Source organism: Syzygium oleosum, unplaced genomic scaffold, assembly GCF_021117445.2.
Source record: "Syzygium oleosum isolate NSW1041296 unplaced genomic scaffold, Sole_v2.1 Sole_v2.19, whole genome shotgun sequence".
NCBI classification, from domain to species: Eukaryota; Viridiplantae; Streptophyta; class Magnoliopsida; order Myrtales; family Myrtaceae; genus Syzygium; species Syzygium oleosum.
The window spans coordinates 5,004,619-5,133,899 of NW_026607503.1; the positions used below are offsets into that span (position 1 = coordinate 5,004,619).

General features: G+C 40.5%; 7 protein-coding genes and 3 long non-coding RNA genes across 12 annotated transcripts; 6 read left to right on the forward strand and 4 right to left on the reverse strand.

The window, feature by feature from the left end:
- The first annotated feature begins 6,258 nt into the window (after positions 1-6,258).
- On the forward strand, positions 6,259-7,333 carry LOC130140504 (uncharacterized). The gene is made up of 2 exons (XR_008818490.1): positions 6,259-6,604; positions 6,985-7,333. It is a non-coding gene; the product is annotated as an uncharacterized LOC130140504 (long non-coding RNA).
- Positions 7,334-18,031: 10,698 nt separating this feature from the next.
- LOC130140522 (uncharacterized) lies at positions 18,032-20,519 on the forward strand. 2 transcript variants are annotated; one of them, XR_008818508.1, is made up of 3 exons: positions 18,032-18,219; positions 18,455-18,686; positions 20,484-20,519. It is a non-coding gene; the product is annotated as an uncharacterized LOC130140522 (long non-coding RNA). The 2 variants fall into 2 exon arrangements; XR_008818507.1 differs by lacking the exon at positions 20,484-20,519 and having other exon boundaries at positions 18,455-19,061.
- A 28,966-nt stretch (positions 20,520-49,485) lies between these two features.
- On the reverse strand, positions 49,486-50,722 carry LOC115674105 (probable carboxylesterase 17). Its single transcript, XM_030596437.2, has one exon. It carries the CDS (start codon positions 50,696-50,698, stop codon positions 49,673-49,675), a length of 1,026 nt encoding a protein of 341 aa, XP_030452297.1. The 5' UTR covers positions 50,699-50,722; the 3' UTR covers positions 49,486-49,672.
- Positions 50,723-57,467: 6,745 nt separating this feature from the next.
- On the reverse strand, positions 57,468-59,517 carry LOC115673955 (protein PLANT CADMIUM RESISTANCE 6-like). Its single transcript, XM_030596218.2, has 4 exons — positions 58,638-59,517; positions 58,474-58,545; positions 58,064-58,276; positions 57,468-57,870 (listed from the first exon to the last, which is right to left on the reverse strand). The coding sequence occupies exons 1-4, from the start codon at positions 59,173-59,175 to the stop codon at positions 57,782-57,784; spliced, it is 912 nt and encodes a 303-aa protein (XP_030452078.2). The 5' UTR covers positions 59,176-59,517; the 3' UTR covers positions 57,468-57,781.
- Positions 59,518-60,956: 1,439 nt separating this feature from the next.
- LOC115674107 (uncharacterized) lies at positions 60,957-63,311 on the reverse strand. The gene is made up of 3 exons (XM_030596438.2): positions 63,146-63,311; positions 62,545-62,692; positions 60,957-61,470 (listed from the first exon to the last, which is right to left on the reverse strand). Exons 1-3 carry the CDS (start codon positions 63,198-63,200, stop codon positions 61,392-61,394), a joined length of 282 nt encoding a protein of 93 aa, XP_030452298.1. The 5' UTR covers positions 63,201-63,311; the 3' UTR covers positions 60,957-61,391.
- Positions 63,312-66,101: 2,790 nt separating this feature from the next.
- Positions 66,102-68,979, forward strand: LOC115674030 (14-3-3-like protein A). Its single transcript, XM_056320100.1, has 5 exons — positions 66,102-66,235; positions 67,261-67,774; positions 67,899-68,021; positions 68,267-68,383; positions 68,721-68,979. The coding sequence occupies exons 2-5, from the start codon at positions 67,289-67,291 to the stop codon at positions 68,787-68,789; spliced, it is 795 nt and encodes a 264-aa protein (XP_056176075.1). The 5' UTR covers positions 66,102-66,235; positions 67,261-67,288; the 3' UTR covers positions 68,790-68,979.
- LOC130140517 (uncharacterized) lies at positions 68,739-69,177 on the reverse strand. The gene is made up of 2 exons (XR_008818505.1): positions 69,051-69,177; positions 68,739-69,019 (listed from the first exon to the last, which is right to left on the reverse strand). It is a non-coding gene; the product is annotated as an uncharacterized LOC130140517 (long non-coding RNA).
- Positions 69,178-72,642: 3,465 nt separating this feature from the next.
- On the forward strand, positions 72,643-77,405 carry LOC115674089 (ultraviolet-B receptor UVR8-like). 2 transcript variants are annotated; one of them, XM_030596420.2, is made up of 11 exons: positions 72,644-72,812; positions 72,947-73,091; positions 73,430-73,540; positions 73,639-73,699; positions 73,846-73,964; positions 74,561-74,646; positions 74,758-74,959; positions 75,399-75,452; positions 75,854-75,967; positions 76,684-76,740; positions 76,921-77,405. In XM_030596420.2, exons 1-11 carry the CDS (start codon positions 72,784-72,786, stop codon positions 77,125-77,127), a joined length of 1,185 nt encoding a protein of 394 aa, XP_030452280.1. In that variant the 5' UTR covers positions 72,644-72,783; the 3' UTR covers positions 77,128-77,405. The 2 variants fall into 2 exon arrangements, with proteins under 2 accessions (XP_056176094.1, XP_030452280.1); XM_056320119.1 differs by lacking the exon at positions 76,684-76,740 and having other exon boundaries at positions 72,643-72,812.
- A 7,966-nt stretch (positions 77,406-85,371) lies between these two features.
- On the forward strand, positions 85,372-88,744 carry LOC130134465 (GDT1-like protein 5). Its single transcript, XM_056320034.1, has 12 exons — positions 85,372-86,018; positions 86,130-86,198; positions 86,731-86,790; positions 86,903-86,950; positions 87,036-87,127; positions 87,277-87,313; positions 87,411-87,458; positions 87,624-87,692; positions 87,839-87,883; positions 88,031-88,092; positions 88,334-88,406; positions 88,505-88,744. The coding sequence occupies exons 1-12, from the start codon at positions 86,001-86,003 to the stop codon at positions 88,568-88,570; spliced, it is 687 nt and encodes a 228-aa protein (XP_056176009.1). The 5' UTR covers positions 85,372-86,000; the 3' UTR covers positions 88,571-88,744.
- A 20,584-nt stretch (positions 88,745-109,328) lies between these two features.
- Positions 109,329-112,890, forward strand: LOC115673902 (GDT1-like protein 5). The gene is made up of 11 exons (XM_030596165.2): positions 109,329-109,446; positions 109,554-109,622; positions 110,138-110,197; positions 110,309-110,356; positions 110,442-110,533; positions 110,685-110,720; positions 110,846-110,908; positions 111,041-111,101; positions 111,271-111,332; positions 111,573-111,645; positions 111,744-112,890. Exons 1-11 carry the CDS (start codon positions 109,426-109,428, stop codon positions 111,798-111,800), a joined length of 642 nt encoding a protein of 213 aa, XP_030452025.1. The 5' UTR covers positions 109,329-109,425; the 3' UTR covers positions 111,801-112,890.
- Positions 112,891-129,281: the final 16,391 nt, after the last annotated feature.

Sequence of the window (129,281 nt, forward strand, 5' to 3'; positions counted from 1 at the left end):
CGTCTCCCCCTGCCCACGTCCCCTCAGCTCACCCACTCCCACCTGCTCTCTCTCTCTCTCTCTTCGTTTCTTTTCCTTCTTTCTTTTTCTTTTCTTCTTTCTTTCTCTTCTTCTTCTTCCTTCTTCCTTCCCCGAACTACTTTGGTTACGCTTCGTTCTGCTTTCTGCTCATAGGGCTTTGCTTCGACTCGCCCATCCGGCTCCGCTTCGACGCCACCCCTACCGGCCGCCGCGCCGCCCGTCCTCCTCGCCTGGCGTCGCGCCGCCGCGCCGCCCACAGCGGCTCCGCTCGGCGACAGCTGCTTCCTCCCCTCCCGAGCGCACGAGCTCGGCTCAATCGCCGCCCGCTCCACCGGTCGCCGCCGCCGGCAAGCTCGGCCGCCGTCGCGCCCTCCGCTTGGCCGCCGCCCCGGCCCGTCGCCTTCTCCTCCCTCGCGCGCAGCAGCTGGCAGAGCCTCGTCGCTAGCTGCCTTTCGCGCCCAGGCCGCCCATGCTGTTCGCCGGCTCGCCGCCGGCCCGCGTCGCCGTCGCCGCCTCCCGGTCTTTGCTGTCGCCGCCGTGTTCCACCACAAACAACCGGCAAGCCCCCTTCCCTCCCCTTTCTCTCTCTCTCTCTCTCTCGGTTTGGCCGTGAGAGGCCTTGAGCCGGAGGAGCTCCGCCGCCGCCGTCACTGTTCCGGCGCGGATCCGTCGCCTCGCCCGGCCGTCCAGCCGTTCCATTTCCCTCTCTATCTCTGACCGTGCCCCTCTCTCTCCCTCTCTAGGCTGTGGATTAGCTTAGACCGTCGCCGTCGCTCGCGCCGTTCGCCGGAGCCGCCGCCGCCGTTACTGTTCCGGCGAGGGACCGCCGCTGTCCAGCCGCCATTACCACGTGTTCAGCTCGGTTTGAAGCTTAGGACATCCGGTGAGTTTGACCCTAAGCCCTAATTAGGACAATTTGCATTTCTAGACGGGTTTTAGGGGTTAATTAGGTTAATTTAGGGGTTAAACGGTGGAGGCTGTTAGGGGCTGGTTTTGTGGCGCATTTGGTGACCTAGACTGATAATTTGACTGAGGTTTGGCGGTCCATAACGTGTTGCGGGTGGCTGATCATGAGAGTTGTGATTTGGACAAAAATTGTGATTTTGGCGAGTGAAATTTGCGAGCTAAATGGTGGCTGTTTTCGTACTGATCTTGTGGCTATTTTACGGGCTTAGTGCGATGATTTAGTTGAGGTTTAATGACCCGTATAGTGCTGTGAAGTGGCTGTGCATAGGTGCCTCAAATTGGGCGAAATTGTGAATTTGGCGGGTGTAAATTGAAGACCGAATAGCGGCTGTTTTCATGGCGGTTTTGGTGGTCTAACGGGATCATTTTAATGAGGTGTAATGACTTGGAATGTGCTGCATGAAGGCTGAAAGTATTGGAATGATTCGGCCCGAGTTTGGGGTTGATTTCGGGTTCAAATGTGGATTATAGTGCGCGCCTCATTTGGTCCTCATGGTGGCTGATTTGGGTGATATTTTGGGGAGTCAAATGGAGTGTTTTGAAGACATTTGTTGGCCTAGGACGATCTGTTTGGTGGCTGTCCATACCGGGTTTGAATTGGTCTATGAGCGATCAATTTGGAGGTTAATTGTGTGATTACCGGGAATGATCGCATTGATCAATTGACTAGCTAAATGAGTCTTGTTGTGATTGATTTTAGGATGCCATGTTGCTTGTTTAGCGGGACTAAGAATGGAATAGCTTGGCGGGCCTCGAATGCGAGGGTTCTTGTTATCCCGGTTGTGTGGATTGTGCATGGATTGTGTGTCAAGTTGATGCCATGGCTGATTTGAATTGATTGTCTGATTGGGCATGTTGATTTATGAAATTGAATATGCGTGGTGCAAATGCGCATGATTGCATCGTGATTTGAGTAAGTGGTGCGGTGCAAGTGAATGCCCATATGTGAACGTTATAGCCATGAGTTTGCATCACGAGCATTGGCACGGCATGTGCATTTACAAGTGTGCTCGAGTGACATGTGCATTGTGATCACCTAAAATGCCCTGATGCGTTTAACGCGGGGTTCAGATGAAAATTGGTGCTTGTGAATGTGTGATCACAATAAACCCTGATGCGTTTTACGCGGGGTAGTGAACCCGTCCTGAGGCGTTTAACGCGGGACGATGCCCGGATTGCCGGAAGACGGCCAACCTGATGCGTTTACGCGGGTTCGGTCCGTATATGGAGATCGGTGTTGCGCCTGATGCGTTTACGCGGGCTAGAGACACTGGGCCTGATGCGTTTACGCGGGCCAGGAAGTGTTGGATAGTGATGGACCTGATGCGTTTTATGCGGGTCGGACCTGATGCGTTTAACGCGGGTCGGAGGAGAAATTGATAAATGGCAAGTATGCTAGAGTGCAAGCGTGCGAAAATGCATTGATGAGGCGTGAGCACGCGTATGACCACGAGCATAAGCATGACATGCGTTGTGACCAAATGATGTGTACATGTGCTGCGACTGGGTCCTATGTTTTATGCTTGAATTGTAAGTGCCTAACCTGCAGGGCAAGGTGAGTGTTGGATTTGGGCCCGAGGGCCTAAGTCAATTATGATTTGCTTGGGGTGTTGATTTAGTACTCGTCAGGAGGTGCACTTTAGCCTAATTTAGGTTTAGGGAATTACTCGCTGAGATTATTCTCACTGTTGTTGAAACCTAATTTTTCAGACCCCCGGCCTTGAGGATGGCAGGCGTATTGAAACGTTTTGGGAGGAGCCCCGGCTAGATATAGTGTTTGATCGCCGAGCCACGTACCCGCTTTTGATTTTTGAGTGTGGGCTGTATATGAATATTGTATATGTTTTCCAATGTCAAAACAAGTGTATATTTATCCGTGCTGGTTGTTGTATGGCTATCCTTGGTCAGGTGTATTTTAATGTACGGGTGGTTTTAATTACTTCCGCATGTGCTTTAAATCTCTGTGTTGGGTGTTGGGTCGGCGACGCGTCCTGGGACGTCGCACACGAATCGACCTTTGCGAGGGATGTGGCGCGCCGAGGAGTGCGGGGCGTGACATACTACCCCGTGATGGTTGCCTTAGTCGCTTGATACCATTTTGTGTGTGCGCGCACGAGAGAGACTCAAGCCATCACCACATTGGTGGTTGCTTGGAAGGCGATGCAACAACCACCTTGCAATGGTGGTCAGTCACGCCACAGTGGCATCTGTACTTCTTTCTTTCAACAAGAAGGAACTCTGTTTATTATTTCCCTTTCTAGAGTTTGTATTCTCTCTCTTAGCAAAGCTTCATAATTTTATCCTAACGTACATCTCAATTAACTTTTTCGGGATCTGAACTTTGTTTGGCTCGAAGCACGCCACGATACGCCGGATGCCACCATTATTAATCTTATCCGATCTCTAATCCGAACAGCCAAAGTAACTCAAACGCAACCGCAAAGCCCTACATGGGAAAACAAAACAAGCCAACCCGTCGCTACCACGAGGGTTTCCACTCCCACCTAAAACCATACAAAAAAATCAATCCCCAAATCAGGTTGCCGACAAAAAAAGGTTGGATCGGGTCACAAATCACATCGGTATGAAAATCCAAGTCACAATCGAGACACGACTCGGTAATTCAGCTTCGAATCGAAATGGAGAACAACGATTGATGTGGACGAATTGGAGGCCAGGCCACGTGAACTGCGCTGCGTGCCACCTGCGTCCCGTGTATCACGTTCCGGAGAGTCGCGAAGGCTGCACGATGAGTTGTTTCTCAAGGATTTGAAATTGACACGTACAACTCATGATGGACAAGTCTACACGATTTTGTCAAAGCATCGTCCCGTGGGAGATGGGCATCCAATGCTCATAGGGTCTCTTGTCATTCGAGCTGTTATCTGTCTCTTTCGTTGATAATGTTCCTGAGAACCGAAGTTGCTGATGTAAAAAAAAGTATTTCGTGTAAGGTTTTTTCGGATCCTCACCGTTCTAAAAGATCAGGCTGATAAATGAAGCGTGGTTTGATACTAAAGCGTGGAAACAATATCTTATGACCAGTTAATTGTGTTGCACGCCAAGTCCATCTTATGTTGAAGAAACAAGGCGCCACACGGACGGGTATTCATCTGATGCATTCTTGAGAAATGGATCTCGATGTTTCGATGACTGTCCGCTGAACAAAAGGAGCAAAACCTCGCTTATCAATCATAAAATCTTCGTATTTTCGCGTGTTATCATATTTTGCGTAAGGGTCGCGATTAATTATAAAAGGGTTACAATTCATCATGATTCCTCATCCGCCATATTTAGAAAGGACAGCTGGGATTTTGAAGGGATAATTTTTTTTTATATTTTTTTATCTATCATATCTCTAGCTTTTCTCTTTTTCTTACCTTTTGGTCTGCCTCTTGCAGAGCGCGGGAGTCGAATTCTGTACCTATGATACTAGCGTCCTCACCCCTTAGACTTTCACATGTACGCTTAACGTATGATATCACATGTATGACTACACTGTACCAAACTAAACCTAAACATGTGGTGTTGTCGGCATCTTTCACCGACAGACCCTTTACCCCCAAAGCTGTTATAGTCATTCTTGATCGGACCATACAGGATGATTATAATAATTTGTGATTCTTGAGGGAGTATCTCCTTCAAAAATCTCCTTCAAAAAAGAGTTACCAACGTAACAAATCGAACTTCAGACTCTCCCAATTTCATGGTGTAGAAAGTCCAAATGATTTATCCAAGCATCGTCACGAGAGATGGCATCCAATGCTCATGGGGGTGTTCCATGAAGCACGGACACTCTCCTGAAGTCATTGTGTTAGTGTCGGATATGTGTCAGACACCAATGTTCGTCCAACACTCTTTTTTTTTTATTATTTATTTATTTATAAATTTGAATCATATTAATATGATTGAAATAATCATAAAAATGGTAATTTATCATGTGTATATGAAAATATACATTTAATATGCAATGTGTCCCAATATGTCGGAATTCTCTATTTTTTGAGAAATGACGTGTCGGTCTGTCATATCGTCTCGCATGTCAGTGTCGGAGCTACTTAAAGGGTGTTTGATTGAAGCCGTTATTTTTATTGGTGTGCCCATGAATATATGCATGCGGTTCACCCTAGAGAAAAGTCTCTTCATTTAGAACCTAAGTTGCTAATACAAGAGAGTATTTCGTGAAAAGTTATTTCATCATGTAAAATTTTGTGGGACCATACCAACTTTATTTAAAGTTTAGGGTCAATTTGCTCAAAGGAAAACTGTTTCCGGGAAATTATTATTCGACTTTCCGGTGTTTGGATGACAAAAAAATTATTCGATGTACGAATAACGTTTTCTATTGACGAGAGCTTAGGTTGGAGGAAAGCATGGTCACCTTCTAGCAAGGGGGAAATCACTTTCCTTAAACCACCAATCAAATGAAAATTAACCATTTTCCTTAAAAATGATTTCCATGGAAACAATATTTTCCTTTATCATGAAGTTTTCAGTGAATCAAATGCGCCCTTAAGTTGATAAATAAAAAGGCGTAACTTAATATTGTAACATTCTAACATTTTTCTTCACGTGTAATTTGGACTTTGCCCAAAGACTTTGGTGTGGAAATATATTTGGGGAGCCATATTTGAGACCTAAAATATCTGAACCCTGGATATTCTACTCTAATAGTTTCTGACATTTCGTTGGACCTCTACAAACTATTCTAAAAATTAAACTATTAGATGAAGTAATGATTTAGTATGTAAATAATTTAATACATCATACTTGTAATATCTTGGCTTTTGATATCTCAAACCAATCATGTATTGACATTCATCGTAGTTTTTGAGCATGTAATCATAAATGATAATGCATGTGATAACACCGTAAATGAAGAGACATTTTTCTAGAAAAGATTTAATTATTGGCAAATATAATTATGAAGATTTGGATCCTTCACCACCCGCCTGGGTGGCGCTGCTGGAAAGGGCACTCTTCCTCTCGCAAAAAAGTTGAGTGTTCGAATCCCGGGCGCCGCAGGGTGACTTAACCGGTGCACGTGTGTGGTGGCTAGCACATGTCGCCCCCAAGGTTTACCTCCCGGCTGTCGGCTGTGCGGGGGTTCCCTGGGTTACCAAAAAAAAAAAAAAGATTTGGATCCTTCGAAATTAAGTAATTGTGTTGGTCTGGTGGACCTACCTCCTCACTTAGCCCCTACCAATTCTCACATGAATTGCTGAAAGGTCCAGTACATCCAATGCACTTCGAACTGTTAATCCTCCGGGGTCCAAAGAAGTCAATTTCTGCCCACGATCTAAACCTCTATAGATATCTAATAGAGGGGTAGACTTTTCGTCTCTATTTAAAGATGTGTTGAGAACCGCTATTCTCCGTCCACAGCAGCAATAAATTTGAAGCCTTAGGACACCCCACTGGTCTGTGAACAAGGAGCCTCTTGAATTGCTCAGATGATGGGCAGTTTTATCAGCTCCACTGATTCGGCCAAACCTTTCTTAGGCGAGAGATCAAGAAATGGCGAGAACGATCGTAATGGTGGTGACACCAGGACTCTCTTCTCAGCTGACGATTCTTCAGGTAACCCCTTGTTCTCGAATTTGAGTTTCGGACCACCGTAAGCAGAAACCGAAATTTTCATATAGCATTTGCCTACTCAAGACCGAGATGTTTTGTGCACTGAGCCTTGTAACAATCCATTTGTAGATCGCATCTGTCTCCTTTATCTTAGGTACTTGCTGTGTCCATGGGAAGCTAGAAAGTTTAGCTCCAACAGTTTCATTTCCTAATTCTCCTTCAATGAAAAACCTACTATGCATATACAAATAAGCATGTGAATCCTCCCTCTCTCAAGAAAAACTGTAACATCTAACCAGATATTTTGATCTTCTTGAGAACCTTTTGAGTCAAGTAGCAATTGTGTGTCGTGCGGGCGCGCGTGTGTTTGAGAGTGTAATTTCATGATTTTCATCTGATTTTGGCCATCATTTTTTGCAGAAAGAGGATATTTGGATGTGCAAGTAGAATGCTTCTTGGAATACTCATTTGAGCAAGGTTACAAGATCTACTTATGTTCCTAAAGGACTCTATAAGTGGATAGCTACTGAGCCTCGACCTTAGACCTTCATGGTCGCGAGATTGTCAGTAGCTCGATTACTAGTACGGTCTTATGAAATTGTCTTACACATAAATGAGGACTTTACTTGTTTGATGGTAAACTCCCGAGATGTACTCTTGGATGAAAGCATATGAGAGTAGATTAGAACGCAAAGTCTTTATTTCGAATTTTTGTTAATGAGTAATTTAGATCACATTATTGAAATTCAAGAGGAGTTAATCTTGTCTCCTTTGGTTCGGTGTACAGCAAAACGGATAAAATTTCTCTCCTCAATGATGGCTAAATGTCCACGAATAACGCGGGTTACAAACTCCGAAGTATCAAGCTCAGATTAGGTAGCATTTTTAAAAGAAGATGTCAATTGTTTGATGAGAAATACAAAAGAATATGAAATTTCGAGAGACTGCAAGTTGAGACAGCTAGCTATTTGTTCACAGCGATTAGTTTCAAAAGCTTGGCTGTCCAGAACTCATTTGTTGTGGCCGTGCGTCTTTTTAGAAGCAATAATTTGGTGTTATGTTTTGTATATCTATCGTTATACAGTGCCATTAGCATCAATTGACATGGAAATATGTGCATACCTTATTCTTCCACCTGAGTGTAACTACGATTCTGACCAGCACAAAAGTTATAAAATGTCTTTTGCAGACTTACCTAAAAGTATGATATTTAACCAAGCAATTCAATCATTGGGTTTGCCCCTATAGCCACCCTTTCTACTTGGGAAAGTGGAGGTGGGAAGTTCGATTTCCCACCTTCTTAGAGGGTTAGGGGTGGAGACGTGTAGTTTCAAATGTGGATTTCGACTCCCATGTTCTGTAAGAGATAAGGCAAAAATCTGAGAGTAAGTTGAGAGTTAGAATATGATAGATAAAAAAAAAAATCAACCAGTTCAATAGTTTTGCCCGATTGAACAATTATGCTATACTACGCTTAAAAACTTGACACCCACAATTCTAAATAGTTAGAAATGTCTTCTCTTCAATGCAAGAAAATCGTTCTTATTACATTCTCCACAAAGTGTGCTGTCACCTAAACAACTTACAACTAATTGAAGAAATTTGACATTATTTTCTATCAACGACAAATCAAATATGTAACTCCTACCCCCTCTAATTGATTTATCTGCTTCCTGTGCCACATTTATCAAAAACTATTTTCGTGTCATAAATAATCTCAAACCGGTATATCCGTGCACATTACCCCTAACAAATTTTGGTGTAAGAAAAATTTTAGACGGTTACACTCGTGCAACATTTACTCCAATTAATTTTGGTGTCACAAATAATCCAACACCGGCATAATCTTGACAAATCTACCATAATCTTAGGGCAAAATTGGGGCAATATTAGGTATTTTAGCAAATTTTCTAAACGTGAGGGAGCTCTAGGGGCAAAATTAATAGATATTAGATGATTTCCCAATCTCAATTCATTTCTTCATATCGTGCTTCTCAAAAACGATATCGTTTATATTATCCATTGATGTTGAATTTCCACGTTAGATCCACGTCATATGTCGATCATTCAAGTGGTTTGTCACGTGTGTTTCCCCGCTAGTAGTTTAACAGGGATATTGGACGGAAGTTAATAGATGGTAGATTTGTCACGTATGTACTAGTCTTGGATATTTTATGACATGAAAATTAGTTTAAGATGAAAGTGGCATGGATAGACTAACTTTGGATTTTTGTGACATGAAAATTAGTTTGAGATAAATGTAGCATGGGTGTACTAGTTTGGGATTTTTTATAGTATTAATCATAACATTTAGGGACTTTCTAAATGCTATTGAGTGTATGGTTTAGTAAGTAAATATAGTCAATGTGCTATGCTATTGAGCGTGATTTGTTTTTCACTTTGTTTTACGTTTTGTTTTGATTTAATATAAAATCGTAACTCATTTTCTACGGTCTCATTTATTAGACACTATGCATTAAAAATCTAGACCACCTTTGTTCCAAGTATTCAATAAGTACATCTAAAACATCGGCCCTTGATTGATAAATTTATGTTAGGGAAAATTTTATATGCCCTCATTTTCTTAAATAAAGACATGAAGTTGACCTTGTTTCAAATAAGAGTCCGAAATAGCCAAATCATCCCAAGTAAGGACTTTTGGCCGGTTGACCAATATGTGACTATTCCGACCGTCGGAAAAGGGGTATTCAAGTAAAAAAAAATTTAAGTATAAATTTTTAAATTTTTTTTATTTTTTTACTTGCCTTCTCTTTTTCTTTTCTTTTTTTCTTTTTTCCTCCTTGACCATCGCCGCGCTTCGTCGATGGCCGGCAGAGGTCGTCGACCTCGGGCGAGGGTCGCCCTCGCCTAGATGGGCAAGCGCTGCCCTCGCTGGGGCTGACGAGGATTAGGCGAGAGTCACCCTCGCTCACCTAGGCGAGCGCGGCTCTTGCCTGCACAGTCGAGGGCGTTCCTCATGCAATCATCTACAATTTTTGGTTTGAAAATCTAATAGACATTATCCACGCATGAGGAACCACATCAATAACAAGTGTTACAACATGAAATCATTGGTTATCATTCAAATTCATGGCTGTGATATGCGTGAGAATTGTTAACAAAGTCATAAACATATTGCATTTTTGTTAATTCAGTCTTAAACCTTTCAATTTTGCCAATTGAGTCTTAAACCTTTTTCAAGTTTTGCCAATTGAGTCCATCCGGCAAATTTTGACCAAAATTACTGACGTGGACGCCGACCGTCTTATGTGACACGACCGGCGTTGACGTGGACTATGTTTAATAAATATTTTAATATTTTTTTGATAGATTGATTGATTGATTTTGTTAACTCTAGCTAGCAAGGGATGTCGCCCAACCCTCACCAACTCTAGGCAAGGGAGTCACAACCCTCGCCAGCCACTAGGCAAGGGCCGCCAAGCCCTCACATCGCCCAGATTGACGCCCTTGCTAGATCTGGGTGAGGGCTCGAGTGCCCTTGCTTTGACCGGCAAGGATAGTGCGGCCCTTGCCGGCCAGAGTTAACAAAAAAAAACAAAGAAAAGAAAAAGAGGAAAACAAATAAAATTCGAAAAAAATATTAAAATAATATTTAAAATAGTCTGCGTCAGTGCTGGTCGTGCCATAAAGGATGACCGGCATTCACGTCAATGGTTTTCGGCCAAAATTGTTCGGATGTATTCGATTGGCAAAATATGAAAATATTTAAGATTAAATTGATAAAATTGAAATGTTTAGGATTAAATTGATATAAGTGTAATAAATTTAAAAATTTTGGGATAATTTTTCGGATAGTAAGCTGTGATCAGTGGGACGGGCACAGAACTGCATCAATCAGAACTATTATTGCTGCTGCAACTCGACCACTTACATTTGGGTACACAGTCTACATAGCTTTCGAATGTCAATGATGCGTGTCCCACATAGTACAACGACAATGACAATTGACGAATGAGAGAGGTCATGGCACGGTGGGAAGGTAGTAAGGGCTTGGGCAAAATTGAATGAGACATTGAATTTTCAAGCCGTTGTGTCCTTCTTTTTAGCAATTCGTGAACAATACAAGTGAACAATTTTATGAAATCTTTTTTTAAATTGTTCATTTTCGATGAAACAAATGTACGATATTTATATTGATGGCAGATTCAGTTAGCAAATAAAAAATATTCATGTGAACCTGTTTTACAAGTTTTGAAACATTTTTTTTCTAAAAATCAGGAGATTAGTTGCAAACCCATTGCACAAGTATTTTATTAGTATATCAAAGGGTTAACACCATGAAAAATTATAAACTAGTACGCATGTGATAAATTTACCAAAAATTAATTTTTTTACCACAAAAAAATCCCAAATTGGTACATCTGTGACTAATTTATCCCAAAATAATTTTTTGATAACCAAAAACTCCAAACCGGTACATTTGTGATTAGTAAGTTATTTAGGAAATATTTTCACTGGTTCGAGTGGCCTTAAAAGTCATTTTTAGATGTTTAAAAGAATATGCTTTTCAATTTTTAAAAAAATTTCCATTCTCAGCCGTTTGATTTTGCTGTACCGCGCAACAAATTCAACAAGAGAACATTATGTCAACAGAAAGTTGACAGATATTCTTTTGACCAACGGGGAGCAATGGACCGCCGTGCAATTTTGCATGCTATCTTCTTCTTTATAATCCCTTATTCCTCTGCTTTAGTCTAGTGGGTCTTTTCTTTCCCCCTTTAATTTCTTTCTCTTTTTCTTCTCTCTTTTTTCCTTTGAAGAGTCTCTTCTTTATTTGAGTTTATATTCGGAAACGTGCTTCACATGGGTCGGTCTGGTCATCAGAAAAAAGAAAAAAAAAACACAGTGATGCTCTGGTGAAAAAGCATGGCCGACTCCTGGTCCATTCATTCACGTTCTTGTGGAGATCCTATCGGATTTGACGGTTTAGATTCAGTTTATTATATGTACTAAGTAAATAGAACACTTGCTCTGTCGTTGAAAGAATATTTATCCAAATCCAACGACGAATTCCATGGACTGGCGACTTGGTATTGTATAATCTATTGATCTGCGTGGGCCTGTCTTGGGGGCTCCATTAAGTTTCATGAGTTGGTATTGCATAATCTATTGACCATGCGGATTAAAGTTATTCGGGTCATTGATAATGTGGGTTCTATTTACACTTACTGATCAATAATATAGATGAGCTCAGTCCACATACTTTAATAGCCACACAAATTTTTTTTAATTTGTCCTCATTATATAATTTAGGGAATATACCAATTACCAATTTCCCCTTCGACTCCATGCCACTTTGCATCTTATATTTTTCAAAAATACATCTTTGCATACTCATTTTTACATTTGGTCACTAGATTCCATCTCACACCAATACTTTCTTTACCCAACCGCCCATCTTATTCCAAAGTTGCCCCTACCTCTTCTTTAATGTCCCCATCACTTAGGGTGCATTTGGTTCCGCTTTTTCAATGGACTTTGAGCCTCCCAAGGTCCTCATGCTAAAATTGAGGTGTTTGGTAATACAATCCCACTTTGGGTGCATTTGATTCATCTTTTTCAATAAACTTTGGGCCTCTCAAGGTCCTCGTGCCAAAATTAAGGTGTTTGGTAACACACCCCAAAAGGCATTTAAGCCAAAGTTAGCATTTCCAAAATCTCTCAGCTCAATGCAACTTCCACTTAGCATTTGCATTTCAACATTTTCGGAATGCTATTAAGGGTTTAATCACTTTATTTTCTTCTAATCTTGTTCTCGCTAATATTTTCATACTCCATTTACACCCTTGCTGATAACAGATTGTGGATGGTCATAGAGGAGCTGGAGGGACGCCAGCATGGGGTCGCCTAGGGTTGGCGCTCGACGTTGCCTTGATTAGGTTTGCACGACTGTGGCCGCTCTCGCCTAGGGTTGCACCAACTGTCGAAGACCAGATTTAGGTTACCTAAGGTCATGCGACCTCGGCGGCACTTGCCTAAGGTTGCCCGACACTTGAAGCACCATATTTAGGTTGTGCAACCTTGGCGACACTCCCTTAATTTCATGCCAAAGCTCGAAGGGCCAGATTTGGGTTGCATGACCAAGGCATTGTCTCACTTAGGATTGCATGACCTCGGTGGCCCGTCAACTGGGGTTGCCAGACTTTGGTGTTGCCTGGCCTGGGTCTTGCGACCTCGCGACCCTCGTCCGGGCTCACACGACCTTGACAACAAGCCGTTGGCTGAGCTTTCAGCCTTTCCATGAGCTGCTAAGGGTCGCCAACGCTCATCTTTGGACAAAAAAACTAATATCCTTTACAAGTGATATGCAAATAGTGTTGAGGACACAACTTGTTGAGGTCAGTGAAGTCTGTTGTGACTAGTGATATAACACAAAGGGGAAGTGAATAGGTTATTTAATAAACTTGACATTTTTTCGCAAAAATAAGTAGAAGCAAGTTTGTATGTGCGGAAACAGACTGGAAACAAGCATAAACTGCATAAACTACATGCACGTTACTTCTCTCAAATAAATAAAATAGCAAGTAGAATGAGATAGAAATAGATGTTTGCAGGTTTATAGTGGTTCGGCTTGGGATAAGCCTACATCCACTCTTCCAGATTAACAGCCACTAATAAGACTAGAATTCACTAATGGCTATTGAGATGTTACAAATGTAGCTTGCACTGCTTCTACTCAAAGCTATTTCTACCTAAAGCTTGGTAGATCACACTACTAGGAATACACATACTACTACGGTACTTGTACACTTCTCAAAAGATTAATAATCACCGTATAACTCTTAGTAAGCCAAATCAATCGATCGCAAAGTGTATAAAATATTCTTGTAATTTTCATAGTTCGTCTCTATCTGTCTTGTTTTTCACATTGGCCTGCATTGGTCCTTTTTATGGACAACGATCCTCAAGTTGACCGTTTGACTGATCAATGTAGCCATTGTATTCCAATAAAATTATCAGAGATTTGATTGCCCATACGATTAGATCTTCCAGCAATCTTGCCATTTCTATTAATATAAACTCTGAGTTAGAAAATAATCATTGTCCAACGGTATAATGAACAATAGATTTGATTCTCTTTAGAGCAAATAAATCCGTAATTCCAGATTTGTGATTGGCTACCAAAATCCTTTGAATGCGTAATAACGATCAACGAATGTCCAGGTCTTCTTTATGTCAATTGTTCAGTAGCGATCTTCTAAGTTTGATCTAGCCAGTAGCTTCTACCAACTTTTCTTGGTTCTTCCCAGTAATCTAGTTAACAATTCTTGTGTTTATCAAACTCCATCGATTTTTCCCTAGCACGTATGTGAATTAAACTTCTACATATCCATTCACCTATTGATTTTTCAAGTCCTCACAAACTTCTCGTTCTCTTTGACTTGTTCACCCTGAAGGTCCTCCTAGTCTTTCAAGTTCTTTCACATAGCATCAAGGATAGATTCAATGGTGTTGAATCATCGATAGACATTTGGACAGAAACAACACTCGCATCTATCAAATAATGAATCGCACAAAATAGATTTGTCGTTATTAAAATCCTCATGGGTTTTCTCAACAAAGTCCACACACATACGCCATTTACCGTTGGACTTCTTAACCAGCACCAGATAAGTTGATCATCCAGGATACATGATGTCTCACACAAATCTTGCTTCAACCATTTGCTCGTTTCCTCCTTAATAGCCTAGTGATGTTGTAGCTCGAATGACCGGCTTTTCCATCTCACTGGCTTGTACTCTGGTGAGATGCTCAATCAATGATTCATGATCGATGGGTTAATTCCAGGCATATTCGATGGCTCCTAGGCTAACACATCCCTATTATTTTGGAACCAATCAGTAATATGTGCGGCCAAGGTCGAAGACAAGTTCATCCCAATTTGTGTTGTCTTCTCAGTATTGGAGTCCTTAAAGCACATTTGTACTGCTTTTCTTCAGGGTTGGGGCGATTGTAGATAAACGGACATCTAGCATCCATTTCTACCGTCATTGCATGATTTGGAGCTTTGCCCCTAGTTGCGACCATATGACACTAACGGGCCACGGACTGATCACCACAAACCGCTCCCATGCCATTGTCCGTTTCAAACTTCATTAGAAGGTGCTAGGTTGAGATGAGGCACAAATAGTGTTAAGCAACGATCACCCGATGATGCCCTTGCATGCCGATGGGACATAGCGTTCAGAAAACCTCCTATATATTTTGAAGTTGACATAACTATCAATAGTTTATATTGATCTTAATTAATAAATGCAAGAAGTGTTTATATTTTAGGCAATATTCATGTTGAAATAATTTTCTTATGAACGAAAGATCTTCCGAACAAGTCTTGAACGGATTTTTTATTGACTTGAAAGCATCAAGATCTTATGTCTACAGAATCTACGTCATTATCGGTGTAAAAGTATCTTGGAAAGAATAGTTGATAATGTCCAAGAATCCAGAAGCAACATATTATGTAAAAATCAGCAAGGCAACTGGATGAATATTAGCATGGCTACTAAGTGGATATTAGTAGACAATGCTAGAGCAAACGCTTGATATCATTAGAACAAGCTGAATATTAGCAGAACATCTATTCTACTTGCAACGAGATTCTTATCACGAACTTCAAGATTATCATTTTGAGTTAGTTAATCTCGTTCTTTATAGCTAGTGATATGATATGGATTCCCACTTTATAAGATCTTGATTGATTATCAATTTTAAAGATTATCTTCGCAGAATAATCAATCATGCAAGATATCTTGGTTGATTGACAATCATCCGGAAAGCAAGATTACGACCATAGATGAAGACCTCCACTTTTGGAAACAAAGATTTGGTTGTTTAGGTAGCTAAAATGGCGGGATCTCTGATTGTTCAACATTAACGGCTACCTAATCTTCTCAACTATTGTCCAACGGGTAAATTGGAAATTGATCCTCGAAGATAGTCCAATGGAAGTTCGGATATTTAAGAGTTTAAAAGAAGACCAAGGCATCGAAGAGCAGGATAGATCAAGAGTCTATAGATCACGTACTTTAAATTGTCTTTTGAGAGTATATTATTGTAATCTCTTCAGATGTGTGAACAGTGTTACTAATGTGTATTTAGGTGTAAGACAGTGAGACCTATCAGCTTGAATATTAGTAGTACCTACTTTGTGAAGAAGTGCTTGAATATTAGCAGGCACATAAAACTGTAATTTCTCATTGACTATAGTGGAATCCAGCCACTAGGCTATTATCTCTCAACTCGTACTAAATTATTGCTTTATAGAAACATTGCACTCGATAATCTGAATATTACTAGGATTTGATCATATTAATAGTTTGCTTTATTTGTACTTGGTTATATTCACCTTGAATTCTTTCAATTCCGCAATATTTGTTAAGATCCCATGAAATCACTTATTCACCCCCATTTAGGTGATATTGTTAGCCTACTTCACATAGTCACTAAAAAGTCAGTCCATCGGCAAATTTGCCTTGGGGTTGACCCAATAGCAACACGAAGTCAAACTAGGCCTTCTGTCTTGTTGAGGCGTGGTTTATACTCCTCATCGATAGGAAAACATAGGGACACCACCCCCGCGACATCAGAGGGCTTTTATAGTTTAGGCTCGTATGTTATTGGTAATTTAGGCTTTGGCCTATGAATAGCTACTGAGTATATATAATTTATTTCTCTTGTAATTGAGAGTTACAATAGAGAGGTGGGAGGTGCTAATTATAATCATTTGCTAGATGTAACCCTAGTTTAAAGGTGAATCGGGATAAAACCTTATGTCTCGACTTCTTTTCCTCGTCTTTACTCCCCATTTCGTTGTGTCTGTGTGACTAATCCTAACAGACTTTTGACTGCCTCACTAGAGAATCTACACAATGGGCTTTCGTTCAGTCTTAGTTGTTCCTAATGTCCGCTTGTCTTCTTGAAAGCGTCTAAATATAAGACACGTGTTGAGCTACCATTTTCTGCTAAAAGGCCTCTAACTACATACTCAGCTATCAAAGCGCAGATGACAAGAGCGTCATCATCGGGAATTTGCATACCTTTCAAATCATCATCAGCAAAGGTGATTTCGAATGTGGAACGAAGTCTTTTGCCTTACCACCCACCAGCAATTGAATGACCTCCTCTACCCGACGGGACAGTGCCACTAAGATTCACCATCGGCCCTTCGCTCATGGCTCTATTCCGCATGAAGGTAGGGTGTTACGGCTAGTGCTATCACCTAAAGGGGGGTGAATAGGTGATTTTACAAAAATTGTATGATTTAAACGTGCGGAATGAATATAGTCTAGGTCAACAACTCATATGATCAATATCAAATGAATTCGTATAACAAACTTGTATATAAATTGTTGTCAGATGATTGCGTCTGATGATTAAGACGATATTCTGATGAACTTATTTGACAGATATGTATACAGTATAATGTCAGCAATAATAAATAAAAGTTTAGGGATAGAGAATACTGCACACAGATCTTTATAGTGGTTCGGCTTTATTGAGCCTACGTCCACTCTCCACACTGGCAGCCCGTTGGCTGTATTTCACTATTGAATCACAGGAAGATTACAAGAGCTATGCTTCTCAGATGATAGATAACACTATCACATACACTCTTCACTCAAGTAATTTTTTTTCAAAAAAAAAAAAACACAACGTGACAAACAGTATCACAAGTGTGTAAGATCGAAGCTCTATTCAAACTTTAGAATTCTTGATTCTGGTTCATATTTCTTGTACGACGTTTGCACTCCTTTTATACTCCTCTACTTCCAATCTATCCGTTGGACAGTCTTCAAAGGATTGATCTCCAAATCTACCCGTTGGAGATTCTTCCCAAAATAGGATGCATAGCCGTTGGAAGAAGAACCATTATCTCCGAGTGATTTGATCGCCCATACAATCAAATCAAGGTTTCCATAAGTGTAGTTCTTTGTATTTGAGGAACGATCTTGTGATTACCAATTTGGATATCTTAAAGTATCAATTTGATTATTCTGCATAAACATGCCAAAAATAATATTAATTGAATCTGACGAGTAATTTGAGTCTAACGATAAAGTCCTTTCATCGACTAAGTCTCATGACTGCATTCACCTGCATCAAATAACTTAAGTGTAATTCTGATCAGTAATAGATTGTTTTGTCATTCCTCAAAACTCATTAGGGATTTTGCTCAACAATCTCCCTCTTTTTTATGATGACAAAACTATCTATATGTGATGTAAACAATTAGAATATAGTCTATTCAGATGATATAACTTTCGAAGCATATTAAACATTGTTAAGCTTTGAAATATGACAGTGTATAGCAGTTCATATTCTGCCACTCCCATACTTCATATTACTTGCATTCACATCCATTCTTTATAATACTTCTCCCCCTTTTTGACATCAGCAGAAAGGATAAACATCATAATTAATATAATAAGAGAGCAGTATTCAAAGTTCACATAATAACCAAAAGTCAAACAACCATTGCAAAAGTCTCATAAAGTCAAACACATAAGTAAGATCAACAAAGAGTTTAGAAATGGTAATTTCGAAATGAATGAGATCAATTTTGCTGATTTTCTGGAGGAGCTGAGGGTCTGGCAGGTTCAGATGATGAAGTTCCAAATGGTGCAGAAAGGAAAGGTACTTGGACAAGATGGAAACTAGAGATTTGATTTAATCGTTGCTCAATGTGTGAGGAGAGCTGATGAATCTGGCCTGCAGTGTTAATACCTGCAATTTGTATATCAGTTCTAACTTGAGCCTTTAAATTGTTGAATCTGGCTGCCATCAAGTCCTTGATTTCCTGAATTCCCTCTTTGAGTTCATTGCGAAGTTCCCGAACTTCATTCTGAACTGTGGCTTGTCTCCATCTTAGATCAGTAATGGCTGCATGGTCTGACATGGAAGAGGAGATGTTGTATCCAGAAGAAGTATGAGTGGTCTGAACATGAATAAAAGCTGCTTCCTTCCCTTTGCCTCTTGATGGAGCTTCAGATGGACTGTTTTCACAGTTAGTGCCTTCAAGAGGAAAGTCTACAGAAGTTGCTACTGAAGGAGCTGCGTCTTTTGCATTCTAATCATGGTCATTGTTCTTAACATCTGGAGCAGTGTCTTCTTCAAACTCCTCCTGCATGTTATCATATTGAGCATCTTCTTCTTCAAACTCTTCCTGCATGTTATCATCTTCAGCATTTGCTTGTTGAAACTCCTCATGCATTTCTGCTTCATGTTCAAACTCCCCCTGTCTTCTAGAGGTTTCTTTCTCAACACCTTTCTCAGCAGTGGCCATTTTCTCTTGCTGATTTTCCATGACTACTTTGTTGATGATGTCACTAAGTGAATTCATCAAATGGTCCTCCTCTTCTTGCAGTCTCTGAATTTCAAGCTGAGTGGCAGCATGTCTGTCTGCACGAGCTTTGTACTTGGCATCTTGAATAATTAGCCATTGCATAAACCTTGACTCCTCAAGGCTTCTTTCATCAGCTTGAGACCGTTCAGCAGATTGGTCATCAGAAATCTGCATTTCATTAGAATCACTGGCATGGCTTGAGTTCTTTTGGCTGGTCTGTCAGTTCTGGAGACTGTCGGCTGCACTTTCCTTTTTCTTACTAAGGGTTCAATTGATTCCTCCTCATCAGAATCATGAAAAATATTGACAGAGCCCTTGTGTTGTGCACTCATCAATTCTGCAGGAATAACCTTACCCCTCTTATCCTTCCAATTTTCACCATCAAATTTGTATCCCATTTTTGTCATCATAAGTTCTCCAACGGTCATAGTTTGAAGAGGTTTACCTTTGAGTTTTGTTGGAATGGAAATTTTCAAATACTCAAAGATAGCGGTGATCAAAGCTCCATAAGGGAGTTGACATTTACTCTTCTTAACTGTTCTATACATTTGAAGGAGAATCATATGTGATAGAGAAATAGTAAAGGAAATTTGAATTGCCTAAATCAACTTGGCCTCATAGCGAGAGACATCAGTTTTGGAAGACCCTTTGGGTCTGAGATAATTGATTATGATTTTGTGTAGGACAATTGAATTTAGAGGAAAAATAGAGTGAGATATATGAGATGTGGAGCCTCTGATGAAAGAAGAGTCACCAGACAGAGATTGATATGCCAAATCTGAAGTAATAGGAATAAGAGAGAATTCTGTATGTTTTACTCCTAGAATAGCATCGAGATCAAAGGCTGATAACTTGTAATCTTGTTGAAAGACAGAGAACTCAATTTCAGAAGAAGAAATGAATGACAGATTTGAATAAAAGTAAGCCGTAAGTTTTGGGTAGACTTTGTGAGGGAGAGAGCACATTCTTTGAAAATCAAGATGTTCAATCAGACGCTGAATTTTGATATTGAAATTTTCAAAGAAGCTGAAGTCTACAACTCTGTTATTCATTATTCCTCTTGTTAGGAGAGAGTTGTAAGCAACTTGATGAGTTTTGTTTCTAAACAAGTTATCACTTTTCTTATCATTAGCATGAATTCCAGAAATAGGCAAAAACTCAGCAAATAGTTTTTCATCATTATTCTCCTTCCTACTATCAATGTTTCTACTTTTCTTCAAAGTCTGCCGTTCCTCTTCACCAACGAATTCTTCTCTTTCGACATTCGAAAGTTCTCCGACTTTCTCTTTTCCTTTTCGAGAAACTCCTTTCTTGACAGTCACAGGGGTTTCCTGTACATTAGAGGATTCTTTAAGAACTATCCCTTTCTCAGCAACAGGCGTTCTTCCAAGCCTTATACCCTTCTCATATTCCTCCATAACTTCATGCTCAGACAGAAAACCTAAGGTTTTACATACGGCATTTACCGTACTCTGGTCACTCCGATTTTCTCGAAGAAGTCTAAGGGTTTTTACCAGTTGTCTTGCCATAACAAAACGATCACGTTCTTGAATAGGTATACGTGGAGATTTGTTACCTGCAAAAGACTCTTGCTCTAAGCCCGAGTCAGATATATCGATTTTCTCTGCTTCTCCACCTTTGTCTGCTCTGGTAAACATTCTCGCGATTCTATCCGATCGTCTGGAACCTTTGACTCCTTTCTTTGATTTGGTGGTCGATTTCGGTGCCATTGAGGATATTTTTGAGTTTCCGAAATGAAAGATAAGATCTTGTAGGGTAAATCGTGGTTTTGGAGATCGTTAGGGTTTCAGAGAATGGAATAAGTGTTCGGAGAAAGAGTGTGAGAGTGCGAGAGAAGATAAAAAGGTTTTAAACCGAGTAGTACTATATATCGGTTTTTATAAAACCTTTTTTGGAAACTATCAATTGACAATTATGGAAATTTCGGAAATTATATTCCGAAAATTTTGGAATTATAATCCTCAAACGATATCAATCAAGACAACTAATATATGAGATATTCAAACAATTACGATATTTAAAATATATGAGATATAGATACCTTTTATAAGATGAGTTGCGCGCCAAAATCAAACACTTCAAATATATGTTTGAACAAATAGTCATCAGATGCAATAAGAGTTTGTTCTGTATATCTCAATAAAGTGGGTTAATGATATTTAATTTATCTCTAATAAGCTCAAAACTTTTCTTCTCTAAAGGTTTTGTAAAGATATCAACTAATTGCTGTTTAGTGTCTATAAATTGAACAATTATATCTCCTTTTAAAACATGATTACGGATAAAATGGTGCTTAATATCAATATGCTTAGCTTTGAAATGCAGAATAGGATTCTTGGTTAGATTGATGGCACTGGTATTGTCATACTTGATCTCCACAGTTGAGTCTTTGACATTGAAGTATTTCAATTGTTGTTTCATCCAAAGAATTTGGGCACAGCAACTACCAAGTGAGACATATTCTGCTTTTGCTGTTGAAAGAGCTACAGTTTGTTGCTTCTTTGAATACCATGAAACAAGCATGCGTCCTAATAATTGACACATTCCTGAGGTGCTTTTCCTGTCTAATTTGCATCCAGCATAGTCAGCATTGGAATATCCAATAAGACTAAAGTTTGATCCTTTAGGATACCACAACCCAAGTGTAAGATTGGTGCTAACATATTTGATAATTCTTTTAACTGTAGTAAGATGAGATTCTTTTGGTTCTGATTGAAATCTTGCACACAAACAAACACTGAACAGAATATCTGGTCATGAGGCAGTTAAATATAAGAGAGAACCAATCATGCTTCTATATAATTTTTTATCTACTGGTTTTCTTTTTTCATCCTTGTCTAATTTAATGGAATACGACATTGGAGTATCAATCTTTTTGCAATTTAATAAACCAAACTTTTTCATAATTTCTCTGGCATACTTTTCTTGACAAAGAAAGGTGCCATTTTTGGTTTGCTTAATCTGTAATCCAAGGAAGAAAGTTAATTCTCCCATCATACTCATTTCAAATTCACTTTGCATCATTTTAGAGAAATTTTTACATAATTTTTCATCTGTAGAACCAAAAATGATATCATCTACATAGATTTGAACAATTAAAATATCTTTACCTTTTCTTTTGATGAATAGGGTAGTGTCTACATTACCTTTTGTGAAACCATTTTGTTCCAGAAAGCTGCTTAGTCTTTCGTACCAAGCACGTGGTGCTTGTTTGAGACCATATAATGCTTTCTTGAGAGTATATACCTGATCAGACTTTTGAGGATCTTCAAAACCAGGAGGTTGTTCTACATATACCTCCTTTTTGATGTAGCCATTTAAGAATGCGCTTTTTACGTTCATCTGAAATAATTTAAAATCACAGAAACAAGCATAAGCCAATAATATTCTTATTGCTTCTAACCTGGCCACGGGAGCATAGATTTATCGTAATCAATTCATTCGTCTTGTGAATATCCTTTGGCCACAAGTCTTGCTTTGTTTCTGACGACTTTTCCTTGATCATCCAGTTTATTTCGAAATACCCATTTTGTTCCGATAACTGAATGATTTTTGGGTTTAGGAACAAGTTCCCATACTTGATTGATCTGGAATTGTAAAAGTTCCTCTTGCATAGCTTCAATCAAGCTTTCATCTTTCAATACATTTTCAACATTCTTTGGTTCAACTTCAGAGATGAGAGCCATTGTATTTATGACTTCTTTTGCTTTTGCTCTTGTTTTGATTCCATCATCCAAATTTCCAATGATAAGATCCTTGGGATGGCTGGATTTTTGTTTCCAGTTTCTGTTGAATCTTTCCTTGTTTTCATCATGGAGATTTGATGATTCTTCATTGTCTTGTTGGTTTGATGATTTCTGAACTTCATCAGATCTTTGATTCTGATGATTTTCACTTGGCGTTAATTCATCAGATGCTATGTCCTGTTCTTCAGATTCACTATCAGAATTATCTTGTTGAGTTTGAATTGAGTCTTCAAACTTGACATTTAGTGATTCTTTCACTGTTTGAGTATTTTTATTATATACTTTGTAGGCCTTGCTTGTTGTTGAGTATCCAAGAAATATTCCTTCATCTGACTTTTCATCAAACTTACCAACACGATCATTAGGATTTTTAAGAATAAAACATTTACATCCAAAAATTCGAAAATATGATACATTGGGAATTTTACCTTTAAACAATTCATAAGGAGTCTTTTCAAGAATTTGTCTTGGAAAAATTCTATTTGAAATATAACAAGCTGTTGAAACAGTTTCAGCCCAAAAATATGCTGGAGTTTTGTTTTCAAATAGAAGAGTTCTAGCCATTTTTTGTAAAGTTCTATTCTTTCTTTCAACTACTCCATTTTGTTCAGGAGTATAAGGTGAGGAAAAAATATGTTGAATACCATTTTCATCACAGAAGTAAGTAAAATTTTGATTTTCAAATTCTCTTTCATGATCTGATTTAATGCTCGAAATAGTATAACCCTTTTCATTCTGTACTTTTTGGCAAACTTTGAGAAAAATTCAAATGTTTCACTTTTATGAGCCAAAAAGAATACCCAAGTATATCTTGAATAATCGTCTACAATAACTAAACAGTATTTCTTACCTCCAAGACTTAGAGTTTGAGTAGGTCCGAAAATGTCCATACGAAGCAACTGCAAGGCTCGGTTAGTGCTTACATAATTTATAGATTTGAATGAACTTCTTACCTGCTTACATTTGGAGCAAGCTGAACATAATTTTGTGCTTTTAAAATTTCGTTCTGACAATCCTTTGACAAGTTTCTTGGAAGCTATTTTGGAAATTAATTTGACACTTACGTGTCTGAGCTTCCTGTGCCACTGATCAGATTCATCTTTTATGAAAACGAGACATTGCAAGTCATCAGATTTTGTGTCTAGTAGGTAGATGTTTCCATGTCTTCGACCCGTAAATGCTTGCTTGTTGTCCTTACTTATCCCAGAGCATTTGTTTTCTTGGAAAGTAATTCTGTAACCAATATCACATAATTGACTAATGCTAATTAAATTAAAATTCAAACCTTTAACAAGTGAGACTTCATTGATGATGAGATTGTCAATTCTGACTGTTCCTTTGCTAATTATTTTTCCTTTGTTGTTGTCTCCAAAGGATACACTTCCTCCTTTAATTCTTTCTAACTTAATGAATTTTAGAGGATCTCCGGTCATGTGTCTTGAACAACCACTGTCAAGGTACCACTTGTTCTTTCTTTTCTTTGCTACCTGCGAAAGATAAGTAACTCACTTTTTCGTTGGTACCCATATTTTCTTGGGTCCATTTTGGTTAGGATCAGTCATTCTCAGAATTTCTCTCTTAATAGGTCTCCAAACCTTTGGACAGTCACTCTTAAAGTGATTTGAATCACCGCAATTTATACATTTTTGTGAAGTTTGACCATTGAATTTTACAAACTGTTTTTGAAAATGATTTATGTAATCAAGTTTAGAGGGTCTTTTCTTTAGTCTTTCTTTGACATTCGAAAAAGTATTTTTTAATTCAGTATTTTTATCAAAACCCAGACCTGATTTATTATAATAAGGAATTTGAATTGACAAAATATGATCAAGATTTTTAGAACCCATTGAGAATTTCTTAGTTATATTAGAAATGTCATTTTTCAAAAGTTCTTTTTCATTTGAGATGCGATCAAAACTTTCCTTAGAAATATTTTTTAGATCAGAAATTTCCTTTTTCAGTGAATCATTTTCCTTTTCAAGAAAATCTTTATTTTTCTTGATAAGATTAAATTCTTTTTGCAAGAAATCATTCTTATCATTTTGCGAAATATCTTGCTGTTTTAAAAGATTGTTTTCCTTTTTTAAACATTCGATTGATTCATCAATTTCATTGTTTTGAGTCGTACTTTTTAAAGATAAAATTTCTTTCTTCAATATAGAAATCTTTTTGAAAGCAATGTTGTTAACAGAGACTAATTCATCAATATAATTTGCAACTGCTTCAGGAATATTTGAATTACTTACCTCATTTTCTTCATCAGAACTTGATTCTGAGTCTGATTTTGCCATCAGATAAATATTGGCAAACTCTTGTTCGCTTTCTTCATCCTCAGAATCACTCCATGTTTTAGCTTTGAAAGCCTTCTTATATCTTTCATATTTTCCTTTGTTCTTCTTGAGAAGGGGACATTTGGGCTTTATGTGTCCGTTCTTTTTACAGTGGAAACATATCACATCTTTGTTTTCTTCATTTTTGGCACTGGATCTCTTCTGAAAATTTAGCTTCTTGGCTTTTGATGGCTCAGAATTCTTGAATTGCTTTGATTTATTCAACTTCACTTTCTTTGCCATCTTTCTCAGTTTTTTGACCATTAAAGCCAACTCTTCATCTTCATCTTCATCCGAATCTATATCTGTGTCATCAGAATCAATGTTAGTTTTTAAAGTAATGAACTTTTTACCTTTGGATTCTTCAATTTCTAAGAACTTTTCAGTTTTATAGGATTAAAGAGTTCCGATAAGTTCGTCCACCGTGAGTGATCTGATCCCCTGAGTTTCTCGAATAGAGATTTTAATGCTGTTCCATTCTTTTGAAAGAGCTCTCAGCAGCTTGTTCCTGGGATGGGATTGTTTTGGAATTCAAGCCCATTTACTATCTCAGTGAATCTACTCTGCATCTCAGAGATTGTTTCATTTGATTTCTGAGTGAAAGACTCGTACTGCTCAAAGAGAATATTGAGATTTGTCTCCTTGACTCTTTCTGTTCCTTCATGGACAAGCTTGAGACGATCCCAAATTTCTTTGGCAGTTTTGAGATTTGCAATTCATTTGTATTCAACACTTGCTAGACCATTGTATATGGCCGTTATGATCTTTGCATCCAGGTGGATTCTTCTGGATATTTCTTTGGCCGAGAGAGGTAAAGCTTGAGGTCTAATTTGCTCTCTAACTCCTTCAGAAGAAGATGTCTCATTTTGCCCTTTTGAAGTTTCTGGGGATTTTGTTTCGTTTGGAATGATTTCATGTTCAACGTATCCCATATGTCTTGGTCTATTCCTAAGATGAATGTCTTCATCTTGTTTTCCCAGACACTGTATTCAGTTCCATTGAAATAAGGCGGTCTATTGTTGTGACCTGGCTTAGCATTACTAGCCATCAAGAATCGTTAGCTCAGAAGTAAAATAACACTCCAAAGAAAAATGAGCACTAGGCTCTGATACCAATTGTTATGACTAGTGCTATCACCTAGAGGGGGTGAATAGGTGATTTTACCAAAATTGTATGATTTAAACGTGCGGAATGAATATAGTCTAGGTCAACAACTTATATGATCAATATCAGATGGATTCGTATAACAAACTTGTATATAAATTGTTGTCAGATGATTGCGTCTGATGATTAAGACGATGTTCTGATGAACTTGTTTGACAGATATGTATACAGTATAATGTCAGCAATAATAAATAAAAGTTTAGGGATAGAGAATACTGCACACAGATCTTTATAGTGGTTCGGCTTTATTGAGCCTACGTTCACTCTCCACGCTGGCAGCCCGTTGGCTGTATTTCACTATTGAATCACAGGAAGATTACAAAAGCTGTGCTTCTCAGATGATAGATAACACTATCACATATACTGTTCACTCAAGTAATTTTCTTTCAAAAAAAAAACACAACGTGGAAAACAGTAATCACAAGTGTGTAAGATCGAAGCTCTATTCAAACTTTGGAATTCTCGATTCTGGTTCATGTTTCTTGTACGACGTTTGCACTCCTTTTATACTCCTCTACTTTCAATCTATCCGTTGGACAGTCTTCAGAGGATTGATCTCCAAATCAACCCGTTGGAGATTCTTCCCAAAATAGGATGCATAGCCGTTAGAAGAAGAACTGTTATTTCCGAGTGATTTGATCGCCCATACAATCAAATCAAGGTTTCCATAAGTGTAGTTTTTCGTATTTGAGGAACGATCTTGTGATTACCAATTTGGATATCTTAAAGTATCAATTTGATTATTTTGCATAAACATGCCAAAAATAATATTCATTGAATCTGACGAGTAATTTGAGTCTGATGACAAAGTCCTTTCATCGATTAAGTCTCATGACTCAGCATTCACCTTCATCAAATAACTTAAGTGTAATTCTGGTCAGTAATAGATTGTTTTGTCATTCCTCAAAACTCATTAGGGATTTTGCTCAACATAGGGTAGCTACTTGCATTGTGTTAGGATTGTGAGGCTTGCTATCTAGACCGCTCCTAGGTGCGTTTGTTTGATTGTTTACCTGACAATATGACATTCATTCACTCCTGCTATTAGTACGGATCCTTCTCCATAGATGGTTAGACTAGACTTTTTTTCTCCTTTAGACCATACTTCTCATATGACCCTCTCGATTAAGCTACTCAATTTGATCACGTAGGTTGTGGCACTCCTTGGTTTTGTGGCCATGATCTCAGTGGAAAAAAATATCATTATTAGTCTCGATGGCCCAGAGGAGCTTTAAGTCGATTAACCAAAAACGATTCCATGATCTTTGATTTCCATCAAGATTGTGTCACTCCCCCATTCCTTCGTATTACACCCAAATGCAGACAACATGGCTTTGGTCGACATTAGCAATATATTTAACTCGTATAGACCACCAGCAGATCCTAACATCTCTTTAGCATTGTTATACTTGGCCACTCAAGTAGAAAACTCATCAAGAATTGCCAGGCACTTCTTCCTGACATAGGGCACAAAGTGCACCGATTGGAATCTCGCAATGGTTACAAGAAGAGCGGCTCTAGGGGGAAGATGGAATACTTCAATGGCAACCTAATTGAACTTGCACAAGTTTTCTTTGAGGGCTTCTTCGGGCTTTTTGCTTTACAACCAACAAAGACTTTTAATATTTTGAAGCGGGCGGCTGTTGAAAAAGTGAGCCAAGAATAGATCGACTATTTGGCAAAACAAGCTGACAGAGCGTAGATGAAGGTTATTGTACCATATTCTTGCCGCCTTGGTCAAAGTGGCTGGGAAGGCATAGGACATACTGGTGTTGGGGGCGGCATGAAGCATCATCATGGCCTGAGTTGAGATTTGTGTGATTTATGGTAAAAGAGATAAGTGTTGTAACGTCCTGAATTCGACCCACTTCCGGGATTAATAAAATAGATGATTATTTCTCATTTCGTTTTAGTGAGTCTCGCCCGGAACTGATTATTCTCGGGATACTGACCGTTAGGGAATGGCTAACTAGGAAAACGGTGCGTGGACCCAAGAACTCGACCGTGAATCGAGTCCGATTCCGAGAAGCGACGAGGGAATATTTTGTGCCGACAAGGGCCAGTCCAAGGGGAGTGACGGATTTGGTTTGACCGACGGCGTATGATCGGATAGCGGGTGATTCCGCGCAATCGAGAGTACGCACGGCGAACGATCCCGAACTTACCCCGGACGACCGCGACCCTTGGGACTAGTGATAAAACCTCGTGTTCTCTGGGAAATTGGGACCGTCATGACTCGAGTAACCCTAGGTCAATACGCGTAACCCCTAAACAGCCGCCCGTTAGTGAGAGACGTTAAAACTGCAAATTGAGTTAAATCGATCATGGAATTTAGTCCGGACTTCGGTGTCGATTTTCGTGGGCGTACGCGACTATTTTGTAAGGACGACGTCATTTTTATGTGGCCACGCATATTTGGGATCGATAGAGTCAAAAATTGGAAATTTGACCCGGACCGGAAAATTACCGTTTTGCCCCTAGGCCTAAATATAGTGTTCCGAATTTTGGGATTATTTGGGGATTATTTTAGGGTTTTATATTGGTGTATTTCAGCCCAATAATGCTGAAAATATTGGTCCCTTATGCCCTTGGATATTTTGTCAAGTTTAAACCCCAACCCTTGGATTAGGGGCAAAATTGGCATTTTTGAATGTTTGGTCAACCACCCCACTATCTCACTCTCTCTATACACTCCCCTTTGACTCTCTCTCTTCCCATTTCCCCCCAAGTCAGCCGGCCATCCCCTCCTTCCACGCCAACTCCTCTCTTCATTTTTTTCCTTCTTGTTTGGCCGTGGAAGGCCAAGCTCGCCGGACCGCCGCCGGTGCCGCCGCCGTGAGCCGCCGTTTCCCTCGCCTCGCCACCACCATCCAGCCGTCCCACTCTCTTCTCCCTCTCCCGTCCGCCGTGACCAGAAACCCCCCTCCCCTTCGCCGCTTTGGATCGCCGTCCGTCGGGGAGCCGCGCACCGCCGCCGTTAGCGTCGCCGGAAACCGCCGCTCGCCGCCACTGTCCAGCCGCTCTCGCCCCGTGTCCAGCTGTGTTTAAAGCTTAGGAATCCAAGTGAGTACAACCCTAAACCCTAATTAGGCTAATGTGTGTTTCTAGATGGGTTTTAGGGGTTAAATTGTGGAGGTTGTTAGGGGCTGATATGGTGGCTGATTTCGTGGCTTAGGGTGATAATTTAATCGAGGTTTAGCGGCTTGGAATGTGCTGTGTGATGGCTGGAAATATTGGATTGAATCGGCCCGAGTTCAGGTTAAATTCGGGTTCAATTGTGAATTATAGAGCGCGCCTAGTTTGGTCCTCATGGTGGCTGATTTGGATGATATTTTGGGGAGTCAAATGGAGCATTTTGAGGATATTTAGTGGCCTAGAGTGACCTGTTTGGTGGCTGTCCATATAGGGGTTTAATTGGACAAGGCGCGATCGATTTGGGGTTTAATGGAGTAATTACCGGAAATGTTGGATTAACTGAATTCGTGGCTAAATTGTCCTTGATTGTGATTGATTTTGTGATGCCATGTTATATGCCTAGTGTGACTTAGGTTGGAGTAGCTTGGCGAGCTTCGAGTGCGCAAATTCATATTGATCCAACTGTGTGATTTATATGCGTAAATTATGTGCCGAGTTTGTGCCATAGCTGGACTAGATGATTTGATTAATTGGGCTTGTGATTAATTGAATTGAGCATGTTGTGTTGTGAATCGAATATGAGGTGTTATGCAATTGAATGCTCGCTGTGAAATTCGTGAGTGCCCAAGTGTGAACTTTATGGCCATGGGTGTACATCTCGAGCATTGGCATGGCATGTGCATATACGAGTGTACACGAATGACACGCGTGTGTGATCACCTAAAATGCCCTGATGCGTTTTACGTGGGGTTCAGATAACAATTGGTGTTTGTGAATGAGTAATCACATAAAGCCCTGATGCATTTTACGCAGGGTAGTGAACCTGTCCTGAGGCGTGTTACACGGGATGATGCCCGGATTATCGGAAGATGACCAACCTGATGCGTTTTACACGGGTTATGTGTCATGAGCCTGATGCGTTTTACGCATGCCGGAGATCGATCTCGAAGTGATGGACCTGATGCGTTTCACGCGGGTCGGAGGAGAATTGATAATTGCAAGTGTGCAAGAGTGCCAGCGTGCGAAAATGCATTGATGAGGCGTGAGCACGCGTATGAGCACGAGCATAAGCATGACATGCGTTGTGACCAAGTGATGTGTGCATGTGCTGCGATTGGGTCCTATGTTTTATTCTTGAATTGTAAATGCCTAACTTGCAGGGCAAGGTGAGTACTGGATTTGGGCCCGAGGGCCTAAGTCAATTATGGTTTGGTTGGTGCGTTGATTAGTGCTCATTAGGAGGTGCATGTTAGCCTAGCTTAGGTTTAGGGAACCTACTCGCTAAGATTTATTCTCACTGTTGTTGAAAACCAATTTTTCAGACCCCCGGCCTTGAGATGTCGAACGTACCGGTTCGTTTTGGGATTCCTTACCGGATAGACCGGGAGGAGTCGGTGTACCCTGCTGGGAACGGGGATTTTTGGGTTAGATACCTTTCCACAATTCAGGTCGACGCGGGTGAGGAGGTTGACCGGGTCCATAAGTATATAGTGTGGTGTATCAGGGATCATGAGGGGACCTACGGGCCTTTCCGGACGTTTGAGGTTCCGCTTACCGATGCCGGGGATATTGACCCTCAGTGTCCCGATGGGGAATTGACGAGCCCTGATCGTGCGCCGGAGGATGGGGTTTCAGACCCGGAGCTGATGGATTCGGAGGACGAGGAGCCCGAGCCCATGGAGCAGGATATGGAGCCGGAGGATGAGGCCGAGCTGATGGATTCCGAGGAAGAGTCAGCTGGGGCCAAGTCCGAGCAAGATTCCCTGGACTCGGAGGTTGAGATGTCTGATAGCTCTTCCGAGTCATCGGGATCCGACTCGGACTGGGTTCCGTAGGTTTAGCCCTTAGTCCTAGGTAGAGTGGGCCAGTACCTTTTTGACCGGAGCCCCTCTAGTTTTAGTAACCTTGACCACCCGAGCCACTTACCCCTTTTTGATAGTAGTGGCCATTGACCCGCTTTTGATTATTGAGGTTCATGCTGTATATGAATATTGTAAAGGTTCTCCCTGGCAATGCAAGTGTGTATTTGTTTATATTGATGGTTGTGCGGCTATCCTTGGTTATGTGAATTATTGTTCGGGTGTTTGCTATTTCCGCTGTGCTTTGTTCTCTGTCATTTGGGTGTTGGGTCGGCGACGCGTCCTGGGACGTCGCACTCGAATCGACCTTTGCGAGGGATGTGGCGCGCCGTAGGGTGCGGGGCGTGACAAGTGTGATATATTCACATTGCCAAAATGAAGAGTACAAGCCCGCCCTTATATATAGGATGAGAGGCAATTAAGTTTAATTACAATTAATGTAAACTATAATTAACCTAATCTATATATATATATATATATATATATATATATATCTAACATACCCCTTCAAACTCAAGGTGATTGGAAAGAAGTCAATTGGAGTTTGGAGAAAGATCCAGAAAGCAGCCAGGTAGATGTGTCTTAGTGAACATATCGGCAGTATAGTCGGCTGATGAAGTGGAAGAAACAAGTCTAATAGTACCATGAAGTGTGATGTTGGATGAAATGACAGTCTACATCAATGTGTTTTGTGTTAATGGAAAACATCATTATGTGCAATTCGAATAGCACTGCTATTATCGCAATGAAGAACTATCCCACTATGAAGACGCCCTCCCATATCTTCCGGTAGCCATCGAAACCATAATAACTCCGATGCCATATCAACAAGAGCTCGATATTCAGCTTTTGTACTAGAGCGAGCAACAATATTGTTTCTTGCTACGCCATGAGATATAGGAGGTGCCCAAAAAGAAATAGTAGCCCGTAGTGGAGCGACGATCTTAAGGGTCATCGGCCTAGTCAACATCCGAATAGGTTGTCACTTCCAATGTAGAATGAGTAGATTAGTGAAGCACATGAATAACATACCCTTGACATAGCAAAGAATATGAAGAACTGCGACAAAGCAAGTTGTACAAGGCGTTGTCATGTACTGACTAACAATATGAACAGCATAAACAATGTCACGGTGAGTAATAGTGAGATAGATGAGACCGTTGACTAGCTGTCGACAGAGGGTAGGATTTGAAAGAGGGGTCCCATCACCGGCATCAAATTTGGCATTGGTCTCAAGAGTTGACCTTGGTGCAGTAAGTCCAGCTAGAGAATGAGATCAATGACATACTTGGCTTGAGAAAGATAATAACCAAATGAGGTAACCTCCAAACCTGAAAAATAACCGAGTTGTTCTAGATCTTTCATCTCAAACTGTTGACTAAGATATTATTAAAGATTTGACATTCCGGTACGATCATCTCAAGTAATAACCATATCGTCCACATATAAGAGCATGAGATTGGACCCATGAGAAGTATGTCAAACAAAAAGAGCATGATTGTAGGGACTAGATGTAAGTCTAGGGATCCCATTGTGAAGCTAAACTTGGAATACCATGCATGAGGAGACTATTTCGATCCATATAATGTGTGACGTAATCAACACAATTGGTTAGAAGGATGAGGGTAGCTAGTAGGAGGTACCATATAAACTTTCTCGTTGAAATTGCCATTTAAGAATGCATTTTTAACATCCATTTGAAATAAAGACCAATGCTTAATAGCGGCAACAGCAAGAAGACTGTGAATAGAAGTAAGATGCGCTATGGTGCAAAAGTCTCTTCATAGTCAATGCCATACTCCCAAGTAAATCCTTTCACAACGAGGCGAGCTTTATAGCGGTCCACAGTTCCATCTGCGTTTCCCTTAATCTTGTACACCCATTTACAATCGAAAGTGGACTTACTAAGAGGAAAATCAAATAAATCCCAAGTATGAGATTTGTCTAAAGCTGTTACTCACCTTCTATTTCTTGTTGCAAAAAAAAAACAAAAGGATTGATACTAGCTTCTTTGTATGTGTGAGGTTCATAAAGGGAAGTTATAGTAGAATAATAACGGTAATCCTGAAGTCGAACAGAAGGTGACTTACTCTGGTGGATCGACGATTAGAGGAGGAAGGAATGACCGACGGTAGAGAATCCACGGATGGGGTAGACACGTCAAAAGTGGCCAAAGTGGCATCGCCAGAAGACCCTACATCAAAATGAAAAGAAGATAAATCTGGCAGAGAAGAGTCAGATGTGGATGGAAGTGTGGTATTATCTGAAAATAAGTCCACAGAAGGATTTATAAATAAAAAAAAAAAAAAGGAACGTGAGCATAGGATTTGAAGGGATGAACATAAGAAAACATCTTGTGCTCCCAAAAGGTAACATGACGAGACACACCAAGGTGGGTAGAAATGGGATCCTAACATCTATACCCTTTGTGCTCAAGGCCATACCCATGTAAGCAACATAAATGGGCACTGGGTTCTAATTTGGTGTGCTCATGTGGAAGAAGGTGCACAAAACAAGCACTACCAAAGCGCGAAGAAGACTATAATTGGGTGATGGAGTACAATTGATAATGTAATCAGGAGTGTGACAAGCTTCCCCCCAAAATTGTTTAGGACAAGAGACAAAGACGAGAAGAGTGCATACAACATCTAAGATATTCCTATGCTTACGTTTTGCTCTACCATTTTGCTGGGAAGTGCTTAGGCAAGGCAATGGATGATAGTATCATTTTGGGAAGGAATTCTAAGAAATTCCGTGTCTCTAAATTCCATATCTTTATATTCCATAGCATTATCAGTATGAAAAACCTTGATATCTTATGAAAATTGGCTTTTGATCATCACAACAAAATCACGGTAAATACGAGAAAGTTCAAAACAATTTTTTATAAGATAAAGCTAGGTAAAACGAGAGTTATCATCGACAAAAATGACAAAATAGCGAGAGCCATCCATGGTAAGGGTGGGAGATGGTCCCCAAATACCAGAGTGAACGAGATCAAAAGAAGCATGAGATATAGAGTCACTAGTCTAAATTGGTAATGCATTATGTTTTCCCAACTTACAAGGTAGACAATCAAATGTTTAGTGTCAACAAAACCTAAATGACCACTTGAAATCAAGGCCTTAACCTAGAAAAAGAAGCATGACCTAACTAAGAATACCAAATTTCAGATGACACTGTGGCAGCACAACCATCAAAAGAAGTCGGAATATTTAGGGAAACAAGCTCAAAGAGGCACCCCACTTTATGGTCTATCCTAAGTAACTCCCATCCGAGGATCTTGCACATAACAACCACAAGAAGAGAAGTGGATATCAAAACCAAGTTCATACAATTGGCCAACAAATATCAAGTTGAGTGAGAGTTTAGGAACCAAAAAAGTGTTAGGTAAAGGTAATGTAGATGTGAAAATGTTCCTATATGACTAACTCTCATCTGTGAGTTATCAGTTGTATGAATAAGAGGTGCACATGAAGTGGAAGATTTAGATTGAAATAAGGTAGATTAAATGTCATGTAATTGCAACAAGCAGAATAAAAAAACTATGAATAAGAAATACCTTAAGCAATAGACATAGCAGAATTGCTAGGAACAAAAGAGCTAAAGATACCAAATTCTCATAGAACAATGAAAAGATACTCTAAGGATATTAGTGTGATGGATAATCCATGAGTAGAAGCAGAACCAACAGATGGACGGGCAAAGGGACCTTGGCTGCGCGATTGCGTGACCGATCCCGTGGGTTGCGTAGGTCGCAGCCAATAACAATTTGGTGCCAGATGACCACGCTGATGACAGTGTTTGCAAAATGGACGACACAAGGAGGAAGAACTCGAAGTGACAAGTACCGCATCTGTAGGTGTGGAGATGGGCACAGTAGGGCGTTGCATTTTCAAGGTAGCCAGTCAAGTCTCCTCAATCGATAATTATGATATAACAATCTCACTGGAAGGAAAATGATCTCTATGCAGAACGGAGGCCCTCACAAGTTCAAACTCATCATTCAAGGCCATCAAAAATTGCATGACATGAATACCATCATGATATTCAACAACTTTGAGAGCAACATTAGCCGCCTCCAAACGCGGTGTAGACAAGGTCAACTGATCCCAAATAGCATGCATAGATGATAGAAAATCATTTATGAACTGACCTGGCTCCTGATGAATGTGATATAAATTCCCTAATAGCCAATACTGATGGGCAACATCCAAACTGGAGTAACGACAGGCAAGAAGATCCCAAGCTTCATTTGCCGTATTAAAAAGGCCAAACTAGAGTTGGATAGATGGGATCAAAGTGTTTCGAAACCATGTGAGAATATGATGATTTTTGCTATTCCAATCATCCATATGATCCACAAAATTAGCATAAGTTTCTTCAGCAATTTTAGTAGGCTCGCTAATTTCCCTAGTTACATAACTCCGAAGCCAGCGTCCTTTCAAGAAGCTTGATATTTCTTGAGCCAAAAGAAACCATTGAAAATAGTCTAAATGGGCATTGAGACTTCCACTCTATCCATTATAGGCACTTTACTAGTATAAAATCAACAGAACCCAATATATCAAGAGTAGATATGGACAAAATAAGGCAAAAAGCGAACTTTGAAAGTCGAAATACCTCAAGAACCGGTCAGAAAACGCCAAAAACCAGTCTAGAAACAGTCGAACCAGTCAAAAATGCGACAAAATCGATCTGGTATGAACCAATCAACGTTTGGTTAACGGTGGCCAACGTCAGTCAACGGTGGGATGACGTGGCGATCATGTTAGCAGCTTACAGAGTTTTTTTGTGCGTGTCGTTGGGGGAGGTGTGTGGATCTCATGCGTAGGACTTCTAGCGGCGCGTTCGGTGGAGGAGGGCAACGAAAATTGATGGGTTGACTCAGTGGAGGGCGGCAAGTCGTGGGTTGGTGTTGGTTTATCAAAAAATATGGCGGAGGGCATCCAAATCACCACTGAACAGCTGCAGGCTCCCTAGGTCCAAGGCACGGCGGTGCGTGTAGCAGCGTCTAACGTTCGTTGGCTCGTAATTTCAGGATGTGGGTCGTCTAAGGGTGGCGAGTCTAATGGTGGTCTCGATTTTTCGAAATGAGCAGCGGAAGTATGTCGAAAAGCAACTAAAGACTTCGGTCTTATTGGAGAACCATAGTGACGCGGCCAGCGTGACTGGCGTTGTGACGGTCAGAGGGTAGTTGACTCAATGAACGCTCCTCAATTGACGATGACACTAATACCAAGTTGAGATTTGTGTGGTTTGTGGTAAAAGAGACAAAAGTGTGATATATTCTCATTGCCAAAATGAAAAGTACAAGCCCTCCCTTATATATAGGGTGAGAGGCAATTAGGTTTAATTACAATTAATATAAACTACAATTAACCTAATTTTAAATATATACATCCAACTGCCCGGAATGCCTCCAAGTGATCAAGGGGATCTCTCGAGACATCATAAGTGTTCAAATGAGGGATTCGAATTCCTTCGAGAGATTTACCGTCATTATGTCTTCGACAAATGGGGGATAATTATAGCCAGATCTTGACCCCGACGGCTTTGGCTCGTCAAGCCTATGGAGAACATCTACGACCTCACGTTCCGATTCCTTAAAGCGGTCGTCGACCAGCTGGTCCCAGTTGCTTTCCAGCGAGTTAAACTGGTCATAGGTAACATAATTACCTCCGAAGGTAGGAACACACCCTGGAGGAACATAGAATTTATAACTGTGAGAAGGTTGTGGAGAAGGATTCGGAGGATGATGAGGATAGCCATATGGCCGACGATATGGTGGTGCCTGAGCGTACTGGGGGTAGGGAGATGGAAATTGTGTTGAGAATGGTGGAGACATTTGTCCGTGAATATCCGGGCCATTCTAGGTATTTTGAGAAGAACTGAGAAAGCAGGGATAGTCATCCATCCTGGAACAGTATAACAAAAGACTACAAGAGGAATAGTTTTGAAATTCTAGGGAAAGACCAAGACAACTTTGTCATTTCGTATGGATTCGTACGGACGGAGCCAAACTATGAATACTGAACTTCGAAAACTATTAGGATTACGAGCATAAATATAACGAAATAGAGAGTAGAAGTGAGAAAGAAAAATCGCAACATAAAGTTTTATTCTGACTCATCTTTAAACTAAGGCTACATGAAAAAAAAGATTATATATACTCGGTAATTATTAATGGGCATAAACCCGAACTACTGATAAAATACAAACCCAAATTATATCCACCATTAAGGACATTTGGCATCCCGACAACATGTAGTGCTCTATAGTGATCAAATTGTTATGAGAACCAGTGCATCCGTAGGTATCGTTGTGGTTGCTAATTATATGAAATTTGCATTGCTACTTGAGATTCCATACTGTTGGGCGTGCATGGTTTCCTGTCGGCCTCTTCTTGACGTTGGTTTATGGCCGTGACACGTGGGTTCTTTTGACAAGCCATTCAAAATTCCTTCGTCACTATTGTACTATTGTCAAAAAAGAGGTGAAAAGACAGGGTATTTGCATAATCAATCGAAAACCTATTGTAAGAAAAACATATTGAGAAATAAAACTTTTAATTAAATTAACGTAATCTTAAACCTTTAAGAGAGAACATAATCAAAATTTCTTGGTCGAGTCTTGCCTAATTTATCTAATTTGGGAGTCCAATCATCATCGACCGTCTCACGTATCGGCGATAGTGTGACGTGGACTATTTTAAACTGAAACGATGTCAATTTTTCTTCTGATTTTTCTGAATATCTTTTTCATTTTTTTGTCTTATTTCCTTCTTTTCCACGCATTAGCTTCTCTTACGTTCATCATCTTCAAGCGCTAGATTGCTCAGCCAAAGCTCCTCCGATGCTTGCCCGTCACTACCCACTACGTCATGGGCCTCTAGCAGTGTGTGTTATATTTATAATGTGATCCTACATTTAGGAATATAGTTTTTGAAATAAAAACTAATCCGTTGGGTTTGACCCACGTTTTCTCTTTTAAGTGACGGTTATCCACATACGGTTTTTCCACTGTTCGTACCCCTTCGGTGACAACCGCCCTCTTCGGTAACCGCCTTGATGGGAAGCGGTTTATAAAGATGAACGTTCATTCTATAAGGGTAGACACAAGGTTTAACGCAAACCCTCTCATTCGGTAATACACCATCAGTACGCGAGGGGATTGGGTTAGTAGAGTGCGCCCGTAATCGCTCTCAAATTAACGTCGAACTACCGTGGATTTCCGACGAACGTAAAGTTGAACAATGGCTGGAGGTCAGTTTATTTTCGATCCTGTTTTCCGCATTTGATTCTAATTGTGCTTAAATTTTGTTCTTCTATGCATGATTAGAATCCTTCAGTTTTAGTCTTACATTTGGTATCAGAGCATGTTTAGTGCCTCTGTCTTGTTTTTGTTGAATTTTGGGTGCATTTTTCGGGGCTTTTGAGATGAACAGTAATTCGGGCTTTTTGGGGCTAAGAGGGAAATCGCTGATTCCGGCCAAATTCCGGCGACCCACCGCTCGACTTCGGACCGGCACGGTCGCACCGCCATGGAGAAGAATAGCCCTAAGTTAATCTGGCATATCGGTGATCGCCGGAGGCTGTTTGAGCAGCGGAAGTTGCGGGTTAGGGTTTGTGCGTTTTGACGGAATTTTGCTTGATTCGAGCCAATTTCTTGGTTGTTTTCGCTGAATTTTGGGTCCATGTGGTCGCGCTGACGTGGTCTCCGAAACCCATAAATTATTTTGGTGTAATATGGGCTACCGGAGGAGACCCATTCGGAAGAAGGCGCGGTGGAACGGCGAAGATCGTCAAAAAATTGGATCTGGTCGAGCGGAGGAAGAAGGCGCGTGGTCCCACGCGCGCACAATTGCTGGCGCGTGGTCGCCACGCGCGCGCAACTGCAGACGCGTGCGGCCCACGCGCGCGGCAGTTGCAGGAGCGTGCGCCGCACGCGCCCGCACGGTAAAGAAGGCGCGTGGCGTGCACGCGCCCACGCATGGAGCAGGCGCGTGCCGCGCACACACCCTGGAACCGGCGCCCCCTTCGGTTTTTACGCTTCTACCCCTGCCTTTTACCCATTATTACCATTCTGCCCCTTGCCGAATTAAGTTTATTGTTTTATCCTTCATGCATTTTATGAATATTTTTATGCATGAAATTAAATGTCCAATGATCCATATATTTTAATTAATTGAGGAGTAGCCACATCATCTTTAATTAATTAAATTATATATTAAGAGCATTCGGACCACATTTGGAAATGGACATTGATTGTAATTAATCTTATTAATATGATGAATTTTATCCCACAGGAATTTTCATTATATTAATTTGATTAACTAGGTGGAAATATCATATTATTTTTCTTAATTTACCCACAGGGATTAAGGAAAGGAATATAACATGATAGTTTCTTCATGAAGTATTTATGAATCTATTTAAATTAAAAACTTAGCCCACAGGCAGTTTTTATGTTATGTGATTCATATTTTGTGACATGTCTTACATTGGTAGAACATGATATATGTTGATTTTGCCTCAAATTTTGTGACATAAGCATGATTATTTGATATGCAGTTTTGCAACCTATGAATTTCTCTGAATTTAAGAGTGATGTTCCCATACTGAATGGTGAAAACTATAAAGTTTGGAAAGAGTCAATTCTTCTTCAATTGGGGTGCATGGACATTGACTATGCTATAAGGAAAGACGAACCACCTGCTCCTACTGACACAAGCACTGCAGCTGAGATAGCCCTTTATGAACAGTGGGAGCGGTCCAACCGCCTTAGTGTGATGTTCATAAGGACTAAAGTATCTCCTAGTATCCGTGGTTCAGTCGCTCAGCATAGCAATGCTAAGGCTTTATTGGAGGCCATTGATGCGCAATTTGAGACTTCAGAAAAGGCACATGCCATGACCTTGATAATGAAGTTTTCATCTCTAAAGCTCACAAGTGTTAGAGGTGTGCGTGAGCACATCATGAAGATGAGAGACATTGCAGCTCAGCTGAAAAACCTTGAGGTTGAGATATCTGAATCATTTCTTGTGTACTACATTCTGAACACTCTCCCACAACAGTATGCACCTTTCAAGATCTCCTACAACACACATAAGAACAAATGGTCAATTAATGAACTCATGACCATGTGTGTTCAAGAGGAAGAGAGGCTGATTATGGAATTGGGAGAAAGTGCTCATTTGGCAACACAAGAAAGGAATAAGGGTCACGGCAAGCAGAAGGGGAAAGGTAAAATACCTCCCCAAGCTGACATTAAGAAGGAATCCAAATGTTTCTTCTGTAGAAAGAAGGGGCATATGAAGAAGGATTGCGTTAGATTTAAGGCCTAGCTTGAGAAGAAAGGTAATCCAACCTCTTATGTTTGTTATGAATCTAATATGGCTGATGTGAGTCACAACACTTGGTGGATTGATTCTGGTTCTACAATCCATATTTCGAATTCCTTGCAGGGTTTTCAAAACCACAGGAAGCCAGTGGGAAGTGAACAAAGCATCTATTCGGGAAACAAGATGCGTTCGCATGTAGAAGCTATTGGGACATGTAGATTAGTTCTCAATAGTGGCTTTGTTTTGGATTTGGAAAGGACCTTTTATGTTCCAAGTTTCTCTAGAAACTTAATTTCAGTTTCAAGACTTGTACCTTTGGGTTACTCTTTTAACTTTTCAGATTCAAACTTCAGTTTATTATTTAAATCTGAAATTGTTGGGAGTGGTATTTTGTCTGATGGTCTTTTTCGAATTAATTTACAAGACAATGCCTATTATAATGCGATGCATGTTCATGATAATTTTGGTATGAAACGATGTGTTGTGAATGAAAATTCCTCTATGTTGTGGCGCTGGAGATTGGGACATATCTCCATAGATAGAATTAAGCGATTAGTAAATGATGGAGTACTCGGTACTTTGGATTTTACTGATTATGATATTTGCGTGGACTGCATAAAGGGAAAGCAGACCAACAAAACAAAGAAAGGTGCCAAGAGGAGTACAGACATATTAGAAATCATACATACGGACATTTGTAGTCCTGATATGGACTCGTATGGTCAGAAATACTTCATCTCCTTCATTGACGATTACTCATGTTACATGTATCTCTACTTGCTTCATAATAAACATAAAGCGTTGGATGCCTTTAAGGTTTTTAAGGCGGAAGTAGAGAAACAATGCGGCAAGCAAATTAAGATCGTGAGATCAGATAGAGGTGGAGAATTTTATGGTAGATACACTGAAGATGGACAAGCATCTGGTCCGTTTGCAAAGTTTCTTCAAGAGAATGGCATAGTTGCCCAATACACTATGCCAGGTTCTCCGGACTAAAATGGCATAGCAGAAAGAAGAAACCGAACTTTATTGGACATGGTGCGGAGTATGCTTAGTAGCTCCAAACTTCCTAAGTCCTTGTGGACTGAAGCTCTTAAGACGGCAGTGTACATATTAAATCGAGTTCCAACCAAGGCTGTCCCAAAGACGCCTTTTGAGTTATTCAAAGGTTGGAAACCAAGTTTGAGACATGTACGCGTTTGGGGATGCCCGTCTGAAGTAAGAATCTATAATCCACAGGAAAGGAAGTTGGACCCAAGGACTGTAAGTGGGTATTTTATTGGATATGCCAAAAAGTCCAAGGGATACAGGTTTTATTGTCCATCTCACACTACTAGAATTGTGGAATCAAGAAATGCTAAGTTTCTTAAAAGTGACTTGATTAGTGGGAGTGATCGATTGAAGGATATTGTTCCTGAGAAAGATCATTCAGATACTCAACCTTCCACTTCAAGTATTAGGTTGGTTGTTGTTCATAACGCCCCTTCAGTTCAACCAGCTATTGAACAACCAACTATTGAAGTTCCACAACTTGCTGTGTCACGCCCCGCACTCCTCGGCGCGCCACATCCCTCGCAAAGGTCGATTCGTGTGCGATGTCCCAGGACTCGTCGCCGACCCAACACCCAACACAGAGATTTAAAGCACATGCGGAAGTAATTAAAACCACCCGTACAATAAAATACACATAATCAAGGATAGCCATACAACAACCAGCACGGATAAATATACACTTGTTTTGACATCGGGAAACATATACAATACTCATATACAGCCCACACTCAAAAATCAAAAGCGGGTACGTGGCTCGGCGATCAAACACTATATCTAGCCGGGGCTCCTCCCAAAACGTTTCAATACGCCTGCCATCCTTAGGGCTGGGGGTCTGAAAAATTGGGTTTCAACAACAGTGAGAATAAATCTCAGCGAGTAATTCCCTAAACCTAAATTAGGCTAAAGTGCACCTCCTGACGAGTACTAAATCAACACACCAAGCAAATCATAATTGACTTAGGCCCTCGGGCCCAAATCCAACACTCACCTTGCCCTGCAGGTTAGGCACTTACAGTTCAAGCATAAAACATTGGACCCAATCACAGCACATGCACACATCACTTGGTCACAACGCATGTCATGCTTATGCTCGTGCTCATACGCGTGCTCACGCCTCATCAATGCATTTTCGCACGCTTGCACTCTAGCACACTTGCCATTTATCAATTTCTCCTCCGACCCGCGTTAAACGCATCAGGTCCGACCCGCGTAAAACGCATCAGGTCCATCACTTCGAGATCGATCTCCGGCCCGCGTAAAACGCATCAGGCTCATGACACATAACCCGCGTAAACGCATCAGGTTGGTCATCTTCCGGTAATCCGGGCATCGTCCCGCGTAACACGCCTCAGGACGGGTTCACTACTCCGCGTAAAACGCATCAGGGCTTTATGTGATCACACATTCACAATCACCAATTATTATCTGAACCCCGCGTAAAACGCATCAGGGCATTTTAGGTGATCACATGCTCATGTCATTCGTGCACACTCATATATGCACATGCCATGCCAATGTTTGATATGCACACCCATGGCCATGAAATTCACACTTGGGCACTCACAAATTTCACAATGAGCATTCAATTGCACAACGCCACTTATTCAATTCACAACACAATATGCTCAATTCAATGAATCACAAGCCCAATCAATCAATTAATTCAAATCGGCCATGGTACATCATCGGCACACGAAAATCACGCGATTGAGCCATTAAACTCGCACAAGTCTAAGGTCCACCAAGTCTACCCTTTCTCGGCCATATAAGTACTCAACAAGGCATCGCAAATTGATCACAACCAAAGATAATTCAGCCAATCCATCAGTTAATTCGACCATTCCCGGTAATCACACAATCAAGCCTCAAATTGATCGCGCCTTGTCCAATTAAATCCCGGTATGGACAACCACCAAGTAGGTCATTCTAGGCCAATAAATACCCTCAAAATACTCTATTAGACTCCCCAAAGCATTACCCGAATCAGCCACCATGAGGACCAAACTAGGCGCGCACTATAATCCACAATTGAACCCGAACTTAACCAAACTCGGGCCAATTCAATCCAATACTTCCAGCCATCGCATAGCACATTACGGGCCACTAATCCTCAATTAAATTGTCACACTAAGCCCGTAAAATAGCCACAAAATCAGCCACCATACGGTCCACAAATTTCATCCGCCAAGTCCACAATTTCGCCCAAATCAAGGCATCTATGCTTCGCCACATCACAGCACTCTATAGACCACTAAACCTCGATTAAATCATCACTCTCGGTCACCAAATGTGCCACAAATTCAGCTCCTAGTAACCTCCACTCGGTCCTCAATTTGCACCCGCCAAATTCACATTCAAGGCCCGAACCTACCCCGAACTTGGGCCATTCCGATCCAATTCTGTCTAGCCAATGCACAGCACCTCTCGGGCCACTAAACCTCCATTAATTTATCGCATTAAGCCCGTAGAACAACCACCAAAAACAGCCACCACTCGGTCTATAAATTTCATTTCCCCAAATCCACCATTTTGTCCAAATCCGGACACCTACGCTTCGCCACATCACAGCACCATACCAGCCACTAAACCTCGACCAAATAATCATCCTTGGTCACCAAAACACCACAAAATCAGCCCTTAACAGCAGCCACCATTTAGCCCCTAATTACCCTAATTAACCCCTAAAACCCGTCTAGAAATGCAAATTGTCCTAATTAGGGCTTAGGATCAAACTCACCGGATGTCCTAAGCTTGAAACGGGCCGAACACGTGACGAAAAGGGGCTGGGCAGTGGCGGTCCCTCGCCGGAACAGTAACGGCGGCGGCGGCTCCGGCGAACGGCGCGAGCGGCGGCGACGATCTAAGCTAATCCACGGCCTAGAGAGGGAGAGAGGGGCACGGTCAGAGATAGAGAGAGAAATGGAACGGCTGGACGGCTAGGCGAGGCGATGGATCCGCGCCGGAACAGTGACGGCGGCGGCGGAGCTCCTCCAGCTCAAGGCCTCTCACGGCACAGAGAGAGAGAGAGAGAGAGAGAGAGAGAGAGAGAGAGAGAGAAATGGAGAAAAGGGGCTTCCGTGCCAGGGTGGGACACGGCGGCGGACCGCAGACGGAGGCGGCGACGGCGACGCAGGGGCCGCCGGCGAGCCTGCGGGCGCGTCGCGAGCTCGCTGCCGGGTAACGGCCACAACGGCTCTTGGCTGAGGCGTCAGCGACTCGCGCAGCGCGGCGAGCTGGCCGCGCGCGCGGCAACACGGCGTCGGGCGGAGGCATGAGGGCGTTCGAGCGGTGGTCGGTGAGCTGGGCAGAGGCGAAGCAGCAGTCGAGGGTCGGGGGAGAGAGGAAGAAGAAGAAGAAGAAGAAGAAGAAGAAGAAAGAGAAAGAAGATAGAGAGGAGAGAGAGTGTCAGAGAGGGGGGGTTGCGTGCGGTCAGAAGGAAAAGAAGAGAAAGGAGAGAGAGGGAACGTGCGCGGTCAGAAGGAGGGAAACGTGCGCGCGGAGGAGAGAGGAGAGAGAAATAAGAGAAAATAAACTTCATTCAAATATTAAATGCGATCTGATGGCCCAAATTCAAAACCGAAAACGATCTACCGGTCCAAAATAAGCCTCGCACATAAAAAGGGACAAAGGCCAAATTAATTGAACCAAACTATAACGAGGGAGGTCTACTAGTCCAGATTCGCACGTGGTCAAAAACTCCCCTTTTTCCATCATTCCTGACAATCTCAACGCTGGCCACAACAATATCGACACCGTCTAATTTATTTCGTCCCGAAACTTCCGAAAATCGACTGCCAAGTTCGGGGTCTAAATAACGGTCAAATTCGATCGAGTGCGATTCTAGCGAAATCTCTAATTTAAAAATAATAACCGAGAGTGATCAGTTCTCGGGCGAGATTTTACTATAAGCACACTGACAAATTACACGTTTTATAAATCCCAAAAATGGGCCGAAATTCGGAATGTCACATGCTGATAATGATCCGGTAGATCCAATTGTTCAACAATTACCAGAAGCTGTTGAACAACCAGTTGAACACCACGCTCCTCTAGAGAATGTTGATACAACATTAAGAAGATCTACTAGAATGAGGAAATCAGCAATTCCTAGTGATTATATTGTGTATTTACAAGAGTCTGACTATAATATTGGAGCTGAGAATGATCCTGAAACGTTTTCACAAGCCATGAGTAGTGATGAATCCAATTTGTGGTACAATGCCATGAAGGATGAGATGAGTTCTATGGCATCAAACGAAGTCTGGGATTTGGTTGAGTTGCCTAATGGTGCGAAGGCCATTGGTTGTAAGTGGGTCTTCAAAACTAAGAAGGACTCATTAGGCAACATTGAGAGATATAAAACTAGACTTGTTGCCAAAGAATTCACTCAAAAGGAAGGTATCGATTACACGGAGACATTTTCTCCTATATCTAAGAAAGATTCTCTTCGTATTATTTTGGCATTGGTTGCCCATTTTGATATGGAATTACATCAAATGGATGTGAAAACGGCATTCCTCATTGGGGAACTAGAGGAAGAGGTTTACATGAAACAACCTGAAGGATTCTCCTCTAGTAAAGGTGAGCATTTGGTGTGCAAGCTTAAGAAATCTATATATGGCTTGAAACAAGCATCCCGCCAATGGTACTTAAGGTTCCATGATGTCATCTCTTCATTCGGCTTTGTAGAGAATATCATGGATCAATGCGTATACCAGAAGGTCAGTGGGAGCAAAATTTGTTTTCTTGTGCTGTATGTGGAGGATATTCTACTTGCAACCAATGATAAGGGGTTGTTGCATGAGGTGAAACAATTCCTCTCTAAGAGTTTTGGCATGAAGGATATGGGTGAGGCATCTTATGTCATTGGCATTAAGATCCATAGAGATAGAACTCGAGGAATTTTAGGACTATCTCAAGAAACCTATATCAATAAGGTCTTGGAGAGATTTCGGATGAAAGATTGTTCACCAAGTGTAGCGCCCATTGTGAAGGGTGATAGGTTCAATTTGAACCAGTGCCCGAAGAACGATCTAGAAAGGGAACAAATGAAGAACATCCCATATGCTTCTGCTGTCGGAAGCTTGATGTATGCTAAGGTTTGCACTCGACCTGACATCGCTTTTGCTGTGGGAATGTTGGGAAGATATCAGAGTAATCCAGGGATAGACCACTGGAAAGCTGCAAAGAAAGTGATGAGATACCTTCAAGGTACTAAAGGATACATGCTTATGTATAGACGGACTGACAACTTGGAAGTATTTGGTTATTCGGATGCGGATTACGCTGGTTGCGTTGATTCTCTAAAATCAACATCAGGATACATTTTTATGTTAGCTGGCGGAGCCGTGTCATGGAGGAGTGCGAAGCAGACTTTGACTGCTACTTCCACTATGGAGGCTGAGTTCGTTTCTTGTTTTGAGGCTACCTCGCATGGTGTATGGTTGAAGAGTTTCATTTCAGGGCTTAGAATTGTTGATTCTATTTCTAGGCCATTAAGAATATATTGTGACAATTCAGCTACGGTTTTTACGGCTAAAAATGCTAGAAGTGGCAGTTGAAGTAAGCACATCGACATTAAGTATTTAGCCATAAAGGAACGTGTTAAGGAGAATAAAGTGGTCATTGAACACGTTCGCACTGAATTGATGATAGCTGATCCTTTAACTAAAGGCATGCCACCAATGAAGTATAAGGATCATGTGGCTAGTATGGGAATAATTCCCATAATGTGATTTATTGTCGTACGGACGACTTTTGTTGTTTGAAACTCTTACTCAATTGTAATGTTATTCTCAATTTCTGGTGTACACATTCAGTTGTTTATGAGAATAACAATTATCCTTGGTTCTGGAATAAACATAGGGTTTATTCATTAAGATGTGTTGTCACATATGGGCTGACATTAAAGGAATAAGATGCATTGTAATACATGGAAGATATTACTCGCTCTTAGAGGACATGTCGCCATGATTCATGTGTCTTGTTTCTTTTCTTAAGCATAAGGTTTTCGTGGATTTGGTTGGGTAATCCGTATGATGAAAATGTTGGGATCAAGTGGGAGAATGTTATATTTATAATGTGATCTCACATTTAGGGATATAGTTTTTGAAATAAAAACTAATCCGTTGAGTTTGACCCACGTTTTCTCTTTTAAGTGACGGTTATCCACATACGGTTTTTCCACTGTTCGTACCCCTTCGGTGACAACCGCCCCCTTCGGTAACCGCCTTGATGGGAAGCGGTTTATAAAGATGAACGTTCATTCTATAAGGGTAGATACAAGGTCTAACGCAAACCCTCTCATTCAGTAATACACCATCAGTACGCGAGGGGATTGGGTTAGTAGAGTGCGCCCGTAATCGCTCTCAAATTAACGTCGAACTACCGTGGATTTCCGACGAACGTAAAGTTGAACAATGGCTGGAGGTTAGTTTATTTTCGATCCTGTTTTCCGCATTTGATTCTAATTGTGCTTAAATTTTGTTCTTCTATGCATGATTAGAATCCTTCAGTTTTAGTCTTACAGTGTGTTGCCACCATCGCTGGCCCTTGCTCGATCGGCCACAGACACCATTGTCGTGCGAGGCCGACAGCCTTCACTGCTGTGATTGGTCTCTCTGTTTCTGTTTCTCTCACCTGCGCACATGGAGTTCAAGGTTGCCATTCGTGGCCATGGAGGTTGCCACCACCATCTTGAAGCTTGAAAAGAGAGAACCAAATACAGGGGCACTCGGTTTGGCTCGACGGAGATGACAACGATAGTTGCCGATGGTCGAGCTAGGTCAACAGGGGTGGTAGCACGCTGCTGAAGATCCAGGCAACAGTGTGGGCAGTGACGGACAAGCATGAGATGAGCTTTGGCTGAGCGGGCGAGAGCTTGAAGATTACGAACAGTAAGAGGAGGAGCTCATGTGTGAAAAAGAAGAAAAGAAAAGAAAATAACCAAGAAAAATCAAAAGAAAAACCGCATCATTTCGCTGAAAATAGTCTACGTCACGCCGTTTCTGCTACACGTAGAACGGCCGGCGATGACAGCGTTACCACATCAGATAAATCAGGTGAGACTTGGTCGAGAGGACGTGATTGTGTTTTCCCTTAAAAATTTAAGACTACATTTGTTTAATTAAAAAATTGATAACTCGATTAGTTTTCATACGATATGTTCAAAACTAATTATGCAATTACCCTTTAAAGAGAAGGATGAAGATCTTGTTGAGTAGAAGTTTCATATAGTGTAATGTCATTAGGGAATCTTCTATGCTTGTGGTAAAGCAAGTACACATAAGATGAGAAGACCTTAATATACAAAAGTTACATTTGCATCTAAGAACAATTACTTATAATTTGCGATCGATGGCAGACCGTAGCTATACTGATGCAAAGAAGCTGTAAAGTACAAAAAGTAATGAAATTATGACAAACTGATTGACCATTTTTTTAGGGTTAATATCACGAATAACCCCAAACTGATACACATGTGACAATTTTACCCTAAACTAATTTTTTGACCACCAAAAACCCCAAACTGATGCGCTTGTGATAAATTTACCTTCAGTTTATTTATATTGAATTTTATTATCAAATTGCTTTGTTAAATGACACGCAACAGTTAACTGATGTACCAGTTTATGTTTTACACTCCATTTGTCACAAGCGTACCAGTTTGTGATTTTTTGTGGTATAAATTCAATTTAACGGAAACTAACGGAGGGTAAATTTATCACGCATGTACCAGTTTGGGGTTTTTAGTGGTCAAAATTTTAGTTTGGGGTAAATTTATCACAGATGTACCAATTTGGGGTTTTTTGTTGTCAAAAAAATAATTTGGGATAAAATTATCACAGGTGTACCAGTTTGGGGTTTTTCGTAGTATTAACCCTTTTATGAGCAGATGACAAATTCATTGACTTTACACAATAATGCACGTATATAAATAATGTACAAATGGGACCAATGAAGAAACCTGACCGACTGAAAATGACCAAGAATCACCACCATATCTAGATCCTGACCTCCGATACAAACAAAACATGTACCATTTACTAATTGACAAAAGAAAATGCACCCAGTTCCTCGCATTTTGTTAGTGATCATTGGTTGATGAAAGCCTTGATCTGCGAGATCATCTCCTGAGTTCTTGAGCGAGCCATCTGGGACTTGTTCAGGACTTGGAATGCATGTCCCACTCCTCTGTACATGACCATTTCCACTGCCTTACCCATGTTGGCCAAGGCATTACATAGCTGCAAGTTCCGGTCCTTCAAGATGTCAAGCTCTGATATGCACACCATCGCCGATGGGATGCTGAGATCGACACTATTCGACAAAGGATTGCACCAGGGATGGTCCCTATTTGCCCCTGAAGGAAGTGACAGCCTCCAATAGGCGTCCGAAGCAGATAGCGTCAGCGCAGAATTGGATGGCTGAGAGGCCATCTTTTCAGACCCAGTCCGGATCTCTCCTCCGAAGAAAGGTTGTATCAAAATAACCCCCTTCAGGTGCAATGGTTTGATAGCGTTGGACACAGAAGCGCTGATGTTTCCTAATCGAACAGCTACGTTAAAGGCTATATTAGCACCGGCGCTGTCGCCAACTAGGAAAAAGTTGGATAAATTGCACTGGCTCACCCACCATTTTTGCATGTCGGATCCATCGGCAACTTGCCTTTTAACCCACATGATCGCATTGACTCCGTCGTCGTAAGCAGCCGGGAGACGGTTCTCAGGGGCTAGGCGGTAGTTGACCGATACGATCACGCAGCTTGCAGTGGAAACCAGATTGGCCAGGAACTCATGGTAGCAGCTCCACGCAGCTGATCCGACACAGAATCCCCCTCCGTGGAAGTAAACGAGCAAGGGGTATTTGCCGGGCCGGTTTGGAACATAGACACGCACCCACAAGTTGGTGAACTTGTCGATTGTGACGTCTCTGGCATGCGTGTCGACTCCTGAGGAGATTGCGCAGGAGACGCTAGGGATGACGGGGAACCTCTCGACCCGCCCATCCTTGTGAACCCTGAGTAGGCCTTCAATCTCTTCAAGCACCAACGATTGTTGTTGCTGATGGTTTTTGCCCAGTTGGAGGTTGAGCCTGGCATCAAAAGATAGAGAAGCCATTCTTTTTCTTCTAAATAGTGAGAAGATGGACTTAATGGTTTGGATGGATTATTTGCCAATGTAGGGTTCTTTATATACAAAAGAAGTTTTGGATAAGACCCTAGAGAGATCTTTGAATGCGGAAGAAAAGTTTCCAATCTCTATATCAGGCAAGTGGGTGGAGTAGAACCTCCCCCTATGTCATCACATGGATTCCTGTGAGAGGTGGGAAGCCACACTTTTCAAACCCTTATTTTTTTCTTTATTAAATGTGGAGGATTCTGTAGATTGCAAAGAACGCTCGATCATAACAGTTCGCCTAGATTTTACTGTACCTCTTCTTAGCCAGAGATGCGAAGTTTGCTCGAATTCATGCATGCCATTTCCACAGGTGTCACACACGGTGGTTGACTTAAGACTGTTATGGGTGGAATTTGAGTCAGAAATATATATTCCGCAATCTCAACATTCAACCCCAAAATGAAGATTGGACTCTCCTATCCTTGCAACTATACTCCTCCTTTTCATTTTCTGGCTAAACCTTTGCTTTTAGGTTCAGACACAAAGGTTTCAGATCCTCCTAGATGCTGCTTGCATGTAGCACATTTAGATGCTGCTGTTAGTAATATACGATCTATAAAATATTTGTCGGCCTGAAAATTGTTTGAGACTTTTGGTGCTCTTCCACAGTGATCTAGATTGACCGGGTACGAAGCATCCAATCCCCAAGATGCTCCAAAAATCATCTTGCTAACGATAATGAAGAATTTGACGTCGCATGTCACGGCTGCATGAATACGATTCCCCACCAACACGTAGAGGTCATGATCGGAGATGATAAACATGGTTCGTTCGGCGACTTTTTATCGGTATCGCTCTTTAGGTTTGGAATAACAGATCCATCTAAAGAGAGGGCCATAATGTGGAACTGAATATCGAGATCTTGTTCCTTGTACTTGCCTTAAGAATCTTGACCTCATGTCCTCCTCCTCAAATCTCTCAATCTATTTCAAGTCTGAACTGGTTTCCTGGTGAATTGAAGTTCCAAATCCCGGGTTCAATTAAATGGGTAAGGAAGGCACTGTCAAAAGCATGATCCACAGAATATTTTCTCGATAGTCCACCTTCTTGGGGAGCTTTCAAACGGAAGTTTTTATCACAATGCGGCAATGGTGGACAGTTCTCCATTGATCCTGACATAATATTCTTTTGACACTTTCCTGACATTTTATTCTTTGAGGCGGCATCAATGTTTGTCCAGTTATGTTGGGTTCAGACACGGGTGTTGCGGCACCAACCGCCACATTCTAAGGAAGAAAGTAGACGAAAATGGGAGTCGGATTGAATGAGCTTTTAAGTGAATGCGGGTCCAATTGGATATATTGACAGGCTCGGATTTGGACTCTCTCTTTGTGATCTCCTTAGGTGAAAGTAATAGACTTCTGTTGCGTCGACCAAATAAATGGTCTCAAAACCGATGATAGATTGGTGGGCCCCCAATATAAATATGTGTTTGGTGAAAATTAAAAAAAAAATCTTAAATATGACTCTTTAATCGAGATGGCGAATCGTTTCTCTGAGTTTACGATCAAACTTGGCTGGGCCAAGGCAATTGAGGTGGAGTCCAAAAGGCAGATTTTATTCCTCTCTCTAACATCTGCTAAGCTTACTAAGCCAAGGTAGAGATTCAAGTTGAGATAATGTTGATGCAAAAGAAATACTTGAATTAAAAGGGAGCGGGCATAACAAAAAATGCTCACATGTGAGGGGAGGATTTATTAAGGTGTGTGTGTATCCAACTAAATATGTTGATGGGTTTGAACTTAAGATCTCTTCTGATGATCTCCTCATATGAAAGTATTAGGCTTCTACTACATCGACCCAACAAGCAAATCACTCTTAAATTCTTAGATCCACTGTCACTCAAAAGTTTCAACTAGTGAATTAAGCGCCAGTAAGGATACATTTTGTTTCATACTACACACCACATGCATGATGTGAGACGTCTTTCGCCTAACACCCCATATGTGCACCTCACCACTTAGCCACTGCAATATCACGGCAAGATTTTATTCCATATTCTATGTCGGTTACAAACGCATAATTTTGGACGCGAAACCATGCTAAATTGAGTCATCGAGATACCTCAAAAGAAAATTCACGTTCAAAAATTCCCATTGCGGGATCAGATGGACTGCCTTGACGGCAAAAGCTAAAGATTCTTTGTCATCCCTTTTTTCAGTGTCTCAAAAACGTAAGTCTTTTCAAAAACCAATGGATTTAATTGCCAACTGCGGCTGTCATCTTTATTCCCATTAGATATTATATTCTCCTTCTTCTTTCTTCTCCATCTTTTTGACCATGCATAAATCATGCGTGACCCCGTGATGTACAGAGCTCAGCATACTCATCACTTCCCCTTGAGAATAAATGAATAGCCAAATGGCATATCTCTTCCTTTTGGTCAATGAAGCTTTTACTTTTCATTGTTTTCACTTGTTGCCCCTAGGTTGATGGTAAGGGGATGGTTAAGGTCTTTGATTAATGCAAATAAAAGTCATCAGCTTCATTCTGGTTCTCGAAGAAAGAATAAGTTTGGAACTTAATTTGGCCAAACCCCCTTAAGAGTTGCTTTTGAACTTTTCTGAGTGGCATATGCATTAGGTTTAGTAGCAACGACCGGTTCAAATAAAGAGGCTTACAATTATACAAAGAAATAACTCTGCGTTATCTTGCCAAAAGAAGTGGTATATTTTGTCTTAAAAGTATATTCCGCAAGAAGAATTACAATTCAGTCTTAAACCTATTATACCGGAACAAGTTGATAGGATCCCCTTTTTGACGTCATGCCCCTCCCGTGTGGCAACATGGGGATGAAAAAGGGAAAGCGGGGGATGGGCTTTCTAATGCTTTTGACATAGCAGGCCCTGCAGGAGGCTCGCACAACAGGCTATTAACTCAGTGGTAGAGCGCACTCTTGATAATTGCATCGTTGTTGACACTTAAATTTTGCCCAATCATTTAGGGTTTTATCGTATAAAAAATTTAGGGTTTAATTTTTAAACCACTAAACAAAAAATATTTTCATTAAATTATATGGCATATAGACATTAGGCACATTTGCATTAATAGGGCCTACTAGGACACAAAATTAAAAAAAAAAAAGATTTTCGGGCCGAGTTCGTCAGCCCATTCTTTTTTCCTCTTCTTTTTATTTTTACGCGGCCCATTTTTATCTTCTCCTCCCGTTTCATTTTCCCACGCGGGCCGGCCCGTGTCTGTTCATCTCCCCCCTCCCCAGTCAACGTTTCAGAAGGTACGGGGGAGGAACAGTGCAGAAGAACAGAGAAGCCAGAGGGGTGCGGGGCACACCGGCGCGATCCTCGGGTCGAGAGCAGGCCGGCCACGGCAGGCTGGCAGTGGCAGGGGCCATGCGCGCCTGCCTGCCGGTTCCGCGCCACTGGCCGTCCTTAAAGCCGGGGGAGACAGAGAGAAATCGGGGAGAACCGAGGGAGAGCGAGAGCGAGAACAGAGAGAGTGAGATTGAGATCGGAGAGGCTTTCGTCGACGACCGCCGCGCCTCAAGCCGCGGCCGACAACCCCTTTTACGGTAGGTCTTGCCCCGAGTTATCATTGGGTCTCGGTTTGTTTTGACTCGGGGTCGATTTTCGCAAGGATTTCAGCTTGCCGGCGTGCGAGGCGACCGGATGAAGTCTGATCTACCACGACTCGCCCTCATTCGTCGCCGTCGAGCCGGATAGGGAGCGCCGCAACAGTCACCCCCTTCCCCTGTTGTTTCTTATTGTTCCCCTGTTTTCCGGCTCACTGGCCGGAGCTCACGCGGCCGCCCGGCCCGCGCGAGTTCCGACCTGTGACGCCTCGTGCATAATATTTCCTGTCTATGGTTCGTTGTGTGCGATTTTCCGATGCATTTGAGCCTCGACCGAGCCTAGGATCTCTCATTTTCGCAGCGCACGCCACCTGTTTGTCAAAATATCCTAAGTGTTGTCTGCTGTATTTGGCTGGTAGAGGAGAGTCGAGCAAGGGCTCGGCCGCACGACCGAAAACCCCGGCCGCGAAGGCTGGGGCTCGGAGGGGCCGGCGCTCCGGCAGGCCGACGAAGACGAGCCACGTCGGGCGGTGGCAACGGATGCGGCGTCGAGCGGCGGCCATGGAAGGCGAGGCTCTGGGCGCGGGGTGGCGGCCGCGAGCCGGGTCGGGTGAACCGAGTAGGGTTTCCAGCGAGTCAGGTCGGCGACTCACGTCCGGGTCGGGTCGCGGGTCTGACCGGATAGGGTTTTGTTTAGTGTGTGGGCTTTAGTGTTTTATTAGGTCTTGGGCCTTTCGCGGATGGACCGAAATTGGGATTTGGGCTGAAGTGTTGTTTAGGTTTTTATTTATAGTGGGCTGGGCTTTTGTTCTTTTTAAAAAAAAATTCGGGCTAGGCCCCTTTTTCTTTCTTTATTTATTTTATTTGCCAGACCGGGCTCAATAAATGAACCCGGTCCGATCGTGGACCTGGGCCGGTGCACCCGGGTCAGTCCCGATCCAGGCCGGATGTGGAGATCCGACCCGGATCCAATTTTTATATTATTTTTATATAATTTATTATTTTAATATTAAAAAAATTAAAAAAAATTCGAAAATCAAAAATTAGAAATTGGGTTTTAAAATCGTTTTTCTCTCCCTTTTTGTGTGATTAGCTTATGTTTGATTGCACCTCGTTTGATTCGCACACTTTGAATTGCGCGTTTAATTTAATCTCGCATGTGGTCAACTATGCATGTTAGGTTTAGGTATTAATTGTTGCTTCCCTTAGCTTAGTTAGGAATGGAATTTTGAGGCTTCCGATTAGTGTGAACACGTTAGTTGGTGAATTGAACAAGATTAGGTACCGAAGGAGCACTAATTAGTCAATTAGTGTAATCAAGTTCCCGTACCTATAGAGTCTCTGGTTCGTAGAAGTGAAGCATTTTCTCCCGTGCTTTACTTGGGTGTCTAATCGACCCACCAAAAACTGATTAGTGGCGACTCCTAGATGAAATTGATTTGCATGTTAACAACTTAAACTTAAGTCGCAAATTGGTATGGGCTTGGGAGAGCTCAAGCTAGGTTTAACTTAGTAATCCATTAGCCAAACCCCTTAGACGGCGGGGCCGGTTCGGGGAGGTCGCGACAATCGTTGAGCCTAGTTGTGAGGGCTCTTAACCACATGGATAGTTTAATATGCTCATCAACGCCTGACCTGAGATGTGGATCATCCAAGGCATATTAGCATATCGTACTTCTCCTATTTGAACCAGGTTTGAAACCAAACCTCTCCTTAGGAGGATAGATGGGGCGATTTAGGCGAGATCCAATTTAGATCCAACTTTCTATTCACTCGTGAGATCCGAGTGTCAATTCAGTCCTAAATTTTTCAATTTTTCTAACGTAATCCTAAACCTTTTGCGCAAAATTCCAATATATCCATTCCAACCAATTGCCACCGGAAATAACTAATGTGAATCCACAAGTTGTCCATGTCAGCAGGCCACGTTAGACAATTGGCAACGACTAGACGGCCATCTCAGCAACTTTCATGGGCAATTGGCCGGAAAATTGACTGGAATGACTAAACTGAAATTTCGCACAAAAGTTTTATTACTACATTTGTATAATTGAAAAGTTTAGAACTTAATTGACATATATATAATATGTTTATAACTAATTAGGTAATTATCCCATATACCGCATCGCTCCCTTGTAAGTTAAGTTTCAAATATGGATATAAAGAACGATAATTAAGATTGAATTATCAATAGTTCAAACTTTTCTATACGTTATAATTGGTGCATCAAAAAGGGTGATGTCATACATAATCTATATACTTGTAATGACTCATTTTGTTCCATGTGGACCAAACTCTCTAAAGGAGTACTTTGAATAACCACATAAAGTGGTGGCCATTTGAGAGTCGACATTGAATTATAAATCACTCGATATGGCCTTTTTCCCAATCGATATGGAATTTAGGATATCACAAACTCTCTCACTTAAAGAACTGTTATCGTCTATGAGAACGCCGGTGTTGGTCTGTATCACCTAAAGATACTCCCTTAATTCGACGTGTAGTCTAGTCTATGCATGGTTCCTCCGCCACCCTAGAAGCCTGCCAGAAGTAGCCTTGTTTGGACCCCCCTCACTCCTGCCATCGCTCCTCGCCTTTGTCAGATCGAATATGGGCTTATTCCATCCATTCACCACACATCTATAAGAGGGAGACCTGCTTTGGTACTATATGTAAGACTCAGCCCGTTTTATGTGTGGACCGAACCCCCCGATAATAGTGATTACTTTTAAAAAGTATTCACTGTCAGTCTTCCGGTTACAAAGCTCTACCAGAGTGGTAAGGTGCACGTCGAAACAGTAGCTGGACAATCGGAGCAAACGTGCCACATTAAATTTTATTGGCTCACTTGGCGCCTATGTGACTAATATGGTGCCAAACAGGCTGACAGCAGCGTACGTGCGCCCAAGTGTGTGTGTGTGTGTCTGCGTGTGCGTGGGTGCGTGAGATGGCGATGGCTGTGTTGCGGTCGACGGTCGACCAGACAGGATCCATCTCGCGTCGCTTATCTCTTCCGAGATAGCTGCGATCACCTCACGGTGGTCATCCTCTCAGATCTAGGATCTGAGCCTCCTTTCCATTAAATTAGGGAATTAAGAAGGTACGGAGTTTGGAAAGTTTTCCAAAGAACCGATGAAACTAGTGAACAAGAGCACCTCCAAAAGAAATCATGCCACATAAAAACAAACGTTGCTATGAATATAATGGATGTCACAGAATTTTCCAAAGCTTCATGATCTTAGAGATATGAGTCGGAAACTGTCTAACTGGTAGCAAAGAAAAGAACGTTTCATGACACAAACTATTGCAAGATATACTTTGACAATTTTTTCTCGATGAGGTCTTCAAACCAACGGAAATTTTTGGAAAGATCATGTTGTTCATATTTGCAAATTGAAATTTCATGTGTCTATTGGTATAAATTTTTCTGATCCATTGGTAATTGCATAAGAGGATGATCCTCAACACCGATAGATCTGATGCAATGTTCCTCGTCAAGCTCTCATGGGTTGCTGATGCATTGGAGGCATCATAGCAACCTGATACTGCACATTCTGCATTTGCGCGGCATTTCCCTGCCAACCTATGCAAGTAACAAGAACAAGCATCAGTAATTTCTCGCCGAAAGCAGAGAAGAAAAGATTTTTCTTTGTTGGTGACGGTATTTGAGGCCGAATTTAAACCATAGGGACGATATTGTTGTGTCATATATGAATAACATGGCTTGTTAAGTGCTTGTTTGCAGCTCAAATAGCAATAGTCGACATCAATTTTACCTATGGAAGGGTCAAGTCCTCTGTTCTTAAGCTCTCTGTATTCCTGAGATAGAGCGCAGCACTCGCAGAAGAAGTGAGTGATCCAGTCAGGAGCAGGAGACTCGATAAGATTGAATCGGTTCCAGAGTTTAGTTCGGTAAGTGCAAGACAACAGGCATGGGCAACCGATGAGAAACTGGATCCCGCCATACAGTAGCCCGCTCGTGCCACACGCTGCCCATCAAACAGCATGTTCAAATGCATAAATCCGACGAGACCCATTCTTCTCAAATGCTAAAGCACATGAAATATCTCGTTCCAATTACTCTTTCCTTTAAAACTTTAAAAGGATATTGAATTTTCTAATCACTGTTATCATCTACACTAGTACGATAAAGGATTCGAAAGTCAGTAAAGGCATTGCCACTAACATGTGCTCCCTCGGTCAACAATCTCCGCTATCTGGCCGAACGTTATGCAGGGGAAGCAACAGGCCACGACCGCTGCAAACACGCAAGAAATACTTAGAAATTTTCCATTTGTTACTCGTCCAATTTATCATAAACTTTCCCGGGAAAAGCAAAAGGCGACGTACCATTCAAAGGGTCATCCATGCAGTCAAACAACCCCGTTGTCCAAGGAGAAGGTGGAGCAGCTGGTGGCAATTGAACTATCATCCCTTGAGGCATAGGAGGCACGTTATGCAGAGGAAATGGCACTTGAGTATAGTTTACACCAGCAGTGTGGAAGGGTTGAGCTGGAGCATTTGTCGGCCTTGTAATAAAGCCCTGTACAGGATGCAACGGCTGGAAACCGGCTTGAATTTGAGAGCTCACGGGGATCAGTTGCCCCGAGTATGGAGTCAGCTGAGCCCCAAAACTTTGGTTCGCTTGTGGAATTTGTCCAGGACCAGCCAGATTCTGTGGATTAGATCGCGGCATCGAGTAAAGTGGCATCATCTGTGGATTTCTGGGCGAGTATTGTACAGCCTGCATCGGATCAATCGGACTGGTTTGTATATTCTGCTGGAGCTGAAACTGTTGTTGAGTCGAAGGATCGCTCGCCTCCTCCGGCTGCATTTGTTGATGGACTGAACTGAAAGGAGCAAATGTTTCGGTTGAGGGACGTCCCATCTTTTCTCGATCCTGAGGATGCACGGCAAATTTTTTTGGATGAGCTGAAGATTAGCAAACTTCTCAGATGGTTTTCATACAACTAAGTGAAACCCACCTCCAGTCCCAAAGATTAAGACATAAATGGATCTTTCCTCGCTTAGCGTGGCTGGTGTAACCACAATCTATATAAAATCTGTTTTCAAACAAAAGGTGCCAAGCAGAACATTACAAAGGCTTCGTTAACTTCTGAGCAAATGAATGACAATTTGTTACTCCAAGCAGTACACTACAAAGGCTTGGTTAACTTCTGCGAAAATGAATGACAAGATGTTGCTAACATATTAAACAGTTATTTTCTTTCCTCCAGTTCTTTGGCTGATTTATTACATGAAATCTGTCGAGAACGGTAGAAACTAGACAGGACATGCCAGTAGTTTTCGGTCTTTACGACGTGCCGTTCCAAGACCGGAAGATTAAAGTAGCTCCGAAGCTAGAGGTTTTCACAACATTCATTCAAATGGTGTATTAGTACAGCCAATATGCGCTCATCGGAGACTTTCACGTCTTGTTTATTGACAAGGAAGTCTCTTCTCGGTCACAGAAAGAGGAAGCATAGGCTCGGTTCTGGCTTTCATGTCTAAGGCACTAGATTACGTGCTCCATGTAGGTCAAACCTTTCTTTGGTCTTTGACAATCATATGTATGCATCATGTGCCTGAGTTTTCAAAGAGAACATGTTCGAGATGTTGCTCATCATTACCAGTTTCTCAGTTACACAAGATGGAAGGGAATTTTGGCTATGACATTGCGAGGAACAGAAAAGCTTGTTTAGAACCGCAGTAAATCTCACCGGGGGAGGGCACAACACCCTGTATCGTGCTAAACAAATGTCCAAACTAGGATAGACCGACGCGCCGGACTGGTCACGGCAAGGCCTACATGGCCTGTCCCGGGCAGGGCGGAGCCGTTAGCGAAGAGGGACTTGATCGTTTCCTTTATTGAGAATTTATTAGATTTAATTCAAAAATAGAAAATAGAAACCGGACCTGGACCCGAACCCAGACATAACTTGCCTCGGCCCGATACAGACCAGACACGGCCGTGGGCAATTCCTAGTCAAAATGTTGGGTGAAGTGCATATTTTAGTCCTTAACTTTCAGCAGTTATGCGATTTGGTCCTCTAATTTTTATTTCATTAAATCAAGTTCTCTCTTTCTAGAATTGTGCAATCGAGTTTTATTTTGTGCAATCAAGTCCTTTGACTTTTTGGATTTGTGATGCTAATTTGCTTCCAAATGAGCAGAAAACAAACAGTTTAAACAAGAATAAAGAATCGTAATTTGACAGCCCTAGTTACAGCGAGTAAACAATACACTTGATTGCAAAAATCAAAAAAGTTAAGAGGGCTTAATTGCACAAAATAAAAAATAGAACATCAAATCGCACAAATGCGTAAACTTAGAGAGCTAAATCTGTACTTAAACCTCCAAATGTTTAGAGACTCGTTTTTCAGATTCCATCGACATCATTACAGTCCAATTTCTTTCGAATTTATCTTTAAGGGATATGACTGTCTGAAAACTGCAAGCACGCCGAAGAATCAGCTGCAGAAGCGTCTTCATTAGCCTGTAAGAGGACATTAATGCCCTCATACACCCAAGTTTGCAATTTGCAAAGGATTTCAGTTTCCAATTAGCCTCGAGATGGATTCATGGAGATGAAAGCTCAAACTTTGTGCATTAAATTAAAGCTCTTTGATTGCCCTGAATCTAAAACAGTGGAGTATCTTCTACCAAATATTTACACAATCATGCAGATTTATCAATGATTATTTAGCCAAAAATCGCTACATAGCTCTACGCAGTACATCATTCAGTGAACGGTAGATCCTGTTCTGTGCAGCAGCAACTCAGCCTCAAAAGTAATGGAAGCAAAGCGGGGAAGGACAAAAGAAAACACAAGTCCTCACGATACAAAGTACGAATTTGGGGCAATAATTATTTTCAGGTTTCACCTGATTAAAGTTTGAGGCTAAAGCTGGTTTGCACATGCTCTCTCTGTTCCATGGGTCAGGTGAGCTGCAACGGGATGCTCTACTTCGCCAAAGTCTGGACTACATATTGCTGTGAAAATCTTCCAATGGAAACCCAAAAGTTCATCTGTAGATGGCATGAACATACAACTTCTTGTTCCCATATACACGAGCAGACTGAAGGCAAAATCTGTGGGTACACTTAAGGTTTGGCTGGGCCTTTCCCTTCTTGGTTTTGTGCATACTCTCTTTTCATCTCTTCCAAGACAGCATCATTTGTGCTGCCAAAGAGCCCACAGAGAAGTGTCAGATATTGGGGGAATCCCCGTTTTTAACATTAACACGTATTCCAGCACAGATTAAGCCATTAAAGATGTTTGATTGAATTTCAGTGGGCAGCAACTGCCAGAAGAATTCCCTCTGGGGCAGTCTTGTGTCCTCATCTAATATTGAAAGGACCTGAAGAGAAACTCGACAATTTTATCTTCCAACTCTAAGGTCACTTCATGCTGTTACTTTTGTACTATTGTCAATGAATTTAGCATCAAGTTCTCCTCGACTTCTCAGCACTTTAATAAAATAAGCGATGTAAGTGATGTCACTCCAATTGACTCATCTTCATTAAACTCTACATTGACCTGGTGATGTAGATCTCGTGTACTGTTCCAAAGTAAGTTCAGTATCTAGAATAGTAAAATCAAACCTTGGATACTTCTCTTGTTTTGATGAATATGAGTATATTTCTAATTTACATCTCACATTGCATTAGGAAGAAAGCTTTCTCCAGCATGTGAGATGCCTCTTCACCTATGCATGATGCATACTGCATCCCACGACTCTACCACATAAGTAAGATACACTCTAGAGAAAAGTACTATTCAAGGAAATCATATTAGTACCACCATTCTTCTCCCATTCATACTATCATTGCCACAATAGGATAGAAAGGACCAGGACCTCACAATACCACATTCCAAACAAGGGCAACCCTTACTCCCACTAGTGTTTAAACAGCATATTACAGACAACTTACACGATTTCGAACCCCTCGCATCAAACCAAAGCAGTGACTCCATGATATGCCCAAGTTCCTCTTATTCCAACCCCATTTTCAGTTGAACACGAATAAATCGTAAAATATCGAAAGGGGGTTAGTGTTAGTAACTGGTATATCCTAAGTAGTCAACATACCCGAGTAGTAAATAGTAAATGGCCGAATTAATTCTCATTCCTGACACATAAAACCACCATCATCAAATCAAACCTTGCTAAACGACCCCCAAAAAGTTATGTGAACCACGTCCGGTACCAAGCCCCAACGACGAAACAGAAAGAGTTTCTTCAAGAAAGCTTACTAGTGATGAAGGCAATCGTTCAATTCTTTCGCTTGGTTGCGGCACTGCCAGACCACTGAGAAGGTTCTTCCGGTGGCGCACTCCGCATACCTCGAAGCATAATAATCGCATTCTTTCAGAGCCTTCTGCTTCATCTTGCTGCGTAAGGCTGGAAACAAGAGGAGCCACGCAAAGCGCTTAGCCAGCCGAAAAAATTCGAAAACATATGCAAATACACAAGACACATGTAGAACCATGTAGAGCTTAATTTTGTCTACAGCATCTCCCTCTTTTCCTTATTGATCTATTCGATCAAAAAAAACAAAACTGAAAGCAAACAAAAGCACTCAGCAGGACCAATCTACAGCTAAAAGCACTCGAAAAGAACAGCAAAACTGCCTGCCTAAAACCATGCTTTGGCTTTGCTATCAGAAGCGAGTACCAGCGACCCAATTAAGCTCAATGACCGCCGTTACCATTCAAACCTCGAGACGCGCGACACGACAATGTCGGGTCAGAGAACCCTCATCCATGGGCTTGTTGGGGTTCAAGAAAATCATCTCTACCGCAAGCAAACAATGAGAAATCTTTAACGAACGAGAGCGGGATCAAGAGAAGAAACCTTCCTCGACTTTCTTCTTGACGTGGTTTTCGCGCGCCTCCTGAACGTAACCCATTTGGAGGAACGGGAAGGTCTCCTCGAAATCGAAGGAGGAGGAAAGGTCTCTCTGCTTTTAGAACTTCGCCATGGGAGGTTAAAGAAGCAAAAACTGCGAGGTTGAGTGGGTTTGCGGCCTCGCAGTCGCAGGTCAACAAAGGGCTCTTTCCTACTCTTCTTCGACGCCGTCGTTTCGCATGCTAATTTAACTATGGGGCTAATTCCGAAAAAAACACACCAACTCAATTCTTGCCCAAATTTTTTTTGTCTTGATAAAAAAACACTAATTTTTACTCAAATCCCAAATCTGGCCCCCATGATATGAAATTTTCAAATTGCTCGAACCAGATTTTGGATATTAGTGAAAATTGATATTTTTTATAAGATAAAAAAAAGTTCGAGCCAGAATTGTCACTCAAGTAAAGCTGGTGCTTGTTTTTGGAATTATACCCTTAACTTTGGGACATTTGTTAAACATTATTAATAATTGGATTCCCAAAAAAAAATTGATTGCATTAGAAATTTTAATTTATCTTCAATTAATTACTCAACACACATTCTAAATGATTAATACATAATAAAAGGCTCTTTCAAAATTAGCAATTGCCAGATAAATTAAGGCAGGAATTGAGATCCCGACACATCAAATGCGAAAAGTCTGTATAGACGTCTGACGAAATGTTGAAACCGGCTCCCCCCGAAAAAACCAGATGTTGAAAATACTTTCACGAGAATCGGTTGAGCCAAGACGGCCAAAGCATTATTTGTTAGAAGTTTTTGACCTGATCATGCGCCCGGCAGCTCACGGACTTACTCGGGCTCAAGCCGAACGGGCACGAAGGATAATGTTGGGCTGACTTCGATAAGGCCATATGTTAGGAAGTCTAATGGCCTTAACCCAAAATTGGTAAGATGGGCGAATTAGGCCCAATCTCAGAGCCCCGAACAGCTCAATTTGATCACATCTATTATTATCAAACATACTCAAACGCCACTTGAAAAGGAATCGTAGCTCTTCAAGCTAAAAAATAAAACCATTTCAAATAGGAGCAACTTCCCATAGAAATATTTGAAGTGCAAAAAATTTCTTTTACAAAACGGAAATAAAGGTTTTTTTTTTCCCAACTTTTGGCTCTGTAGATAAATAGCATTCGATGGGAATGAAACTTTCTTAATGAAGATCGCTACTTAGACATGATGCGGTTAAAATACACATGTATCCTAGAAGCCCATTATACGTATACCCTCTTTTGATTGGTAGCTTATGATTTAGATTAAAAGTTGTTCAAAATGCGATCAAAGATACGATGCACATCTTCAGATACGGTTTTCATCGATTTTCGTATACACTTAATCGTAGGGGTGATCAATTCCTGGTCCTGTCTGATTCTGAGATGGAATCGGGAACCAAACTGGGAGGACCGGTTCCCAATTGGGAACCGGTCACTTTTTTTTTCCTCATTAGTTCATTCATTACACTATAAAATTTTTAGGAGAAAGTAACATTAAAGTTTCAAAGTGGGGGATTAATCTTTGGAACATAACCTCATACTAATCCCCCAAATGAATTCTTCTTTTGCTGCCTATCCTATTTAGGTTTTCAACAACATTGTCTATACAACTAAATTTAAAAAAAAAGCATATATAGTGGGTCCGATCCAATCGGTTCGGTTTTTTTTTTGAACCAATCAGGAACCGAACCGACACTCCTGGAAACCGGACCCAATCGGCCAGTTTGGTCTAGTCCGGTCCGAGCCGGGCGGTTTCCAATTCGGGCGGTCCATTTTGCATATCCCTACTTAGTTAAAACCGAGAAAGCATTCAATTACACAATTTAAAATAAATCAAAAAATTTAACAGCACAAGAAATAATCAGAGGGCCAATTCCCCCACAACAGCCAAGTTAGTTCAAGGGAAACTTCCTAAAGTGTAACGTTACTTTAAGCTCCGTTCATTTGGCGGAAAATATTCTCCCGAAAAATATTTTTCGGGTTTTCCGGTGTTCGGGGGGCGGAAAACGTTTTCCGTGGGAAAATATTTTCCTTCCCCCCCTCACAAAATAGCCTAAGTCTACGGAAAATGACTTCCGCTTCTTTAAAAGCGGAAATCATTTTCCGAGCTTCTTCTTCTTCTTCACTAAGGTCGCCGGCCGCCGCCGCCGCCGGCGCCGCCGCCGCCGCTGCCGCCGCCGCGCCGCCGCGCGCCGCGGCCGCCGCCGCCGCGGCCGCCGCCCGCCGCCGCCGCTGCCGCCCCGGCCGGCCGCACGCCGCCCGCCGCCGGCCGCCGCCGCCGCTGCGCCGCCCGGCCTGGCCGGCCGCCGCCGCCGGTCGCCGGCCGCCGCCGCCTTAACCGCTGCCGGTCGTCGTGCCCGCGCCATTGCACTGGCCGGCCCGAAAAATATTTTCCGAAACTTTTTCATATTGGTCGCTGAGCACCGGAAAATTATGTTCCGAGTAAACATTTTCCAGGAAAATGACTTCCGGAAAAATATTTTCCAAAAGGAGAATATTTTCCGCCAAACGAACGGAGCCTTAAAGTATCATCAATTATCAACGGTAAATCTCAACTGCCGAGTGATGATAATGATGCGCCGTTACGTCCATCCTACATTTGAAATTTCTAAAAGTGGGGAGATGGTTAATTTTTTTCTTTCCTTTCCATTTGTTTCTCTTGCTAAGGGGAGGGGGGTTATCATTATTTGTTCTTGGGCGAAAGAGTAAAAATTGGGTGGCTTTTTGGGGCGTGCGTTCCTCCCTCTCGACGGTCAAAGCCCAGCGCAGCGAGTTCAAAGCGGCGCCTCCAACCTTCTCCGCCGCCCGCACAACGGTAAGTCCGTCACCCCACCCCATCTGTCGCCTCCCCATTGGACCTTTTCTCTCCCCCATTTTTCACCTCCCCCCCTTCTCCCCGTATAAATAGAACCCCTCCTCCCCTACCACCACCACCACCACCACCACCTTGCCCACGTCCCCTCCGCTTCTGCTGCTTTACTTCTCTCTCCTTCTCTCGCACGACCTCCGAACGAAAGCCCCCCAATCATTCGCGTCTTCGCAGGTATGCGCTGTTCCTCGTACTGACTTGTTCTACGTCGATTTTGAGCTTCTGGGTCCTTTTCTTTTTCTGGGTTTTGGGGGGGGGGGGGGGGGGTGTTTGGGCTGCGATTGATCTCTATGTAGCGTCGCTCGTGTCGAGATCTGCTGTTGTTGTGCGTTCTTGATCCGTCGGTTTGGTGCCCTTTTTGTGGGCTTTTTCTGTTGACTCGATTCTTGGTCTGAAGTTCTCGGAATTCTTGGCGTGGGCGAGTTTCGCGGGTTTCGAAATTAGAGGGAGGATTCTTGTTCTGATCTGTTGGTTGGCCCGCCCGGAAGCCCTAGCGGATACCCTGTTGATTGGAATATGTTGGAAATCTGGTTTTTGGTAGCAATTGATGGGGTTTTGAATTCCTGGAATGAGTTTATCGGGGCTTGAAAGGCGTCAGAAATGAAGAGCATCTGGAATGCGAATGAGTGGAGTCGCTTTTGCTTATTTTTTATTTCTTAAACGAGTCGAGTGCGGATTCGATCTGTTTGCTTGGTGGGATATAATCTTGGGGAAGAGAAAAAAATCAGAAAAAGCAGAACATGGGTTAAAATTGTTTATGATTTAAAAGAAAACTTCCTGATATCTAGCTGTTGAGTGCTAACGAGGGGAAAGAAGAAGGCTCCTAGATGGAGAGTGGTGCTCGTAGCATTATGTAGCCCGATGATTGGTGATTGATATATCGAGTATATGCTATATTATCAATCTCTTAGAGAGATTATAAGCTCTAGAGATCTTGAGTTATGGTATTTTCTGAAACTTCCCATTTTGAGATTATTTTTTTGTCTGATACCTAATTCGTTCGATAACTCCTTTCTTACACTGTCCGTTGGTCTTATTGCGTTTGTGTTCCCTGATGACGTTGGTATAAATGATCCTTTGTCGTGTTTGGTTGGAGAAGTAATCCCTGAATCACTGGATGGTCTCTTTGTGACCCCGAGTTTACATTTAAAATCTTATCAACACACTCAGAGATGGTGTTTGCTTATTCCGCCTTGCAGCTTTTGTGATTTGATCAGCATATTGAAGATGGCGGCAGCTGATGCTTCACGAGAGGAAAATGTGTACATGGCCAAGTTGGCTGAACAGGCCGAGCGTTATGAGGAAATGGTGGAATTTATGGAGAAAGTTGCCAAGACTGTTGATGTCGAGGAGCTTACTGTTGAGGAACGTAACCTCCTCTCCGTGGCGTACAAGAATGTGATCGGTGCCAGGAGGGCTTCATGGAGGATCATCTCTTCCATTGAGCAGAAGGAAGAGAGCAGGGGAAATGAGGACAATGTTGTGATTATCAAGGAGTATAGGGGGAAGATTGAGACTGAGCTCAGCAAGATCTGTGATGGCATTCTCAGTCTCCTTGAGTCGCATCTCATTCCATCAGCCTCATCTGCTGAGTCAAAGGTGTTCTATCTGAAGATGAAGGGTGATTACCACAGGTACTTGGCTGAGTTTAAGGCGGGAACTGAGAGGAAGGAGGCTGCTGAGAGCACCTTGTTGGCTTATAAATCTGCTCAGGTGGCTTTTTATTTTCAACTTGTCTCATTAAATAATAATTGTTTCTATTTGCTCCCATTGGCATTTGGTTGTGTTTAATACTTGCATAATAATAAGAAAACTGGTTGTCATTTGCTTGATGTAGGATATTGCTTTGGCTGAGCTGGCTCCGACTCACCCTATCAGGCTTGGACTTGCTCTTAACTTCTCTGTGTTTTATTATGAAATTCTCAACTCACCCGATCGTGCCTGCAGTCTGGCTAAAATGGTAACTTTTGTTGAGTTCTTCTGAACTTTGTTTAAGCAGTTCATTACAAGAGTAACCATTTGAACCAGCGTGGAATGAGATATAGGTGGTATTATGAGATAGAGTTGATGTCACAACAGAAATACTTCTGCTCATTTGAAGTATAAGTTTGTATTTGATGTTTATTCCACTCCATTTTGGACCTCAATCCTTCCATTTCAATCGTCATCCTTTCCTTTCCTCAAAATGCATTAATTGTTTGGCAGGCATTCGATGAGGCTATCTCCGAGCTAGATACATTGGGCGAGGAATCATACAAGGACAGCACATTGATTATGCAACTTCTCCGAGATAACCTAACACTCTGGACTTCTGATGTCACGGTCTGAGTCTCTCTCTCTCTTAAGCACAAACATGCATATGTGAACACATATCCATCATGCACACCTTTACAATACTTGTCCATTCACAGTGCACTATCTCATACTTTACATGGGACTACAAGAATGTAATTTCTCAGGTGAGGCATTTTTTACTCACTCTCACACACACACTCCCACACACACAATGGCCACCTTTTGCATGGTGCTGTGGTTGGGTCAAGTTCACTAATTTGGCACAGTGGCAATTATACTAATGTCTCAATTAGGCTACGTATTACCGTAGCCTGGTAATGATTTGTTATGTTTCCTATTTCAACTATTTTGTCCACGGTTTCAGGATGAAGCTGGAGATGAGATCAAGGAATCTTCGAAACGGGAGTCTGGTGAGGGGCAACCACCGCAGTGATGAGCTCCATTCATGAAGATGGCTTCTCTGTACTTGGAGACTGTGAACTCTTATGTAGACAGTGCTTTGTTATAACATCATTTTGTAATCAACGCCATGATCTTAGTACTTGCACTACTTTTAGGTGAAAGTATTATGGGATTGTGAACTTTTCTCTGGTTATTTTATGGGAAGAGATTGACTTGATGCAGTGCTCTGTTTTGTCTCATGGTAGCGATGCCAGTGGTTTTCTTATTGTGAAGTGAATATTTCTGTAGACACACACTATTGATAGATAGTTCACAAACTGATTGTCATAGATAGATGTTGAGTGCTTAAATCGGTTCGCCGGTTTATGTCGAATGCAATCACTGCTTGGATAGAGATGGTGTCTCTAGTATAACTCTTCACCAAAGTTCATAAATCTATTGCTTGTTTGCAATCATGAACAATAGTCACAAAAACATTTCAAGCGTAGTATCTAATTGTCCTTTCATTTTGTGCCTGTTGCTGTTGGTGCTTCTGGTAATCTTTTGAAGTCTCAAGAGTTGGAAGAGGCCATATTGGGTTGGCATCTAGGGCAAGTTGTCCTAATGGGTCGTGTGTAATTTTACCAATTCTCTCTCCATTTGGAATTATCCCTTTTTGGCTTCATTAAAGAAATTGAAGTCTCAATAATCTGGACCATAAGTGCAATCGAGTGAATATTCTACCCTTCGCCAATGGAAAAACATAGATATCAAATCAATAATAATAATTTAACTAGCACTTCTTTCTTTGAGGACACAATAAGAATTCAATACTAATCTTCATCAGCGACATCAACGCTAGTCAAGACATTGATAAGTGAAAGGGTCAAAATATCTTAATCAAGGTCCTCGTTAAATACTAGTTATCTGGATTAATTGGATCTTCAGGATATTAATAGTGCATAGCACGAGAGCAATTAATATATTAGAGAGTAGTAAGAATTTTCTTAATTCGGTATTTAATTAGAGAATCTAAGTGTTTGCCGTGGTCATCCTTCCACCATCCACTACCACACTAGCCAGTGCGAACTTGTACCCGGATCCGATTCTCTGAAGATGACAACTAACAAGTGGGAAAGAGTATTATTATATCAATTTTAGCAACAAAAAAAAAAAGAGTACTATTATATCAATCGATGCATCTAGAAGTGCTTGTTTGTTTTCTATCTGTTTTCCCTAAAACTAATACAAAAATTAATACACATAAAATAAACTTTATACTAACAATTTTATGAAAAAAACATTACTTCCCAATGAAACTAAAACCATAAAATTAGCGGCATGTGATTTTGCATTTAATAAGCTTCTAGTGCGTATGATAAAGACGATCGTTTTTCCAAAAATCGTCGGAGTATTAACAAGTGTGCCGGTAATCTTTGGAAATTATGCATTCAATATTCAAATATTTTATTTCGCTTAAAGATATTCAGTGGTGAAAAAAATGCCGCACTAAAATTGAAAATTACACGCAGTATTATTGAAATTAGTGTTGTCAAAATTGTATGGAAAATCGAACCGAACGGTCAAATGGTACTTGATTGAACTGATCAAAGCCCGATTGAACTTTAAATAAATCGACTAGAACCCTTCTCCAAAGACGGACTTGGATGAGTCGGCCGGTCCTGTATGTTTTCAAAAACACCCGTTCAAAAGGAAGAATTGCATCATGGCCCTTGGGTTTTTGGATTACTACAATTTGACTCTTGCAATGCACACCCCCATATTTTATAGTTCATTTGAATGTGCCCTAAAAGTTTAAACCCGGTCCAATCATGTGCTCTCACACTATTACCTGACGAGATGGAGAGGTTGTGAAGGGTTATTCCCTCCTGCAAATTTGAAATAATTTCATCTTTTCCTACAATTTTAAAAATCGTTATGAAATGCCCCTTTGTGCTTCGAAATTTTTGCATTGTGCCTCATAATCTTTTGAAATTTGTTGTTGTTTTCCCCTTGCATACTTGTAAAATAACAATAATAAGGTTAATTGAAAAAAGGATAAGTGTACTGGAAGTTTTAAAACTTGTCACAAAAGTGCAATTGAGTTGTAAATCTTTTAAAAAGTGTAATCAAATCCTAAAACTTGTTAAGTGGGTCCAATCAAGTTTTAAACTTGTCAAGTTGATGCAGTCAAGTCCTAAAACTTGTTAGTATTTTCCGTCTGTCAAGTTGGACAGAATTAATGGAAGAACTTGATTGTACCAACTTGATAAGTTTTAGAACTTGATCGCATTTTTTAAAAGTTTTATAACTCAATCGTATTTTCGTGATAAATTTTAGGATTTTCAGTGCACTTATCCCAAAAAAATAATTGGCACCAGCAACAGTGATTGCTATTGCTGTCGGGATGGCCTCCCCATATCGCTTCCTCGCTCTCATCTACTTCGTTTGTTTTGTATTATTAACATTTCAACTTTTCCTATTTACTAAATATTTGTTTTGATTATACATTTTTTTTGCCGAAAGAACATTGCACCAATTTTTTTTTAAAAGATCAGGAGGCACATTACAAAACTAACCTCAGGGGAGCACACTACAAAATTTTTTAAACCTTAGGTTGAGGAGTTTAAAAATCTAGGTGGTCCCTCCTCAATGAGCACCCACTAGTCACGGAAGATAAGTGACAAAGTTACAACGAGAGTTTGGCCAAAGTCCAACACTAAAAAATATATTGAAATATATTTTAAAATGTCAGGATGGACATCGCAAAAAGTCGAAACAATGAGGAGCGAATTGCCATGATCCAAATATCTATATTGTAATTGGGTTCTGATTTGGAAACGAACACTCAAATAGAGATAATTAATACATAAGTCGAGGGAGCCAAGTTATTATAATTCAAAACACATACTGTACACCAATTCAAAAAAACCTATTGGGACGCTCTAAAGTGTTCCGAAAATTATACATAATCGATTCAACTAACCACTAAGGTTTGCCCCAGTAGCCACCCTTCCTACTTGGGAAGGGGGAAGGGGAGAATTCGATTCCCCACCTTCTTATGAGGGCATTTACTTTTAGATGTGGGTTTCAACTAGGCCCGATTATGATTTTTTGTATAACCTTTTGGCCAAAAAGCTCAAAAATCGAGAAGGACAAGTTATTACACAAATTTAAGGGTTAATGTCACGAAAAATTCTAAACCGATACACTCACAAATTTACTATAAACTAATTTTTTGACCACGAAAAATCCCAAACTAGTACACCCGCGACAAACTTATCCCAAAACTAATTTATTGATCACATAAAAACTCAAACTGGTATACTTGTGATAAATTTGCTCTCCGTTAAATTGGATTAATACCACGAAAAATTACAAACTGATACATCTATGACAAACTGAGGGTAAAACCGCAAACTAGTACACCGGTCAATTGCCACGTGTCATATAATTTAGCAATTTGACGGTAAAATTTAACGGAAACTAACAGAGGGTAAATTTGTCACGTTCGTGATAAATTTGTCATAAATATACCAATATGAGGTTTTTCGTGATAGAACTCCAAATTCAATACTCGTTTTTCGTGGTATAACTCCAAATTTAATACTCGTACGAAAATGATTTCGGACCAATGAATTCAGCGGGCTGTAACGGGGAATTCACATGAGATCCACAATTTCGATGATCCGAATTCATTTTAATATACACATATTCAACCCGTCCGGATAATTACTATTCCAAATCCAATCTTTTGACCCACGTTATGGAATCCTACTTAGAATTTTCTTGGCCATAGTGGAGGGCGACATAAAGTAACGTAAATCCCTCAAAGGAAAAAAAAGCAAGAAATCCCACTACCAAAAGATGATTTCAGTATAAAATCCCGGACGCTACAACTCTCGCTACTAGCCTACTATTACTACTACCACTGCACTATCTTCACGCCTATTCTCGAGCCTCCTGCTTCTCTTGGCGTCTTCTTTCGCACGCATCCCTCCTCTTTGGCTCCCCTCTCTCTGCAAGACCCATTTGCCTTGCCGTTCATGTCTGCCACCAGCGCTGTCATCGCTTGGTCCGCCCATCTCCGACCCTTTCTTGAATCTCCCTTCCTCTTCGCCTTCGCGTTGGAAAGAGCTTGTCTTTCGGCCTTCTGGGTCATCGAGACTCGACCGTTTTTGAACTTGGGTTTTTCTGTTTTTTCTTCAGGGGCTCAGGGGAAGATGGGCAGCTCGGGCTCGGGGACAACGAGGAGAAAGAGTGGGTCTGCGCCATCAAAGCTCTCGAGCCATACAAAGTCCGCTCCGTCGTCGCCGGGAGCCGAAACTCGCTCGCCATCTGCGAGGATGGCCAGGTCCTTCTGACGTTCTTTCTATTTTGTTTTGCCGTTGAAAAATCTGTGGCGATTAGTTTCTTGTTCTTTAGCTCTTGTCTTTATTCTCAGCTGACAATCTGTGAAAAACGCGACACCTCGATGCGACTCGGCGCCGAGAAAACGGGAAAAACGTGATTACTTGATGGGAGGGACTTAAAAAATTTTGACACGATCGCATCGTTTTGGCTTCTCCTGTTTATAATTTTTTTTTTGGGTTGAGTTATTTGTTGAGCAATTCTTGTTTGGCCAAGATTTTTGTAGGATAATCGCCTGACGTGTTCTTGTTTTTTGTTTTGTGTTTTTTTTTTGGATGTTAGTTGTTTACATGGGGTTGGAACCAGAGAGGGACTCTTGGGCATCCCCCAGAAACCAAGACTGAGAATACCCCAAGCCAGGTTAAAGCTCTTGCCAATGTCAAGATTGTTCAGGTAATGCACGTCTACCGTGAAAGCCGGCTTGGCCAATTTGATTCACATAAAATTGCTTTTCGAGTGGTTAAAGTCGCTCTTCTGGTTCCAATTTTTAGGCGGCTATTGGTGGGTGGCATTGTCTTGCTGTTGATGATCAAGGTCGTGCTTACGCTTGGGGTACGTTACTTAGCTCTATGTTCTTAGGCTCTTGGGTTGCACCATGCACAAAAATGTGGTTGTTCGACTAGAATCAAAATATGAACCATAGAAACTGCAAATGTTGGTATTTTGAACTTCAATCAATGAAAGGCTATATTTTGTAGGTGGGAATGAGTATGGACAGTGTGGTGAAGAACCTGGGAGGAAAGATGACACTGGGAAGCCCTTGAGAAGAGATATTGCGATTCCCCAACGCTGTGCTCCCAAACTCGTAGTTCGCCAGGTGGTTCACAAAACCTCGCAATCATGTTATGGTGAAATCCCCAATTTGCTAATACTTGTCTCTAGTAGCTGGGATTTTATATTTGTCAACTTCGCGCATTTAGTTCATGGTGATTTCTTGCTATCATGAATATTTGGGGTTATAAGAAGCTTGAACCCATATTTTGAATGAGCTAAACCATCTATGGTTTGATAGCTTGACCATTTCCTTTGACAGAACTTTTACAGTTAGTATTGGGATATATCCTCTAAATTAGTCTCAACTTTCACTAGTGCAAAAGATTAGACAATGAATTCAACATTCAGAGCTGATGAAATGCATTCATTCCACAGATTTGATTAGACAACCCAGTGATGATGTATTATGGCAAGATAGATCTCTTTTTCTTGTCTACTTGAGCACTGATGTATGACTATCACCCGTGAACGCTACTTATCATCCTTTAGGAAGCAAAAGAAATCTTTCTTAACAACTTTGCTAGGGCCTTAATTATTATATTTTCTCCTGAGCTTCATTGTTAGAGCCATTTCTACACGTGCCAGTCACATGTTCTGAACCATTTGGGATGTAACTGTTTTTGAGTGCTTCTTTTCTAGGTGGCTGCTGGAGGTACCCACTCTGTGGTACTTACACGTGATGGACAAGTATGGACATGGGGTCAACCATGGCCACCAGGAGACATGTATGGTTTGCATTGGCCTAATTATTCGGACATTTCAGTAGTTCTTTCAGTTAATTGTTTTTCAGGCGTGGTAGCTTCTTGGTTTGATCTGATTAGTACTTGTCTTTACAGAAAACAGATTTCTGTTCCAGTGCGAGTACAAGGTCTTGAGAAGGTAAGGCTTATAACAGTTGGTGCATTTCACAATATGGCCCTTCAAGAAGATGGAACTTTGTTGGCATGGGGTAATAACGAGTATGGACAACTTGGCACTGGTGACACTCAACCTAGATCCCAACCTGTCCTTGTTCATGGGCTCGCTGGTCTTACTCTGGTTTGTACTAATGATATTTTTGCTATTTTGTCTTTGCTTTCAGTGTTTTCTGTTAAGCTTACCAATGAATGCCATCTCATTATCATCTTTCACTTGCTAAACTGAGGGGTCCATCTTGTTGCCATCGTGGAAGAAACAGGACAACGGATTTGGCAGTGTTTTAGACGTGAAAACTTCTGCAAATGATTTTACAACTAGAAGATAACATCAATTCTAAAAGCTTTTCAAACTTTTTGTATGTATTGCTTTATGTACTCTGGAATTTTAACATCTTGTCTGATAAATTACTAGTCTAGGTAACTCATCAGTTTTAATGTCCTCATTTTTTCCATTTACCGGATGAACAGTACTGTGTATTTGTAGTTGTGCGCATAAACCAGTTGTCGTTATAAGCAACTGTTTGCGATGAAGTAGATAATTCTGTACTGCTGATGTTTAGGTTGATATTGCTGCTGGAGGATGGCATTCTACAGCATTGACAGATGATGGAGAGGTAAATGTTTGCAGCGATGAGTTTCTTTGCATGGCTCTGTTATCAGCTTCGTATTTCTGCTTTTTATGACCTTAGGTACTTATAGCATTGGTTTTGGCAATAGGTGAATTGCCATATAAAGTATTGTGCAAAACGAGCTCTAAATTTCAAATGAGAGTTGAACCATTTAGGTACTTTGCCATATAATTATCTCTAGATAGAGAAGAGCTCTGTCTAGCATCCATGAATAGCCAATGTATGCTTACACATCAGAATCTAGCTTCAACATATGCTGCAAAATTTCCTGTAACGTACATGTGCTTGTCTGTGCTTGTAAAGTCTTATATAGGGACATTTGGATCTTTTGATACTTGCTCCTGAGGTGGTGAAACAGATAGTGTTTTGTGCACGTGTCCTTGCAGGTCTATGGATGGGGAAGAGGTGAACATGGGAGGCTTGGTTTTGGAGATAATGATAAGAGCAGTAAGATGGTACCCCAGAAGGTCAATCTTTTGGTTGGGGAGAACATTATTCAGGTAATTTTCCGTAAGTGTCTTGTTATGTTAAAGCATCCGATCAGTTTTAGGGCTGTTTCAGATCTGCACCTAGATCTCTGCCATTAGTTTAGAACTGTCGGTTGAGAATACGTGAAACCATATTCTGGTGCAACCTGCCTGATTAAGTTAATGTTCAAAGTTTTCCCTCCAAAAGGTAGTCAATTCAACTGGCATATCTCTAGACAACTCAATCCCTGAATATTCCGGGTAGTAATTAAAGTAGAACAGTACTCCAAAAGCACCATAAAACCAACGCATCAGTCAACGACCTCTTATTGGGTGTTCGAGTTTACAGTGATGTGACCAAAGCCAGTGGCATTGGCAGAAGAAGAGATGCAGGTGCAAACAGAAGATCTGTGATCTTTCGGGAAAACCCTGCCTATGTCTGAGAAAATCTGCCTGCTAAACCTAGAACTCCCTTTTCTGTAGGGAAAGAAAGTGGGAGATGGACAGTCTTTTTATATTAATTCTTCTTGATTTGCATTCATTGTGCATAAGGACCAAGTACTTGCTGGCATGATTCGTTGCTTCCAAGCTCAAGAGATGGTGCTTGCTTGTTAAATTTTTCTTGGACAAGGGGTCCTTTCGCTTTCTCGCTGATACTTTTGTCACTCTGAGATATTCTTGCCATACAAACATGACAATTTTTTTGGGGGGCCATAAGCCAGAAATTGTTTTATTTATCTATGATTTAGGTGTCTTGTGGGGGCACACATTCAGTCGCATTAACGAGTGATGGGCGTATGTTTTCGGTAAGTTTCTTGGCACTTGATTTATCATAGTATGAGAGTATTATGAAATGATAATGTAAACTTTATCATCCTTGGACTCCTGATCTTTTTTCCTTTTCTGAGGCATTCATCTTGTGTGGCATCCGCGTGATGATGCTCTGGGAACTTTCTTGATATGATGATCGATTTTCACAAATGTAGTTTGGTCGAGGCGACCATGGGCGCCTTGGGTATGGAAGGAAAACTACAACGGGCCAGCCAGGGGAGGTGCCGATAAATCTCCCCCCTCCAAGAAATTTCAGCGGTGCCGAAGCTGAAGCCGAAGGAAGTTGGGTTTCCAAGCTTGTTGCTTGCGGAGGACGGCATACCCTGGCGATTGTGGAGTGGCAGACTCACGAAACCAGGTAATATGCATATTCCGGGGTTACCCAGTCATCTGTAGAAATCGGGAAACAAAGACGATTCCCACATTAATACCTAAAATGCCGACTTCTAAGGTACACAAAACAGGATTCCTCCGCCAGTCTTAATATCAAGGATATCAAGGATATTAAAGGTGTGATTTTCAAATTATATGTCGTGGGGTAGCGGTGATGTTGCTTCATGCGTGTTTTTTTCTCTGAATGATATGAATCTATACACAGTCTTGTTCATGATGAAGTGATCGTATTCTAGTTACCGCTCAACTGAGGCCGCCTTTGGTCTATTATTTCGATTATGCATAACGCTGAAGAGTCCAAATGATCGAAACCCTTAAATTAGGATCTTCTTGTCAGATCATGTAGAAATCAATCTTGAATAAATATGGAATGTGAAGTCACAAGTATCATATTTTGAGTCTTCTTGAATCACCTAATTAGAACTTACCATCTAGAGTTGTTGAGTTCCAACCGCAAAATCAAGCTGATCAGCTCAAGAATCGGGCCATATCTAAGGATTAATCACTACTCGGAATCAATACGACGACCACAGCAAAGTACCGATTAACCGATCATGAAAGCGGGAGCTTGCTCCATCTCGGCCGCACTAATCGATCGTGTTGGGAAAACATAATCCCCGTTCGTTGCGTTCGAAACATATTCGGAACGAATTCGATCAATGCGGAAAACGTGCCCGAGGACCATCAACTTGTATCACCGATCGTACAGGTATATCACACAACGAACATACCCGGTATTGTCACAGATTAAGTGCCACTTTGCGCTTGAGAGTTCTTCGAATGTCTTTCGTACTCGCGTGCGTTCCGAAGCAAAAGCAGAGAATACGTTGTATCGAAGGAGTGTGTTTGCATATGTTAAAATCACGTCTGTTTTCCAAGGGGTGCCTTCTATTATAGATAGACAAATAACTACCTCATAGGCCCTTGTGGCTCACGGGCCGGGTTTGGCCCATCTTGGGCGGTCCACCCAATATGTCTTACATCTCCCACTCGCCCACGATGGGCTAAACACAACTCTCTTCCTTGCAAAGTTCATATTGGCAAATAATCCGTGCGACCAGCGTACTCCGAGAGCTCGTTGTTATACATCTATTAGGAATATATAACAGCTCAAATTGGGCATTATCCAGAGTAGAATTAGTATGCAGTTCCCTAGATCAATCAGTCACAATTTTCATCTCTTTTAATCTCTTTTAGTATCTCGTATATTGTATTCACAATTATGATTTACTCAAAATCATAATTGGTCGACCTGTGAATACAAATATAGAATGTGACATCATAAATCAAATTGATCTTCCTCTTTCCTTAAACTTCTCCATTTCAGTCCAACTCGTTTTTCTAGAAATGCCCCGTTAGACCGAATTATCATGATCATCGGCAACATCCTAAGATAACAAACACTGAATAGAAATTTTGAGAATAAGTAAGAGTCGTGAGGGCACTTTAATTGAGAAAAACTATTTTCCTCAAGAGTCTCACACGACTTAAAAGTTGAGATCATAACTTTTTGTCAACTCTTATCGGTCGTCCCATGCATACGTAATATGAAATACGTATTACGGTATTCTCTCCTTTTCCCATAGAGCGTATGTCTTTACTCTCAATACCGTACATATGATAGTTTAGACATACTCAATGTCTAACTTGAGTTCACAAATCTACTCTATTCATAAGCATCTATCAGAACTCACATCTGGCATTAAAGACAGGTAAAGTGAAATATGTGGGTCATTTCACTTTCGGACATAATAATCTATATGTCCTCATCTTAACATTCTGTTAAGGCGACGTCCATGCTTCAAGCTTGAGCTCTCAATTATCACCTAGATAACAAGCTTAAAACTGTCTCATCTCTATTCATCACAAAGTGAGTAGAGGCGATTACCCGTGTGAGTGGGCTAATCTCTCATCTGTCCGACATACCTTTTCAATATAATGCACTCAGCATCGACATTCACAAACGTCATACAAGCTTATAGGCTTTGATAATAACAAACTTCATTAATAGTGAACATTCTGGGAAAATTACAATATTCAGTACATCATATTCTACACAGTCCTAGATATCTCACATGACCATAGAAAACTTCTCTAGGAATCGGCTTCGTCATAGGATCTGCTATCATCCTTTGTGTAGATATGTACTTCACGTTCACTTCCTTTCGTGCAATCATGTCTTTGACATAGTTATACTTGATATCTATATGTTTGGTCTTTCCATGGTACTTGGGATACTTAGTGTACGCTATTGCTGCTTGGCTATCACAATAGACCAATACTGGGTTTGCAGCATTCTCAGTAACACCTAAGTGATCCAAAAATCTTCTAAGCCAAACAGCTTCTTGTGCCGCTGCTGATAGAGCCACGAACTCGGCTTCCATTGTAGATAAGGCTACACACTGTTGCTTCTTACTGCTCCAAGATATGGCGCCATTATTCAGTAAGAACACGTATCCAGAAGTAGATTTCCTTTCTTTTAAATCTCCTCCCCAGCCAGCATCAGTATAGCCTTTAAGGTGTAGATCACTTCCTTGATAAGTCAGCGCATAGTCGGCACTTCCCTTTAGATATCTCAGGATTCTTTTGACGGCGATCCAATGTGCTTGACCTGGATTAGATTGGTATCTACTTACCATTCCAACTGCATAACAAATATCAGGTCTTGTACACATCATAGCGTACATCAAGCTTCCGATAGCACTAGCATATGGAACTTGTTCCATTTGCTCCTTTTCTTGTGAAGTCTTAGGACACATTCTGTCGCTTAATGCTTCGCCCTTTGCAATAAGAGTATCTATTGGTTTACAGTCTTGCATACGAAATCGCTCAAGGATTTTATTCACATACGTCTCTTGTGAAAGGGATAGGGATTTCTTTGAGCGATCTCTTGAAATCTTAATTCCAAGAATGTATGCAGCTTCACCCATATCTTTCATCTCAAAATTAGAAGATAACCAATTCTTGACTGTATTAACCAACTCCATACTGCTTCCGGCAATTAGTATATCATCAACATATCATGACAAGATCACAAATTGATCTTTGGATCTTTTGATATATACACAATTGTCTTCACTAATCATTACAAAATCATATGCCATTATGGCATTGTGAAAACGTATATACCATTGTCTCGAAGACTGCTTAAGGCCATAGATCGACCTCAATAGTCGACACACTTTGTGCTCCTGGCCTTTTGAATGAAACCAACAGGTTGTTCCATATAAATTTCTTCCTCTAATTCTCCATTGAGGAATGCAGTCTTTACATCCATTTGATGTAATTCCAGATCCATACTAGCTACTATTGCCAGAATAAGGCGAATAGAGGTAAATCTAACCACAGGAGAAAAAGTTTCTGCAAAGTCAACTCCTTCCTGTTGATTATATCCTTTCGCCACAAGGCGAGCCTTATACCTCTCTATTGAGCCATCAGCCTTACGCTTTATTTTGAGAACCCACTTGTTCCCAATGGCTTTGCGTCCTTTTGGAAGGTCAACCAATTCCCAAACTTGGTTTGATCTTAATGACTCCATTTCCTCTTCCATTGCATGTATCCATTCTTCCTTATCAGGGCACTTTAGAGCATCGTTCACATTCTTCGGCTCATCTTCATCTTGTGGGGCGATCATGAAAGCTTCTCCTTCAATGTCAAAACGTCGACGGGGAATCCTATTACGACTTGACTGTCGTATGGAATGCTGTACTCCTGATGATTCACCACGTTCCATTGCGCTCCCACTCGAATGAGATAATGGTGGTGTCGTCTCTTTAAGTGGTTGCAATTGAGACTGGGTTGCATTCAACTCTTCATTTGTCACAATGCTCCCACTAACTTCACTATCACGATCCACATATTCGTATAGTGAGTAATCACCACCTACTTCGCCCTTTTTAGGAAATTCATTCTCTAAGAATGTGACATCTCGTGATTCAAATTCAGTAATACTTCCGCTTTCTTGCTCACCTATGAATACATATCCTTTTGAGTGCTTTGAGTATCTTATAAAAATACTATTTTTGCCTCTTGGGCCTAATTTTCCATACTTGTGAGAAGACTCACGAGTATAGGCAGCACAACCCCAAGGTTTTAGAAAGCTTAAATCAGGCTTTCTGCTTGTCCATAACTCATATGGAGTAGAAGCAACTGATTTAGAAGGCACACGGTTAAGTATGTAGGCAGCAGTCAACAAAGCATCATCCCAAAAGGTGATGGGCAAGTTAGCTTGTGCCATCATTGATCTAACCATTTCCATTAAGGTTCTGTTTCTCCTTTCCGCAACACCATTTTGTTGAGGAGTATATGGAATAGTCAGTTGTCTTTCTATTCCCTTTTCATCACATAAATTTCTGAACTGATCAGACAGATATTCTCGACCTCGATCGGATCTTAATGCTTTTATTTTCTTGTCTAATTGATTTTCCACTAAGCTCATAAATCTTTTAAATCAATTTAAAGCTTCGGACTTATGAGAAATCAAATCGACATGTCCGAATCGAGTATAATCGTCAATGAATGTGATGAAATAAACAGACCCGTGCCTTGCTTTTACATTCATTGGACCACAGATGTCAGTATGGATTAATTGCAAAGGAATTTCAGCTCTTGTTCCTTTTCCAAATGGTTTCCGTGTTGTTTTTCCTTCTAGGCAATGCTCACATATGGGCAAATCAACATTTTTAATATTGCCCAATAAGCCATCTTTAGCCAATCTATTCATTCTTTGTTGGCCAATATGACCAAGTCTAGCATGCCACACGTTCACATCATTCTCATAAGAATCAGATGATGTAAATAACTAACATTAACTTCACAATAGTCAACATCTAATACAATGAAACCATCTAAGAAATATCCGGAACCATAATAACTTGTACCTAAAGACAAGTCTACACCATTGTTATGGAAGTTTACATTAAAACCAAGTCTAACTAAAACCAACACTGAAACTAAGTTCCGACGAATCTCTGGAGCAAATAGCACATCATGTAGGAACAATGTGCGTCCACCGCGCATAAGTAGTTGACAGGTGCCAATGCCTCTGACCTCCACTCTTGAATTGTTCCCCACGTATATCCACTTCGTTCCTTGTGGAACTCGTCGGAACTCCAAGAAAGCTTCTCTGTCCTTCGCTACATGGTCTGTGGCTCCCGAGTCTACAGTCCACAAAGGATTAGATTCGGTTAGAAACACTGAACTAGACACATAAGTAGCATTTTCATGAATGCTAAGGGTTTCTACCTTCTTTGGCTCGCCACAGTCGCGAGCAAAGTGACCCTTCTTGCCACAGTTGAAACATTTCACTCTTGAAATGTTCTTCTTGAAAGGACGCTTTCCTTTCTCCCGTTGGTTAAGCCTCGGCTTCTTCCCTGAAGGACTTGGCCCTTTGCCTTTCCACTTCTTTGACCCAGCAGGGTGCTTCCTCTTGGAGCTCGAAACTCCATGCGAGCTAGAACCAGCAAAGTAAATATCAGTTTCTGGCTTAGCCGCCATGAGGCGATCCTCTTCCAGCTCAAGATGCCTCATAGCATCCTCGAAGGTCTTGATACCCTCATTGTGGGTCAAATGGATCTTCATGTGCTCCCGGCTTTGAGGCAAAGAGCGGATTCTCGCCCGCACCGCTTGTTCATCGGTGAGTATGTGCCCGGCATCCTTTAGCTCACTAATCATATTCGACATCTGCCTCAAATGTTGTTTCATGGTCTTTCCATGAGACATCTTGTATGAGTCGAAACGGATAGTGAGTTGTCTTAGTTTGGTCACAGAAGTTCGATCAAATCTTGATGCCAGTGCAGCCCACATGTCTTTGGCGCTCTGGAAACGTCCGAACTCTTGCATGATGTCATTGTCCATGCTGCTTAGCAACGTAATGCGAGCAAGAGAGTTCTTTCTTTTCCAAACAGCAAAGGCATCTTTGTCCCTCTTGTGTTGGGCAGTTGTCCCATCCTCAGGTTCTTCCATAATCTGGTTAAGAGTTTCGAGTGCCTCTTGCTCTTCCAGCACATATTGAATCTTGAGACTCCAAATCTCATAATTGTCACCATTCAATTTTTCTCCCTTATTAAGTTCAGCCACTATATTCTTAGTTGCTAAAGCCATCGTATCTGAACATTTCAGACACATACGCACGAGTTATTAAAGCCTATCTAAATGCTTCATCAGCATCATGATTACATAAACTAATCATATTAATGAATAGTTTCACAAAAGGCCTTAGAGTCGAAAGTTCACTATGTTCCCAATCATCGTCTAACAAACCTAATTTGAAATTACCATTAACATAATCATTTATGTAAAGAAATTGGTTCTTCAAAAGTTATTCAAACTTTTAAGAACTTCCCACATATAACATAACACATAATATGGCAATATAAAATGAGAAATCACCAAAAATTCATAGCCATATATATATCATAACACATTCACAAATATTTAAGAACATGTAATATCAACTTGAAACATATACAGAATTGATTCCAAATCCTAAAAGAACAATATCAAGTGTACCAATCCAACACATAGACAGGAAATGACTCATAAAATTCTTTAGAAAGTTTTATTTTCTTTGGAACATAAACAGAGGCTCCCGGAAAACCCTTAGATCCGGGCCATGGTTTGCGCCGAGACCCATTCAATGCAAGGGTTGATGTTCTCCTTGCCCCGACCCTTATATATTGTTGCAGAAAATTCTCCATAAGCATCTTATAGCTTGGACGCTTTAAGGTTTCTCTAACCTCATCAAGCATTCTTCCCAACTCCTCAGGAATAGTGCATTTTAGGGCTCCGACCATTACATATTCCGGCATTACAAAACCGTTCCAAATGATATCCTGTATCATTTTGTTGACTTTGATGATGTGTGTCATCATATCATCTTTGGCGTCCCATCGATAAAGAGCTAGCTTGACTCTTAAGTTCTCAAGCTTCTCCTTTTGAGCTGCCGTTCTGGGGATTATCGGAGTGCGTCTCAAATGTACCATTGTTCCTGCAACGAATGCAGAACGAAGGATTACTTATAATCCATGATACATTAAGATAAGGAATGTTTATTCATATACATATGATCTAGCACTTGTATTTCAAAAAACTATAGAAAAATACTAGAGAAAATGCCAAAGAATATACCCCTAAGTACGTGTACATAGGGTTTATCGTGCATTTTCACATTCATAAGTGCAGCAAAAATGTAATATGTATACATCATAACGTAGAGCATTCCGATACGAGCACGTCGATACCAAGAACGCCCAAATCAGAGTTCAAATGAGCTCGAATGGGCCGAAAGAAATAACTGGGTCATTCTGCCGGTTTGAACCGGTCCGGTTCGACCGGTCCGACCGTTGACCAGTCAACGGTCAACCGGGTCGGGTCAACGTTCAACCGCGTCTGGGTCAACGGGCCGGGTCACGGTCCGCTCCCGATGACGTCACGCTGACGTCATCGTCGGCGGTTAGTGGCGACCGACGCGCCGTTTCACACGGCCGCGCGTGGTCCTTACGCGCCGTCGCGCCCAAGTCCCTTGGAGGCGCGTGAGGGCGCGTGCGGCCTCCTCCGGCGACGTGCCGCCCCTCATTTTGCTCGTCTCGACGAGTACTTTCTATTTATGCAATAAAATTCAAGTTTTTACAAAATACAAAAATCGAAACATGCATGAACAGTTCGGCGACGCGAAGAAAACGAACAAAAACGAGGCCAAAACGAAAAAACAAGCAGTATACACTTCAGACGATACATATGCATGATCGGGAAACAAGTAAACGGGCTCTGATACCAATGTTGGGAAAACATAATCCCCGATCGTTGCGTTCGAAACATATTCGGAACGAATTCGATCAATGCGGAAAACGTGCTCGAGGACCATCAACTTGTATCACCGATTGTACAGGTATATCACACAACGAACATACCCGGTATTGTCACAGATTAAGTGCCACTTTGCGCTTGAGAGTTCTTCGAATGTCTTTCGTACTCGCGTGCGTTCCAAAGCAAAAGCAGAGAATACGTTGTATCGAAGGAGTGTGTTTGCATATGTTAAAATCACGTCTGTTTTCCAAGGGGTGCCTTCTATTATAGATAGACAAATAACTACCTCATGGGCCCTTGTGGCTCACAGGTCGGGTTTGGCCCATCTTGGGCGGTCCACCCAATATGTCTTACAGATCGAAACAAGATGCATGGAATCTGTCTCGCGTGCACGAACTTGTGTCAAATAAGAGGAATTAATGAATGGAATCTGTCTCGAGCTCACGAACCTATGTCAAAAAAGAGGAATTAAAGTCGCCGGGTAAGTTAATCTCGAAACTTGGAGCCTAATTTCTCTATATTAGTTAATAATTAACTGATTAATCTATTTGGGAGGAGACAAACAAGTGTTGGGGCGAGTTGGGATGACGAACAAATGCCTTCCTCACATGACAAAGTCCTCGCTTATTCCATCACTCCATAATTTCTCGTGCTAAAACGCCTTCCTCACATGACAACGTCCTCGCTCATTCCTTCGCTCCATGATCTCTCCTACTTAGCTACCGTTCTACTCATCAAGATTTTATGCATCGCTCTGTAACACGTAGAGAAGCCAATCAATCGCCAAGAAGATTAGAAAAGGAAATAAGCAAGCCGACCAAAGCTGTACAACTTTTATTTTATATGACAGGGTCAGCTCAGCTCTTCCGGGGAAAAGCTTTGCGTTGACATACAGAACGTGAAGCTTCTAACAACTTCACTAGAAATCAAATATAACTCACAGTTCTTGTAGCTCATTTCTCTTCAAAGCTCTCTCTCTCTCTCTCTCTGTGGGTTGCTGCTGCTAAGAGCTCTTTTTCTGTTGCTGAGAAAAAAAATGACCTCTCTAATAATAGTACAAGTTTTTATCGAACTCTCTGGATTCATATCTGTGTTTGGAGTTTCTTTTCGTTCGGTTCTTGGCATGTGATGTGACTTATGTTTGGCTTTCTGCTGTCTGATTCAGGGTTTCACCAAGTCACTCGCCATGAATATGCTCTCCGAGGTTGGCGACCGGACATTCTGCGTTGCCGCTGTAAGCCCTCGCATTTCATTTCGTTTTCTTGCCCCAATACCCGGAACTTGTTCTTTCATGAAATAGTAGAATCTACAAGTGTTCTCTTGATCTTGATCAAGTTCTACGATGGCATTTCCCGAGCACAATGGCACGCTGATGCATACATAGTTCAATAGAAAAGGTAATATCCTGCAAATGCAACGCAGTTCACATGAAAAAAAAGACTGAACTATTAATACGACAAATGATATCTATATTAGCACTCAACCCATGTTGATCATCAATACATGATGCATTGACACCGTTGTCATGTCGACTATATGCTATCTTGGGAAATCCCGGTCATGCATCTCAAATAGTCATTGACAATTCACATCGGCAGCTGCAGTCTGGTTATAAGAAGTTGAAGCTACTCTGTCACAGACATTTGGTTAATGTCTGTGCTATAGACTCTGGTTCCATGCTATTATAAACTGAATCAGAAATAGACCAGACATGAATGCACGGTTCATTTGTAAGGTTAACACCGTTTTTTCTCTGCCTTCTTTAGATTCTGGCAATGCGATATCCAAGGAAGAGTGTTTTGCTAGGATGCCTAGTTTCAGTAACTGTAAGCATATTCTTTCTCATACTTCTCATTTTATGTTCCATTTCTTCACTATAATTTCATTTACAAAGTAAACGCTTGAACTTTCTATTTTGCTATTGTGATCGAAATTTAGGCAATGACAGTGATCTCAGCTTTGCTTGGCTGGGCTGCTCCAAATCTGGTCAGCATTACAATCACTTCTCAGTTCTCACTGATTCATAGTTCATTAGATGTGTTGGTATCTATTAACTTTGTTGACCGAGCAGCTCTCAAAGGAATGGTCACATCATGTGACCACGTTCCTGTTTTTCCTGTTTGGTCTCCGGTCTCTCTGGGAAGGATTCACAGAGGATGATGAGTAATTTTTTTCCTCTTTTTATTTTCTTTTCAAGCCTTTTTCTCTCTTTTATTGTCCTTCCCTTCCCATCACAAAATGCAGGGTGGGTTTAGTTGTTGTAGCATCAATGTAAATCTTTTATTTTATGCAAACTACTTTTCTTTTGGCAGTGATAATGAAGAATTGGAGGAAGTAGAAAAGGAATTGGTCAGTGTTCCTCTCTCTCTCTCTGTCTCTCTCTCTCCTTAAGCTGTTTTTAAAGAAAGGCATCATCATTGACCTGCATGTTTCTGGCGTTTATCAGGAAAAGGATTTGAAGGCAAGTTCTGAAAAATCAAAAGCAGCTTCTCAGGTGGACTCCTTGCTCTTATTCTTTAACTTAACCTACTTTGATATCCGTCTATTTAAGTGCAGGCATTGCTCCAATTTACTGAAGAAATGATCATACTTCTGCTTCCAATGTTTCAACTGATCATCTTCATCACACTCTTTGGGCGCGCGTTTTCTTTTTTCTCAGGCTGATGATAACTTGAAGAAGAAACAGAAGCCATTCCTCACCTACTTCTTCTCACCTGTCTTTCTTAAGGTGATTCCTTTATCCCATGCTGAACACAACTTCACCTTTCTCCAGAGAAATGCTATTTCTAAATGAAAATAGATTGAACTTTGTGGTTGGGTTCCACGAAACCTACATGTTGAGACCCAGCCTAACTCAGGATATTTGCTCTGCAGGCATTCTCGCTCACCTTCTTCGGTGAATGGGGCGACAAAAGCCAGGTAAAAAAGTGCCTGCCAGAGTAAATTACGCAAAGTAGTGCTCATCTAATTCTGAACTTATGGGATCTGCATAACAATTTGGAATCAAGAAACATCTTTGAGAGTATTCACTCTGCTTAACAATCTGAAAACTGTAAAATACTGCAGCTAGCAACAATCGGCTTGGCAGCTGATGAAGACACTTTGGGAGTAGTGCTCGGTGGAATAGTGTAAGTATAATTGTACATAGATTAACCTAATCATGGATTTGATCTGGCAACTACTGAGTATTTCGTGTTGGTGCAAAACAATGCAATTCTGATAATAGTCACTAACATCTTGTCACCATGACCGCTGTTTGAGCAGCTTGATTTGTTCTCTTCACCGCCTACATTGAAATTCTTCCACCAGAGAATACAAGCATCACTCTAGGACAGATCCTACTGCTTAATTTTTTCGTCATTTTTTCAGGGGGCAAGTGTTGTGCACAGTTGCTGCTGTTATAGGGGGAAAGAGCCTGGCTTCTAAGATATCAGAGAGGCTGGTAATTCCCCTTATCTTTGCTACTTAGCTCAGCTCACACATTCGTTTCTTTCTTCTATGTGGTCCTCAATCCATTCACCTTTTTGATTGTTGGTGCAGGTGACCGTCCTAGGTGGAATTCTCTTCCTAGTGTTTGGGGTCCAATCCCTTCTTTCACCATCCTAATTGTGGATTTCTCTCTTGTTTGTATGTCTATGCTGCTGCTTCCCGTTAGTTGAGACTGCTCTAGCTCTGATACCTCAGTTATTTTTCTCCGAGCATTCTTATGTTTTTGACTACTTGTCGACATGTTTCAAACTCGTTACTTAATAGTTTGTATTTCACAACGACCTTTCCATATACGAGGATGGGTCTGTTCGCCGTTGATGTACTTGTCGATAGAGCAACCAGCGAGCCCCAGAATGATGAGAAACACCACCAGATTCACCACCAAAAGAGGGCCCATCAGGCCTCTACCTTTGGCCATTTGCGAAGCTCAAGCTCAACTATGAGACAGAGAAATTGGAGCTGATCAATGGACGTTCCAATTTTCCCCTTCTTTGTTTTGGTTCTTCCGTCCAAAAGAGAAAACAGACAACTCAGTAGTATGTAGCAGACGACAAAGGTGGCACGGCTGCAATGATTCTAGACGCGTGTCTTGCATGCATTAAACATTCCCTCTTTAGGCTTCCGTTCTCAGGTAAATTCTGGCATTGCACCAACGAATCCCATTCACTTAGGTGCATATTCTGGTAGTAAAAATAACAGGTAGTAAAAACAACCGATGATCAGTGCCGATTTTGGTCTACTCAAGATAAGGTCTAACCTGCTTGGCCCATGGTCTTCAATTATTAGATCAGAAGACTTTCACACTTATATATTGGCCCACACACTCACATCTTTTCTATGTGGGAGAAGACTCATTTTTATTTATGTTACAAACAAACTATCAACATATTCTAGAGGTCGAAAAAATATTGCACAATCTACATAGTACATATATCGGATCCATTTGAATCATTGATTATGCTAGTCTCCATGATCTATAAACATACTATAACTTATTGTCACGAGCTGATGACTCTTGCTCAAAGATCATATAACGTGTATTATCCCCGCCCATGAATGATATGCTAACTGATTCGAGTGTGCAACGTTCCAAAACCAAGGAGCTCGCTCTATTTGCATTTGGTTAATCTACTTCGCAAGTAAGCAATCATCCTTATGTATGCAATAAAAAGCAACAGCACAGGCAATCAAAGGATTGGGACAATGGACTAGGAAGAATTTGGTGCTTGAACTCCCCAAAGAGTTTTCTAACCAATTCCTCCTATGGCAGGAGACAGTAGGAGACCTCTCCTATGCTTGAAGTAACACAAAGCTAAAGGTAGGAACAACATGAAACATACATGTTTACATGAATATTTCTATACTAATTGGAGGGGTAATTACCCAATATGTCCTAAATTTATTGTATGGATGCCAATTCAGTTATGAACTTTTGAATCTTGCTATTGTAGTTCTAGACTTTTGCGCCAAAATTCCAATGTTGTCCTTCTGGTTAATTGCTGTCGGATATTGTTGATGTGACATCCAGTCACCGTCTACCGTTCTACATGGCACCCTAACATGGACAACTTGTGGATTGCCTCGTTAGAGCTTTCCAATGGCAATTGGTTAGAGAACTATATTAAAATTTTGCGTAAAAGTTTAGGACCATATTGGTCAGATTGGAAAGTTTAAGACTGAATTGTTAATTGTACAATAAGTTTGAGACTGGTTGGGTAATATTTCCCTAATTAGTCGAGTGTCTTGTCTTGGACACTATTATCATTAGATAAGTGTTTAATCTATGCTTTTGTGAGTCATCTAATTTTTTTTTATTTTTATCTTTGTTAATCTTCGTTCTTTACTTCTACAACAATCGTACAAGCAATGTACAGAATCGAGAAGTGCGTGAATATTTGTACTTAATTCACATATATTTTATTGAAATAGTAAGCAACTTTAAATCTTAGAGAACACTTTTAACTCGTGTGATATATAAAACTATTTCTCTTGACAAATATGAGTATGTGTTGTCATCCCAAAATGACAATGTCAATACATTTTGCAGTTATATAAGAGTTATTTATTTACTTTAATGGAGATTAAATGTTTATACATTAACAATTTGTTTGTTCTATTATTAACCGCAATTATCAATGAAAGAATACAAAGCGGTGGTTGGTTTCTACTTAATTTGAAATGAATAATCTCTTGAATTATGCCGTTTTTACTCATGTTGTTGAGTTTAGAATATAAAATTTTAGGGAAAAGTGTATTGGAAGTCTTACAACTTGTCCCAAAAATGCAATTGAGTCCAGAACTTTCAAAAAGTGCAATAAATATCTAAAATTTATCAAATTGGACCAATCAAGTCCTTAAATTGATTATTCATTTTGAAAGTTTTATGACTCAATTGCACTTTTGTGATAGGTTTTAGGACTTCATTGCACTTTTTAAAAGTTTGAGAACTCGATTGCACTTTCATGATAAGTTTTAGAACTTGATTGTATTTTTTGAAAGTTTTACGACTCAATTGCACTTTCGTGACAAGTTTTAGGACTTTTAGTGTACTTATCCCAAAATTTTAATATCTCAATACAAAGGAAGGAAATAAAAGAAAAGAGGGAAAAGTTTGGAAAACAAAAGGGAGGAGAGGATGTTGCATATTCTCTCACAAAAACGAAGAGAGAGGCAAGATGGCAAAGAGGAGGCAGTCACCAGAGGTCCGAGTCTCGTCGGAGAGTGTCCGTTACCGTCTGGATATTGTCCTTCTTGTGATAGACAAGAGGACAAAGAGGAGCGCGACCCCCGTGTCTTCCTGTCAGAGGAAAGTATGAATTACACTCGAAGAATATTTCCCTTCACCGTGGATCAATAGGACTTGATGGTGCAAGATTCTGGCAAGTCCTTTTGACAGGTAGTACCATACAATGTTGTAGTGGCAGGTTGTTGAATGGGTGACTTCCTTGCAAAAATGCAATCTGTCTGGATACGTTTTAGGGTCTATACTTGTCGCCAACATATAGTATTGGATGAGATCTTTTTAGTAACACAAAAGTCGCGTGATTTGGTTATATGCGGAGGGAGAATTGAGTCCTTAAAATTAGTAACTCAAAATGGGAATTTTGAAAATTTGTGAATTTTGCATCCGCCGTGAAGACAATAACTTTGAGCGGCTCGTGCTGGTACTCTGACATCGGATTTCGACACTGTTTTCACCATTGTGCCGCGCAAATTTTTTGCAACTTTTTTTAATTATTGTGATTTTTGGCAATATTTAGATGAAAATATTTGTGTACGAGGAATGTAAGAATGTGATGTAGCTAGCAAGGATCACATAGAAGGGAGGGGGGGGGGGGGTGAATAGGTGATCTTAAACAATTTTGATCAATTTATAGCGGAAATGGTTGATCACAGTTGAGTCTGAATAAAATTCCGATTCAAAACAGTTTATATAGACAGTGCTCTTGATGTGCAGTATGTAAAGTAAGAGATAAGGGATAGAAAAACTGCACACAAGTTTATAGTGGTTCGGCTTATAGCAAGCCTATGTCCACTCTCCCACGCTGACAGCCTACTGGTTGGATTTCACTATGTAATCAAGAGGAATTACATATTCTGAGTGACAGCACTCTTGTGTATGATAGGACTCTCTATCTCACACAGTCACTCTTACAAAGTATCCCTCAAGATCTTAATATTTAGCTCAAGAAAGACAAGAGAAAGGATCGGAGTATGCTTAGACTTTGGACTTGTTGATTCTCGATTTCGTACTACACTTTCTGCTCATCGTAGATCTCCTTTTATACTCCTCCACTTCCAAACCAGCCGTTGGACAGTCTTCAGAGGATCATCTTCCAATCTTCATCTTGGACAGATTTGTATAAAATGGATTGAATGGCCGTTGGTTGACAAAATTTGAATTTCGTTGATTCTGGTCGTCCACACAATCAGAATCTTAGTTTCCATAAGTAGAGCTTTATCCGTTGTAATGCATACTTGTCATAATGTTTGATTGTCAATCAATTAGGTTGAGATTGAGTCAATCAAAACTTTCCTTTTGTGAAATCAAAGCCAGATCACCAGCTGTTATGTTTCGTTCTGAATAAATTCTGAGTCTGAAGAATTTCTGGTTCTTACTTTACATTCAGAACCTGAGTCAGCGTAGGTCTTTAGTAAATTACGAGTCCTTCACAAAGAGTCTGAAGTTCTCTGACACTTTAAGATAACTTCTAAGTGTATATATCAGTAAGGTATGAACTTCTCGTTCTGAAACTTGTAGAGTCTGAAGTTTTCCTTCTGAACCTCGTAGAGTCTGAGCGTCCAGAAAGCTAAATTCTCTTGAAGTATTAAAGTTACCTCTTCCAGAATATATTTACCTAGATCAAAATACTTCAGAGTACATATCAGATTTACAAGTTAATCATGAATAGTTTTGTCAACTACAAAATCAGGAAGTTTCCTCAACAATCTCCTCCTTTTTTATGGTGACAAAACTTCCATGCAGATCAAAAAAAAATTTGATAAGATTTGAGAATAAAATAACTTTTAAGCGCATAAGGTACAAATAAATGTAAGTGCAAAATATAAGATCTGTGTCCTTTTCTTCAAGTCCATCCAATAATCTGCTTTCCAATAACTTGTTCATGCATCCCTATTTGTATTATGTTTGCATAAAGATATCATGCATCCCTCAACAATGTATATTCTCCCCCTTTTTGTCAGCAGCAAAAAATAGATAATTAATGATAAAAAATAGATAAATGTCAGTTACACAGATCAAACTAAATGAAGGTAATAGTTTAAGTTAAACATCTGAAAATAAAGTTTTAAGCAATAGGGAGATAGAGCAGACTATTTTTTAGAAGGTGTGCGAACGAGTTGAAAATTTTCCAGGATTTGAACAGTGTCATCAATTTGGAGAGAACATTGACCAATAGCTTGCTCCAGATTGGTGGAACATTGAGTAATGGCCTTTTCAAGATCTGTTTTATCTTGTTCTGCTTGAAGACGAAGATTTTTACTGTGGTCCTCAACAAGGATCTTAAGATTCTTCATATCTTCTTCCAGAATTGACTGCTTGTCTTTAATTTTGAGCAGAAGTTGAAGTATTGGCCTGTCTTCTGATGATTATCCCTGGACATGTTCAGATGCAGAATGTTCAAATTCACCTACTCTTGTGGTCGGAATCTCCCCCTGATTACCTGCATATTCTGCAGCAATATCTTCTGTCATCATTTGATCAGGGTGTTGTTGTGAAGATGGACCTTCTTTGGTCACCATAGGAATTATGCTTAGTGCCTGTTGTCTTAAGCTTGATTCCTCAGGTTCTGGTTCTGAAACGTTAGCAGCAGGTTCTGAAGACACTTGTTCTTTCTCAACATGTTCCTGATTAGCAATTTGTCCTAAGTCAAGACTTTCTGATGCATCCTCTTCATCCCTGAGGATAAGTCTTCTACGCTTTCTGTACACTTGTACAGGACTTGTTGAGATGATCTCTTCCCTGGCTTTCTCTTTCCCTTTGCTTCTTTCTTCTTTCTCCCTTGCTTCTCTTCTTCTAGTAGATGGTGCTTCGGACTTATCTCCAAGGTTTTCTTCGGGTCTACGTCCTGAAATCTCTCTATCCTTTCTGACAGCAAACTGCTTGAAATTCATCTTAGCCAGCATTTTCTCTCCAACAAACATTAAAGGAACAAAAGTCTTGCACAACTCATCAGGAACAGGAATGTGCAAATAAACAAAAATCCTGGAGATTAATGCACCATAAGGGAGTTGACCCTTGTCCTTCAGTAAAGTTCTGTACATATGAAGAATAATGATGTGCGGAAGAGAGAATGGAACTTCATTCAGAATTGCCCAAATAAGCTTGACTTCAAATTTAGACAAATCTGTTTTGGATGATGCTTTGGGCCGTAAGCAGTTGATAATGATCTTACGTAAGATCACTATTTTCTTTGTCAAGTCTGGATAAGTAATGAACCTTTTTGATCCTATGGAAAAATTTGGATTTTCTGAAGCGGCTTTAGAAGCTTCTTCTGCACTGACCTCAATAGGGATAAACTGACGGTGTTTAACTCCAATGATAGCACCCAATTGATCAGCAATCAGAGTATAGTCCTTATCCCCAACAGTAAATTGAATGCAATCAGGAGACAAAATTGACAAATTTGAGTACAAATATGCTGTCACTTCTGCATACATGTGTGTAGATTGAAGGCAGAATTTAGTCATTTCCAATCTGTCAAAATAATGTTTAACGAAAATGCCAATCTTTTCCAGAAAGTTAAAATCAACACTACGATGGTTCATGATTCCTCTTGACAACAAGATTTTGTAAAACTCACTGTGCAGATGATTCCTAAAGAGATTTCCTTTTCCTTTCACTCCAGAAGCAATTCCCATCTTCTTCTCAAAATTATTAACAAGCTGGGCGTCATCATCCACCTTTATTCTCGTAATGTTAGAATCTCGGCTCCGTGACTTACGGCTTGTGACATCAGATTTCCTTTGAGAAGATTCTCCCACCTTTTCTTTTCCTTTTTCAGATATACTCCCCTTTCGTTCAGAAGTAGATACATTCTTTCTAGAGTGACTAATAGCAGACTGAAGCGAAGAATATGTTTCCACAAGTTGTACCTCTGATCTAAAGCCATTGTCTTTTAAACAGGCATGTAAGACAGATTCTGAAGCATTACCCTTTTTCAACCTTTGGTAAGTCTTCCAAACGAGGTTTAGATCTTTAAAGAAAAAGTTTGTTTTACCAGTAGTTTTTGGAGAAGATGCTTGAGGAGTGGCTTTCGAAAAAGTCTGCTTCTCCGATTCTATTTCTAACGAATCGGTGACTTCCATGTATTCTGCTGGTCTTGAATACTTTGAGTGTCTGTTGAGAATCCGTGATGAACGTCTTTTGAAAGGCATTGTGATCGTGCGAGAATCCTTGGAACAAAAAGGTTTGATTTTTGAGAAGAAGAGGAAGGAAAAGGAGTATGTTCCGAGGAGGTGTGAGTCGGGAGCGAATGGGTTCGTACTGTTAGGGTTTTATAAAAAGAAGAGAACGGTTTTTAGAAAGAAAAACCTTTTTTAGAAATTACAAAAAGTGATTCTATTATTTAGGAATTTTAGAAAAAAAATATTTCAAGCACACTCAATCAATCAGATAATATTAGAGTACATACCTGATTTGCTTCCAAAAGTAACATGTACCAAAATATCCTGCCAGAAATGCCAAAAAAATATACCCGCCAAAATTTGAATTAAGGCGTACCTTTCATTTGAGTCTGAAATGGACATTCAGACGGAGATTATTTGAGTCTGAAAAATTCATGTCTAACAAATACTTCAAGAAAATGGGTAAGTAATGCATAGTTTATTTCTAATATATTCAAATGAAGACTTATCTAAAGGTTTCGTGAATATATCAGCTAATTGATTTTTAGAATCAATGAATTGAATATTCACATCACCGTTCTGAACATGATCTCTGATGAAGTGATGCTTGATTTCAATGTGCTTGGCTCGTGAATGGAGAATTGGATTTTTGGTCAAATTGATAGCACTAGTATTGTCACAATTGATTGGAACATTTGATTCGTTGAATCCAAAATCTTGCAGTTGTTGTTTCATCAACAGAATTTGAGCACAACAACTTCCCAAGGCCACATATTCTGCTTCTGCTGTAGAAAGCGCAACTGTGCCCTGTTTCTTTAAGTACCAGGTTACTAACATATTTCCAAGTAATTGGCATGTCCCTGTGGTACTTTTCCTGTCCACTTTACAGCCAGCTAAATCAGCATCAGAATAACCAGTAAGAGTAAAATCTGATTCTTTGGAATACCAAAGACCTAACATTGGATAAGTTCCAATGTATTTGATTATCCTTTTAACTGCAGAGAGATGTGATTCCTTTGGGTTAGATTGAAATCTTGCACACATACAGACACTAAATAATATGTCAGGTCGAGACGCAGTAAGATATAACAATGATCCTATCATGCTTCTATACACCTTCTGATCAACCTTTTTACCACTTTCATCTTTGTCCAGTTTGGATGAATGAGACATAGGAATGTCTGTTTTCTTGCAGCTCTGCAATCCAAACTTCTTGACAATCTCCTTTGCATACTTCTCCTGGCAAATGAATGTACCATCTTTGGTTTGTTTCACTTGTAAGCCGAGAAAGAATGTTAATTCACCTATCATACTCATCTCGAACTCATTCTGCATATTCTTATAAAATTCTTTGCAAAGCAGTTCGTTAGATGATCCAAAAATGATATCATCAATATAAATTTGAACAAGTAAAAATTCCTTACCTTTTCTCTTAATGAATAAAGTTGTATCAACCTTACCTTTGGTGAAGTCATTTTGCAGAAGGAAGTTACTTAACCTCTTATACCAAGCACGAGGTGCTTGTTTTAGACCATAAAGAGCCTTTTTGAGTTTGTAAACTTGATCAGTCTTTCTTGGTTCTTCAAAACCAGGTGGTTGTTCCACATATACTTCTTCTTTGATATAGCCATTCAGGAAAGCATTTTTCACGTCCATCTGAAACAATTTAAAGTTATAGAAACAAGCATAAGCTAAAAGTAGCCTAATGGCTTCTAACCTGGCAACCGGTGCATAGGTTTCATCATAATCTATGCCTTCTTCTTGTGAGTAGCCTTTTGCTGCAAGTCTTGCTTTGTTTCTTGTGACTTTCCCTTTGTCATCCAGTTTGTTTCTAAATACCCATTTTGTTCTAATTACTGGATGATTTTTGGGTCTTGGCACAAGTTCCCATACTTTATTGATTCTGAACTGCTGAAGTTCCTCCTGCATAGCTTCGATCCAGCTTTCATCTGATAATGCTTCACCAATTTCTTTTGGTTCTATTTCTGATATCAACGCCAAGTTGCTGATGTTTTCCTTGTGTTTAGATCTAGTCTTGATGTCATCTTCTATTTCTCCAATGATGAGGTTCTTCGGATGACTGGATTTATGTTTCCAGTTTCTGTCGAATCTCTCCTTCTGAATATCATCATATTCTAAAGGTTCTGATTGAGTCTAGATTAAACCTTCTTTTCCTTCTTCTACAGATTCAACGATCTTTGGAGATTTTTGTTGAGCTTCAGATAACTCTTGAATATTGGGAGATGGTTCAGATTCATCTTTGTGAGTCTAAACATTTTCATCAAACCTCACATTTATTGTTTCTTTCATAGGCTGAGAATTCTCGTTGAAGACTCTGTATGCTTTACTTGTAGTAGAATATCCAAGGAAAAATCCTTCATCTGCTTTCTCATCAAACTTACTAGAGTGGTCATTTGGATTTTTGAATATAAAGCATTTACAACCAAATACACGAAAATATGAAATACTGGATTTTCTACCTTTATAAAGCTCATAGGGGGTTTTGTCAAGAATGGGCCTAAGAAAAACTCTATTAATGATAGAACAAGCTGTAAAAACTGCTTCTGCTAAAAAATGAAAAGGAATCTTGCTTTCAATCAAAAGAGTTCTTGCCATTTCTTGCAAAGAACGATTTTTCCTTTCCACAACACTATTTTGTTCTGGTGTATAAGGAGTAGAAAAATTATGTTGAAAGCCATTTTCCTCACAAAAATCTGAAAAACTTTGATTTTCAAATTCTCCCCCATGATCAGTTTTAATGCTGGAAATGGTATAACCCTTTTCATTCTAAACTCTTTTTGCAAATCTTGAAAAATATGAAAATGCTTCATTTTTATGAGCAAGAAAGAACACCCATGTAAATCTTGTGAAATCATCAACAATAACTAAACAATATTTCTTACCACCAATACTTTGTGTTCTGGTTGGTCCAAAAAGATCCATATGTAGAAGCTGCAAAGCATGATTAGTGGAAACATGATGTATAGACTTAAAAGAACTTCTTACTTATTTTCCTAGAGTGCAGGCATTGCATAACTCTGTTTTCTTGTACTTCAAATCTGGCAGACCTCAAACCAATTTCTTGTTTGAGATTTTTGATATTTGTTTCATACTAATATGCTCCAATCTTCTGTGCCATAGATCTTCATCCTCTTTGATTGAGATCAAGCAATGAGTGGAGTTAGGATTTACATCTAGAAGATAAATATTGCCATGTCTTCTTCCTGTGAAGAAGAATCTTTGCTTATTCCTAAGCATGTATTTTCTTGAAAGTTGATTCTGAAACCTGTGTCCAATAGTTGGCTTATGCTTATCAAGTTGTATTTTTTGGTAAAGGTAAATGTATATATTACTTTTCATTAAACCAATACAACCTAAAGCCAAAACCAGCCTGTGACCCAATTAGGACATGGAGATGTCCAGACGAGGTCAAAGGTGGTTCCGCGAGGACTATACAAGAAGACAGAGGCTAGAGTAAACAAATCTAGAAGATCGTAATAACTAAAGCCCAGGCATCCAGTTCGCTTCAAAGATTGAGAGCGGAAGCTCCCATTTCCTCTGTAGGGCACGATTCCTAGGAGTATCCTGAACTTTCCCAAAGGATATGGCCTTGTCTTTGACTACTTTGAGAAGATGCTTGCGCATACCCGGAGTGTATACGCTCTTGTTTCTGAATAATGCATTGTTTCTCTCTGTCCAGATAAGATGGACTAGCGCGCCAAGGGAAAATCGGGAGAGGCGGTGCGCAAAGGAATCTCCACCGCAAGTCTTCATTGCCCATAAAATAAGGTCTTGCCAAGGTCGATTGCGCCATGGAAGGTTGCATTTTGTCGCCCAGAAGGATGCCAGTCTACGTGTAGAAGGGCACTCAAAAAAGAGGTGGTTGACCGAGTCCGGCCTAGAACCACAAAAGACACAAAGTGCAGTGTCAATCCTTCGATTTTGCAGGAGGAATACCTGGGAAGGCAGCCGGTTGAGTGTAATAATCCATAAGAGAAAGGCATGTCTGGGAGCAATATGGTGGTCCCGGATAAATGAGTGCCAAGTAAGCTGGATTGCCTTTTCTCCCGATATGGTTCCAAGCGAGACATTGCGAGAAGGAGCCCGAGGGATGTGGAGTCCATACCAGCCTATCCGGGGCATCATCATCAAGGACGGGCGGGGGATCAGGCCAGCTCAATATAGTGCCAAGTGTATTTGAGTCCTGCCATGTACAATCGTAGAATTCCCGAATCGTTGTTTCACGGGGGATTCGCGATTGATAGATGTCTGCATTGCTGAAGATAAGGTAGAGGGGGCCTTTGTTGTGCCACCAGTCAAACCAGAAGGAGACATAGTGGCCATTTCCTATCTCCCATCGAAATAGAGTTCGAGCAGAATGTCTCAAATCAAGAATTTTCTTCCATGTCCAGGAACAAAATGTCGGCTTGGATACTAACCAAAAGTTAGACTTTTTTAAGAAAACAGTGTGTATCCATTTACTCCACATTGATTCCTTGTCTGAGAAAAGGAGCCATATGTGTTTATACGTCATTGCTCGATTGTAGTCAACCAATCGCCGAATCCCAAGGCCTCCTTCGTCTTTGGGTAAGCAGACAGTAGACCATGCTACCTTGGCTCCCCCAGTGCCCAGGTCAGGGCCTTTCCATAGGAATTGTCTCGAGATGGTCTCAATTTTGTGCAAGACAGCTTTTGGGAGGGAGAAAATACTAGCCCAATACACTTGGATGGAGTGCAGTACAGATTTGATGAGCTGCAGCCTTCCCGCAAAGGATAGGAAACGTTGTGTCCAAGAACGTGCCCGTGCCGTTATGGAATCAACTAATATCTTGCAGTCTTCTTTCCGCATTCTAGACGAGATGATGGGCACCCCTAAATATCGAAAGGGGAGTGTGCCTTGCTGAAAGCCAAGGCATTGCAGTAGTTGGGCTTGCAGTGCCGAAGATCCTCCCGAGAGGAATAAGTTGCTTTTATTACTGTTCGGGTTAAGGCCAGACCAACTAGCGAACAAAACAAGGGATTCCTTGATTATTTCGACCGACCTGAGATGAGCTTCAGAGAATAGGAGAACGTCATCTCGCAAAGAAGAGGTGAGAAATGAGTGGCTTTTGCGGCGCGGAACCGGTGAAAGTCCGGAACATTCGTTCTCCTCTCAAGAATTCCGGATAAGACTTCCATAGTCGGAATGAAGAGGTATGGCGAAAGTGGATCGCCTTGTCGAATACCTCGGCTGCTGGCAAAGAAACCATGTAATTCCCCATTGATTGAAATGGAGAATTTAGCAGTAGTGATACACGCCATTATCATCTTGATGAACTAGTCAGGAAAGTTAAAGGCCTTGAGTGTCGCTTCAATGAATCTCCAATCAACTGTATCAAAGGCCTTTTGGAAATCTACTTTAATGGCGCATTTGGGGGTGTAAGCCTCATGATGGAAGTCCGCAAAGAGCTCCTGGGCAATCATGATATTATCACTAATTCTGCGTCCTTTAACGAAAGCCGTTTGGAACGGACTAATCAGTGATGGTAGGACGTGCGCAATCCGTCTAGCCAAGATTTTTGAAATGCATTTATAAAGTGTGTTACAACATGCAATGGGGCGAAAGTCCGTCATGGCGGATGCATTAGGAGTCTTTGGCACTAGGGTTAAAATGGTGGTATTTATCTCTTTAAGCAACTGGCCAGACTCAAAGAATTCACTAACCGCCCTGAGAATGGAAGGACCAATGATTTCCCAGGAGGTTTTGAAGAATTCAACATTGTAGCCGTCCGGCCCAGGCGCTTTGCCTTTGGCCAAAGAAAAGAGAGTAGCTTGAATTTCCCCATCGAGACCGGCGTGATAGGTAGATCCTCTGGTTATCATCCAGGACTCGGCCTAAGAAGTCACCTATCTCACATATGGATGCCGAGAAGGAGCGGGAGTACCATTGAGCGGTTCTTGATAGTGGGCGACAATGTGATTAATGACTGCAGGAGGGTCAGATAATAAGGTCCCATCACTGGTGGAGACAGAGAGAATACGGTTATGCAACCGCCTTTTGTTGACAAAATGGTGGAAGTATTTGGTGTTGAGGTCTCTTTCTTTAAGCCAACGTATTCTGGATTTTTGTCTGAAGAAAGATTCCTCCTGTTGTCTTAAAGAAGAGAAGGTTTGTAAGAGCTCGGCTTCCCTATCAAACAAGCTTTGGTCGAAAGGCTGAAGTTCCAAAGCTGTTTGAACATCATATAAATCTGCTCTTGCCTGTTCAGTTCTTGTAGAAATAAAGGAGAAGGAAGTCCTGTTCATTTGTTTCAACTTGGCTTTAAGAAGTCTCAGTTTGCAGCATACCAGGAACATGTGGGTTCCTGGAAAATGAGAATCCCAGGCTTGAGCTACCAACCCCAAGAAGTTAGGGTGAGAAGTCCAGAAATTGAAGAACTTAAAAGGTTTCTTGGAACGTTCTGACGGATGGATTTTAATCACCATTGGAGAGTGATCAGAAATGCCTGGCGCAAGAAAGGAGGCTTCTGAAAATGAGAAATGCTGGTGCCACAGGTTATTAGTGAGAACCCGGTCTATCTTACGGAGTTTCCGGTTATTCCCCGAGGAGTGAGACCAAGTATACATGCATCCCACATATCGAAGGTCCTCAAGTCCAGCTTGGTTGAGGCAGTCTCCAAATTCTTCAAAAACTGGGATCCATGGGGTTGTGCTGCCCACTCTGTCCTGCGGGTCTTTAATGGCGTTGAAGTCTCCGGCAACAATCCATGGTAAGTCACATGTAGAGAGCCGAATGAGGTCTGACCATAAAGGACGACGATGAACAAAAGTGTGCTCCCCATATACAACGGTAAGTAGGCAGGACTCCCGCGTACTCAAAAGGTTGAGATGCATGTGTATCATTTGGCCAGAGGAGTGTAGTTGAGTCATATCAATCTCACGCGGGTCCCAACCACACCAGATTCTGCCAAGAGGGGAGAAATCATAGTTTGAAGTCCACCGCCATTGATCATTTATGCCTCTAGAGATCTCAGCAAAAAGGGAGGGCTTGACTTTTGTTTCAATGATACCAACAAAAGAGAGCCGATTAGTCCTAATAAAAGCCCGGATCTCCGCTTGTCTTAGGGGGTTAACTAGTCCCCTAATATTCCATATGCCAAAAAACATAGCCATAAGTATAGAAATTACCGATGTGAAGCCCTTGGCCTCCTCCTCTTAGCTTTTGAGGAAGAGGGACCAGGAGCTTTGGCGGGGCAAGATGGGTTGGTTGTTACGCCAAGCGAGTCATTGGCAGCCTCTTCATTGGCATAGGAAGCCAAAGCACGTGATCGAGTGTTTGGGGGGAGAGTACAAACAGATTCGGTCCCCCTTGTTTCTTCGAGAGCCTTGGGGCTATCCGCTGGATTGGGAGAGGCAGAGGAGGTTCCATTGGAAGAAGGGGAGTTAGAAGTTGAGTCAAGAATTTGCTGGTCTAGAGTGCTTGCTGGACGTGGACCAGGGGATGAGTCCAAAGTCTGCTTATCCAGTATGGTCACTGGACTCATGGCAGGGGGGGAAAAAGGAACTGCCTCAGTATCCGTGGGGTTAGACAGATCGAGACCTGCTAGAACTGGATCAGCAACTGTTCGAGTAGGTTGTCGCTGGGCAACAGCAGTATGAGAGGGTCCTCGAGGCAGCAGGGGATCGACATCAGCAGCAGGTTCAACAACAGCAGACAGGGGATCCTCTACGCCCTGGTGAGGATGGAGGGTTGAGAGGGTTTGCCGCTGGTCTGAGGCCAAAGCAGGAGGAGATTGCCGCTGGTCTGAGGTCATAGCAGGGGGAGCATTGCCTTTTTTCCGACTGACCACAGTCCATTCGCCTACTGTTTGGGGCCGAGAGGTGTGGACAGCTCTGGGTTCTGGTTGCTGAGGAGCACAATCAAATCCTTTTGTTTCTGGTTTGTGGCCGAAAATACCACATGTGGAGCAAACAAGAGGTTTCCATTCATATTCGACATTTATGGAGTTCACTTCCCCATCCCACCTGAACTTTACATTGTCTACTCGAGGGTTAGTAGCTTTTATCTCAACACAGACACGTGCGTAAGAAATTCTGGTCATTTGCTCAGTCTGTACATCCACATAAAGTGGTTTACCAATGGCGCTAGCTATGCGCCCAATGCCCGCCGGGGACCAAAGTGAGAAGGGGATATCCCTTAGCTTGACCCAGACCGGGAGTGTCTCCAGTTTGCCCTTCCTTAGCTTCATTTTCGGATGCCATTGCTGAAGCATCAAAGTGCAACTGAAGATAGAGACAGGCCCCATGTCAATGATCCTCTTGCGAAAATCTGCATTAGGGACACGGAAGAAGTAGAAGCCATTCTCATGCAATTTCACATCCACTACTTGGTCACCCCAAGCCTTCCTAATTGCCTCTTCAGTTAACTTAAAGGGAGCTTTCTTCCCTATATAATGCCCGACGATGCATTCCATCCAGCAAGGGTTTCCCTCAGCCACTACCTCAGGAGTGATGTCGACTATAGCTTGGCCGTTTTCTATCATAGGGGGAATATAAGCTAAGTTATATCCCTTAGTTAATACCTTGGCCACATTAGCCCAGGTTCTGGTCATAGGCGCATTAAAGAGGTGGCGGCTAGAGTTTTGAGTTACCGTGGTCCCTTTTGTTCTTGCACTTGGGCTCTTAACAGAGGTTGAAGGGGCTGCAATAGGGGCACGCCTAGAGGAGCTTCTACGACTTTTGGATCTACCCCTGCTCCGGCTGCGGCTGGCATTACCTTTCTGAACATATCTATGTCCAGGGGGAGAATCACTCTTTTGAGTAAAGGCTACTGATTTTCCTTTTGGTGCAGCAGGTTGGGGAATTTCAGCATTTTCAGACTCTTGTAATTGAGCCACAGCAGCAGGATTGTGGCTGGGCAAGGGGTTACTAGAGTCCAGCACCATTTGGTCGTAGTAACAGATTATCTCATCATCAGACAGCAACCAGAAAACCAACCAACACCAGACAACAACCAGTCAGCCACCAGCTCAAAACCGCACCGTCTACGATCCAGTCAGACCAGGCGGTCAATGCACCAACAAGTCACCCAGAAAATGCAACCTCAACACGTCCGATTCCAAATCCAACCAACAGGAGGAGATAATAGAGATGACGTATGCCAGGAGATCAGCTAAGCAACACCCAGTCAATCACCAACAGCCTCAGTCCAGAATGAGTTTTCCACCGGAACAGGAAAGGTAAGCGAGATGGTCGTCCAAATGCTAGGAGCATCCAAGCGACGAAACTCAACCCAACCAGGGGGAATGAAAAGAGGGTACCTTCTGGAAGGTTGGGCGACTTCGAAGGAAGCAACCCAGACGATCGAAGACCCAGCGATTTGAATTCCTGGCGGGCGAAGAAGACGCAACAGGGCTCGGCCAGATCTGGTGTCCCGTCCTCTACGCTTGGAGATATGGGAAATCCGTCGGCGAGGAGGGAGAGGGGGGTCCAAAGGTCCTCGACACCGGAAATCAGGTCCTCTGGCCGCCGGAATCAGCCGGAATCATCAGCAGCCGGTCGGATGAACAGTTCCTTCGAGAACCCCACTTGAGAGCATTCTGAGTGAACAGTACCCGCAAATTGGAGAAATGAAAAGTCGTGCTTATCAAGTTGTAGTTGAGTCCTTTTACCAATAACACATCATTGATTGTGAGTCCTCCAATCTCAACTGTTCCTTTACCAACTATCTTTCCTTTGTTATTTCCTCCAAAGGAAACTTTCCACCATTCAGGCTTTGTAGTTTAACGAACATGCTTGGATCTCCTGTCATGTGTCTAGAACATTCATTGTCTAGGTACCACTTTCTTTTTCTCTTTGTGGTAACCTACAAAAATCACAACCACTCAAGTTTTTTTTTGGTACCCAAATTTGTTTGGGTCCTTGAGAGTTAGTATAGGCTGTCTTAACAAAGTCTCTTCGAATTGGTCTCCAGACCTTAGGACATTCATTCTCAAAGTGCTGTGGATCTCCACATTTTGAGCACTTGAGTACACTTCGGCCAACATGTTTGACAAAGTTCCTTTTGAAATGATTTTTATAAACTTGTCTAGGAGGTCTTTGCCTTAATCTCTCCTTGACTTTTGGAAAATCAATTAAATTGTCACTTTCCTTCACAAATCCAAGACCAGATTTGTTGTAGTAAGGAATTTGTATAGAAAGAATATGCTTCAACGTTTCTGAACCTTTTGAAAATTTGGAAGTAATTTCTGAAAATTCCTTTTTCAAAACAACATTTTCTGTTTTGGGGCTTCATTATGGTCGCATGATTTTTGGGGCTTAATCACATTTGAAGTGATTTTCAAGGTTGATCATAACCAACATGTGTTTTTTTTTTGGGTCATATCACCATACGAAGTGTGATCATAAGATTATTGACATGATCGTGTGAAAATGATATTAGCCGGCCATATTATATGTCTATGTTGTAATTTACGGAAAGAAACATATGTTATATTCATGGCTATTTTGGGATTTATGTTATAGTTATCTTCATGGTACGTATTGTCACATCTATATTTATAAAGTTACATTGTTCGTTGCTTGATCCCATCGGAGTGGTGATTGTCACTTACTGATCATGATTTCGCTCACCAATTCTTTTTATCATTCCAAGTCATGGGTTCGAGGAATTGGCAAATGAGGACATGCTCTAGAGCATTATAGGGGACATATTACAATATTCATCTGATTTGAATAAATTCTATTAAACTGGGACTTGTGATATTTTTTTGGCAATGGTTTGGATTTGTTTTCTTCAATTTCGCGAGTACAAGTTTGGGATAATGACATCATAAATGTCTGAAATCTTTTAAAAGTAACTCAATGTGAGATTTCCATCAAAAGAATTGCAAAATTAGAAGATATTTGCTCGGTAGCTCGCCTACTCGATAAAAATTATTTCAACTCAATATCAAAGGAATTCAAAATTTAATTTCCTATTCCTATTCCTTTTCTTTTTTCCTTATTTTCTTTTTCTTGTTCTTCCCTGGTTCACTGTTGTAATATGACATTGTCGTAGTGATGATGCTGCCCGCTGTTTCGCCCGCCACTTCATCTGTCACATTGGGCCACCGTTCATCCACCGCCCCGCCGCTTCACTTGTTGCATCGCTATCATGCCTAGCGTGCGACCTCTTCGCCACCTTGGACCGAGCTTGCATTTCACCTCGACCTGCTCCACCTACAAACAGGGAAAATTGTCCAAAAAATCTTAAATCTATTGCATTTTTGCCAATTCAGTCTTAAACCTTTCAATTTTGCCAAATGAGTCATAAACCTTTTCACTTCTTGCCAATTGAGTCCATACAGCCAATTTTTGTCAGAAATTGCTGATATGATTGTCGACCATCCTATGTGGCGCTGATGTGGACAATTGGCATGTAGGCCGGCTTGCGTCCACGTCAGCGATTTTTGGTCAAAATTAGCCAGACGGACTCAATTGGCAAGAAGTGAAAATATTTATAACTTAATTGGCAAATTGAAAGGTTTAAAGCTGAATTAGCAAAAGTGTCAAAGATTTAGGACTTTTTGGACAATTTTTCTCCTACGAAGACGATCTACATCACGGTGGCAGTGGTGATGGTGCTCCAGGCGTCTTTTTTCTTTGAATGATTTAAATCTATATAGTAGTTTTTTGCATGACTAAGTGATTGTATTCTAATTACAGCGATACCGTTAACAAAGGCCACCCATCGGTCTATTTTTGGATGATGTACCACGTCGAAGAGTTGAAACGGTCGAAACCCTTGAGGCCGCACATATCATATTTTGAGTAGGATGCCCTAACTTCTTTAAACACCTTTCTGTTTTCTGGTCATGCTTTAAACACCTTGTTAAGTTGAAAGGGACATGAAGTCACACAATATCAACTTGCTCCAATTTTTTGTCCGAGGCAGAATCAATCTAATCAGCGCCACCAATCGGGCCATTTCTAAGGGTCAATCGTGTCACGGAATCGATATTAACCAGAGAAAAATACTAATCAAAAGTCAGTAAAATAATCTCGAAAGATGGACCCTCATTTCTTTATAATTAATCAATAATTAATTAACTGATCTTTTCGGGAGGAGCACGAGCGAGTGAAGATGCAGCACGTGGGGCGTGTTGGTTTGACCTGGAAAGGCGTTTTTGTATTTGTGACACGTCAAGAAGCCATCAATCGCCAACGACAAAAAAAAAAAACTAATAAAAGAAAGGAAGAAAGTGACAAAAAGCTTTAAATTATATTATTAATATCACGAAAAACCTCAAACTAATACATCTGTGACAATTTTACTCTGAATTAATTTTTTGATTACCAAAAACCTCAAACTGGTACATTTGTGATAAATTTACCCTCTATTAGTATTCATTAAATTGGATTAATATCACGAAAAATCATAAATTAGTAAACTTGTGACAAATAGAAGGGTAAAACCCCCAACTAGTACACCTGTCAACTACCACGGGTCATCAAACTTAGCAATTTGACAGTAAAATTTAACGGAAACTAACGGATGATAAATTTGTTACAAGTGTACCAGTTTGGGATTTTTTGTGGTTAAAAAATTAGTTCGGGGTAAAATTATTATATGTGTATCTGTTTGGGGTTTTTTATGGTCAAAAAATTAGTTCGGAGTAAAATTGTCACATGTATACCATTTTGGGGTTTTTATGGTAAAAAAAATTGTTCGGGGTAAAATTGTCACAGGTGTACCAGTTTGGAGTTTTTGGTGGTATTAACCCTAAATTATATCCATTGTGACACGTTTATCTTGTATTTTTTTCTCATGACATAAAAACCTCAAATTTGAATTTATGTGACTCGTCAGATAATTTTTCAGTCAAAATAACATCGTGTCACGTGAGCACCATGTCAACACTGTTTGTTTCCACGTAGGTAGATTTTTAATGGTTCTCAGAGGCAGAACTTTAACGGAGGGTAAATGTATTGGGATTTTTGGTGCCAATGAAAAAGTTTAGGATCGTGGACATAATTAGGTGTTTTCGGTGGTTTTTGCCCTAAAAGAAAAGAAGAAAATAAATAAGCCAACCAAAACTTGTGCTTTTGTTTTGCGGAATATTTGATTGCTTGAATCACTTACGAAAATGAATGAACAAAAAATATTTCCTTTGTCAATGAAATTATATAGATATAAATTGTTATTGATAATAAAAATATTTTCATTGATTAATTATTTTAAGCGATATAAGTCATTATTTTTCGAAAAATATTTTTAAAATCATTTATTTTCCACCAAATAAATTGAGCCCATTGGATTTTTTTTTCCAAATCATTAATTTTCTGCGAGACGAATGGAGCCTAAAGCTTGTACCATTTTTTTTGGCAACTTCCAACATAAGGCGATGACCCTCAGTCGCATTCCAAAAAATTAAGGGTTAATTTTGCGAAAAACCCCAAACTGGTACGCTTGTGACAATTTTACCCCAAACTAATTTTTTGACTACCAAAAATCCCAAACTGGTACACCTGTGACAAATTTACCCTCAATTTATTTCCGTTAAATTTTACTGTCAAATTGCTTTGTTAAATGACACGCGGCAATTGATGGATGCACCAATTTTATGTTTTACCCTCCATTTGTCACAGGCGTAACAGTTTATGATTTTTTGTGGTATTAATTCAATTTAATGGAAACTAACGGAGAGTAAATTTGTCACAAATGTACCACTTCAGGGTTTTTAGTGATAAAAAAATTAGTTTAGGGTAAATTTATAACATGTGTATCAATTTGGGTTTTTCATGATCAAAAAATTAGTTTATGGTAAAATTGTTACATGTGTACCAGTTTGGGGTTTTTCGTGGTATTAACCCAAAAATTAATTAGCTTATTTCTAAGTCTTGTGTTATTTTACTGGGTCAGCTCAGCTCTTCGGAGAAAAAGCTTTACGTTGACATATAACATATGAAGCTTCTAACAACTCTGGCAATCCCCCATAAATTATATTACTTGCATCTCATTTCTCTTCAAACTCTCTCTCTCTCTCTGTCTCCCTCCTGTCTCTGCGTTTGTGTGTGCGCGTGTGAGATTGTGTCTGTGGGTCTTTTTGCTGCTAAGGGCTCTTCCTCTGTTGCTGAGGCAAAAAATGAACGCTCTAGTAGTACAGGTTTTATCAAACTCTCTGGGTTCATGTCATGTGACTTGAGTTCCTTCTTTGTTTAGTTCTTGGCATGTGATGTGGCTTATGTTCTGCTTTCTGCTGTCCGAATCCAGGGTTTCACCAAGTCACTCGCCATGACTATGCTCTCTGAGGTTGGCGGCCGGACCTTCTGCGTAGCCGCCGTAAGCCATCGCGTCCCTTTTCGTCTTCTTGCCCCGTACCTGGAACTCGTTCTTTCATTGAAATAGTTGAATTTCCAAGTGTTCTCTCGACCTCGATCAAGTTCTAGGATGGCATTTCCTGCATAATGGCATGCTGATATTGCACATAATTTGCAATAGAGAAGGTTAAAGAGACCAAACAATGAATACACCAGACGACACCTACACTAGCACTTTAACCCATGTTGACCAAATCAATACATGATGCATCGACACTGATGTTTTTCCATGCCGGCAACATGCTCTCGGAAAACCCCGGTAATGTGTCACAATACGATCATTGACAATCCACAGTGGCAGCTGCAGTACGGTCATTTGAATGAATAGAGTTGAAGTTACCCTGTCACAGAAATTTGGTTAATTTCTCTGCCATTGACTCTGCTTCTATGCTATTGCAAACAAAATCAGAAATAGACCAGACATGAATGGACGGTTAATTTGTAAGGCTAACATCGATTGTTCTCTGCCTTCTTAAGATTCTGGCAATGCAATATCCGAGGAAGAGTGTCCTGCTAGGATGCCTAATTTCAGTAACTGTCAGCATTTTCTTTCTCATACTTCTCATTTTATGTTCCATTTCTTCACTATTATTTCATTTACAGAACAAACGGTTGAACTTTCTCTTTGTGATTGTGATCGAAATTTAGGCGAAGACCGTGATCTCGGCTATGGTTGGCTGGGCTGCTCAAAGTCTGGTCAGCATTACGATCGCTTCTCAGTGCTCACTGTTTCATTGTTCATTAGATGTTTGGGTACCTATTAACTTCATTTACTGAGCAGCTCTCAAAGAAATGGTCACATCATGTGACCGCATTCCTGTTTTTCCTGTTTGCTCTCCGGTCTCTCTGGGAAGGATTCACTAAGGATGATGAGTAATTCTTGCTCTCTTTTGTTTCCTCTCTTTTCAAGCCTTTTTTCTCTTCATTGTTCTTTCTTTCCCATCACAAAATGCTTTGTGGGTTTAGTTGTTGTAGCATGAATGCAAATTTTCTTTTGTGATGCAAACTACTTTTCTTTTGGCAGTGACAATGAAGAGTTGGAGGAAGTCGAAAAGGAATGGTCAGTGTTCTTCTCTTTCTCTCTCAGACATTGCTCCAATCCACTGTAGAAATGATCATACTTCTGCATCCTATGTCTCAACTGATCGTCCAAAACGCATTCTGTGTTGCGTGTTTCTTTCCCAGGATGATGATGACTTGGAGAAAAAACAGAAGCCTATCACCTACTTCTCACCTGTCTTTCTCAAGGTGATTCCTCCATCTAATGGTAAAAATAATTTCACCTTTCTCCAGAGAAATGCTATGGCTAAAAGAAAATAAATTCAACTTTATGTGGTTTGTTTCACTTAAACCTACATGTTAACACCCTCCCTAACTCAGGATAGCTGCTTCGCATGCGTTTTCGCTCACCTTCTTCCGCAAATGGGGCAACAAAAACCAGGTAGAAAAGTGCCAGCCAGAGCAAATCATGCAAAGTAGTGCCCATCTAAGTCTAAACTTATGGGCTCTGCATAACAATTTGGAAAAAGAAGAAGAGATATTTGCAATTGAGGAAGAACTTTGAGAGTATTCACTGTGCTTGACAATCTGGAAACTGTAAAATATTGCAGCTAGCAACGATCAGCTTGGCAGCTGGTGAGGACATTTTTGGAGTGGTGCTCGGTGGAATAGTGTAAGTATAATTGTACGTAGATATGCCTAATCGTCGACTCCAGATGGCAACTACCAAGTATTTCGTGTCGGTGCAGAGCAACGCAGTTCTAATAGTAGCTGCTCACATCATGTCACTATGCCCGCTATCTGAGCAGCTTAATTTGTTCTCTTCACCGCCTACATTGAATCTATTCCACCAGTGAATGCAAGCATCACTCTAGGACAAATCCTTCTGATTAATTTTTCCTCATTTTTTCAGGGGACAAGTGTTGTGCACAGTTGCTGCTGTTATTGGGCGAAAGAGCCTGGCTTCTAGGATATCAGAGAGGCTGGTAATTCACCTCATCTTGACTAGTTAAATCGGCTCACACATTCGTTTCTTTCTTCTAATGGGTCCTCAATACATTCACCTTTGTGCTTGTTGGTGCAGGTGACCCTTCTAGGTGGATTTCTCTTCCTAGTGTTTGGGGTCCAATCCCTACTTTGACCATCCTAAGTATGAATTTCTCACTCGCTCGTATGTCTATGCTGCTGCTTACCATTAGTTGAGACTGCTCTAGCGCTGATGCCTCGGTTTTTTCTCCGAGCATTCTTATGCTTTTAAGTACTTCCATTGATAAGTTTCATGCTTTTCAATTAACAGTGTGTATTTCACGATGATCTTTCCACATACAATCCCAGGAAACACAAACACATGCTCTCTCAGGAATCACGATGAAAATGCATATGCTATCCTATTCCTAGAGAAAAAAGTCAAACTGTAATGGAAACTCTCTTTACAAGCAGAGGTCATCAGCTAAAATTTTTACCACGGCAGTTACGAAACAAAAGTATGAAGTTAAAACGACATTTGTGCAGTGGCATGTCAAATCTTAAGAAAGAAATGCTGGAAAAAGCACGGGACACTGGTAGTTTGCACTGACCTAGTGAGAAAAGGCACGCGAGTAGATTCTTACAAACAAGCGGTGGCCTGGAGTGTCGGTTGGTTTTGGTCTTGTGACCAGAAACCTACCGGCTGCCACAGAGTGGATACCCAAATCCATGTGCCCAGCTAGATAAGCCAGTGAGCAATAGCCCCAGATACAGAACTTGACTCAGCACGGATATGACGATGAAGGCTTCAAGCGTTTGCTGCCCAATTAGCAAGTAGACTAGTCATAATCTTAGCAGATCTCACTAAAAAGTTCACAAGAGGTAAAAAGTTGTTAAAAACATGTGACCAACTTTCAACTGGGCTGAAAGATCTTACCAAGCGCTTTCCTCTCTGTCCTCCTAATATGATCTCTTTGATAGCAAGACTGCAACCACAAGCAACCAAGAAGAGGAAAAAAAACAGATGGAGATAGAGCAAATGTTAACAGAAGAACGCTCTGTGACTAGCAGACGCTTATGATCCACGTCTAATAAGTTCCTTCCTGTTAGAGATGGCATGGGATCAAAAGAATAATCTCATGTTCACTACGAACTAGATACATCACTAACAGCCCAAAGAGCTAAAAGATTTTCGAACCATACCAAATGGTCTCAATAATTATGGTGAATCCTATTGCGCATGGCGTGCATGTGACATAAATTACATCAACCTCCTTTTAATGTCCTTCCTAGTTATCTGCAGCAATCCAATAAGCATAACCTTTTTTCTCTCCCCTAGATTTCAAGGGTTCAAAGCACTATAAACTCATTCACGTACCAACACCGTCGCCCTTGCCAATCCACGCCATGCCTATATGCTAAAAGACTAGAACATAATGAACTTGAGTGGCGGAACTAAAAATCTAACAAAAACAGAGGAAGCAACTGTGGCTCGTTTCTGATAACAATAATAATATGCGATGGGAAAAACAAATGGTGCGCCTCGATTTGTCCTTCTGGTACTCCAGGAGCGATCAGAACCGTCATGTGAGGGTCTCATATGCAATGCCAAATAACAGCTTCTGAAGACTGAATACTTTTACATGACATTTAATGTCCCTCATAAAATAGCACCTAGATCTTTCTTCATTCTTCGTTAGCAAAATCACATACCCAAATGCGAGAGCTGTTACCGCTGATGTGACAATAGCCACAGAAGCCGCATTGGCCAGACTCTCATTCCGCCATGCTCAAAGGTGGGCGAAGCCAGATAGCACCGAACAGACACCAACACTCCCGACAGAAGAGCAAACATCAACATGAAGTTGGTCGATGGGTTTCCACCTAAGTCTGTTTCATCAATACTCGTTACACCAACATGGAAAAGCCAAAAGGGCGCAAGAAGAGCCAAAAAAACAGCAACGTAAGATGAAGAGAGGGGGAGGCTTACGAGGATGGGTCTGTTCATCGTCGATGTACTTGTCGAGAGACCAACCAGCGAGTCCCAGAATGATGAGAAACACCACCAGATTCACCACCAAAAGAGGTCCCGTCAGGTCTCTCCCTTCGACCATTTTCAAAGCTCAATCTCAACTATGAGAACAAAAAATTGGACCTGATCAATGGAGGTTTTGATTTTCCCCTTCTTTCTTTGGTTTTTTGGTCCAAAAGAATAAAAAGACCACTCGGCAGTAAGCAGCAGACCACAAAGCGGCAATCTGTAGAGAAGGAAACCCAGAAAAAGAAAGTTGCTCAATATCGTCATATGTTGAGGGGCATTGATAAATATAACTTCAAATGGTCGGTTTCTCTTCTTCCGTAACTGGAGCCAAGTCCTCACGCACTGAAATTGATATGGCAATGGTACTGCTGACTCTGTGCGATGATTCTTGACACGTTTTCTTGCATGCATTAACGTTCATGGATTCCCTCTTTAGGCTTGCCTTCTCTGAACAATTTCTGGCATTGCACCAACGCATCCCATCCCTCTTGTGTGCACATTGTTGCGTCGATCATATGGTGAATGCTTTAACATTTGTGGGTGTCTCACGCATGCTATGAATGCCATGAGACTCAGTGTTGCACATGCGGTAGGAAAATTAAGTAGATTTTACTTCTAATCCCAGTGCATCTATTTGAATGTTATACGAATGCATGTTGGGTTTCAAGAAAAGCTAAATCAAAGTCTACCAGCGGATGGATTTACACTATACGCGGTGGAGCCTTTGCTTGGTCATCTGAAAAACAGTCATGCATTGCACTGTCTTCTATGGAATCGGAGTATACCGCTGTGTAATTAGCCAGAAAACTCCTTCGCATCCTGTTACTATCTGTTGTGACAATAAGGGAGAGATTTACATAGCCAAGAACAATAACATTTCATATAAGACAAAGCATATGGCTTTGAAGTATCACCAGAGGCGAAGCCGTGTTATCGAGTACATGGCAACCAAGTTGAAGTTGGCCGATCCTCTTATTAAGAGATCACTTATGAGATTCACGTCGTAGCCTACTCACTTTTTATACTTCGTACAACAGAGAATTCAAAGGAAATCTAAATAATTGTGATGTGTAGTAATGTTAATGCTGAGGCTACATTTTCGGTGCAAGTTACTTTGTGTTGGCTGGGTTCTCCTATGTGGGGCCAAGCTAACTTTAATTTTAAAAAAAAAAAGTTAAAAAACAAACAAAAGAAAAAGAGGAGCGGCTGTTTTGGTGTGTCCAAGACTGCTCACACCTAAATTTTGTCTAATTATTTATGGTTTAATTGTATAAGAAATTAGAAATTAATTTTTAATCCCTAAATAAAAAAAAAGGGAGTTTCGGGCCGGTCTGTCCGGCCCATTCTATTTTCTTTCCTTTTTTCCCTTTTTCAACTGGGCCCAGTCCATTTTTTTCTTACTTTTTTCCAACTTTGCTTTCTTTTTGTTTCTTTTTCCGCACGGGCCGGCCCTTTTTCTCCTGGCCTAGCACGTGCACTGTTTCTCTTCCTCCCCCAAGCGTCGTTCCAGCTCTCTGGAACGCTGGTATAGGGAAGGACAAACGATAGAGGATGCAGAGAGACAGAGGGGGGTGGCAGGCGACTGCCCAATGCGATCCGGGGGTCCGGGGCAGGCCGGCCGCGAGAGGGCCTGGGTGGGCCTACCGGCCAGCCCCTAAAAGGCCGAGTGCTCGTCGCACGCGAGGGGGAGAGAAATCAGCACAGGGAGAGAGAGAGAGACCGGGAGAGAGAGGGAGATTGAGAGCGAGATCTGAGATTGAAAGGTCTTTCGTCGGTGACCGCCATGCCTCAACCGCGGCTGGCGACGCTCCGACACATCCCATTTCTCGCGGAAAAAGTCAAGGTAGGTCTCAGTCTCGGACCCTCGTTGGAGCTCATTTTTTCGGTTTGATTCACGGTCGGTTCCCCGAGGATTCCGGCTCGGAGGCGTGCAAGGCAACCGGACATAGTCCGATCCATCAAGTTTGCCCTTGTTCGCCGCCGCCGAGCCGATTAGGGACGACGCCACCTCTTCCCCTGTTTCGACGCCCTTGCCTTGTTTTCGGGCTCACTGGCCGGAGCTCGTGGCCGTCCGGCTCACATGAGCTCCGGCCCGTGATGTCCTCATGCTCGATTCTGCTTATCTATGCATCTTATACGTGAACCTTGGATGTGTTTGAGTCTCGATCGAGCCAGAAATCTCTCGTTTTTATAGCGTACCCCAACTGTTTGATGTTATGCTTGAGTGAGATCCGTAAGTTGATTTCCTTTGTGTGTGATGTGTTCCGAAACCTTGGTGTCTCTCCCTTCACTCGTGGTATTTTGGTTGCGTCACCGAGCTTAGTGCAGAAGATCAGTCCGCCTCCTTTTAGTCAACTGTGTTGGTTTGTTGCCACCGAACGATGACAGTCCGCAAGGAGGCGATGTACGAGCAGGGGGGCTTGACTTGCCAAGAGACCGTCGGGGTTTGGTTGGCTTGGAATTGGCCGCCGGCGCTAGGGCCGGCTGCGGTAGGTGCGGTGGAGTGGCGTGCGACGGGGGCGAAGGAGGCTCGTGGTTCGGGCGACGTACAAGCGTGTGACCGTTGGCGAAGTGGCTGGCCAGTCCCTCGTCGTGGCTTGGTCGGTTTAGGCTCGGTCGCCGGCCGAGTGGCGGCCAGACCTTCGGCATGGTGGCCGAAAGGAACGCCGGCTGATGGATCCGATGGTGGTAGGCGAAGCATCGGGAGGCGTCGGAGCGAGTCAAGTCGGTGGCCGTGAACTGGGTCGTGCGTGCAAGTCGCAACTGGGTAGGGTTTGGCTCTAGGGTTTTGTTTGAATGGGCCATAATAGGTAATGGGCCGGTGTGTTAGGGTTTTAGTTTTTTTTTGGGCTTTTGTTTTTTTTAATTTTGTTTTCGGGCTGGGCCCTTTCCTTTTAATTCTTTTTTTTTTAGTTTGCCGGACGGGGCTCAATAAATGAGTACGGTCCGGTGGTGAACCCAGGCCGGTGCGCCCGGGTCGGTCCCGATTCGAGTCGGATCTCCATATCCGACCTGAGTCCATTTAAATATTATTTTATTATTTTAATACAGAAAAATTATTATTATTTATTATTAAAAATTTCAAAAATTAAAAAATTGGAAATTGGGCTTTGGAATTGCCCCTTTTGCCCTTTTTTGTGTGTTTAATGCCATGCTTAATTACACGTCACTTGCTTTGCACGTTTTCATTGTGTGTTCAATTCAACTTTGCGTGTGGTCAATTAGAGATATGTCAGGCTGCTGATTGCGCATTTCCGATGCATTGGTTGCTACGTCTTAGCATAGTTAAGATTAGAACTTAGAATTCATAATTGGTAAAATTGCTGCATGAACACGTTAGGTGGTGATTGAACAAGATTAGGTATCGAGAGGGTACTAATTGGTTAATTAGTGTAATCAAGTCCTCGAACCCTTTGAATATTTGGTTTGTAGAAGTAAAGCAATTCTCCCATGCTTTACTCAGGTGTCTAATCGACACACCAAAAACTGAATAGTAGCGACTCCTAGATGAAATTGATTTGCATGTTAATAACTTAAACCTAAGTCGCGATTTGGTATGGACTTGGGAGAGCCCGAGCTAGGTTTAACTTAGTAATCCATTAGCCAAACCCCCAAAGTGGTGAGACCGGTTTGGGGAGGTCACGAAAAAGGACCAAGAGAGAAAAGAGGAGAGACAGAGCACCGAGAAGAACGAAGGAGAAGAAGGAAAAAAGAGCTTAACTTTGCGATCCCAATTCGAAGGCAAACATTATCGAAATTGGTTAAAATTCCAATTTGTTATTTGTGAGATCGAGAGCTATGAGTTGATTGGTTTCGTTCATTAAGAATCTTCTCCAAGTTGTCTCTCCTTTTCTCCAATCCCGGTTAGGGTTCTTGCTTCATTTGTGTTAATCCACCTTCAAGGTGATGGAATATTGTTGTATTATTGATGTTGAGTCTCTAGTATGTGACTAGAGAAGAACCTTTGTGTATCCTACTATTTTTCGTAATTAATGGGAGTTTTTGGATCATCCTACATTGGGTTTTCACGTAAAATATTGGTGTTATTGTTGCCTTTGTCTCCTTATCATTTCGGCTTTATATTTACATATTTGCGAGGTTGTATTGCTAGAATATATTGCTGGTTGTTACTAGGATTAAGTCAAATTTGGTCGGTTTAGTTTTGGAGAAGATATTAACCCTCAATTGGGTTGGTTCTTGGTGAATTGTTGCTCGTTCTCCCCAACAAAGTGGTATTAGAGCAAGCGTGAATAATTAATTGAATGGAGGAAAATAGTGACACAATTTTTAAGTTAAATGCCTTGAATTACTTCAATTGAAAGTCTCGAATGGAAGACATGTTATATTGCAAAGATTTACATGATCCCATTGATGGTGATGAGGGTAAAGGAGACAAGAAAAACAAAGAGTGGGAGCAAATGAATCGAAAAACTGCTGGGTTTATTCGACAATGCATTGATGATAGTGTTTTTCAACATGTTGCGCAAGAGACGAAAGCAGACACTTTGTGGAAGAAATTAAAAGATTTCTATGAGAGGAGAACTTCACAAAATAAAGCTTTTCTAGTTAAAAGACTTGTGAATTTGAGATATAAGAAGAGAAGTAGCATGTTGGAACACTTGAGTGATTTTCAAGATTTGGTAAATCAATTGACAAATCTTGAAATTGACCTTGGTGATGAATTACAATCATGTCTATTGATTGGTACTCTCCTTGATAGTTGGGATACCTTGGTCGTCAAATTGAACAATTCTTCTTTCGATGTACTTTCTATGAGTGTGATCAAAGAAAGCCTATTCAATGCAGAAACTAGAGAAAAGGCATGAATTATGCTTTTAAATTGAAGGCTCTTGTTATAAAAAATAGGACGAGAAGTCAATCAAGAAAGTTTCAGAGTAATGATAATAGAGGCAAGTCAAAAGGAAGGTCAAAATCAAGGCCGATGAGGAGTGTGAAGTGTTATAATTATGGCAAGATGTGACATTTTGCTAAAAAATGGTAGTTTCCAAAAAGAGATAAATCCCATAAGAGAAATGTGTATCGAAAGAAAGAAGAGAAATAGGTTACGGTGGCAATTACATCCAATGCATCCAATGGCGATATTGTGCTCATCTATGGCGATGCTTGTGTGAATCTTACGTGCCAAGACTCTAGCTGGGTTGTTGAATCCACAGCCTCATTTCATGTAACCTCATGACATGATTGTTTTACATCTTATCACAGTGGTGATTTTGGTTGTGTCAGAATGGGGAACGGTCGTATTTCCAAGGTTGTTGACATGGGAGATGTTTATTTGGAGACCGATGCTGGATGTAATTTGCTTATGATGAGACATGTTCTGGACATTCAATTTCACTTAATCTCAACATATGCCTTAGATGATGATTGGTTATTGCAATTTTTTCTAGGGTTAATGCGGAAAACCCCAAATTGGTATACCCATGACAATTTTACTCAAAACTAATTTTTTGATCACTAAAAATCCCAAACTGGTACACTTGTTATAAATTTACCTTAAACTAATTTTTTGACCACTAAAAATCCCAAACTGGTATATTTGTGAATGATGTACCCTCCGTTAGTTTCCATTAAATTGGATTAATACCACAAAAAATCACAAAACTGGTATACCTGTGATAAACAAAGGATAAAACTTAAAATTGGTACAAAAGTCAACTGTCGCTTGTTATTCAACAAAGCAATTTGATAGTAAAATCTAACGAAAATAAACTGAGGGTAAATTTATCACGATGTACCAGTTTGAGGTTTTTGGTGGTCAAAAAATTAGTTTGGGATAAAATTATCACGGATATATCAATTTAGGATTTTTTGTGCTATTAACCGTTTTTTCTCTGATGGCAAATGGAAATTGACTAAAGGTTCCATGGTAGTGGCTTAGGGTAAAAATACTTTCATTCTCTACACCATACAAGCTAAGTTGATTAAGGAAGACATAAATGCAATGAATGACTCCTCAGTTGACTTATGACATATAAGACTTGGTTATCTCAGCCAAAAGGGGCTTGAAACTCTTGCTATAAAGAATTTTCTACCATTGAATGAGAGAAATCTAAAGGAATGTACTCACTGGCTAATAGGTAAGTAACATAGATTCTCATTTCATAATTCTTCTCCACACACAAAATCAGATGTAACTAACGTTTGTTGCATGGATGTTAGAATACTTGGTGATGCATTATATTTTGTGACATGTATTGATGACTGCTCTAAAAAAGTGTGGGTTGTTGTTTTGAAATTTAAAAGTTAAATGTTTGTTGCTTTTAAACAATTTCATTTCATGTCAACGTGGAAAGAGAAACCAGGAAGAAATTGAAATGTGTTCGAATTGACAATGGTGGTGAATATAGAGATTCGTTTGAACATTATTGCACTGATTATGGTATCAAGCTTGAGAAGATTGTTCCGAAAACACCACAATAGAATAGAGTAGCAGAGAGAATGAACCAAACAATTAATGATAGGATTCGTTGTATGCTCTCTCATGCAAGGTTACCTAAGTCATTTTGGGGTGAATCAATGACAACAATAATGGGCTTGATAAAATTTTCTACATCAGTACTTTTTAGGGGGGATGTTCCTCAAAGAATTTGGCGTGAGAAAAATGTTTCGTATAATTATCCGAAAATGTTTGGTTACCAAGTATTCGTGCATGTTCCAAGAGATAAAAGGCCCAACTTGATGACAAGTTTAAGTAGTGTATCTTCTTGGTTTATGGACATGAAGAGTTTGGCTATAGGTTATGGGATTCAATTGCAAAGAAAGTCATTAGAAACCAAGAGGCAAAAGGACACTATAAGTGCCATAACTTGTGTACGGAGATCACTTTGGTGCCATAACTTTTTTTCGGATCACTTTAGTGCCAAGTCGGAGGAAAAACGATCACTTAAGTGTCATAAGTTTTTTTGGATTACTTCAATGCTAAAATTTTTGAAAAACGATCACTTAAGTGCTAAATTTTTTTAAAAACGATCATTTAAGTGCTAAAATTTTTTAAAAATGATCACTTAAGTGCCAATCTCCGGCGAGCCACGTCAGTTTCAGAAATTAATAAAAAAAATGCCACGTCGGATTTCCGGCGAAAAATTATGTACGGCACCGGAGTTAGCACTTAAGTGATCGTTTTTCAAAAATTTTAGCACTTAAGTGATCGTTTTTCAAAAATTTTAGCACTAAAGTGATCCAAAAAAAACTTATGGCACCAAAGTGAGCGCCGTACACAAGTTATGGCACTTGTAGTGTTCTTTTGCCGAAACCAAGATATGGTGTTCTTTGAGCATCAAACCATTGAAGACTTCGACAATCCAGGGCGGCCAAAGAATGTAGCTTAACATTTTGTTAGTTTTTAGCCCAAATCCTCCTATCATATTAGGTGGAAATCACAGGGGAGAAGTGCATGAAAACCAAAAAGATGATAAATTCTCACAATATGTTAATTCTTCGGCTGAGATAAGTGAAATAATTAAGCCAGAACAATCAATTGAGCAAGAACAACCCGTTGAGCCAATGAAGCCAGTTGAGCAAGAACAACCGATCCTACCTTAAGTTAGAAGATTTGAAAGAGAACATAGATCTTCACAGAGATATAAGCCACATAAGTATGTGTTACTCACCAATGCAAGAGAACCGGAAACTTATGAAGAGGCTATATCATATGATCAATAAAATAAGTGGCAAGAAGCCATGCAAGAGGAGCTCAAATCCTTGCATAAGAACCACACATTTGAATTGGTAAAGTTGCATGAGGGCAAACGAACACTAAAAAATAAGTGGGTGTACAAATTGAAGACGAAAAAAAGTAGTTTGCAACCACGATACAAGGCTAGGCTTGCTGTGAAGGGCTTTCATCAAAAGAAAAAAATGACTTTGAAGAGATTTTTTGACAAGTTATAAAAATGCATTCTATTCGCATTGTCTTGGGTCAGGTCGAGTCGAAAATGGTCTAACCTATATTGACCAATTTAACCTGTTTTGACCAATTTTCATATAATGTAAATGTTATAACCCATACCCGACTCGATCTAACCCATACCCGACCTGACCCATATTACAAAATAACATTAATTTTTAACCCAATTTTGAAAAATCAATACCCACCTATTTAATCCACTTTTATATGTTACTTAAATAAAAACTTCACATCAAATTAAAAAAGTAAATAAAACAATGAAGAAGAATAATTAATAATATAATATATCATGTCTCTATCTATTGGTTGGCCGCGGTTCCAAAATTCACACGATCCTCAATTGGAAAGTAATTCAAAGTATTAGATGCTCCATCGGACCCTATATTAGAGGAGATGGTACCTTAAGAAGAAGAAACAACCACCCTCAAAAGTAGAAAAATTGCAGGAATTTTGTTGAACAGTTGGTATGTTTACTTAAAGATGTGTACACAAGAGCAAGACGCACTAAAATATTCATGGGTACCAAATGAGCATTACTCTACCTCGCTTTGAGTCACATTAAGGTTGCACTCTCCCCAAAAAAACTCACCCGATGCAAATTGCACATAACAGTAGATGCGTGCATCACGCATGTACACCCACAAAGAGAGGGAGGGATAGAGAGAGAGGGGGTTGAGACTTGCTCACCCGTTAGCACTTTGTGGCGCTATGGAATCTGTAGGAGACTTCCCCATTTATGCAACTCACAAGAGACAGAACCAGAACTACCATTAATAGCACTGACCAAAGGCCTCTACAAGCTCTCATTTTTACTATCCTCAAGCCTCCAAACACGTCTAACAAGACTTTAGTGAAGAATAGAAAAAAATAGGGACACAGATCCATAAAGAAATCTACAATATGATTAACAAATCCCCGTCCAAATTCATATCAAGCTCAGTTAAATAGAGCCACCAATTAGATGAGTCGGACATCCCCATTGCAAGTGAAAAAAAAGAAAAACAATTTCAAGCGAATGGTTCGAATGGCTTCTTTATAGGAGGTAGAAGAGGATGGAGACAGGGACCATCGGCTAAGGCCGGAGGGGGAGGCGGCGGAAACTGTGGAAGAGGAGGAGTAGCGGATGAAGAAGCGCTTAAGGCCCCCGGAAGAAACAAATTTGAGGATTTGTAGGTAGGTTGGGTAGGGTAAAAGTATGGACCCATTTAAAACCCATTTACAACCCATATTTAATTGAGCTTTACGACTCAAACCCATAACAACCCAATTATTAAAATTAGGCTAACCCATATCTGACCATTTAATAAAAAATGAGTTTAAAATGGGTCATCAACCCATTTTGACACCTCTAGCCACAAGCTTGGATTTGGAAATTGAACAACTTGATGTAAATACAGCTTTTCTTCATAGAAACTTAGAAGAAGAAATATATATGAAGCAACCAGAAAGTTTTAAAATTGAAGGTAAGAAGTATCTTGTATGCAGGTTGAAGAAATGTTTATATGGTCTCAAGTAAAAACCAAGGCAGTTATACATGAAGTTCGAATCATTCATGGAAGATCATTGATATGGTAATAGCAACTTTGATTCTTGTGTCTCAGATAATGATTTTCTTATGCTCTTGCTCTATGTGGATGACATGCAGATAGTTGGGCATGATGCTAAGAAAATCAAGAGCTTAAAAAATGAGTTGAGTAAATCTTTTGCAATGAAGGATTTGGGACCGGCATGAGATTTACTCGTGATAGGAAGAAGATGAAACTTTTGGTTATCTTAAGAGAAGTACATTGAAAGGTTGATGCAAAAATTCAACATAAGCACATGTAAATCGGCAAGTACTCCATAAGTAATGAGGGAATTTTTGTCATCTCTTCCTCCTCTTTCTCACTTGCAGGACACTCTTTACTACTCAACTTGAATTAGCTTGCAAGTGGAGTAGTAAAGAGTGTCCAACAAGTGAGAAAGAGGAGGAAGAGAAGATGAAAATTTCCTATGCATCGGCCACGGGTAATTTGATGCATGTCGTGGTTTGTAAAAGACGAGATATTACTTATGCAGTTGGTGTTGTGAGTAGGTTTTTCTCAAATATAGGTAAAGAACATTGAACCGCTGTTAAATGGATTTTGAGGTATCTCATAGGCAATTCTAAATTCTGCCTGTGTTATGAAAATGGAAAAACTAAGTTGAGTGGCTACTCAGATGCAAACATTGACTCTCGCAAATTTACATCGGGTTATATAATGACTTTTGCAAGGAGAGCAGTTATGTGGCAATCAAGATTGCGAAAATGTGTTTCTTTGTCTAAAACTAAAGTAAAGTATATCGCTATTATCGAAGGAGAAAATAAACTCTTGTTGATGCAAGAGAAGTTTGTTCAATATTGTGATAGCATGAATGCTGTATATCTTAGCAAAAATCTGGTATTGTATTCAAGATCGAAACATATTGATGTGAATATTATTGGATCCGAGAGAATCAGAAGAAAAGATCTTCCTACTTGAAAAAGGTCCACACCAACGATAATAAATTCGATATGATGATCAAAACTTTACCCCTGGTAAAACTCGTCTCTTGTAGAAACAAAGCGGGCATAATGGAACTTCCCTCATGAGGCGGAGGGGGAGATTTATTGGCTGGATTTGCCTATGTGGGGCCTGGTAGCTTTAATAAAAAAATAGGAAAGTTAAAAAGCAAACAAAAGAAAAGGAGAAGAGCGGTTGTTTTGGTGTGCCCAAGACCAAGAAAGAGGAAAGAGAGAGAGCATCGAGAAGACTGAAAGAGAAGAAGAAAAAAAGGGCACAACTTTGCACTAACAATTCGAAGGCCAAATGTTGTCGGAATTGGCTCAAATTTTCGTATGTTATTCATGAGACTAAGGGCTTCGAGTTGGTTGGTTTCGTTCATTGAGAACCTTCTCCAAGTCGTGTCTTGTTTTCTTCAATCTCAATTAACGTTCCTACTCTATTTGTGTTAAGCCACATTCGTGGTGATGAAATATGTTGTATTGTTGATGTTAAGCCTCTAGTGTGTAACTAAAGAAGAATCTTTTCTTTATTTTACTATTCTTTGTGATTAGTTGAAGTTTTTGGGTTATCTGTGAGTTTTCCTGCATTAGGTTTTCCACATAAAATCTTGATATTATTGCCTTTGTCTCCTTATAATTTCGGCATGATATTTATACATTCCGAGGTTGTGCTGCGTGAATCTATTGCTGATTGTTGTCGGGGTTAAGTCAATTTTTGTTGGTTTAGTTTTGGGGAAGATATTGATCCTTTATTGGTTCGGTTCTTGATGAAGTGTTGCTCGTTCTCTCCAACACTTTGGAACTAGCAAGTAACAATAATTAAAAGGACAAATTCCATCTTGAAATGTATACCGTTGGTTCTTAAAAAGTGAGGTTTGAATTTAGCTATTATTAATAAAACCGCAGAACAAGTAGAACGAAAAGGGTAGCTATGAATGCTCTTAATATGATTCGCGTCTGCTGTCACATCCCCAACTTAGCATGAACAGGGAAATGACATGGCCATATGTAATATTTGTATTTCTTTGACCAGGTCAAAGACTTAGTGATGAGACCCACTTACAAAAAAAGACAAAAGATAAAGATAAAAGAATCAAAATGGGATGCTTTATTGTCTTAGTTGCCGAGAGCTCCCTCAGCCGAGAAACAGCGAAAAAAAAGGAAAGAAGAGAGGAAAGGAAATAAAGAAAGAAAGAAGAGGAGGGGTTTCACGTGAGCTCGTTGTGGGACCTCACCAGGCCAATTCGACTTCGTATCACAACGTCCGGTAAGTATTCATGTCCCTTGCTCGTCCAATCGAAGTAATTATTGGAGTTATGGTTTAAATTCAGAAGTACGAGAGATTCGAGCCGCAAAGTCCGATTTTTAGTCGTTAAGCTGAGTATATAATATATATATACACACACACACACACTACCCTTTGATTATCCTGAACTTCTGAAAAATTTCAGTATGGAATTTGCTAGAGCTTTAGAAGAAAGAAAAACACTTATAAAGGGAAAAATAGTTTTTAAAGCAGAACCTTCTATAACTCTAGATACTCCCATAATACAAAACCTTACTGTTAAGGACACTCATGAACATATTAATATTTTAGATAAATCTGATACAGAATCAATTCCTGAAATAAATAAGATTACTTGGAAAGATCCACAAAAATTATACTTTTTTAGGGCAGCACCTCCTGATATACTTGTGGAAGAATCATCTTTAAAAATACGGAATAAATACTCTTATGATGCAATATATGAATGGAACATAGATGATATTTCTGAACAAAATCTTATAAATATTTTAACCCAAATGGTTATACTTGCTAATACTTATAAAACCGTCCCAGAGACCATAGACCATTCGGTAGCATACCTTTTAGTAGTAGGATTTACTGGTAAGCTAAAATGATGGTGGGATAATTATCTAACAGATAAACAAAGAAATCAAATTCTTAATGCCTATGGGGTAGATGATTTCGGCCAAAGGATAGTTGATGAAGAAGATCAACCCATTCAAGATGCTGTGAACACTTTACTATTTTCTATATCTCAACATTTCATAGGAGACCCCTCTCATATACGAGATAAGAATCAAGATCTTTTGTCTAACATGAAATGCAGGTCTTTGGGAGAATTTAAAGAATATAAAGAAATCTTTATACAAAGAGTTTTCCAAAGAACGGATTGTAACCAACCTTTTTGGAAAGAAAAATTTCTTGCTGGATTACCAAAACTCATAGAAGAATAAGTTCGCAATAAGATAAGAGAAGAATATGGAGATCAAATTCCATATGACCACCTTTCTTATGGAGGATTAACTTCCTATGTCTATAAAATAGGAACACAAATGTGTACCAATATCCGACTTCAAAAACAGATTAAAAAGGAACAAAAACTCTCTAAAAAAGGATTAGGAGAATTTTGTGCCCAATATGATCCCTCTTTTGAATCCTTTGAAAAAAATCAAATCTAAGTGTTTAGGAAATTGCTCACTTAAGCAAAATGACAAGAAGAAATTCATAAAAAATTTAAAAGGAAATCTTATGAGAAAAAGAACGAAAAGAAAGAATTTGAAAAACCAAAAAATCCTAAGAAAAATTTTCATAATATTACATGCTATAATTGCGGAAAGAAATGACACATTTCTAGATATTGCAAAATCAGTAAAAAATTAAATGAATTAGATTTAGACGAAGAAACTCTTAATCAACTTAGACAAATTATGGCTGAGATTGATACCAATTCTTCTGATGAATCTAAAAACAGTCTTCAAGTTTGTGAGATTGAAACCTCTTCATCTTCTACATCAGAAAATGAAGATGAGGAAACTACCAATTTTGAAATAAATGTTTTAACAAAAAAAGAAGAAATTCTTTTGCAAACCATTGATCAAATCACTGATCTTGAAACAAAAATTAAATATTTAAATAGTTTCCAACCATCAAAACCTATTTCTCATTCTGACATTCCTTACAATATTTCCACTATCCTTAGTAAATGAAAGAAAATAGATTCCAAGCCCATTTCTATAAGCAATCTTAACCAAGAAATCAACCAACAAAAGCGAGAAATTCAAAACCTCAAACTTACCCAAACCAGAAATTTAAATATTCTCCAAGAGCATTCTATTTCTGAAATCAATTGTATTATTCAAGACAAAGAAGCCCATCTCCAATTTTTAAAGGAAGATCTTGAGTATAGAAAGATTGAGAAAAATCTTTCTGAAACAAGTCTTCAGAAAAAGATTTCTAATCTTGAAACTCAAATAAAAAATTCTATATGCTCAATTATTCCTAATGCTTTTTGGTCCAGAAAATATCATACAGTTGATTTACCTTATGAATCAGAATTTTTTGAAAAAAATATTCCTACTAAAGGTAGACCTTCTCAGATGAACCATGGAGTCCTAACTTTCTGCCAGAAGGAAGTATAAGAACTTCTTGAGAAAAAACTTATTAGGAAAAGTCAGTCACCCTAGAGTTGCTCAGCTTTTTATGTCAACAAAAATGCCGAACTGGAAAGAGGAGTCTCGAGATTAGTTATAAATTATAAACCATTAAATACAGCTTTAAAGTGGATAAGATATCTAATCCCTAACAAAAAAGATCTGTTAAATAGATTACATAATGCAAAAATATTTTCCAAATTCGATATGAAATAAGGATTCTAGCAAATTCAAATTAATGATAAAGATAGATATAAAACTGCTTTCACAGTTCCTTTTGGTCAATATGAATGGAATGTTATGCCCTTTGATTTAAAAAATGCCCCTTCTGAATTTCAAAGAATAATGAATGATAGTTTTAATCCATATTCTGATCATGTCATAGTCTATATAGATGATGTTTTGATATTTTCAACAAACATAGACCAACATTTCAAACATATAAATCATTTCATTAATATTGTATAAAAGAATGGTTTAGTAGTTTCGCCTACTAAAATATCTCTTTTTAAAACAAAAATAAGGTTTCTAGGACATTATATCCATCTAGGAACTATTATACCCATCGAAAGATCAATAGCATTCTCAGAAAAATTTCCTGATGAAATCAGAGATAAAACCCAATTGCAAAGATTTCTTGGAAGTTTAAATTACATTATTGACTTTTGTCCCCATATCAACATTATTTGCAAACCCCTTCACCAAAGACTTAAAAAAGATCCTCTACCTTAGACTCAAGTTCATATTGATATTGTAAAACAAATCAAGCATACTATTAAAGAAATTCCTTGTTTACATCTTGCTGATCCTACTGCTTTCAAAATAGTAGAAACCGATGCTTATGAAATTGGATATGGAGGAATTCTTAAACAATCAAAAGATAGTAAAGAACAAATAGTGCAATTTGTCTCCAAACATTGGAATGATTGCCAAAAGAATTACTCTACTATCAAAAAGGAAATTCTTGTTATTGCTTATCTATTTTTAAATTTCAAGGAGATCTTTTGAATCAAAATTTTTTATTAAGAATTGATTGTAAAATTGCTAAAGATGTTTTACAAAAAGATGTTCATAATATTGCTTCTAAACAGATTTTTGCCAAATGGCAAGCCATTTTATTAGTCTTCGATTTTGATATTGAATTCATAAATGGTTCTTCAAATTCTCTACTAGATTTTCTTACAAGAGAATTTTTACAGGGAAAATGCATCCTCCTAACAAACCAACCCGAAGAGACAAAGGCAAAGAAATTGCCAAAACCCCAGAGAAAAAATTAACCAATATCAGGACATGGCTTCAAGCAATCCAACCTTCTGAACCATCTTTGAATATTACCACTATTTCTAACCGGGTTAAAAAGGAACTTGCTTCTCCATCCACAAATACTCCTTTTGATATCTCTAAAATATCCAACGAAGAAGCATTACAACTTCTTCAAAAGGCCTTCAATAACCATGGTAAGTACCAATCCTTCTCCTTGGTATCAGAGTCAGCCAAAAGGCAATAGGAAAAAGAATTTCTAGCAAGGTGGTTATTCAGCCAACTCAGGCGACCCCTCCAAAATCAAAATTCTTTGCCAAAACAATATTCCAAAATATATGTAGTGTTGAAAATAAATTTTATCATGAAAATCCAAATATATTTGCAAAGAACATGTTTTTTGATAAGTTTAATTACACTCCTTATGATTCTTACAAAACAATGGAATTTTATGAGAAAATTTTGA

Coding starts and splice junctions, on each gene's coding strand:
- LOC115674089 (XM_030596420.2), top strand. CDS start 72,784: ATGTCTGCCACCAGCGCTGTCATCGCTTG. Junction 74,960..75,398: donor GGCTCGCTGGTCTTACTCTG/GTTTGTACTAAT, acceptor GCTGATGTTTAG/GTTGATATTGCTGCTGGAGG. Junction 76,741..76,920: donor GTGATGGGCGTATGTTTTCG/GTAAGTTTCTTG, acceptor TCACAAATGTAG/TTTGGTCGAGGCGACCATGG.
- LOC115673955 (XM_030596218.2), bottom strand. CDS start 59,175: ATGGGACGTCCCTCAACCGAAACATTTGCTCCTTTCAGTTCAGTCCAT. Junction 58,277..58,473: donor TGTTGACCGAGGGAGCACAT/GTTAGTGGCAAT, acceptor TTTGATGGGCAG/CGTGTGGCACGAGCGGGCTA. Junction 57,871..58,063: donor AGGACTTGACCCTTCCATAG/GTAAAATTGATG, acceptor TTACTTGCATAG/GTTGGCAGGGAAATGCCGCG.
- LOC115674105 (XM_030596437.2), bottom strand. CDS start 50,698: ATGGCTTCTCTATCTTTTGATGCCAGGCTCAACCTCCAACTGGGCAAA.
- LOC130134465 (XM_056320034.1), top strand. Junction 86,951..87,035: donor GCTGGGCTGCTCCAAATCTG/GTCAGCATTACA, acceptor TTGACCGAGCAG/CTCTCAAAGGAATGGTCACA. Junction 87,693..87,838: donor TCTCACCTGTCTTTCTTAAG/GTGATTCCTTTA, acceptor TTTGCTCTGCAG/GCATTCTCGCTCACCTTCTT.
- LOC115674107 (XM_030596438.2), bottom strand. CDS start 63,200: ATGGGTTACGTTCAGGAGGCGCGCGAAAACCACGTCAAGAAGAAAGTC. Junction 62,693..63,145: donor CAAGAAGAAAGTCGAGGAAG/GTTTCTTCTCTT, acceptor TCTTGTTTCCAG/CCTTACGCAGCAAGATGAAG. Junction 61,471..62,544: donor AACGATTGCCTTCATCACTA/GTAAGCTTTCTT, acceptor GCTCTTTGGCAG/CACAAATGATGCTGTCTTGG.
- LOC115674030 (XM_056320100.1), top strand. CDS start 67,289: ATGGCGGCAGCTGATGCTTCACGAGAGGAAAATGTGTACATGGCCAAG. Junction 67,775..67,898: donor TGGCTTATAAATCTGCTCAG/GTGGCTTTTTAT, acceptor TGCTTGATGTAG/GATATTGCTTTGGCTGAGCT. Junction 68,384..68,720: donor TCTGGACTTCTGATGTCACG/GTCTGAGTCTCT, acceptor CCACGGTTTCAG/GATGAAGCTGGAGATGAGAT.
- LOC115673902 (XM_030596165.2), top strand. CDS start 109,426: ATGAACGCTCTAGTAGTACAG. Junction 111,333..111,572: donor GTGGTGCTCGGTGGAATAGT/GTAAGTATAATT, acceptor TCATTTTTTCAG/GGGACAAGTGTTGTGCACAG. Junction 111,646..111,743: donor CTAGGATATCAGAGAGGCTG/GTAATTCACCTC, acceptor TTGTTGGTGCAG/GTGACCCTTCTAGGTGGATT.